The sequence below is a fragment of the Leiobunum rupestre genome, chromosome 4 (genome assembly GCF_980474605.1).
Source record: "Leiobunum rupestre chromosome 4, qqLeiRupe1.1.hap1, whole genome shotgun sequence".
Classification (NCBI taxonomy): domain Eukaryota; kingdom Metazoa; phylum Arthropoda; class Arachnida; order Opiliones; family Sclerosomatidae; genus Leiobunum; species Leiobunum rupestre.
In genome coordinates this window covers 68,864,416-69,005,743 of record NC_143387.1, presented here as the reverse complement: position 1 = coordinate 69,005,743, position 141,328 = coordinate 68,864,416, and the positions used below count along the sequence as shown (strand labels likewise).

Below are 141,328 nucleotides of genomic sequence, written 5' to 3'. Positions count from 1 at the left end.
TTCTTTACTAATTATTTTGATTATTTTCCTTTAAAATTAACTTATAACTAAGCCTAGGTACTCTGACAAACACGTTTTTTGTGGAATCGTCCGATTATAATTAGAAATGCAAAAAATTGCATTTAATGCGTTTCTGTTTTGACTCAGGAGTTGGAATTTACTGCGCAGAAACGCATTATGTGTTTATAATGCGTTTCTGCGCAGTATTTTGTTCTTTTGGTAACGTTCAAAACGCATTATGCCGCATTATTCAAACATCCAAGTAATTTAAGTAATTGGTAATGTCATATTCGGAATCGTCGTTAAAAAATACCCCAAATCAATTAATTTCCTCATTTCTAGTTAGTTTAATTTTCTTATTTTTTATAAAAATCACAAAAAGCGATTTTTCTCGAAAACAGCTTTTTGGAGATAATGCGTTTCTGAAATGTAGGGCAGTACCGTATCGGGTCTCGATTTTCCAGAAGTGAGTCAGTGACTCGGCCTGCAGCTGCAAGAACTTTAGCATATAGGTGACGGTCGAAGTTCCGCAGCTGTTAAAGCTCTGATAAATTTATCTCCGCAGATATTATGTTACGTAGTTCTTCTGTAGCTGCAGTATCTCTTGCATGTAAAAGATCGTGACGGCATGTAAAGTTTGTAAACAGTTTTACTGTAAGGTGTATTGATTTCTTACACACTGCAAATTCTAAATTCACATCAAGATCACAATAAATCACTTGTAGATCACCAATATCTGTCCCAATTTTAGATCACTACTACACTCTAAGATCACATGTATCCAAAGTGATCCAATAACGTTCCCATGTGTTCAGAAAATGATCGTTTACGATCCCTATGTGAACATTTACGATCCTTATGTGATCAATGTTAAGTGATCTGTATGTGCACTAAGAGATCATATTTGTCTCAATTTTAGATCGCTAGTACACAAAAGAACGCAAATGGTACACAATACATTAGGAAGTGGGGATCACATAAGAACGCAAAGAGTACACTAGACGTATGTATTCTCAACTGTGTATAGAAAATCATGCATTTAAGGAAACTTTAATGGAGCAAAGTTATAAAAGTTTATTTCCAAATTTTATTGATTTTGATTGACATTTTAACAGCTTTAGTGCCTTTTTTATAAAATTAGTGTCCAAGAACAAATTTCACTAAAATACCCATCGCCTGTATACTGCTTGGGGTAATCAATTTCAAACGAATAATAATAGGCGATTAATATGTTCACCAAATCTATATTTTGTTCTCCAAGTGGAACAACACTTCCTAACCCAAGGATGGTAGCATTTTCAGGGGAGCAGTCACGGAAAGATATTCTAGTCATAACATGACCTAGCTGGTTTTAATTTTTCCAAGGTATCTTCGAATAATTCTGGCTGTATTATATATTGCAATAATTAATATTTGGCATAACACTTTTTAAACAAACACACATGAAACTATTAATTGTCAAAAAAATAATAGTTCTATTTATTTCCAGTAAGATTAAATTTAACTTAGCAGTGAAATTAATAATAATACTACAACTTAATAATTTTTGGAATTTATTTTTAATGAACCCTAATTATTTTTGTAATTTAATTAAAATACTTCAACATGCGTGTGAAAAACATTATATAGGAAGATATTCTTTAAAATAGGAAGATCAATTAACGCTTCGCGAAAAATTGTGAAATAGTTTTAAGATATCTATAGAATATTTAGGTAAAAAGCAACCATGCATTATTTGATTGTTGTTCAGTGAGAAAGATTACAAAACTAACTTACCGATACTTCTTTTATTATAGTTTCAGACTTTACTCCTTTAGTATTGGTAACTTGAATTTTCTTTTCAAACACACGCCAAGCTTCAAAGTGTTTTCGCTGCAGCTAAATATATATGAGATGATATTTAATTGTCATAACCGCAATAATTATTATATTACAATTATACCATATAAAACATACCTTTGAAGTGGGGTCCGATTTTGATAAATCAACTATCACATGAACAAACCTGTCCAAATTAGCCAATAATGTGTGGTATAAATGGAAATCCCAAGGTTAACTGAAGTTCAATCACTATATAAGTTAAGTATACAAAAAAGTTATTTTATTTAGAGATTTATCTTAAATGTAGGAATAAACAAACCATAATTTAATGTGAGCGCATACAGCTTTTGAATGTTCAAAGCAAGGATAATGTTTTAAAAGTTCAACCATATCAAGGTGTTTCATTTTTTATAAGAATGCAGAGCGATTCTGAAATGTTTGTCGTAGTTCGAATTGAACCCCAATCAACTCTGGGTTTTTGGTACTCTTTTTTTAAGTCACTAATTGCTTCTTCGTATTTTTCAATAGTTAAAATATCTCCATTGAAATTTTCTCTTGAATAGCTAAATTAGAAATAATTATGATTAATATAAAAATAAACTAACTTCAAACAGACCTATCTTGAGTTATTTAATTTTATAATACAAAATTCGATAGACTAAAAAAAATTAAATTCTATAACATTATCTTAAGTCATATAGTATACACTCTTAAAACTACTTGGGTAAAATTTTTTGCGTTATTTGTTTTAACCAAAAAATGGTTAAAAGTGACTGTTTCGGGTAAGTTTTTTTTACATTTTTTATGGGTAAAAACACTGGGTCAAAAAGTCCAACACAAAATTTGGTTAATGTTTTAAACGAATTTTTGGTTACCTGTTCTTTCAACCCAAAACTGGGTTACAAAATATTTTCTTTGACTTTTCCCAAGCTGACATAGTCAAACCCACCATCAATATAAAAATAAAAGATCTTTTCAAGACAATAAATATTCATACATTGACAACCAAAATATTAATATACGTGCACGTATATTAATATGATACTCATCGTAAATATAAACTATTTTGAGGGGGGAACCATGACCCCGTCCCCCTGGAGCCGCCCCTGCTCTCAACGTTAAAAGCTTCTAAATCGCCGGGTCCAGATGGCATTCACCCATTCTTACTAAAATCACTTGTGAATGTTCTTGCCCTTCCCCTATACCTGATCATATCCCGATCTTTTTCCCAATGCGAATATCACGCCGATTCACAAGTCTGGCTCCCGTATTAACCGAACTAAATACCGCCTAATCAGTAACCTGAATCAAATCCCCAAATTAAGTGAACACCTCGTGTATGATCAAGTTGCTAATCACTTGTCTATAACCAACTTCTTCTCTCTGTACCAGCACGGTTTCCTGTCTCACCAATATTCTGGAGGCTACTAACTTATGGTCTGGGTGGTTGGACGAAGGCTTTAGCGTAGACGTTATCTACTTAGAGTTTTCAAAAGCCTTTGACTCGATTCCGCACGCTGCCCTCCTTGAATCCCTACATGATGCGGGAATTACTGATGATGCCCTCGCCTGGATAGCGAACTACTTAAGGGGAATATAACCTCTGGTATTTCTGTCTCCGTCCGAGGGTTCCAATATTATCCGCTGCCTCCCATGGCTTTTCACACCTGCGGCGTTGATAATCGCTGATTGTGAAGGGAATAAAGGAAATTGATGGGGTCTTCCACTAAGAACGCGTTGGAGGTTCTATTCCCTTTAAGCGGTCGGAAGCAATGGGTCGTCCTAAATGGGGTCTGACTGGAGTGACGGTGGTAAAGGCGTTCCTCAAGGTTCAATCCTGGGTCCCCTGCTCTTTAATGTCGTCATTAATTATCTACCTGGCGCAATCCTCATAGCTCTCATCCTCTTTGCGGACGACTCCAAGATCTTCCATAAACTTAAGGATGTGTCTCACTGTCAGGAGCTCCAGGCTGATCTATACAGGGCCTTCCACTTGGCAAAATCGCGTGGGCGTGCCTTCAATGAAGCTAAATGGTCCGTCCTCCACCTAGGGCATAAGAATCCCAACTTTTTTTATAATATCAATGGCACAACCCCTTACTACCACTCTGTCCGAACGGGACCTTGGTATTCAGGTTGACCCCTCTCTAAAATTTTCCACACACACCAGCAAGGTAGCCAAAAGTGTCTGTGCAGTTGCAGATCCGCCGTGATTTGTATTTCCGCTCGCCTCAGCTTGTCAAATCTCTCTACAATTCCCTAGTACTTCCCATCTTGGACTATTGTTGTTGGCCTTCATTGATCAATAAATAAATAAATAAATAAATAAAGATGTTTTATCAGAAGTAAATGAACCGCAGTTATCAGACCGCTATGCTGGGCCGGCGGATAATGTGGGTATGGTGGGTAGAAGTACCCACCCGGGAAAGTCCGGGTGGGTAGAAGTACCCACCCGGGAAATTCCGGGTGGGTATTTTACCCACTTGGAATTGATGTCATCAAATAATAAATAACTGATTTTCCCAAAACTGCTTATTTGACACCGAAGCCATAAAGTCTCCTTTTATTTTTTAAATAATTGTAATTTAAATAATCAATGCCTAATTTTAAGAAACGACGTTTTCTACCACAAATTGGGGTAGGGAAAGTACCCACAGTTGTCAGTACTACGTTTTATAACGTTGTCTCTACCTTTTTATATAATTGAGTTTAAATATTAGTACTCAGATCCTTCAAACATCGCTACACGTAGAGTCATATGAATTTTAAGAGCTACATGAAATCACGCGTCAAAATATTTGGAAAAATTGTTGAATCAGTTCATTTCCAAAAATGAAAGCGCAGTACAGTTTTTGAATTGCGCAATTAATTCTATGTAATAATGAATTTGAATAATACTAAATTTTTGTAGTTTTTACCTGTATCAATTTCTCTTAATTAGTATTATATAGGCCTATCTTTTTATGTAGGATAATCCAATAAATCCCCCCCCCCCTTCGTCTGACTACCCACACGAAATTAACACGATCCGCCGGCCCTGCGCTATGTTGGCCATATTGGAGACGTTTTCCTTATGGAACCATAGTTTAAAGCATTTATTTATTTTTTTATTTAGAGAGGTTATCTACAAAGCCGCAAAGGCCGACTTATGCGTAGACATACAGAATCGCGGGAATAAAAATGAACAGAATATAAATTATTTAAAAAACAAGTTGGCAAGCCAAAATATACCTCTCTTCGGAAGAATTGTCCCTAGTGGTATTAATTTCTCGAGATGACCCTTAAAGATATCTCCGCAATTCAGAGTTATTTACTAAAAACGTAATCCCGGTTCAATCCCGCCAATCTTTGTCCTCTTACACCAGACATGGTTTTGAAATAAAGCTACGCTTTTTAAATTATCTAAAGCACGACTTTTACACACGGTTTACCACGGTCAAAAATATTTTAAAAATAAAGCACGCAATGCGACGAAAAAGCGTCTTACAACCTTACTAGGCAATTAGTCCACCAGCCTGCTGTATTGTGAATGGGTTTGGCAGCGGAAATTACCCCAACGGGAGATAAAACCTCCGGTAAGAAAAGGCTGGTGCTTCGAAATTTTAGCAGTGTCAAATGTCAACGTGTTGAAATTCTTGGTTAAACATACTTTTTTGTATTATGGTAGGTTTCCCCGTTCGTACTTAAAGTATATAGGAATTGGGGAGCCAGGTGTGATCTCCATTTTATTGGTTGGTGAAACCGACTAAAATATGACAATAGTGCGTTTTGACCTAATAAATCCGAAGCAAAAGTGTTTTTACGAAGAACCAAATCGACTAAAATTATTTATAGTGTGTTCTGACTCTTTGGCATAGTATATTTGGGAAGCATTTACAATGGACGCTTCAATAAAAGATACTCGGTTTTTACTCCCCTGTCCAAATTCATCTGGGAAGGAACTATTTCCGGTCGGTCGGTTAAACGGTTAGAATGGCTAGCCAAAAAGTCATATATAAGCCAATTGGAGACGCGTTTTTGCCCTCATGAGAATTTTGCGTCAGATAAGAAATACGTCGGCTCACATGTATAAGGAACATACTATACTAATGTTAATTTTCGATAATATATTTTAAGGTGAAATATATAATGTTACTAAAACTAAGTATAAGAAGATAATATTATTATTATTATCATCCTCTTATGGTATAACTAATTAAAATTATACGGAATATTTTTATATTACCGGGCAATTTTAAGGCTTAATTCTCATGGAGGCAGAGTTAATTCATTTCGTATAAAATTATCTTTCGGAAAAAGATGAAAACTAATTCCTTTAGAACTAAACGTATTACTTTTGCAGTACGGTATGCAACAAGTGTTTCCTTTTAACCAGGTAACTTTTTTTTGGTATGTTAAGGCTTAGCAAAAAACCGATGTTATGTTCGAGAAAAGTTTCCAGCTTTCTAATATTTCAACAAGCACTATATAAATAGTAACCTATGAGTCCTGGCTGTCGGAAATATTACTTCTTGGTAATTTCTGGGAAGATGTTTTATTTAAGCGCCTATTGTAAAACCCATTTAAAATATTTATAGGTTGTTTTACCGCTATATTATTATTATAATTCCATTGGTAAAACGAATTTAATCTTAATTTAGTCTCTTTTGCCGTAGTACGATATTAGGTTCACTAAATGACAAAACCCACTATTTTTAATTTTAGTTTGTTTTGACCAGAAAAATTCGTTTTTAAAGTGACTTGATGAAGGGCAAACTCTACTAAATGTATTTATAGTTTGTTATTAATATTTGGCAAAATACATGTCAGTTGGGAAAAACACACTATAGTTAAAACTGGAAAACGTTTACAATTATAAAACCCACTAAAATACATTATAGTTCGTTTGCCACTATATATTGTTATTGTAATTCCATTGGTAAAACGAATTAAATCGTTATTTGGTCTCTTCCGCCGTTGTACGATATTTGGTTATCTCTATGACAAAGGTCACTATAATATATCCAATTATAGTAGGCCTTGAATGCTTAAAATTTAAAATTTTAATACGAAAGCATAACAAATATAAAAACATTTATCAATAAAAATTTTATTCAAAAAATTTTATTTATTTTCTTAAGGCGTAAATTTAAATGTATAATAAATGAGACACATCTATAGAAAATAAAATTATACAACTACTTTTTTTAATGTGCAGCTGTAGTATAAAACCAACTATTTAAATTTTGAATTTATTTTGCCATTGTAAATATTGAAATAGAGATTTGGCAAAACAAATCATTTTCAGTTTTGGTCTCTTATACCAATGTGAATATTACTTTGGAGATTTGGCAAAACAAATTATTTAAGTTTTGATTTATTTTACCAATGTGAATATTCCTTTTTAGATTTGGTAAAACAAACTATTTTCATATATAGTTGGTTTTACCGTTTTTTTTAATAAATAAATTTAGTTCGTTTTACCATTTAAAATAAGAAAAAATCCTAATTTGCATATTATAGGTGTTCTAATAACTTGAAAACTATTGGGGTTAGAACTATCAAACTTAGCATGCACAACTAATCCCCCAATTCATTTAAGAAAATTAAAAAATCTCAAATTCGAAAAAAATCGTTATAGTCGGTTTTACCTTTGCACAGCCGCCCTTGACTAAACGACATGTCGTATATCAATAAATGACCGTAGACGGAATAGTAAGGGTTGTTTGTAAATAAAACAAACGAACCCAATTGATGAACTGCATTAAACATCTTAATCAGTCGAGAAAACGTTTAAAATAAATTACGAAGTAATGACGACCCAGTTAAAAACCCAGACCACTATGTAAACAACTCGATATTTTCTTCATAAATGAACTATTACCCTTGAAATCCAATACGCTAAACACACACGCAATAGATAAAAAAAAGACTGAAAAAACGAAATAAATTACAAAAAACTAACGGGTTCTACCCTTTAACCATTTTATCTGCTGATTGCGCTAAAACAAGATTTGTCCTTTAAATTTTCATACGTAAAATATTTAGACTTCAACAAGTTCACAAAAATTAAAAAACAAAGTTCAATAAACAATATATACAGATATTGTATGCATCCGTTTAGTAAAAAACCCGCCTTATCATAATGGTTCCTCTACTTTAAAATTTTCCTTAAGGAAGTCAATGGCTCGGCGGTGAACTATCCGTATTGTAACAATGCGACCCGAGTTCAAATCCTTATCACGATCAAATTTTAAATTAAAATACAAATATTTAATTAAATATAAGATTAATATAATTTATAAATATTTAATTAAATATAAGATTAATATAATTTATAAATATTTAATTAAATATAAGATTAATATAATTTATAAATATTTAATTAAATATAAGATTAATATAATTTATAAATATTTAATTAAATATAAGATTAATATAATTTATAAATATTTAATTAAATATAAGATTAATATAATTTATAAATATTTAATTAAATATAAGATTAATATAATTTATAAATATTTAATTAAATATAAGATTAATATAATTTATAAATATTTAATTAAATATAAGATTAATATAATTTATAAATATTTAATTAAATATAAGATTAATATAATTTATAAATATTTAATTAAATATAAGATTAATATAATTTATAAATATTTAATTAAATATAAGATTAATATAATTTATAAATATTTAATTAAATATAAGATTAATATAATTTATAAATATTTAATTAAATATAAGATTAATATAATTTATAAATATTTAATTAAATATAAGATTAATATAATTTATAAATATTTAATTAAATATAAGATTAATATAATTTATAAATATTTAATTAAATATAAGATTAATATAATTTATAAATATTTAATGAAATATAAGATTAATATAATTTATAAATATTTAATTAAATATAAGATTAATATAATTTATAAATATTTAATTAAATATAAGATTAATATAATTTATAAATATTTAATTAAATATGAGATTAATATAATTTATAAATATTTAATTAAATATAAGATTAATATAATTTATAAATATTTAATTAAATATAAGATTAATATAATTTATAAATATTTAATTAAATATAAGATTAATATAATTTATAAATATTTAATTAAATATAAGATTAATATAATTTATAAATATTTAATTAAATATAATATTAATATAATTTATAAATATTTAATTAAATATAAGATTAATATAATTTATAAATATTTAATTAAATATAAGATTAATATAATTTATAAATATTTAATTAAATATAAGATTAATATAATTTATAAATATTTAATTAAATATAAGATTAATATAATTTATAAATATTTAATTAAATATAAGATTAATATAATTTATAAATATTTAATTAAATATAAGATTAATATAATTTATAAATATTTAATTAAATATAAGATTAATATAATTTATAAATATTTAATTAAATATAAGATTAATATAATTTATAAATATTTAATTAAATATAAGATTAATATAATTTATAAATATTTAATTAAATATAAGATTAATATAATTTATAAATATTTAATTAAATATAAGATTAATATAATTTATAAATATTTAATTAAATATAAGATTAATATAATTTATAAATATTTAATTAAATATAAGATTAATATAATTTATAAATATTTAATTAAATATAAGATTAATATAATTTATAAATATTTAATTAAATATAAGATTAATATAATTTATAAATATTTAATTAAATATAAGATTAATATAATTTATAAATATTTAATTAAATATAAGATTAATATAATTTATAAATATTTAATTAAATATAAGATTAATATAATTTATAAATATTTAATTAAATATAAGATTAATATAATTTATAAATATTTAATTAAATATAAGATTAATATAATTTATAAATATTTAATTAAATATAAGATTAATATAATTTATAAATATTTAATTAAATATAAGATTAATATAATTTATAAATATTTAATTAAATATAAGATTAATATAATTTATAAATATTTAATTAAATATAAGATTAATATAATTTATAAATATTTAATTAAATATAAGATTAATATAATTTATAAATATTTAATTAAATATAAGATTAATATAATTTATAAATATTTAATTAAATATAAGATTAATATAATTTATAAATATTTAATTAAATATAAGATTAATATAATTTATAAATATTTAATTAAATATAAGATTAATATAATTTATAAATATTTAATTAAATATAAGATTAATATAATTTATAAATATTTAATTAAATATAAGATTAATATAATTTATAAATATTTAATTAAATATAAGATTAATATAATTTATAAATATTTAATTAAATATAAGATTAATATAATTTATAAATATTTAATTAAATATAAGATTAATATAATTTATAAATATTTAATTAAATATAAGATTAATATAATTTATAAATATTTAATTAAATATAAGATTAATATAATTTATAAATATTTAATTAAATATAAGATTAATATAATTTATAAATATTTAATTAAATATAAGATTAATATAATTTATAAATATTTAATTAAATATAAGATTAATATAATTTATAAATATTTAATTAAATATAAGATTAATATAATTTATAAATATTTAATTAAATATAAGATTAATATAATTTATAAATATTTAATTAAATATAAGATTAATATAATTTATAAATATTTAATTAAATATAAGATTAATATAATTTATAAATATTTAATTAAATATAAGATTAATATAATTTATAAATATTTAATTAAATATAAGATTAATATAATTTATAAATATTTAATTAAATATAAGATTAATATAATTTATAAATATTTAATTAAATATAAGATTAATATAATTTATAAATATTTAATTAAATATAAGATTAATATAATTTATAAATATTTAATTAAATATAAGATTAATATAATTTATAAATATTTAATTAAATATAAGATTAATATAATTTATAAATATTTAATTAAATATAAGATTAATATAATTTATAAATATTTAATTAAATATAAGATTAATATAATTTATAAATATTTAATTAAATATAAGATTAATATAATTTATAAATATTTAATTAAATATAAGATTAATATAATTTATAAATATTTAATTAAATATAAGATTAATATAATTTATAAATATTTAATTAAATATAAGATTAATATAATTTATAAATATTTAATTAAATATAAGATTAATATAATTTATAAATATTTAATTAAATATAAGATTAATATAATTTATAAATATTTAATTAAATATAAGATTAATATAATTTATAAATATTTAATTAAATATAAGATTAATATAATTTATAAATATTTAATTAAATATAAGATTAATATAATTTATAAATATTTAATTAAATATAAGATTAATATAATTTATAAATATTTAATTAAATATAAGATTAATATAATTTATAAATATTTAATTAAATATAAGATTAATATAATTTATAAATATTTAATTAAATATAAGATTAATATAATTTATAAATAATTAATTAAATATAAGATTAATATAATTTATAAATAATTAATTAAATATAAGATTAATATAATTTATAAATAATTAATTAAATATAAGATTAATATAATTTATAAATAATTAATTAAATATAAGATTAATATAATTTATAAATAATTAATTAAATATAAGATTAATATAATTTATAAATAATTAATTAAATATAAGATTAATATAATTTATAAATAATTAATTAAATATAAGATTAATATAATTTATAAATAATTAATTAAATATAAGATTAATATAATTTATAAATAATTAATTAAATATAAGATTAATATAATTTATAAATAATTAATTAAATATAAGATTAATATAATTTATAAATATTTAAAATGATGTAGAATAACTTATAGTACCTAATGTTATAACTACAATTACGGGTAGGCTGTAGCCTACCTTGCCTACCCCTAGATCCGCCACTGAAGAAGTTGAAGAGAAAACGCCCTTACAAACACAAACACAACAGACTCAACAAACACAAAAACAACAGACTCAACACCCACGCACAACCGTCAAAACACAAACACAACAAACTAAACACGCAACCGTCATAACACAAATTCAACAATCACACCCTACACATAAACATTACAATAACGAAATATCCAATCAAACTGAGTTAAAACTCTCGCAACGGTGAGCGTTAACGAAACAAGTTGGCAAGCTTGCCAAAATATACCTCTCCTAGGAAGAGTTTTTAGTTTTAAGTGAAGCGTAACCTGGGGGCTATTCCGTAAACATTCGAACGGGAATTCGATTTCGATACCCTATACCATGTCGAGATCGACTTCGACAATTTGCATTGATTTATGCTTATTCGAAATCTTTACCGAATACCATTCGTCGAGATCTCGAAGTTCGAAATCTAGTTTTCGATCGAAAATTGGATTTCGAATATTTACCGAATAGGCCCCTTCTATCCGTGATTCTGCGGTAAAACGCTCACCTGTCATTCAAGAGGGCTCGCGTTCGAATCCCGGCCGATTAAAAAATTATACTACACCCAATGACAAAAAGAGGGCGCTTTTGGAAAAACCTTTTCCCTGATTCTAAGAAACTGGGTACGCAGTGATTACCCTTTGCCCCGAAAATGCGAACGCGTTCGCAGGCCTGACAGACAGACCCACCCACAGACAGACAGACACGGGGGTTGTATAACCCCTCCTAGGGTACAAAGTCCCCTCGGAGAGGTAAAAACACCATCCAAACCCAACCCAACCGCAAATTAATCCGTTAACGCTCATCGTCGCACGGTGGTTTTGCCAACCCTTCGACTTCGTTCCCTAATTCCTAGCAACTGCGAACGCAGAGATTTCGAGAAACTGCGTACGCAGGACAGACACACAGACAGACACGATGATTGTATAATCCCTCCTAGGGGACATAGTCCCCTCGGAGTGGTAAAAAGTAAAAAATAATAACAAAAAATAATTAGATCCATACAAATAACTAAAGAAGCAAAGCCAACATTATGAAAACACTGAACAAACGAAAAAAAAATAATAATTATAAGATCATGACCAGGCAGATAAATGTTTAAATAATAAATAGCGGAATTTGTGATAATTAGATTCTGTAACAATATTAGATGGCAAAGCATTCCAATCAGTAATGACACTATGAGAAAAAGAATTTAGTCGAGTAGTAGAGACGCGGCGGCGCGTGGTTTACACAATTTTAAAGAATGGCCAAGAGTACGGGAATTGATTTGAGGGGTGAAAAACTCATTAAAGTTAAGATCCAAATTATTGTAAAATAATTTATGTAGCAGACAAAGGTTATTTATTTTATGACGCAAGTCAACAGGCTGAATTCCAAGGGATTTTAAACGAGAAGGGGCAGGCAAATTTTGTAATTTAGTAACAAGTTTAGTTACGCGATTTTGTGGGGCAGATAGGCCCGTATGAGGGGTCCACATAGGGGAACAATAATCGAGAATAGGGGGCGCAAGGGAATTGTAAAGTTGCTTAATTAAACGTGGGGAATGAAAGTTTAAGTTACGGCGAATGAGCCCGGAAATAGTCGATAGACGGTTGGTAACCTTATTAGTGTGCGTAGAGAATTTGAGGCACGGATCGGCAATAATACTTAAATCCCTCTTTAACATTTCACGCGCTAAGTGGCTACCAAAGATAATTTAAACTCGTACCATAGATTCGAAATCACTCTGGCGCGCGTTGCCGATAGCGTTTACCCACTTCCCGCTGGAACTCAGAAAAAAATCGCTCCATGGTTTGCGCCTTACCGCAACCGATGGAGCCCGATTTTTCTGAAGTCACTTGCTGGAAAAGGGTAAACGCTTCGGAACAAAACCGTCAATGGCAAAGCTCTCAGTATTCGAATCTAGGGTAGAGTTTAAATTATCTTTGGTTTTACTATTGCCACCTACCGTCTCTCGGAGAAAACAGACATTTTGCGGAGACACAATCTGAGCTAGTGTCACCGTCAGCGTCGAAAATAACATCCTATTCCCCTTCTATATGATCTAGAAGGGATGAGGTGCTTTTTGGCTTATTTTCACTGCATCACAGCAAGGGAATATAGTTACGGAATTTAGTTATATTACCTTTGACAACGTCGTCATAGACATCAGTTGAATGCCAGATGGTCCAGAAATCAAAGGATAGGATTCTCATTTGAAACAATTTTATTAAGATTTTAACAAGAACGATTGTAAACACACCTAAAACACATAAAATCTATACGATATAACATCCCATAATATTTTAGTAACCATAAATAGTTCATCACGATTGATAAATCCTTATTTACCTAAAACACAAATTTGGCACAATTACAATACACGTACTAAACATTAATACTGCTTTCCATTTTTCACATTGAATAAAATTGGGTGGCGGCTGAAGATTGCATCTCAATTTGTCCCAATTTAAACTGAAGTCTTTGTAGCCATTTAAGAAATGTTGTAGTTATAGCCGTTGCTTCCTCTCTAGTTTGAATAGGAGGTTGCCAATTCAAGCATGTTTGCAAACGCACTTGAAGGTGACCTGGTAGCTATAAGTGAAATAAATTTTTAAAACAAATGAAAACTAGTTATTGCCAAACTCATATGAGATTGGTTTCGTATATGTGGACTGATTATTGATTAATCGATGCATGCCTAAAATAACCATATCAATTAATTGAAAAAAACTATCACTACCGATAATAAATAATTCATTAAAGACAATTTTTCTAAGAAAGGAATAGATGGTGCCTTTTTTTTTAATAGTTAAATAAATTTTAAATTTGACTAAGCTATAAAAATGATTGCTGTCTCATTTTTGTTTTGGAAAAAATAAGTTTAAAATCAGTTAGAAATAGGTAGAAATTCCGGAGCAGTTAAACCTCTTTTGTTTGTTAAATTATAGTATTGGTGAGCATTAAGGAAAATTATTTAAAATTATAGTATAAAATTTACTTGTCCATGGTAGCTATAGAGAACTGGGGTCCACATTGGCAATAGCTATAAAAAGAGCACCAAGTTTTTAAAATTAAAATCATTTGTCTAAAAAAATTATTATACCCTGGCTAAAACTGTCGAGTTGCATTCCATTAAAGCCTCCATAAGACTTAAGAAATGCAAACTGACCATTTCGGCTAACTGTAAAAACAAGGTTTAAAATTAAACTTTGTCCTCAGTCGACAATAATATTGAAAACTTACGACTTTAGAATGACAAACTAATTGCAATATTGCGGGAGTAATTTTGGCCCAAAAATCAGTCAAAGTCAAACAGCACTGATGATTTTGCTCGCTACCTGGAGGATTGAGAACCACCATATGTTCGCAATACATAGTCCAAAGCTGACAAAGAATAAATGCATGGAAAAGAGATGACATATGTAGAACAGACGCCTGCAAAAATATAACAAACTCTTATACACGAAAACTCTGAAATTTAGCAAATATGATGATTTGTACCTTGGACTGCTCTGCAAATCCTGCTAATATAACTTGAATATGTTCAGCTACAAATGCATTGGCCTCAAGAGGGATTGGTTGGCACACAAAATTTGCTGCATTGTGCAACAGGGCACTATGCTGCAGAGCTCCAAGCAAAAGCCATGACAGCAGTCTGATGTGGGACACACATTCTATAAATTCTTTGGGTCTGAAAAATAAGAAAAACATTTTGGTGCAAATACACTGAAAAAAATTACGAATTAATTTACCCTTGTTGTAACGCCGTTGGTGGGTGATAGAGCCAAGGCAAATATTTTCCAATCGCACGGTTATCCCTGCCATTTCCTTTAGTTATTTCAAGAGCCAGATATTGAGCCATTCCAGCTTTAAGGTGAGCACCCAGAGTTTCTTCATTCAAACGACTCAGAGTACCATGAAAGTTGCTCTGAAATTGTGTTGCAATGTTTATAATAAAATCAATGCATTGAGTATAATGAAAATTAATTAAATATACCTTGACTTTACTCAAAGTGTGAACATCGCAAACAAATTCCAGTACATCATGAAGGTTTTGGCGCATACAGTCACTTGCTCCAGTTGTATACTGCAAATTTTAATGATACAGGTCTTTAATAGTAACCTTCATATTAATTAATAAAACAATATACATTTTGGCACTCTGAAGTAGCAGTAAGCCCCTCAATAATGACTGAAGGAACTAAAGTTCCACCAGCATCTTGTAAAACAAACTAAAAAAATGCTAATATTAAAAAAAATAACACTGCTAATATTAAAAAAAATAACACTGCAAATAAGAAAAGGACACTAACCTGCACCAAAACGAGAACAGTTTCGTCAGGAATCAAAGATTTAAATTTAAGCATTTGAAGAAGTTCATATATAGCTGTACGAGTTAAAGTGAGTTTATCCCTTTCTCGAGAAAAACTGCGGTTGCATAAATGGCATATTTCCAATAGTTGTTGATACTGAATTGGTGAGAATTGCAAACAGTGACTCAAAACTTTAGAGAATGGATCCAAAATAGGCTAAAAACATCAAAACAACTTATTTATTAGCTTTTCAAACTCTATTATAAATCGATTCTTACTTTACAAGATGATATAACAGGCATTTTCAAAACACAAATCATAATTTTCAAAAGAGCATTCAAGTCGCATTGCCCAGGAACGAGAATGAGCAGTAATTTGCGTAAAAATATTTCTAGCTGAGCAATAAATGCACTCCAAGGAGGATTGCTACTCTCCAGTAATCCTCCGAATGTCGACAAATAAGTGGCAACGTTTTCAGTTACAAGGAAAATTGTGTCATTTGTCAAATGTTTCCTTTCATTAAGGTTCTGAAAAAAAATACACTCACACGCTACTTCAAACATATTCTTAACTGAAAACCCTACTTCAAATAGCAACAGAAGTGGAGAAACTTGATTAAGCTCTGGAAAATCTGTCAAAGCGGTGGAGATGGTCTTGAAAAACTCATTGTCAACCAAATGCGAGTGAAATAATTGTACAAAAATTCCATTCGGTGTAAGTTGATGAAGCACGCAACGGAGAAACTGACGGGCTATACTACCGGCTCCTCCAGGTAGATAAATATTACTTAAAAGAAGAATAGGCATTGAATATAGAAATAGTTATTTAAAAAATAATTCCTGTACCTGTCACATTGCCAAGGGTAAGCTGTAGCCGAAGCGATTCTAGCAACAGCTCTAAGCATTTCTGGTAGCAAAGGAGCTGCTAAAGTTGGTTCACGGTGAACAAAAGTTGCCAAAACAATGATACACAAACCCAATTCTTCATCACTGTATTCTTCCATTATAGCTCCACAGTCATTGCAATGTTCCAAAACCTGATCCTCTAAACAGCGTGCGCTTGATGACTGACTTGTGCTAGAGCGTTTTGACATTCCCATAACACTTCCACTACTAGACAGGCCTTCCGGCTTTCTACCAGTCCGTCTAGTAGTTCCTGCGCGAATATCCAAAGTTTTCTGAATGCCCATTTCACTTCCACCCATTCCAGGTTTCCTTTGTCTTCTTTGACGGTAATGTAATTTTCCTTTAAAATCATCAAGTGGACTCACCCCTTCAGATTGAAAGAGACCATTATCATCTTCATCTTTATCATCAACAATATCATTTTTGTCACTAGTAGGATCTGTATTCAACTCTTCGCTGAGTTTTGCTTCCAAAGGAAGGTGGGCAAAGTCATTGACACTTTCTTCTCCAAACATTATTTCTATGTCTCTCCTATCGTTGTTAGAGAAGCATTTATCTTCTTTCTCTTTGCCTTTCTCCTCCAATTTTTTATTGCATTCTATCTGAGTTCCTACTTTGGCCTTATCTGCTTTCTGATTTTCTTTGGAACCTTCACTCGAAGTAGTCGAACCCGAAAATGGATCTCCAATATCTGAATCAGTAATGCTTGTTAGAGGCAACCTAGGCTGTTGTAAAGGCGGCACTTCAACAGCGACAACATATTTCCCTGGTTTCTTGGTGTACTGAAAATTACTTGCTGAAATGGGAAAATCCGATATGTTGAAGCTTTTCGTTGTAGATTGGGAAGCTAAAGAACTTTGGGTTGAAAGTGGTTGCTTGATGACCTCTTTCTTTGATGATTCCACCGAAGAATCGTCTTTAGTTTTGGCACACTCCGAATCCAATTTCTCAAAAACTTTTACAGATTCAAAAGCATCTTCGTATCGTTCAGTTTTTATTAGAGACTTTGCTGGCGATTTCTTTTGTGATAGGGAATCAGACTCTTTTCGTTGTGGAAGAGGCCCAATAGGCAAAAGCCGCTCTATTGGTGGAAACTGCAATGAAGACCCAGCAAAGCTCTTCATCGTTTGAACTCCTTTATTTGCTTCAGAGTAATCTTTTTTAGAAGAATCAGACTCTCTTGTTGTGTCGCTGCTGCCTGTTGTGTACGATAAGTTAGAGTTTTCAGCACTCAGTGGTTTATGGGCTGTTGTACTAAATTTACTTTTGACATGAAACTTCTTGGAATCCTTTCGCATTGGTCCAATTGGTATAAGTCTTTCTGGAATTGGTTTGGTTAATCCTTGCGATGACTCTATCTGTGTGCTTTGACTTAATTTTCCAGATACATTGCTAGCAGCAGAATGAACATCCCTTCTGGTGGAAGAGGGAGAATCAACTTTCGTTGAACTTTTAATCTCATGGCTTTGAGTTCTTCCCACTTTGGATTTTAATGACCCCACATCTAAGGCTCCCATTCTCTGCAATTTGGGAGAACGAGGAGAATGTGGACTCCTAGATCCGTCTCTTCTTTCTTGAGACGATGACTGAGATCGTGAAGTGGTAGTAATTTGGCCAAATTGCAATGGTAATAATGACTTAGTATCAGAACTAACAGACAATTTTATCGGTGGAAAAACAAATTTAGACGATTCAGTGACTTTACACTTCAGGCTTTCGTTAATTGTGTCAGCCTTTTTGGCCACAGAGGAGCAAGAGACGGGCTGATTACAGAATAAGCCAACATTGGTTTTGCTATATTTAGTTAAATCATTAGATTCGCAAAATTGTTGGTCTGATGGAGAGAAAGGTGAGCCACCACAACTGGAAGTACTAGAATTTGGCTGATAATCTTTGGCAGGTGGCAACCTAGATTTCAGAGCCACATTCCCACTCTCTGTAGTAATCGTTAATCTGTCTCCTTCCATTTCGACCAAAGTTGAATCAATTTTCTCTTCTTTTCTGGACAAAGTGACTGACAACAGGTTAACGTAGTTCTTGTATTGCTTAGACTGATCTTCTTCCTCATCAGTTTCGCTAGCAACTGCAAAAATAGGCTCGCAAGTAGAGTGCGAAATTTTGGAATCAAAAACATCTATATCTATCGTGTCGTCGTTTTTCTCCTCAGTACTGTAAGATGCCTGAAACGACTGGATTTGGTCCTTCATGAAACCTTCAACTACGTTTCCGCTTTCAACAACCAAAGTGGCCACTCCAGACGAATCTTCTGAGTGATCTATGACAGTCACACGACCATTCCTTTCAACTGCGACAGTTTCTTTGACCAGGCGAACGCAAGCTTGCTCTGGTACAACCGGGAGTGACAGAAGAGTTTCTAATTCGCCAACTGATTCAGATTTGTCAGCATCAGTACTTTCAGACTTGGGACTTTCTGGAATGGCTTCTAATTCTGGCTCCGGATCTTCCCCATCACTCGAGTAACTGAATTCGGCTAGCTTCCTAGCTTTCAATTGAGCCATTTCTTTGGGAGTTCTTTGATAATGTTCCTCTCGCATTTCATCTTTGGATATCCCTTTTGGAAAATAAAGTCTAGAGTCTGCAGTCGAATCTCCGATGATAAATTTGAATTCATTGGCCGAGAAAATAGCATCGGAAGGTGGCGTATGTCTTTCTTGGATATTTTCCAAGTCCACAGAAGCTGTACTCAAATCTATAGAAGGAATGCAAATGTTAATGAAATTGAAAGATACAGCAAATTAAGGCTAAAAGAATTATCTAACCACGTGATCTCGAAGGAACAGGACTTAACAAAGGTTCAGGTAGATGTTTACAACGATGACATTGAGCTTCTAATGTATTTAACACAATATGAATAAGCATTTGAATCTGTCTTGACATGGGCGGGGTTGTATATTGGTACTAAGAAAACAATAAAATGTATGAAAACATTGTAATTTAAAAAATATTTTAATCATTATTACCTTGTATAGAATAACTAAGACAGAAACAAGCCAAGAATGCCTAACGTGTGGAGTGAGAAGCCAGAGTGAATACGTCGGGGACTGATGTTCATGAATATATCTTTGAGGAGATGGACAATAAATCAAAACTGGCAAAAATAAAGTTTGAAGTATATTTCCCATGCTATAGTTGTAATCAAGGACTTTCGAAGCCATGATCATAAAAGCATTAAAAACTGGAGAAGCTCTCAATTTATAAGGTGAAATAAGAAAAACCTTCTCAGCTGGACTGAAGCCCAATAAAATATTTAAATGCCTCAAAACAATAAGCTGTATAACAAAAATAATTAAAGTATTATAATATTATTAGCCCTGAATTGTTTAAAGTGGGACACCTACCTGATTTCTGGCCATTGTCTTCTCTTCAGTGGGATGAGAAGGATCCGGTCGGGATAAAAACTGCATCAGCAAAAAAATTAAAAGATGCAGTGTGTCTTTATCATGTTCATCGTTATCCATAACCCTCTGAATTATATGGACAAACTGGGTTTCTTCTTGCACTAATTCTCTTAAATGGCCATCTTTTAAACACAAAATTTATTTAAGTTTGAAAACTGGGGATTAAAAAAATTGAAACGTGATATAAACTACCTGGGAAAAAACTATTGGGAAAGTGCTGTAGGGAAGGACCTCCACTAAACAGGCCACTACTTAATTTGGAACTCTTCCTTTTCAAAACAGGAGCTGAAGATTGCCTACTGTAAATTTTCTCCTTGTCTAATTTATCAGCTTTTGATATCATGCCGCCTGGAGCCGACATTGCGCGTTTGTAAGGATATTTGGTGCCGAAACTAGCTACTAAAGATCTAGAACTATGAGTGAAGGACAAAGCCTCATGGGCTCGAGTTAGTTTCTTTTGAAAAACTTCACTATGAAGATTACTGTTCTTTAAATCTGAAAAAATTAATCACATCTATTTTATACAAGCTCAAAATAGTGAACTTCAAAGTTACCTCTGGTCACGGATATTTCCCCTAACTTCTCCAAGTTAATTTGAGCCTCTACAAAGAGGGTGTCGTATCTATTCAGGAAAAAATCCCAAGTTAAAAACCGTCGATTACTACTGCCCAAATGGTTGTACAGCTGGTAAATTATCTGCAATATTATTGGTCTGTCCGCTATGACCATATCAAATTGAACTTCCAAACACCAGACCAGCAACTATACAGAGACAGTAATTTAATTGAAGAAACATAATTAATTTTGGATAGATGGGTTGCTAGTTATTGTAAAATAAGATTTAAAAAAAAATTGCAAGATACGCCGCATCAGCTGGGAAAATATCAATGGCATATGGAAAATAAGAGCTCCATCGCCAGGTCACAAAACCACATTTCTAAGTAAATTTTCCCATCAACTGCATGCAGAAAATTGGGACTTTGGCACCAAATATCGCAAGTACGTTCCAGGGAAAATAAGGGTTCTAATCACGGCCCAATAATAGTCACACAATATTGATTAACAATTTTTATACTTATAGAAAATTTAAAGATACGGTGTATCTACTCAAAATTACAATTGCTAATGATATTTCATTGTTCATACTTTAAGTGAGGAAGCTTTGATGTTTTCCAAATTAAGGAGAGCTCTTTGAGCTACTGTGGATTTAATGTCGTCCAAACAGCGAACAAGGTAACAAAATGCATTTGCCAGAGACATCTGTAGTAAAGGGCTATTTTTTACCTGAAAAATGGGACTTCTTATTAAGTTAATTGAAATTAGAAAGAAAACAAAAAAGGTATCTTACTGTGGAGTTGTCAACAAAATGTGCTATCATTGTTACACGCTCAACTAAAATTGGAAGAAATACACAATATTATTTCTGCATTTTGGGGTGGGATTTTAGAATGTTTTTCTTCAGGTTTTTTAATACATTTTGTGGTGCTCTTAAACATGTGCTTTTGCCAGCAATTTGAAACAAGCTACAAAAGCACCCATAGCGTCTGTACTACTAGAGTTGTCTTAAACCATTTCTAAGGCAAATTTACATCTGAGAACAAACAAATATGAGAAATATTCAAAAGTTGTGATTTTTTGTAATCTTTCCCATAGAGGTGGGGGTAGGAAATGTATGTGTCTGTAACGATTTTGTTTAAGAGTTCTCGATGTAGTTTTGTCTACGACCGTTTTTTAAAGAGCACACAAAAAATTTTAACAGAAAAATTAATGGGTCACAGAATCATTTAAAAATTCAGGCTGAATTTTATGTAACTTCTCCCCTTCCATACCTTGTGAAAGTGGATTCATCATAATTTTTAATTTTTCCTGCCCTGTTTCTGAAGACTAATGCAGGAAACTACTGAAATTTGAACAATTCTGTGGTCCTTTATCTTTCAATTTTTAACTAGGCTGCACTATTGGTTGGTAACAAGGAATTGAAAATGGAAAATGACCAGCTATATATCTTGCTCTCCAATTTTCATTGTGAAAGTCTTTCTCTACTACTTTCCAAAACATATCAGAACCACAAGGTAGAGTGATGCAATGTAGTAAGAGAGGGACTACAAGTTGGGAGATCTGAGAGAATTCAGCTTGAAGTAACTCCCATAAACTAGATGAAGGTATCATGATAAAATAAATAAGATGACCACTCCCACAACTCCAAGATCATCAGGAAATATATTTACTTGATTACTAGAAGATTTTCTTGACACCAAATCAAAAAACCCCTATGCTCTCGCGCTGCTTTGTTCAAGACTTCAGCGTGAAGACACATTAGTTTTAGCAGTAGCAACATATGGTATAATACATCAGCGTCCTTGTGATCGCTAAGTTCTTTCAGTAAACAATATATTAATTGAAGCTGCACTGGTAATTCTTCAATGGTAAATTTGAATTTCCCTTGAGAAGTGTGCCAGAAATCCTCGTCATCTTTAGTTTGATTTATAGTATGATCATTTTCATCCACTAACGTTGCTGATGCAACTGTACACTTTGCAACAGCTATAAAAAAAAATTATTGATGAGACTGGTATCGGTTTCCAATAACATAATTTTACCAATTAATTGGCCCACGTCTTTATTATCAATTAATCAGGAGAAACTACTGAAACTAATTTTACCTGATTTTTTAACAATTATATATAAGCAAATTTTCTCAAAAAGGGAAAGATAAGATTTTTTAATAGCCAAATTTGGCTTTCTGGTTAGCTGCTAAGGTTTTACGGCAAAAATCGTCATGGGTATCAATTGGGCATAACAGTAAAAGTTCAGTATGGTTTAACCTAGGCATGCGAGAGTTTTCATAAAAAAAAGAAACCCTAAAAAGTTTAACTCAAAGCTTAGGCTTAAAGTTTGGGAATGTTTCCATAAAAAAAATAAAAACAGTCCCACATTCACTCCGCCTAACGCTTTTTAATTGGTTGAAGAGTAAAAATAATTTCTATAGATCTTTATGATTGGAAATAGTTTTGAATATTTGATATTTTCTAATAAATTACGCAAATGACTACTTGAACCATCCCTATTTAGCTAAACCTAATTATTCTAATATTAAAAATTACCAGAATACTAGGCATGTGCGAGTACTCAATTTCGTGCGAGTACTCGATCGAGCCCTAGGCTCTAAAATCATTTTTTGAAAAGCTCAAAAATGGTTCGAGCCTCAAATTGAGGCCTAGGCTTAAATTTCGAGTACTCGAAACTATTATTCTTACCAAGGCACTACTCGCGAGCTTGTAAAAACCTACAAAAAAATTTATATAGTCCTGCCTTAAGATTTCTTATTGGGGAGGTACAAGTCCTAGTTGTTTCTGATTGGTCACCAATTTTAAATGTAGAAAACGAAACTAAAACCGTAAGTTACATTACGTATAGTGCCCTAGCTGTTTATTGCTAGTTTTTTGGCGGTTCATCAGTCCACTATTTTATTGTTGTAATCCCTTGTATGGCCAGTTATTAATTTAGACTTCTCAAATATGGCTTCAAATAAACGTAAAAGCTCTGGCAGTAATTAATAAATAAAGTTTATTTTTGAAAAATGTTTTACTTAATAAACCCAATTATTCAGAGCCTTTTTAAGCTAAATCTATCACGGAGTACTCGAAACCCCCTTTATAAAGCTAGGTCTTAGTAATTATTCAAGTACTCGAAACCCTCTTTTTAAGCTAAGCTTAATTCTTCGAGTACTCGAAACCACATTTTAAGCTATGCCTAAAAGCTCGAAAGCTCGGTAAGATTTTAAAGCTCGGCTTGATACTCGAAAAGTGAAATTTTTAATACTCGAAGCTCGACTCGAAACCCAAAAATCAAGGCTCGCACATGCCTACAGAATACTAAAAACCCCATTTTTACGAAGTCTAAATACTCCATACTCGACCAGAAAACCCAAAATCAATACTCGCACATCCCTAGTTTAACCTCAAAATTGTATTGGAATTATTTACATCACGATATCTTATCTTACCAACATCATCTTCAGTCAGGGTAATGGCTCTCGCAAACGCAGTAACCACTTGCTCAAAGGGCATTGTAGCAGCGATGTCCATATGGTTGTCACATTCTTTAACCGTTGCAGTCACTACATTGGGCAGTTTTTTCTCTTCCACCTCATCCACTGTGGTTTCTAACTCTCCTTTAGAGGGCTGTTCATCCCCTCGAGTAAATTCTTTCAAGGGCACACAAATACCCTGCGAAGCAAATTCATTCGATAGCTTCTGAGCCAATGGCCCATGCTTTATAGTTGTTTTTGCAGGTGCTGGTGCTGGTGGGGGATGGGGTCGTTCCTCACTACCAGCTCCATGTTTTAGAGGTGATGAGTGGAGAGGTTTTATGTGAGGAGAGTCTGTGGGAATCTTAAATCCATAGCTTACGTTAATATATAACTCTCAAATAGAAATTTTATTACCTTACATCAGCCATTGTGACTTCCATAGCCGGGCAAAAATACTCCATGATAGCAAAGGCTAGCTGATACCAAATGGCGCACATTTCACAAAACAAGCAATTATTTCCTTCATTGGTCCCTTCAGCCACACACGTGTGAACTCCTACCCAAGGAGCCTTGATCATATCACGTAGCATTTTCATGACTTCTTGAGCTTCTTTTTGAGTGAGGCCCTTGTGGGCATTCACCTCTTGTAGTTCCACCTGAAAATGAGGAGAACAAAATAAATAAAAAACAAGCAAATAAAAAAAGTGTTGTTTACTTGTTTAATGAGTATATCCAACATGAGGATGTAGCACGTTATGTTCAACTCTGCGTCAACCGGTGTACTATTGACGGCAATAGACGCCGTTTTGCTTTCTGCGGAATCTCTGCTAGCTCCGGGACCACTTTCGGAAGTTTTTTCTGAAGGCTTTTTTGAACCACTAGTCTCAGCAACGACAGTTGTCGCTTTAATACCATAGAAAAACATTTCGAAGAGCAGTGTCAAAGGAACCGGAACTTCAAGTAATGTTAGTGTCTAGTATTAATAGGTTTTTATATTATTTTCCGTATTCTTTTTTTTAAAAGAATTGAATCCAAGTGATTCTGCGTACCTGCAGCCAATTCAAAGCTTGTTCTTGCATGGAGGAGGAGGAATTTTCAAATCGAATGCTCAAGAAATGGTACATCTGTTTGATGTTAAAGCCTAGGGGGCTTAAATCAGGATCCAACACTTTGCTAAGCAAAATCTTCATTTCAGCTAGATCCTCTTCTGGTAGTTCGTTACGGAAGGCTTCCATCCAGAAAGGTATGATATAATCCCAGATCTGTTAAGAGGGCCAAAACAATTTGATAAAAGTCGATCATTTTAGCCAACCAATTCCATACATCGTGTGTGATGATATCATAAGGAACAAGACACAAAAGACGCTTGAACCCTTCTCGGATCTGATTAGTCTGAGAAGGCCAGAGATCCCTGAAAAAATATAAAATAAATAATACCCATATAATTAATTTCAAAATACACAATGTCAAATCTTTTACCAGTGTCCTCCAACTTGGGAATAATCTGCAGGATGAGGAACTAAGCATGATACAATAACTTCAAAATGCGTTCTTACAATGTCCATCAGCCAGCCATGAATGTACTAAAGAGAAAGAAAAAACCTGTAAGTAATATAGTACATCACAGGTTTTTTATTTATTTACTTCCGATTTCAATCGTTCTAAGGAATTCCCTGACTGATCTAAAATACGAATGCAACTTAATTTAAGTTATTTCAAGGCATTTTTAGTTATAAAAATGTGTACCGTCAGGTAGGCATGCTGTGTAATGAAACCACTGAAAGAGCATGCTTAAGAGACGACCCAGAGTTTCCTAAATAAAAAACTTCTAAACCAACAATCTTATTTCATTCATGATTATATAAAAAATCTTACAATTGGAGTATCACTTGTTGGAGTACATAGAGTTACAGTCATCCAAACTCCAAATCGACTTAAAAGTTGTCTCTCTTCTATGGTATCCGTCTCGAGGCCTTCATCGCCTAATAAACCCATCCTGCTGTGACGTTCCGAGCTATCTTTTGTGGATTTTTCCTGGTTAGGTTCCGCTTCTCGAAGCAAACTGACAATAGCTTCAATCATGAATGACTGCATTTCAGGATCCATAGTCCAAGGGCTTGGAATTTTAGCATGTGCAATATGTTTTGTGCTAGTAGAGTGATGTTGAACATTACACTGATGGCAAAATCGAATTGGTTTATATCCATTGAGTCCAGCACATTCAATGGAGAAACAGGTAGTAACTGCTTTCTTCTCAGTGGATTTACAGTTCTATAATATTTTTAAACACTAACATTAATATGAATCAAATTTAAGCTAACATTTACCATTACTTTATATTCGCAATGTAAAGATATTTCTTGCATGGGTTGTAGTATGGGAGTCAAATTATCAATGTGGTACTCTCGTTGAATTTGACCTGTGCAAGCCTCGCAAACATACAATGGAGGAGGGTGTTCCCCAGAGCTAATAGCTACAGAATGATCCAAACACATCTAAAAATGATATAAAATGATAAACATTTACAGTACCATCGGAAATACAGAAGTCAAAAGTTATCGGATGTGTTCTAATTTTTAAGCGTTTCAGCAGCATCTTCCCTAATGTGAATAGGCAGGGTTCATTGTCATATCTCGCTCTTTCTGGTATAAAATAATTCCAACCTGGTTGCTTCACCTACACCAGCAATTGAGAGCTAGGCTCACTGTCTTGGCAGGAAAAATTTGCTTCTGCACTGGTCACTGCCATTACCTCCCTCTAATACCACAAGGCTGTTTTTTTTTTCTAATTACCCCATAAACCCAGCTCTATGTCTGCTCCCTCCAATGTAAAAAATATATAAAAATTAATTAGCATTTTTCAGCCCCTTGCAATTTGGAGCTTCATGCACTTGCCTGCTTTGCCCTGTGTCGCAATGGCCATGTGTTTGGGTAGCAAGTTTTGATTTTAAATATAATGGCTGGATAATAACAACAATTTATTTATTTAACTTTAGGAGAATGACAATGTAAAGACAATCTTTGACCTATTTTCCAATGTTACAAGAGAGGAAAAGGACAGTGGTCTTATTTTACACACATCACTAGTGTGCGTCAGAAAACGAAAGTTTTAGAAAGCCAGGCTGATTTGATGACTTTTAAAGAAGCAACACATTGTCAGACTGAAGTAGATTGGGAGTAAGCTACAAAAATCTCAACATATTCATTCTCCCTAAGTATAAATAAATACTAGTGATGGACTGAAACCGATATGGTATTGGTATCAGCATGGTTACCAATATCACGATTTTCTTGATTTAATCAGTTTGCTTTTTAATTACCTATTTTCCAGATAACAATACAGATTTTTTCCAGATATTTTAAAATCAATTTTATTAAAAATCATTTGGCTACCGCAGGTCTACGATTATTTCAAGTGTTTACCCCATGCATGCCGTAATAATCAGTTAGATATCAGTATCAGTAACAATTTACTGAACCTCCAATATCGGTTAAATAATTGAAACTAATAAATAGGCCAACTCTTTATAATAACCGTTACCATTATCCGTAGCTATGAGTTTAAGTTTGCATACATTTTGGGAAATAAGAATTTAAATTACTTTAATTGCGTCGTTATTCGTAGGGTTGAGGCAATTATCCCTTTGACAGATTAGAGGTTTCCAGCCTACAAATTACCAAGATATAGTTTAAGCCCGAAAGAGGAAACCGAGTTTAAATGGATTCAAAATTACCAGAATATAGGGGTCCTAGAAGAACAGGTGGAGAACGCAAGGTTTGTGCAATAAGTGGGACAAATTGGGAACATATAATGCAGTGCAACAGTAAAAAGAAAAATTACAGATGCAAATAATTTGGTATACACTCTTAGATTGCATGCAACCGGAACCACTATATAGAAACAAGAAAAATATGAACTCTTACTGAGACTAAACAAAATAAATTGTACGGTATATTCAAAACAAAATAAAACATTTTAAGGAAAGTTCTCAGCCTCGTAATAATAATCTAATCGATAGAGTACAGTGCATCAACTAATAAATGTGCCTATGTATGTTAACACTAGCATCTCTAAAAGGAAGTTTAGGTTCAGTCACTGGTACATCGCATAACAACTCACCGCTGTGACTTGCAATCATGGCTTTTCGATCAGCCAATGTAGGGTTCAAAGCTGGCCAATAGTGAAATAACAATTCCACAGCTGGTTTCCGAGCTTTGGCAGTTCCATGGGCAATGACGCAAAGGATATCTTTAACTATATCTTGCTTTAATGCCATTAGGCATTCTAAAAGCTGACAGTGATGTTCGGGATTATCAGTATACTGAAAAATCATCATGATTACGGCGGCTACTGACATATTCGCATAATTTTGATTCTCATGGTCAACAGCACTCAAATTAGTGCTTGTTATGCTAGAACAGCTAACTGTAATTGACATATTTATGATACTATAGCCTCATGATATCATTATACAAATAATGAACTACTATTACCTATGGTGAACGGCAACAGATGGTTACAAATTATTTCCATAATGTCTTTATGCAAGGAATTTGGAAATTGTGCCATCGAGGATGCTGCTATGTAGGGTAAAGTGTCCATGTACTCGTGTTCAAGAAATGGAACTAAACACATTAGTGTTTGGAGAATAGTCTGTCCCAAAACTTAAAAAAATTAAGAGTTAATGAAATAATACGTACTTCTATCTAAAAAACTCACTATGGGCTCCATATTGAACCAAAGAAACAGAATCCACGAGATCAACAACTACATGGTAGAGAGCTTTATAGTCCAAACTGGGAAACAGAGATATTCTGGAGTGATCTTTTTCTACTGTACGCATAATTTCCAATGGAATACTCTTAACATCTTTAAGAACACTGTGTAGGTAGAGCATAATTAACTAAGGGCATTTGGCCAAATGATAATACAAGTTACTTCAATTACCTTAATAATGTCTGATTAAAATATTTTAAGGTGTTTGCTACATCAATACCGGATGGTAGGGGTAGGATGTTATGTTGGACTCTATGGTGGTAGTCTTGTAGGTTACGAATCTTGGCAGCAACTAAAAGGATTAAGAAATGTTATTTATGGCACATTCTATTGGTGTGTTTTTTAAATCTAATTAAATTAAGTAACTTACACGCAGCAGCCCTGGTGCCCATTTTTGTTGCAATCAACTAAACACTGCTTTCAAAATATCCCTCTTACCAAAACTTTAAGCCTTGTATTGTCATCTGTACCAATTTGAGTTTCTAGGCCTAGGGTACGTTCAGGAACGAAAATCAGTTGGATTTCGGTGTTTGCTTGATTTTGTTTTGTTGTGGTCTTGCCATTTCTTATAAAAACTCTAATCCAACTTATCGCGAAAGGGAAAGTCTACTAATATTACGGCCAAAAGAAAATTATCACCATTGACCAACATCACCCACTACGTCGTCGTTTTCTTTGACCCCGACAGCAGATAAATTATGTTGTATTCTCAAGCGCAGCGCTCAAGCCATCTGCTTTCTTCTTTTGAGTATTTTAGTATAGTCTAACCTTTTTCTCGTCTTTCTGAGTCCTACATTACCCTAAAATTATTTTTCGTTGATAATGATTTCGGTGAATTGACGCATGGACCCAAGGTTTGTAGATAAATGCACAGTAGTAGCAAGTTAGTAGTAGTGCATGCACGATTTTTAAAAACCTTGAATATTTGGTACTTGATTGACGGCGGTCGCGGACATAATTTTTAACAAAAAACGATTTTTTGGGTAACATAGGACACAGAAAGATGAAAAAAGGTTAGACTACGGTAACACTAAAATACTCAAAATGAAAACAGATGGCGTGAGAATACAATAGAACTTTAAAAACACCCAAAATATTTACCAGAATTTGAACAACTGGTTAAGACTGCTGAGCATTTAATCCGTTATATCTCGATAATAATTGAATTATTTTTTTCAACTGGGGCTTTAAATAACGGGAAAACGTACCAAAATCGATGAAATACAATATGATCGGGGTAGCTATTTTTTACCGATATATTTAAACTCAGGGCCGGATTAACCAATAGGCCGAATAGGCCTGGGCCTAGGGCACCAAGAGGGTTCGAAAAATATAAAAGTACAAAACTTTAATAATTTGCTTTTCACAAAATATTTTAGTAAATGCGTCCACCCCTATGAACCAAAAACGTTTGATTGTCACATTCTCTGACGGACTGCCGTCTAGCCCGTGACGACATACTACATCTGGCAGAAAAAAATGAATTTTCCTTCCATTTCTCAATTATAAATCGAGGAAGCGCCTAGCTCGCTATTGAAAAGGGGGAACCAAAATTAACTTGGGCCTAGGGCCCCATAAAGTCTTAATCCGGCCCTGTTTAAACTCTTGCCAGGTAGAACATTCTAATTCTTTGGTATGTTAATCTCAATTGATAGGCCTATTACACGGCAAAACTAATTGGCCAGTGAGCCACGATGAAATATAATATGATTGGATAACTCTTTTTTTCCGATATATTTAAACTCTCGTCAGGTAGAACAGGCCTATTACACGGCAAAATAATTGGCCGGTGAGCATACGAGCCGTCGAGTTATACCATAAGCCAAAAGTGACATAATTACCAAAAGTGTGAAAATCCCTGTACTTTCGTATGCTAAAGGTTTAATGAATGCTCGACTCGAGATCGACCACATAAAAGACTATTTATTGACGCCTTTCTGCATCTTTTTTTAGTCTATGGTATTATATCGTAGGTAGATGGCGATAGCATCTCCACAGAACGACGAAAAATCAAAAAGTACACTAACTACTAACTACTTAGTTCCTCCGTTCCTCACTACGAGGCGTTATTTGTTGGTTTTAACTTCTTTCCCTCCCCAAGGCATACTTTCCCTTCTCCCCTCCCAACTTGTATTTCGCTCGTAACATTCATTATGAAATAGGTCCGATTGACACACTTTTGGTAATTATGTCACTTTTGCATAAGCCTATTATAAGGTCCCCATAAGCAAAGGTCTAGGCCAAATTTTTGACGATCACATACCCGTTATTAAGAGGTAGGTATTCAAAAACTGCACCTCCTAGTGGCTCAACTATGCATTTATGAAATAAATTTCGCGAAATGCATTATGAATGCGCGCAAGCCATGCGCGAACGTTTTTACACTCCGGCTCGAGCCCTTAGCTCCGTAGTAATTCGCAATTTTATCGCTTTTAAACTTAAAATCTAAAGGGGCTCCAAAGTTCAGTGGCAAAATGTGTGTAAAGTCAGTAAAGTGCGAAATTTACGGTTAACCTTGCCCGCCTCTGCCAAGGCCGAGTGAGGGGTTGGGGGTGAGTGGAAGAAAAGCATGCTCAATTTTCTTGTTTTTTGCCACCGAACTTTGGAGCACCTTTAACCTAGGAGGATTCAAGTGTACCTGGAGAAGAATTCGGGAATCGGGGGACCACGGGAGCAGGCTTGGAAATAAGGTTTATTTCTAAACTGGTCTATTTGGCCAGTGACTCCCAACTCTTGAATTATTTAAGTGGTCACGTAGACCAGTTGGTTAATAATACGGTAGATAATTTTGAATTCATAAACTGGACACTGGACCAGTGAACCCCTAGCTTTTGAATAAAAAAACTGGTCCGAGCAATTAATAAACTGGTCTTTGACCCAGTGACCACCGCTTATTTCCAAGCCTGCACGGGAGAGGCTGCTCAAAGCCTCAAACCCTTGGACATAAAACTACAACGGAGCCATCTAGTGGGGAAAATGTGAACTATGACCACGTGTTTGGTTTAGGAACTGGATAAAAAATTATATTTTTATGGCACCTAGAATCGCTACGACAGTTGTCAAAGCAACAATATTTCCCCATAATTAAATTTAAAACTTAACATTCATTGCAACTTTCTTTGAAATTATATAGTTTTCGGGCGAATTTCTTTGACGTGGTCTAAGCTAAAAACCGTGAAAGTTCGAAATACTGTCTAGCAGACGAATGTTTTGGTAGCTCCTAGGTTACTTTGAAGCTTTGTAGGTGGCGCTAAAAACGTTATGTCCAAGTATTTGACACACCAGGCGACAGCTGTAGCCGAGCCGCGAGGCATTGGTCGGAGGAATACAAATTTCTTCTCCAGGTACACTTGAATCCTCCTAGATTTAACACTTATCGTTGCCAAATGATTCATCAGAACCTAAAACTGGCTTTTAGAAATAAGAGAACTTGTTCAGCTAGGGTTCATACAATATTTCAAAAACCGTTTTATATTTCAAAAACCATTTTCCCTGATATTTCCAGGTTTTCCAGAGTAGTTTTGAATATTTTCCAGGTGTACTTTTTAAAACAATAGGGGTCTCTAAAATGTTAAAAGCATTATTGTTACACTTTCTAATATAATATAGTCAAGATTGAACGTATGAATTCAATACTAAGTAATAATTTCAGTTATACTAAAACAAATTGCACATAATTTGGAGTTTAACTCATTATTTTCCCTGATTTCCTTGATTTTTCAGGAAAATTTTCATTTTCCCTGACTTTTTGCTTTAAATTTCACTGATATTTCCAGGTTTTTACTGATTTCCATGTTTGTATGAACCCTGCTGTTTCTGAAGGTATTTATTTTTCAAATTTGAGATTTAGATGCGTTTTGTGGCATTTATCAACCCGAGCGTGGCTGCTCTACCAAGCATGGAGAAAGGTATCTTTCTCCATGTACCAAGTAAGATAATACTTTAGATGTAGAAATTTTGAAAATGAAGATGACCCTATCGTCGTACGTTAATTTTCTTATCTCCAGGACAACGCCGTTAACATGGGCCCCTATGGTAGACCTTTGCTTATGGGGACCTTATGATAGGCTTATGGCGCTACCTATCTAGGTTTCAATGGCGAACCAAAGGGGGCGCTGCAATAGTTTTCGCTAGCGAATAATCTCTGTTTTCATAATTCCTTAGAGAGATATATATTATGATCGAATACTAATGTCTTGGTAGAGGAAGTAAGTCTACTTAAGTTGACCAATTAAAGAACCACAGGATCGTTTCAAAATTTCGGTTCGAATTTAAGGTAACTCCTACCATAGAGGAATAGCCCTGGAGTGGTATTGATAGTACTGATTGGGCTAAGCACTGACATTCCTCTTCAGAAATCGCGTAAAGGGGGATGTAGAAACGGGGAGGGGGTATGTCGAGGTAGACTTTTACCTATTCATACATTCCAACAAAGGCAGCGTGATCATGGCGCGATCTACCGGTTAGGGTTCGAATTCTTTAAAAAGTCTACCTCGACTTTCCCCCCCTTTTTTCCCCGCCTCGAACTGGCACTACGCTGTCGGATTTAGCACCTTCTTTCCTTTCCTATCCTCTATTCCTCCATGATCCTACCCTTCCGCCAAACAAGCCACCCAGCTCGCAAAACACATGAATCTGTTGCGCCACCCTCAAAATAGTTGAACACAGCCTCAATAAAATGCTAAATTATGCAGATATTTTGTTATAAATCACAGGAAACTATATATATACACATTAATTGGCGACAATCATGTGGTTTGGTTAATTATTGCTGTACACAGAGACGATAGAAAGGGGTAAAAAGACCTTTCTATAAATTCCTATCTAAACAGGCCAAACACTTTCACAAAGACAACATAGCGCTACTTCAGTAGGATTTGCAAACTTATTTATTCTTTGGTTTTAAATTTTTTTTATGCTTACTGCTATTTGACTGGTATTTTCTGACGTGTCACCCATAAAGTCGATTTTCAAAAAAGAGCTAAGGTAGCCTACGTGACGGTAGTATATTTCAAAATATAGTAAGTTAATAACTGAGCTATTTACAAAATCAAAGAGATATAGTTAATTAACTATTTAAAATGGTTTATATAAAATTATAACCGTTTAATAAGTAGGATTTTGATCAAAAATCCATTATTTATCCAGACAACTAGGTTGGCAGGTTTGCAAGAGAATCCTTTTTGAGCCTCCCTGGTTCGTGAAAAATCAGGCCAAATCTTCTGCCTCTCTCATAGAAATAGAAATTAGACTAGCAGCCTTTCCGCCAATCCCAAGGGAAACAGGCGAGCTAGAAGGCTGACATTAGGGTGGAATCGCGATGTACGCGCCATCTGACAAACGCATTAAACATTGTCGCCATGACTACGACGGGAATTTCGAAGAGGGAAAAAAAAGGTGATCCACTGCGCATCACGTCGTGCGCAGCGGCGGTCTTCGTGTTTAAACTTTTGCGTCTAAAAGCATAACCGCAAAAATGGTTGCAAACTGCCCTTTTTCACATTGTAAAGATAGATCTGGCAAATAAATAAAATTATCATTTCATAAGTATGTAATATTATAGTAAATATTTTATAATAATCTCGGAATAAGAGATTTGTTTTACACTAAGATTTCCTCTGAGAAATGCTGAATTACTAGGAAATGGGTTTTAGCGGTAAATCGAGAAAATTGGACTCCATTTTCAATTACTTCATATGACTTTGTGTGTAGTAAACATTTTCTGCCGGATGAAATTTACTTTCAAAATGGAAGGCACCATTTGAAAGCAAGTAAGTAAAAATTACCCTATACATTCTGAAATAAAAAAACTAACTGAAATATGAATAATTCTTTATTAAAACAAGAATTTGAAAGAGCTCCCAAAAATATCTATTCCAGAACAAAGCGTATCCCTATTTATCCGAGGTTATTTCAGAAAACTTACGGAAAAAGTGAACTACCGGAAACCACTCAATTTGACTTGACTAATACTGATGATAGTTTAAAAAGACACTGAAAGCTAGGAGCAACAAACACAAGGAGAACGCCGCTAGCCTTTAAACACGCTAACGAATGGTTGTGTACGAATTTCATTGGACGAGCGTCACGAGCCTTTACTCTGAACGTTTTACGGGCGGGCGGGGGAAAGATAATTTCCGAATTTTACACTTCCGACGGCAGCAGGCGCTAATGCGTCTAGCCAATGAAAAACGTACACAAGAAAATCCACGTCTTTTGACGGGTTGCGTTCTTCTTGTGTGGGGTGTTGTGTTTGTTGCTCCTAACTGAAACCAAGATTTTGGAATCTCATGTAGGTATATTTTAAACCACACTAAAATAATTAAAATTTAGTTATTAACTGTGATGATTTGTGGTATTTCAGACTTACAATGATTGCGCAAAGTTAAGGTGGGACTTTAAGGGTGACACGGTAGATATAGTAGATTCTTGAGATTTTTATGATTTTCCTAAAGCTGTTTAAATAACTTAATATAATGTCAGATAAATAAAAAAAAGTTTTTAATACGTTGCCTACGATCTGTTTTATGTTATTCCACGTGACCATATTTACTTATTTAGTTTAAATTGTTTCTATGAGATGGCGCGACTATTGCGATTCCACTCTGATGGCAGCCTTCTAGCTGGTACGTCCCCGCCCAATCCAATCGTGCTTCTAGTCTAATTTCTATTTCTATGGCCTCTCTATATACAAAAGTATATAACCAAAAAAAGGAGTATTTTATAGAATGGTCCATTCCAATGCTCGCCTTCTCTTGATTCTCCGCGATATTATCTTTCTATTGTTAGAGGCTAAAAAGGGGGGAAGGAAGTGTTTCTTTGCTCCCCTCCATTTACGAGCTCCCCTAATGCTGTGCGATGAACAGCCGAATGACAGCACGACAGCATCTTTTCCACTTAAGTCGCAGCTCCCCTCCATTTACGCATCCCCTTAAACTCTACAGCGATGCGACGGACGGACAGCACGACAGGCATCTTTTCCATTGAAGTCGCTGCAGTGAGAGCTTCGCTCGCTCCGCTCAAAAATGGCAGCTAATATTCTAATCAGTTTACTTGATGCTGAAGAAAATAAACATTATAATATTTTTGTGGACGAAAATGAATTTCAGGGAATATAGAATGGTTAGTTAATTTCCGATGAAACATTTCCTTTCAAATTATAAATAAAATGTTTTCTTCCTTCATATATTGTCGTGAAATCGTGTAAAAATAATATTTATTGTCAAAGGCTTAGATTACAACGTTCGGGGCATTCCATAGACATAATAAAGAAATAGGCAGCTTACGCGGAGTTTGATTTGCCAAAAATATACGGGAGCGATAACTAGCAGACAACCGGTATTTGTTCCGTATTCCTGTGGTACCACGTTTAAGCGACGCCTGTCGATTAGGAGAGAAAATAAAAAATCATCTGACTGGATTCGCGAATATTTTGGCTGTGAGAATTTAAAATAAGGTTAATTTTTATTATAATTTTTAAATAAGTCAATTAATTCTTTCAAAACCCAAATAACAAGCAGCAGATGATCTTTTAATTAAAAACAAAAAATTGTAATTGCGAAATGATATTTTGTCAAAGGCTTAAGTAACTCGGGTACTATCCGGTGTATTTTGGTTATGGCTTGTTATGGGAATATTCTGAGATTGTAAACAAAAGTAAAGGGAATTTCGATGAAATAGATGATTCTACTTGAAATAAAATTAGCTTTGACAATTATTATTAAACCTCGTTAACTTTAACCATAAGTATTCTTCACATGCAAAAGTTTTACTGAGAGCTATTCACAAGACAGACTGCATTACGGGCTTCGTCGCTGTTTTGCGTCCGCTCTCTCCTGCGTCACACGTAGCCTTTGACAGCGCCTCACTAGGGGGATATTTTCTTCTTGTGATGACGTCACTAGCTCTCAGTAAAATATTCCCCAAAGTGACAAACTTATGGAACAATATTATAGACTTATGGTACGCGGCGAACGAAAATCTCCGTAGTAATTTTGTAAGTTGTAAGCCACGCCCGTTTCTATGAGAATCATCAGGGTCGTCTTCCCATGTAGCGGTCTTTCTTGACATTCCAAGGGTAAACATAATATATAGGTAGTATTCACGAGAAGATGGCGGTCATTGCTCCAAAGACTATATAACGCTTCGCTTACTAGACAGGCGTGTTCTATGGCTCAACTTGCATACCGATTGTGGCTCCATCTCGACGCTGGCCCAAAATTTCCCCTAACTTGAGCTGTGTTACTAGTGGCGCCTCTAGCCGCGGGTCCAAATATTACCCCAGCTTTTACAGTGCTACAGAGGTGTTAACAGGTTTTTCCTAGGAACACGCCTGCCTAGTAAGCGAAGCGTTATATAGTCTTTGATTGCTCTAAGGTAGATAGTTATGGGGGAAAGGGGGATGACACTAGCCTTCCACTACAATGATGATGACGTCACGAGAATACACCCTTTACTTTAATGATCATACTGAAAAGGCTAATTAAGCGCGAAGTTGAGAGATTTTTTACCCCAATTAGCACGGTTTTCCGCGATATTTTATTTCAGTACGCGTGAAAAATTGTTCACTATAACAATAGCATACGAATAAAACTGGTATTATAGACACAGTAGAAATATAAAATGATGCCCGATTTCTTTTAGCGATTTCCACTGGGGGGTTTCGGGCGCTCCGGGAGCGCTCGTGATGAGATTTCGCCCTCCACTGGGAAATCGAGAGCAGCTCGTGACGGGATCCGTGTCTTCCACTGGCAATCTCGCTCTCACAGCGAGCGCTCTGAGAGCGAAAATTTTGATCCGAGAAATTCGACGGATCGACAGATTTCGAGCGGTTTTCGTGATTTTTAAAAATGGCGGAACTAGATAGGACAATAAATATTTCGGCTGCTTATTTGTTAATAGAATCATCTTCGGATAGTTCCGACGAAGAAATAGAGGCAATTCTTTTAAGATAAATAGAGGATGAGGTATATTCGTACTCCGAAAATGAAGTAAGTTCTCCTTTACGCCTAGGCTTAACCATGCATGATTAATAAAGTTTATCGAATACAATATTACTGTCCGCCATTACTTTCCGCGTATTTCACTGGAAAATGCTCGCCCCGAGAGTTGCTCTTAAAACGAGGTTGTATTTCACTGGGAGACTCGCTCGACCGCGATCCTTGGAAATCTCGACACGAGCTGTGACGTCGAAATCGTTTTCGGGGCGCTCTCGGAGCTTCCCAGTGGAAATCGCTATTTGTATTCCGCGGGTTTTTGATTTTTGTCAGCAGGAAACGGTTTCCACCAGGCTTGGAAATAAGCGGTGGTCACTGGGTCAAAGACCAGTTTATTAATTGCTCGGACCAGTTTTTTTATTCAAAAGCTAGGGGTTCACGGGTCCAGTGTCCAGTTTATGAATTCAAAATTATCTACCGTATTATTAACCAACTGGTCTACGTGACCACTTAAATAATTCAAGAGTTGGGAGTCACTGGCCAAATAGACCAGTTTAGAAATAAACCTTATTTCCAAGCCTGGTTTCCACATGTTTTTGACCCGGTCAGGCTGTAATCTAGTGCAATCTAGTGTTAAGCGCCAGTACTAAACAGTCAGAGACGTAAATTGAATGCATAAATAAATGCGTTTGTATTGTAGTCTGTCAAGTAAATTCACAAAGCCGGGAGTAGTGGCTCACTCCTGTAATCCCAGGCGTCTGGGAGGCAGAGTTTGTGGATGGCCGTGTGAGGACGACCACCAATCCCCTAACGGGTGGTCGGAATACTTCCGCCAAGGGTGTCCCCACGTATCCCCCCGTTGGCGTGGCCGTTACACATATCTCGCCCTGATTAATCAGTTATTGTGTGTGTGCTGGTGTCTAAGGCCTCGGGTCGACACCGATGTGTGTGTATCTCAAAAAAAAAAGTAAATTCACATAACTCAATAATTGTTTTTCCCTATTAAATTTAAATATAAATGAAACGTAGTAATTCCAATTTTTATTGCAAAATTCGGATTAAACTTACTATTTTCTGTAGAAATGGTTCTCAAAAGCTGTATTAATTTTTATTAAATGCCAAATTTTCGGTTTAATTTAAATATTTATCATGGCATTTAATTTTTCTCAAAAACACTATGGGACGTCCATTATTTTCGACAATGTAAGTGCTGATGGCTATGATATTGAAAATCTTCTGCAGAATCAACAAAATAACAATGGTTTTCGCGTTGAATACTATATAAAACCACCTTTAGAAATAATATTTTCATTTAATACCTGTAAAATTGATCTTCATACTTTGACTTTAAACACCTCTTGTGGCTCAAATTATGTTGAAGCACTAGAAATATATGTCTCTGAAAAAAAAAGAGCGTGTGAATATCATGGTAACCAAGATGCTTGTTAAAAACTAAATTCTTATAGGAACCTCTAATTAATTATTCTCTTTTTAAAGAGTTTTTCAACGTTGCCAAATGCTACAACATCAAATCATCAACAGTGTCTTTTAAAAATCACTTTTTTCGTGGTCAAAAATCCAAAATTACTGAAACTGAGACTGCATACCTCTCCTTAAAAAATACATTTATTCTTTCAAAAATTGGAAGTTTAAAAATTCGTATTCTTCGAATTACTAACAGTGGGGTTGCAGGTAAATATGCATTATTATGTTTCCAGCTGTTGTACATAAATTAAGGTTACTTTTTTGGTAATAGGTTTGAAATCAGTACAAATTTGGGGCCAACCAGATAGAAAAACCAACTCAGAAATTTTGAAAACCTTTCATGAAAAGTCCAAAAAAATTGAAAATAATCTGGTACCAAATGAAAGAAAAGAACCCCAAGTGAAACAAGAGAAAAGAAAATTTGAGTTAGAACCAAACATTGATAATGTACCAGAAGAATTTTTGGATTCCATAACGTTTAACATCATGGCGTGCCCAATTCTTTTGCCATCTGGTAGATCAATCGATAGATCATCCTTGGAAAAATTGTATCAAACGGGTCGCCAACCAATTGATCCTTTCACTGGTTTACCATTTTCAGAACAAAGACTGCCAATACCTAATAATACCTTAAAACTACGAATTGACAAGTTCCTCAGTGAAAACTCTTCCAATTCTTTATTAAATATGACACCTAGAACTTTAGGAGTAGCTGTAGAGAATAAGGCTAAAAAATCTTGTTTATTAAGTTATGATAAATTTGAAGAAAAAGTGGGAATTAACCACGCAGTTATACCACCTAAAAATGATATAATTCAACCGAAAAGTTTTATTAATAAACCGGTAACACATGAACAGAAACTAACTGCCAGTTTAGAAGAAGCTTTGCAGTCTATTTTAGGTCATGATAGTAAAACAGCTATAAACAATGACAATAATAAAAATTGTTGTTGCTGTTGTAAAGTGGGAAACTCAAATTTATATTTGCTTCCATGCAAGCATTTAGTTTGCAGGGTTTGTATATCTAAGCTAAAATTTTCTAATTCAATAGAAATTTGTGGCTCTTGCAAGAAAGTATTTAAACGGAATGAGGTATCCGTAGTTCACGTTCACTAATATCCGCAACCAGAAGTTTATAATCAACAACTTGAACTACACATTTCCCAACCTTGTTCCTTCGTTGGTGTCTAAGGCCAACACCATAATTTTTTTCTAAAAAAAAAAAACCTTGTTCCTTCTGAAACATGTGATGACGGTGGTGTAAATAAAACAATAGGAAGTCTATTTAACAACAACTTAACAATATTTATTAACTTCAAATAAAAAATTGCTTGAAAATATAAGTATAAGGCTAAATAGTTTCCATCTACAACATTTTACATTCATTTTTCGCCATGGTTTTCTACACTCTCTAATTGGGAATGATTAAATAGGAATTCAAACCTTTCTAAATAACACAACTTGTCACACATTTGTCTCTGGCTTTTAAAAATTAAAAATAAAATTAGTAGGCCAACTTTCAAATTTGGTGCTAATTTTTACTGTGCCAGTAGCTCTATAACGATAGAAATGGCAATTATGGTGTTTATTTTTTCCCCATAAACGTTAACTCTCAAAACGTTTCATACCAGATCTATAGGAATTCAATATTTTAATAATTATATAATATTTTTATGATTTTTTAAGAAGACTTTTAAAACCAAATTTTTAAACTTTTAATGATATTTTTTAAAGCCCTTTGTTGTAATAAACCTCTTTTGGTTTATCTGCGAGTTTGTCAATTATTTCTTGAAGCTCCGGTTCCAAACTGCTCACAGGTATGGAACTAATGACAATAAAACCAATTTCATTTATAAGTATTTTTGTTACAACACTGCTATTTTGATATTTTTACCTTTTCTGAGGGAAAAGTGCACAGCACAATGGTGTCGCAAAGACCAAGCTATATTTTTTATTTAAATTAAGCAATAAATACGAGAATGTTAATGGCAGGGCTCCCACCAAAATCTTTAAAAAAATAATGAAAATAGTAGGCCTGTGCGAGTACTCGAAAAATGCGAGTACTCGTCTCGAGTCCGAGTCCGAGTACTCGGACTCGGACTCGCGACGTCTTAATATATTACTCGAACGAGTACCCGAGTCCTTTGTCAAGGCTTAAAAATTACTCGAAGTGGACTCGAGTTAATAAATATTACAACGAGTCCTTTTTTTTGACGAGTCTTACGAGTCCTAAGAGTTTTTTTTTTATCTAATTTTTTTAACGCGTAGTTTCATTCAACAGCTCACAGCCAGGTGAAATCCCGTAATCACGCTATGGTAGTGGTTTTTGTTTTTTATGGAGCGTTTGCCCACAGACTTTGAATTCCAAACGGAGATCGCGTGACTCACCAAGCCGGCATGTTTTCCAATTTTAGTTTTAGTTTTGCTTACTGCACTCTGGAGTAGAGAGATGTCTTTCCTTTGTGTTGGTGACGCGGCTTTAGTAAGTTTAGATTACTTTTTTAGTTTTACGTTTACAAATAAGTATAAGTTAAACTTAAGACTTTTAGTATTTATAACTCGACCAGAAAATGAATATATAAAATTTTTTTTAAAATGAATACCAACAAAAAGTAAAAAAAATTGCTTCTAAGTTCTTATTACTTAAAATGGCTTTGACAAATTTAGGACTCAAATGACTACGTTGGAGATTCAAAATATTTAACTTTAACTGGGCTCGACCAGAAAATTAAGACTCGAACAGACTCGACCAGAAAATTAAGACTCGAACAGACTCGACCAGAAAATTAAGACTCGAACAGACTCGAACTAATTCTTAAGGACTCGAACGAGTACTCGAGAATTGGACTCGAGACTCGTGAGTACAATACTAAAGGACTCGAGACTCGACTCGAAACCATAAAAAGAGGACTCGCACAGGCCTAGAAAATAGGTACTTTTTGCCAAAAGTAGGGACCAAATTTTTCAAAATAAGAACCAAATAGGGATGAATGTAAATCTAAATGAGATCTTTATTTAAACTAAATTCCAAAACTGACTTGGTATTTATATTTTACAATTTAATAATGTTACCAAGCTTGTGGCGCTACCTTTGTACTATGTTCGAACTATTTTATTGTTAATCCTTAGATTTGTCTACTTTGTAAACATTCCTTGAGCAGATGTATAAAAATATTTTAAGTCTACGATGGTTTCCTTGAATTTCATGAAAAAAGGGTACTTTAGGGACCAAATCCCGATTTTAGGGTAGATTAGGGACTTTGAAGAAAAATAAGGACTTTCGGGTATTTTAGGGACCTGGTGGGAGCCGGGCCTGTATTGGTAATTTTTGTCAAAAATAGTTTTAATTTACTTACAAAACTCCACACATTCCAACTTGCAATGGGGCGTTAATCCAAGGAAATTTTGCTAGCAGATTTTTCTTTTCAAGATAGTTCATAATCAACGGTGGTGTTACTAAATAGAACAACGGAAATACAAAATATTAATTAAAAATTTAAAGAAAACCAAGAAGTTAGCTTACACATTCCTGGCATTGCCATGCAAATTCGGGATAAAACCACTTGACCAATGGCCCATTGCGCAGCTTTTTTGGATTGACCAATTTTATTACCCTGGTCATCAACAACGGGAATGCCATTAGTCAACTCGCGTTGTCTCATCATGGGAATGTTGACGCAATTAGCAGCTGCAACAGCGCAAAATGGTACAAATCTTCCAAATAAAGGAGGAGCACTCTGAAAAAAAAAAAGATTTATGTAGGAAATAAACCCCAATTACGCTTATTACAATTTACCTTCACTAAACTATTGAGACCTAAAGCCGTTACGAGAGCACCAGAGGTTGCCATAGCATAAGAAATTCCTAATTGACTGTAAATGTTGGTTATTTTTAACATGTGTTATGAACTTATGTGGTGGACTTAAAAATGGTAATATAATTACGTGACTGGAATTGGCGAATCTCCACTGCGGTTTGTGTAGTTAACAAGTGCATTAAAAGACTGATTAATCCACTGCCAAAAAATTACTTGGGGTGTAGTTCTTTAGGATAACAATTCAAACATTACCAATAAAAATAAGTAGTTGAATAAATTAATTAATACTTGCTTGTAAAAAGCCAACATACAACCCGTGATCGTCATATTCATTGGAACTTGGGCCGACATTCGGCCAAGTATCATCATTTTTTCACCTGTATCTGGATGAAACGCGGAATCATACAGTTGTTTGGCTCTCCATAACTCATCTTCTGTTACGTTTACTGGCAGATCATCTCCTTTCCTAATTACACATTCAAAGGCCCAGAAATGTCAGTGCACAAATATAATGTTTTTATCGAAATTTACTTACTTAAACTTAGTTACGAGATGTTTTGCCTTTTCTAGATCATCGGAAGAAGCTAGGACATTTAGGGGGTTAGTGACTGCAAAGAAATGTTTGGCTCGGCCCCAGTATGTTCCCTGGTCCCATCGCGGTTCATCGAGTTTAATATGGGCAAATTTATTCGTCATAATGACTTTTAGAGACTCATAAATTTATATTAATTAAAATTTATTTAAAACATGACAATATATTTACTCTAAAAGCCACAAGAAGAAACGTGGACGACGAGTCGGAGTCGGCCGGTAAGCAGGCGCCAGCCTTGATACCGTAACCATAGCAACCACCTGGGAACTTTAGATCGACGAATATTTTAGGTCAATCATTGAAAATAGATGGCGTAAAAGACCGATAAAAAATATACCAATCAAAATCTCCCCTAGACGCGCGAAATTTAAACATAGAAAAACAGAGAACATCGATGTTTTTCAAAACAACTTTAAGGCACTTAATTTTGGTTTTGGGAAAATAAATAAATACAGCACCAAACTTATATATTACACAAAACAAACAAATAAAAACGATAATATATTTCATATTCGTTGCTTTACACATTTTTGTAGGTTTTTTTTGTATTGTTTATCACAGACATCGTTTCTTCTTGGATTTCAGCAGTTTAATCAAAAGATGTAAAACACGTGGAGATTTGAGCATTACAAACAGCTTACTTTCAAAAAAAAATTATCATCAAAAAATTGCCGCTTATAATATTATTATAGACAAAATATAAATAAGGATTAATAAAACCTACTTTCGGAAGTTAACTTTCACTGTAAATATGAAGCGTATATTGTGTTATTTTCAAACGGATTCATGCGAATAGGTAAAAAACGTTTTTTAGTTTTCATTTTATACGTATATATTTTATTAAATGGGAAAATTTATCGGTCTTATATTATCAATTAAGCCTTGGGCGATTTTGCTACATATATTAGCTAAGCCTAAAACGCGAAAGAGGAACGTAGTTGGAATAAGTATTTTATACTTAAGGCGGTTTGTTTTCATTTCTGTAATGTATCAATTATTTAAGTATTTGGTGCACTGACCAAGGTAAAAGTTTGACCTCGCTTCCGGAAGTACAATTATTCTCTTTTAGAAAGCCAAGAAAAGGTAGAGATATAGCATGGATAAAGAGAGGAAAAAATATTTGATATGTCTAAAAACCCATTGCACTATCAAGTATTTACAATTAAAAACTAGAGCGAAATAAATGAAGAAATAATATTCCTTCGCTGACGTCAAAACATTTTCCAAAAAAAGGGGTAAACACGAAGGGCTAAGTTAAAATCGCGGTAATGTACAACAGCGTAGATTAAAAACCAAATGAAAAGGACAAAACGCTTTGCAAACCTATTATCCACGTGAATGATTAATACAATACCAGTGGACGGGCCCTGACAAGTTTTTATTTTAAATTTTCCTTCAGTTGGTTGATTTCTGAAATCCATAACCCGTTTATAAGTGATAAGTTCTAGGATTTAAATTTCGGTTGATTGTTTTCCATTCAGGACAGTATCGTTTTTTTCGGTTTCGTCCGAAGTGTCCTTGTCTTTACCTTTTCCGTCCTTATCCTGTTTGGCTTTCTTTTCTTTCTTCGTCTCTTTTTCTTTTTTCTTGTCCTTGTCTTTAACGGCCTTGGTGTCATCCTTGTCCTTGTCTTTAGCGGCCTTGGTGTGGTCTTGGTCCTTGTCCGGAGATGACTTTTTGGAACCGTGGACGTCGGCGATTTCCGTATTGGGAGCGTTTTTCAATTGCTCCTCGGCCATGAGGGAATTGATGTCCAGTCCCATGGTCGTACCCAGTCGCAGCTTAGCCGCCTCGAAGACCACCGAGAGTTTCTCTTGCACGACGTTGATGCACATGGAAGTCAGGGCCAAGCCGAAGAGGAGGTAGATAAAAGTGGCCATCATGAACATGGGGTGTTCCGGGACAAAGTCTCCGAACCCGATGGTGCTCATGGAGATGAAGACGAAGTAGACTGCCTCGAAGAAGGTCCAGTCCTCCCATAGAGTGAAGATGAAAGCTCCCAGATTGATGTAGCCGACGAGCAGCAAGAGGGCCAACGAAATGGGAAGGTTGAATTCGTCGTCCACTTCGAAGGGAGGAGGTTCTTCCACGATGGACGGGCTCTCCAGCTCCGGTTTAAATTTCCCGTCGGGTTCGGGGATGATCAGTTTCGTCTTGTCCTGATCCTTGCCCCGCTTCATTTTCGCGTCCTTGTCTTCTTTGCCGTCCTTAACCGGCGGTTCCGGTTTAGCGGCTTCCAAGTCCTTCTTAGTGTCCGCAGCGGCGGTGGTCGGGTTCCCTTTTTCATCCAAAATGTCGCCTTTGGAATTCCGTTTGTAAGGCATGTCGGGAAACTTATTCCAGGCCACCGTTATGAACTACGCGGGAACGGGATAAAAGATAAAAAATTATATCGGAAGTAAATATAATAGATATATCTTTGAGAGAAGTATTCGTCTTCTTTTACGTAAGGATTCCGTGAATTTTTTAAAATTCGTTTTAAAAGAAAAAATAGTAAATGCAGATATACGCCGTATATTAACGCCCGAAGCGAATCTATACCAGGTACCTTTTTAATAAAAAATCGGAAACCTAGATGGCGATCGTACGCGTGAAATACTGTTACGAAAAATTAAAAAAAAAAACAAGCTTTCGCTACCAAGTACGCGAAGGTAGGGTTTTGGAGCAATAAATTCCGCGGGAGTAGAGAACGGGTTCGGAGTTCTGAAACCCTGCCTTTCGAGTTAAATGTTTTCGAGTTAAACAGGCAAAAGCTTTAGTGCATTGCACTGCATTGGCAATTACTCTACTTCTCCCCCATGTCTTAATAACGAATATTTTATTATAAATTAAATTTTATAGTAAATATAATAAAAAATGAAAGAAAATGGTAACGGGGACACGGGGTCAAAATGAATGAGCCACATTCAGAGGTGCTAAATCCCCGGGGCACGGAGGGAAAATATCCACGAACATGCTTTTTAGTGGAACGGTACGATAAGGGCCCATCGACTAGCTCTTCACTAGCACCCGTCATCCCTGTGAACTTTCAATTAGAAACGCCTCGTCGACATAATTTGCCCGGGGCCAGAAATGTCTCTGCACGGCACTGGATATATTTTGAATACATATTGGGGTTTACTGACAAGGAGACATCCCAAGGTGTTTTTCAAACTCAGGGGTTAAGCAGACCTTCATGTACCTTGAAAACTTCTATATGGAAAAGTTTCAATGGCCATTCGTTTTGCCATGGTAACCCAAAATGTTTTTCACAACTTTCTCTACGTAAAATAGCATGGCAAAATCACGGATTGTAAACCCCTACGATTTTACCGAACTTTTATTGATTTTAGCCATTTTTATCGATTTCACCCAATTGATTTGCCTTAATTTAAATTTATTTTTTTTTAAAATGACAATACAAACCGTGATTTCCCCATGCTATTTTACGTAGAAAAAGTTTAAACTTGAGTTGTGAAAAACATTTTAGGTTGCTATGTCAAAACGAATGGCCATTGAAACCTTTCCCTTTAGGATCTTTCAAGGTACATGAAGGTTTACTTAACCCCCCGAGTTTGAAAAAAAATCGGGGAGAAACACTTCGGGATGTCTCCATGTCAGTGATGGAGAGATTGAACTCATCATGCGTTTTTTAAGTAACTTTTGAGGAGATATGGATGCGGTGCAAAATGTAATTAAAAGAATAGTTTACTATGGTAAGAGCAATGCTTTCGTTTTTAAGTGTGAGTTAAAAGAGAAGCACGGTATTCGTTTTTCAGGAGAAAATAAGAGCAGCTGAGCTTTTTCTTAACAGCCCTGCTTCAGAGTTGGAATATTTTCGCCTCGCGCCATCTCTAAGTCAGGGCCGTTTTAACCCTTCTCTCATTTACCGACTTTTCGGACCTTCGTAGGCCCTATTATATGGAATCGTAGACCCTAATGTCTCCTAAACTTTTCGTAGGCCTTAGGCACTTTGCCTAGTCTGCCTTATGGATAAGGCGGCCCTGCTCTAAGTGATAGAAACATCTAAGGTACTATAATAATATAGTTGTCTAAGTCGAATGGAGATGGCGCGAGGCGAAAATAGGGCGTACTCAGCAACTAGTGAGCCCGCCTAGTGTAGGCTTTATTCCTCCAAAGTAGGGCTTAGAATCTCCACGGTCCCATAATATTAGGTAGCCGAATTCATTCTGGGTTATAGCCGGGTCACCATGCGTCAACAAGAAAGAATAATACCTGTACGGGTGAGGCTTTCTTGCCCACTTTGCGCACTTTCCGGCACTTTCCAGTGTAGTAGAACTGACGAGAGACGTTGAAGATGTACTTGATGGCCCTGGTGAAGAGTTTGCCCAGATCCGCCAATACCATCAACATAATAGGGATGCCCAAGAAAGAGTAGATGATCGTGGCGGCTCGACCAGCAGTCGTGTTCGGACATATGTTGCCATAACCTGCGCGAATAAAAATGCGTGACAATTAAATTACGTACAAATTAAAGCTTCAATGAGAAATAAACCAGGCATATAGGAGGAAAGTTTGCGTCTACGCAGGCCCGGACTGAACCAGGCCTGAAAGATACAGGTGACGTCACCGACTAACGATAGATGTGATAATGTGAACGTCGATACATTATTACAAAAAAGTGTTCCTCGAAACCCCAGCCACAGCAGATATTTTTTTTTCTAAAGTATACTATATTGCCAACTCAATGGAGCTAAATCCCTTGTTTCAGTTTTTTTTTGTATGCAGATGGCGCCAATTGTAAATGACCCGAGCTCGAAGGAATAACTTATAAGAGATATGCCTAAACTTCCTCTGTTCATTTGGCCCGAAAACGTGTAGGGGGAAGGTTGTAGGATTGTAGACGTACCTTTGTGCGTACAGCCTGCACCTTCTGCAAGTTCCCTCTACACGTTTTCTGGACATTTTCCGGTACTGGCTTAACCTCTCTATTGTATTTATTTATATTTCGGGATAATGACGGTTTAATCGATTCGCGTGCAGGTTTTTTTTCGGAGGGGATTATAATAATAATCAGCTAGGCTAATACCCAAGGCACCACCCTAGGGCTAAGTCATCAAGCGACTTTTGAAGCCTTTTTAATTCAGGTGGCCGGGTTACACTGCGTAGGAGGGTGGTGGCAAGCCCTGCATGCCACGTGATCGAGCCAACAGCTCCCTACACTAACTATTACCGTTAACCTGGACAAGTTTTTATGGAAGGGGAAACCGAAGAGATCGGGGGAAAACCCCTTAAACCAGCGGGGAGAGAACTTGCAAACTCAACGCGGAAGGAGTTGTTCCGAGTTTTCACCCAGTGCCACAAGCTGGGATCCTCTTGCTGCGAGGCGAAAGTGCTAACCACTCCGCCACCCCACTAAAGCTACTTGAAATTTGTTACAATCGCGTCGGAAAACGTCAGATTTAGGAAACCAATGAGATAACGGGATGATTTGATTTACTTTTACGCAGAGGAACATACTGGTAAACCATGAGGGGGATAGTTATTCTCCCTACTTAATTGCTCGACAAAGGCAACGTAATGAGCAATAAGCAACCAAAAGCGACATAAGACCCAAACGTGTGCCACTGAGAGCTTGTCGCGAAGTAAAAAGAGAGTGTAGGAGATTAATAAACAATATGTCGGTATGATTTGAAGTTTTCACCACTCCAGCGCCACCAAGTGTGGCCTTTTAGAACGTATCTCTATGCGCGACTAAAGAGAAGAGAGAAAATCACGCCAATACCAATTAGCCCACAGACCAAAGAGAACGCTTCCAGTACATTTCCATCTAGTTGACTTTGTAGTCGATGGGGAAACTAGCTCTCAGTAGATATTTCAAAAGGGCGCAAAGGTTTTATGTGGAAACAACGACCGCAGCAACACCCCGACTAACGACTGTGAGCCCCCAAACGGAGTGACGTTGAAGAGCCCGCGTTTATTTGACCAATTGGCAACCCATTTAAAAATACCAAATGCTTTATAATCTCATTTTAGAATATTCGACCTTTTGATCTTGAAAACGAATGTTTTAATTATAATAAAATAATAAAAGCCGCTGTTGCATAATAAAATTAATAATATTTTAAATAAAATTCCACAGTGGCTTTTATTATTGTTATTATAATTAGTTTTAATTATAGTGGTACCAAGAAGGTATTTTGGTCCCTAAGAACCTCCTGCTGCCGTTTTCTAATAAAGAATGGCTACGAATTGAAATCTGCATGTAGATAGAGGTTTGCAAAATTTGAATTTTTTTTTATTGAATGACCATTGACCAAGTTTCAAATCCCCGATTTGCCGAGCGAATATTTTTGAGAATAAATGTTTTTAAAATGTATTATATGTATTATAAAATGTCTATAATTAATTGTCTAACCATAAAATATTTTTAAAAAACCGTTAAGCTAATGTTTTTCATAAGAAAAACCAAATAATATTTATTTGCAATTGAAATGTTATTCTGTATTAAAATGAAATTATACTTATTATTTAGAAAATAAAAAAGTGTTATTTAAATAAAGGGTTATTCGGTGCGGTGGACCAGAAGAGAATGAATTCGTTACGGTATAAACACCGGATCTGACGTAAACGCGGAGTTTCACTCTCTTTCTCTCTTGGTTTTTTCTAAGAAGAGAGAGGGATTACCTCACGTTGCAGGTAGTTAGCGGAGTTACTAATCCCAACTCTATTTATAGTCTAGTCTTTAGCGACGTTCCGAAGAAAATGGGAAACCCGTAAAAAAGGCATTTCTCTGTCTCACGTAGTTTCTTGCGTATACTCTGTCCCGATCTTAGAAATGGAATATTTCTAGTACAATTTGCGCAAAGATATCAATTCCAAGAATTAATGTACTTGGGTTAACCGAGAATATTAATCAGCAACTATTGCTTTTGTTTACATGATTTCCGGAAAATATTATCCGCCTACATCAGCGGTTCCCAACCTTTGTCACCTCGTGGAACCCCATTTCTGTTTCAAATTTATCGTGGAACCTTCGCTTGAAAAAAAGTTCGGTGTTTAATATTTTTGACCGAAACTAATTCTATCATAGCACAGCTTAAAATCTCGCGGAGCAGCGATAATTTTAAATGGAGCCCTGGGGTTCCATGGGGGAATCACTGGCCTTCACGGAGACAGAGAGAGAGAGAGAGAGAGAGAGAGAGAGAGAGAGAGAGAGAGAGAGAGAGAGAGAGAGAGAGAGAGAGAGAGAGAGAGAGAGAGAGAGAGAGAGAGAGAGAGAGAGTTTTAGTTTTTAGAAAGGCTTTAATTATCAACGATATAAATCAAAACTACAAAACAAATATTTCAAAATAATGATGGTTAACATACAGTTTAAATTTTTTTTTTAAATTACTTAAGGTAAGTTCTTTGTGATGCCAAGTTCTTTTAGAAAAGCTTCTTGAGAGGGTTCACGTTCACTGAGTATTAAAACACGGCTTATCACAATGCGCTTAATTTTATTAAAAATATTTGCGCATAGAGTGGAAAGCCCCATGGAACATTAATGCTAACGGGCCAGCTTGTTTTCGAGCGTGAATAAATATAGACTCTTAAATGCGCCTCCCAATCGACCGCCATTACATACTCCTTTTCGATTGAAAATTCGCGCATGCTCTAGCACCCTTTTGGATCCTGACCTGTCTGCTACAAACCCGCGAATCTACCGTGGGCTTGAAATTTACTCTATTTATAATTTTACCCCATAGGTTAGGTCTGGCTTTCGGAATTCTATGGAATTTAATATTTGGATTTCCGCTCTTGCTTTTACATCCAACAAAACTGCAGCAAACCATCTTAAAATATGTGAAAATAAGTTCTAGACTTATCACGGAAAAAAAATAACTATGGCCGTCGAAAAATCCAAACAGTAAATCTGCGCATGCGCTAGATTTATCCCTTCTACCCCCCCCCCCCCCCCCAAATTTTCAATCGAAAGGGAGTATTACAGTCTACGGGGAAGGTGCTGAAAAAAACCGGTTTTTGGGGGGATGAAATTTCTGCGGTAGAGCGCTTGCTCGTTGGTTGCCTGTACGATAATGGCGGCGCCCAGTAAACGTTTCTAAAAAGAGTGTATAGTCCGAAGAAAACAAGACGTTACGTACGAAAAGTGTTCACAAGTTTCGCTGATAGCCTTCCACTCTATGTGAGTGGTTTACTCTATGATTTAAAAGCTATTTTTCTATTAGAATTTTAACTTTCTAAGGTTGCAACTGAGTATAGTTTTGAGAAAAGTGTTCATTTGGCAACCTCGCAATTGCCTCAGCGGAGGAAAACCCAATTCTAAGGAAACATGTCAAATGACGCAAAAATGACGTTTTATATTTTGGTGAAAATTCCGGGTTGTTGCACTACTACGAAACACAAGGCCGTGCCCGTTTAAAAATGGACCAAATTAAATTTGATTTTTAAATTATTGGAATGAATTGGCGACGCCTTGATGTTAGAGGGGGGGGGGTCGCTTTAATGCTACATAACATATAATAATTTTTTATAACAGAATTAAAATTATAAATTATTTTAAGTTACTGTTGTATATTTTCAAATATTTATACAACCATCAGATGGCGTTATTGTGTAATACGCTTTCTAGATCGGATTGTAAAATAGATGAGCGGTTCGTGTTAAAGAACTTGGTACTGCATAATATGTAACATAATTACTCATAAGTATGTCATAAAAGCATTTTCTTTAATGAAACCTTGTATAGTACGTCACTTCCAGCTCCGTGATGAAAAACGCGTCATCAGCTTTACTGATGGGAAACGATAGTTAGTGAAGAATTTTTCGCTCGTTTCTAACTTTATCAATCTATAGTTTAGCTCGTGCCTCGCGATCACGTGAATTCGTTTCCATAGTAACCTTTTAAATAGCGCAAGGAATATAAGAATTTTGCACTGTATTGTATGTTCCGTGTGAAACGAGGTCTCATTGAAATTTTTTCTATGGAAATGTTGTACAGAGTCATGCTTATGAGTAATTATGTATGTAATTATACGCTTAATAAAGAACCTTTCTTTGAATATTAATGAAGTAATAGGTTCGACGAATACTTATTCTTCAACATACAAGCATAACAGTTACAGTAATACCATTTTTTTATCATTTACGATAATATGATCAGGGAGGCTATTCTGTAAACATCAAAAATTATTATTCGCCAAAAATGACAATGCGTGTGTGCAAATGATCTTTTATTTAAAGGACTGTTAGAGCGTATTTTCACATAAGAAGGAATTTGAAAATGATGTCATTTTAACGGGAGCACACGATATGACGATTGTCTATTCGCGTCTCTCGCCACTCGTACACTAGAGAGATTAGCCTAATAATGGAAGTTTTAAGCCTTGTCTCACCTTTGCCACCTAAATACGTGAATTAAGGATTAACTAGATAAAATTTACGTGCCCAATTGTCCAACTAATTCAGTGGGGAAAAACGAATTGGGGTGCCTATAGGCCAAAACTATTCGCTCGCTTTGGGACGAAAAGAGTACACCTTTTACCCCATACTACCAACTTCTTCCATACTATAACAGCCAAACTGTATTTTGAAGTTGCTCGCTATTTCCTAAAAAATTACTCCAAGACTAGCGAATAGTTTTCGCCTACTATCTTCGCAGTAATGTTTTATTTAAGTTTTTGAAAAGTACGCAACAGAATTACACCGAAGTAAAAAAAGATCCATCAATTGAATTTCCGTTAAAATTTAGGCTTATGGCGTCAGTACAAAACACGCAAAAAATGTCGAGTCTAGGCGAAGTCGTCGCTCGCCTAGCTCGCCCTACCAATAAACACAACCGTGCACGTGCAATGCGGCTAGGCGCATTTTCAAAGCAAAAGGAGACGCGTTTAAAAAAACCGTTTGAAGCAAAACCAAATTAATTTTTGGATCTATTTCTTTCCCCGTTTCAAAGCGACATCCCCATCGCCTTGGAGCGGAGAAGGAGCGAGAGAGTCAGTCAGCAGGGTGGAGCTAAGAATAGTGCGCGCTCCCTTTCGCCTGTCAGTCACACGGAGCGACGCGATTCAACCTAGTCTCTCTTTCCTTTGACTCACTGATATATTTTTAACGACGGGGATTTGTTTGAATCCTTAGAAACCGGCGTCGGCTGCCGCTAAAGCCAAATCTTTTCATACGTTATCCCCGTTATAGTTGCCGCGCCGCGAAGATACGGATAACATTTCAGCATTCTTATTTAATTAAAAGGCTTCTTACTAATTACTAGCTTTTACTGGCGATAAGAATTTTGGCGATGTCGGCTGCCCATTTATCACGCGTTTCTTTCGAGGGCGGAATATTATTTTGGGAACTAATTTTCATTGTTCAAAAATGCACTCGCAAACCGAAGTAATTTTTCAAGCAAAAGGCCCAATTTTACCTAATCTTAAAAACCTTACCAACTTCGCAGAGACCCGAAACAATTATCTACCTGATACGTAGTTCACACACACGCCGCGGGCGAACTTGGCGCCACCCTCCGACGCATTGTAACCCGGCCCCCCAAATTAATGGCTTTAAAAGTCGCTTGATGACTTAGGCTAGCTGATTATATTATTATTACTTCCAGGTAATGAAAGCCAGGAAATTTCCTTCCTTCACCAGCTAATTTTTGCTTTAAACCAAGGGCTATTGTCGAATTAAATCGTTTTCTTAATGGAAACCGATAGATACAAATGACTAATTATTGAATCAGAACATAAAAATTTACTATTCGTTTCAGAAGTACAACGTAACCTGGCAGTCATTCTACCAAAGATATTATAGAGAGCTTTTCGATTGACTGTTTTGTAACGACGCGTTTACCCACTTCCGGCACGTGACCTCCGAAAAATCGGCTGTATTGTCCAATCACTGCCAAATAGGCTCTTCAATAAAACATCTTCAAGCAAATCGCCAAGAAGTTATATATCCAAGAGCCAGGACCTGCAAGTTACTGTTTATTTGGTGCTTGTTGAAATAATGGAAACGTTTAACCTGTAAACAGAACGTCGTGTTTTTGCTAAGCCTTAATATGGCAAAAAAAACCTACCTAGTTAAAAGGAAACACTTGTTTGCATACCGTAAATTTGAAAAGTTACGAACAACGCGTCATCAAATTTGGCCGTGGTCGTGGGGTGGCAGAGTGGCTAGCACTTTCGCCTCGCGGCTAGAGGAGCCGGGTTCGATCCCAGCTTATGGCACTGGGTGAAAAACTCGGAACAGCTCCTTCCGCGTTGAGTTTGCAAGTTCTCTCCCCACTGATTTAAGGGGTTTCCCCCCGAGTTCTTCGGTTTCCCCTTCCATAAACATTTGTTGAGGTTAACGGTAATAGTGAGCTGTTGGCTCGCGTGGCATGAAGGTCACCTGAATTAATGGCTTTAAAAGTCACTTGTGACTTAGGCCTAAAGTGGTGCCTTGGGTATTAGCCTAGCTGATTAGCTGATATAGACGAATTTCTTGCTACACCACTGGAACCGTTGCTACGTATAGTCGCTTCTATTTTGGGAGCTACCCTTAAAACACGTTTACCCCATAAGTAAAATAAACCCACATTAAGTATGACACATAATAATATCGGTTAAAGACAATCTATCGCTAAGCGATTGCGTCATCGGAAGGAAACTCGTAACTCCCTACTTACGTCGGCATTAGCAAAAATTACTGCCACCTCAGAGCAACAAACTCAAGGAGAACGCAGCTAACGCAGTGTTGTGTACAAATTTCATTGGCCGATTTCCGAATTTTCCCCTTCCTACGGCAGCAGGCGCTAAAGCGTCTAACCAATGACAAATGTACTCAAGAAAATGCTCGACTCTTGACGGGTCGCGTTCTCCTGGTGTGGGGTGCTGTGTTTGTTGCTTCTAGCTGCCAGGTTAGCAAGATGGCGGAAAAAAAAATACAAGCCAAAACGCGTGTAGGGACACTTGCCTAATGCAGTTTGAGAACACTCCAGTCTGGCGCGATTATTCTTAAAGGCCCTATAAACGTCGTTGACATATTAAAAAAAATATCGATCTTATTTTGAAGTGCGCACATACGCCACAAGCGAACTTGGCGCTGTGTATAACTTTCAGGTAAAGATGGCGATAAATCTCCTTCGCCAGCTAATTTTCCCTCGAGACCAAGGCCTATTTGAAAATAAAACTCTTCCAAAATCAGGGCCGTAACGTATGGTTGTATGTACAATTTTTTTTTATTTGTTTCCATTGCGTGCCCCCCCCCCCCCCACGCAATCCTGGTTACGGTGCTGTCCAAAATGAAATTTGACTCTTACTTCGGAGAAATAATTCCGAAATACTGCACAGGGACATAAAAATAACTATTAAAAACATTTGTTTCGTTTCTGAAGCTACTTATTTTGAAATTTGAGATCAATAACGCTTTTTCAATGGTAGTTATCTCCACCCACGTAATCTGGTAGTCATTGAGCCCACAAAAAGTAAACTACTAGCTTGTCCTCAACTGAAGTATAGTATTTCGTCTATGTTTAAGAGATAAATTAGTCTTCCCAATAGGCTTATAAAAGTGAGTCACACTTTGGAGGCGAAATAAATAGCACGTAACCGAAATGACTAAGGCAGCTTTGCGTGCTTGCTGATATTTCCCGCGCTAAATAAAAATAAATCTGGCCAAAACAGCGACATTTTTATAGAATGCCTTTTTTTGGGAGTAGTCAGCTAAGAAATGATTCCAAATGAGTTTTCCATCAAAGGCAAAGGTTTTTCATTAGATTAAGTTATGATTTAGGTTAGCCTAACACGAAAATGGACTACAAACTTTTAAAAAGCCTCTAAAAAATATTATTAATTTAATAAAATAATTTATCACTTAAAATTCAAATTTAAATTTTATTTTCTCGACTATCGCTACACTAAAAGATAGGGATGCACCGATATATTGGCCTATTTTTTAGTTCTACATCGAGATATATATATCGAAGTGGGACTATTGCTATGGACGGATTGTCGTTAAGTGTTGTTGTTTGTGTGTGTTTATTGTGGAAAAGCGACGACGCGGTAGATGGAGCTGCGATAAATAATTTATTAATATATTTTATATTGTTGGCCTGGCCGGGGCTCGAACACAAACAGCCGCTCGCCGCGAAATCTCTAAATATCCCCACGGCCTACCAACCTAGCCACGCTGTCTTCAATATTCATTCGCTTGAAATTTTACCCTTGAACAGTTTTTTTCTTCCATTGAGGGCGGGACGAAATTTTGCGTTTACTCAAAAGCGGGGCAAGTAGATTGTGAACTAGTAGTGCCCGTAAAGGCAGGAGAGCGCTGACGGTGCAGTCTGCGGATCGGACTGAGGATTTGCGGACAGCCATATTCCGTTCTCTTTTCGAATCACATAGGCTTTTTCGCCCGTCAATTTTCTCCCTCGCCCCTGAATCGCGAAGCCCCGCTGACGGTGCGGTCTGCGGGTCGGACTGGAGATTTGCGGACAACCATATTCCGTTCTCTTTTCGTATCACATAGGCTTTTTCGCCCGTCAATTTTCTCCCTCGCCCCTGAATCGCGAGGCCCCGCTGACGGTGCGGTCTGCGGGTCCGACTGGGGATTTGCGGACAACCATATTCCGTTCTCTTTTCGTATCACATAGGCTTTTTCGCCCGTCAATTTTCTCCCTCGCCCCTGAATCGCGAGACCCCGCTGACGGTGCGGTCTGCGGGTCGGACTGGGGATAATAAGTGTGGCACTTTCTTATCGAAACCGTGTTTGGTCAAAAGTAAGAAGTGTGGCACTTTCTTATCGAAACCGTGTATGGTCAGAAGTAATAAATAAGTGTGGCCAAGAACTAATTGACGCCTCTAAGAACTTTGAGCCATAGCTTTGGCGTGTGCTAGCATCCTCGACGACTTTATACATGAACCGTCGTCTGCTTACTTATTGGTTCCGCCCCCAAAACGAGTATAGCGCGCCATCTCGTTATTAAAATTAAAAATAAATTATTCGGAAAGAAATGGCGCGTGAAATTTCACAATAAAATTCAATTATCACAGTTACAATTTAGTCAAGAAAAATTAACTTTTTAGGAAATATTAAACTTAACCCTTTAGAAGTTGAAGGTGGTAAAATGTGGTTTCTACTTCGTACTTTTTTGGCTGTTGAATTTGGAGTTTTGGAGCAGCTTTTTACCTCTATATTACACTTTGGGCCTTTTACTATTTGTTTCTTGGTTTGGGATATTGGGCTTAAATTTATAACATTTGTAAAGGTAACATTTGAGCTAGATTTAACCTTTTTGAGATTCATTATTTCAGGTAGTTTTTGAATTTTTAATATTTGAACAAGATTTCACTACTTTGGTTTTAGGTTTGGACTTAACGTTATTAAGACTAGTTTTAGGATTTAAAATAGCTTTTGGGGTAATGTTTGGGTTTTGAGGTTTCGACTTCTTGACAGGAGCAGCTCTTAGTTTTGTTTTTGCAATCAGTCCTAGTTTGTCTCGCAGCAGAAATCCTCCCTTTGGAACTTTTTCAGAATATGATGCCAATATAAAATCGTTGAACCTTGCATTCACCATTTTTGATATGAGCATTTGGTAGAATGATAAGCAGTAAGGATTTCCATGACTCAAATCTTTAGCTATGTTAATAAATATATTTTCCAGTTCCTTGTCTTTCTTTATTCTTGGACATAAAATCTATAAATTTTATTTAACAATTAATATTAAATTACATCAGTGGGGTTTAGGCCCATAAACTTACAGCAGCTATTTTTGGTCCTAGTTCTCTCAGGGTCTCCTTTCGCATTTCTTCTTTAATTCTTTTATTGACCATTATCAAAAATGGATCAAAATTCTACTTCAGAAAAAACAGAAATACCTTGTCTTTTAACTGTAGACTGCGGGGAAGGAATTCTTTCTTTTCCGATTGACTCATAGATAGGCAACGAACTAGTAACAAATGGTTTCTGACCTCATTAAGGCGATTAGACTTCTTTAGCCTTAACACATTTTTCACTACAGAATGTATCCTTTTTAGAGAAGCGCCTCCCAACTGTAACATGCGAGAATCCACAATATTGTCTGCAGCATTAGAAAACTCAGGTTGACTAGGTGCAATTTTAGGCTGGGTTTTTTTACGTCATCTGTCCAAAGCCTTGATATAAGAGCAGAAAGAACTCCCTTGGCAATTGTGATAATTAACGTGGAGAATATATTCAGTTTGTTCTATAAATTATAAATAAAAACAGTTAATTATGTTTGTATTTAAGTAGGATAAAAATATATATATTTACCATAGATAATCCCTTATTTTCTATTTCCAAAGAATGTAGCCACATATCACTCATCAATGACTGCCTTTCAAATATTTCTGAGCCTACGTTAACTATATCTTCACACTTTTTCTCGTGTAAATACTATTATCAGTTCCCTCCATGAATCCCTAAGATTTAAGTTATTAACTTCAGAACCCTTTTTTTCGTTGTAACTCTGTCCAAATAGTGAAATGCATTCTCGCCATAAGGAAAAAGCAATAGAATTGAAAAACGTTTCAGGTACAATATCACCATCACAGCTAAGCCTTCACGTTTCACGCCAACTTATCAAAATATCTTTATAACCATTTAAATCTAGAAACTTTTCTTCAACTAAAAACTCATTTAACTGACTTAGTATATCTTGTTCTTTAATTTCTCGAAGCTGTCTCACGGTATTTTCAATAATATCTTTAGATTTATTCTTTTTCTTCACGAACCGACCATTTCCATCATAGAGGCCCTCCATTTTTAAAATCACCAAAAATTAAATCGCATGAATGACCGTTAGATGGCGAGCGCTAGTGTGCTTAAAGTTAGCCACGCCTTTCAAAAGCTAGGAAGTCGTCGAAGACGTTGAGAGAATTCACCTCCATCAAAGTTCTTAGAGGCGTCAATTAGCGTCAATTAGTTCTTGGTGTGGCACTTTCTATAGCGGTACAAGTAGATTGTTAACTAGTAGTGCCCGTAAAGGCAGGAGAGATAGATCCGTTAGACATTTTAGCAGAGAGCATATAATATTATATAATAATAATAAGTGTGGCACTTTCTTATCGAAACCGTGTTTGGTCAGAAGTAATAAATGTGGCACTTTCTTATCGAAACCGTGTATGGTCAGAAGTAATAAATAAGTGTGTCACTTTCTTATCGAAACCGTGTATGGTCAGAAGTAATAAGTGTGGCACTTTCTTATCGAAACCGTGTATGGTCAGAAGTAATAAGTGTGGCACTTTCTTATGGAAACCGTGTATGGTCAGAAGTAATAAATAAGTGTGGCACTTTCTTATGGAAACCGTGTATGGTCAGAAGTAATAAATAAGTGTGGCACTTTCTTATCGAAACCGTGTATGGTCAGAAGAAATAAATAAGTGTGGCACTTTCTTATCGAAACCGTGTATGGTCAGAAGAAATAAATAAGTGTGGCACTTTCTTATCGAAACCGTGTATGGTCAGAAGTAAAAAATAAGTGTGGCACTTTCTTATCGAAACCGTGTATGGTCAGAAGTAATAAATAAGTGTGGCACTTTCTTATCGAAACCGTGTATGGTCAGAAGTAATAAATAAGTGTGGCACTTTCTTATTAAAGGGAGAGTGACCGAAAAAAAAACAGTTGGTCTCTTTCGATAGAACTCTTTAACGCGCACGCAGTGCCGTTAATTTCCGCCCCCTCCGACCAACCCCCTTAAAGGGAGAGTTACCGGGGAAAAAAGTTGATTTCATGAGGGTGGGCGGTGGCCACTCTTTAACATAGGATGGTGAATTTTATTTCAAACAATAGGAAATCACATGGGCCCAACAGATTTTTTATTAGTTTGCCCACCCGGGTCAGCTGATGGTGGGCGGCATCCACTCTTTAACTTAGGGTGGCAATTTATTTATAAAAAGATAATAAATCACGTAGCCTCATTAGCTTTTGTATTAGTTTGCCTACCTGTGTCTACTAAGGGTGTATATATTTGTCCACTCTAATACACTGATGTGGAACTAATATTACGGCCTGGGCCGACTTGTCTAATATCGGTATCAGCCAATATCGGCTTCGCTTAAGCCGTTATTGGCGGATACCGGTATTAGAAAAATATTTTCAGAAAAACATTTAAAGGCCTAGGATTTCTTCTGCCTGTTTTCCTTTAAGTTTACTTCCCGCTGCGCAAATATCCTGGTGGTAGGCCAACGTGTACTGCGGTTAGCCTACCACCAGGATATTTGCGCGGCGGGAAGTAAACTTAAAGGAAAACAGACAGAAGAAATCCTAGGCCTTTAAAAATAAGAAAATTCTCGATTAACTAACTAATAATGATAATATTTGATTTGATTGGCCGCGCCACGTACGCCAGACTTCAGAAGCTAGATCGTGCATTTTTTTAGACAGGGGGTTACGAGTGTAAAAAAAATAAAAAACAACGATATTCGACTTGTGATAGAAAAGGTGGGATGGCGGAGTGGTTAGCACTTTCACCTCGCAGCAAGAAGAGCCGAGTTCAATCCCAGCTAGTGGCACTGGGTGAAAATCCCGAACAACTCCTTCTGCGTAGAGTTTGTAAGTTCTCTCCCCATTGGTTAAAGCGGTTTTCCCCCGAGATCTTCGGTTTCCCCTTCCCATAAAAACCTGCTGAGGTTAACGATAATAGTAAGTGTAGGGAGCGGACGGTTGACTCGCGTGGCATTAAGGGCTTGACACCACCCTCCTACGCATTGTAACCCGGCCACCTGTTACTTGATCACGCACAAGCAACATTGCTTATGTGGTCGAAGGTGGTGCCTTGGGTATTAGCTCTATTTAAAAAAATATATATATATATGTATCACGTAAAATGAAAATAAACATATTCGGATAAGCTCTTGCAAACTTTTTTCATGAAAAAATATAATAAAATGGTGTGACAGTGCACTGAACCGTCTTTTACAATGATTTTATCATATACACTACAGTTTTGATAGATAACTTTGTTAATATCGGCCACGAACAGCTGATATATCAGCTGCTACTGTGTGGGTGCTGTAATTTCATACTTGTACCGCTGAAACAATGGCAGACGACCAACGCCACCTACTGATCAGTTAATTCAAGAATGTAATTAGGTTAAATGACCATAATTTGAAAAATTCGGCACAATTTCAGATAGCTCTTTCCATTTCGTATCTCGTGGTAGAGATACAACGAATGATAATTTGCAATTTTTAAGCACCATTTTAGAAATTCAAACGATTCGGTGACCCTTTAAAGGGAGTAGGCACTTCCATCAACATTTCTTCCACCAGGTTAAACAGAAGCTACAGATGATTGCAGCGATTGGAGCTAGCTACGTTTGACACAAATCGTGGCGCGTGGTTAATGATGTGTAATGACATTTTCTTTTCTAGTCTAGCTCCGAAAGCGATTTGCACGGTTCTATCAAAAGATTATAGGACTTCATACAATCATTTCTAGCAGTCCCCAAATTTCTCGTTAGAGGTGAAGCCAACTTACGCAGGTATACATGATTCCAAGCGTTCCCCGCCGCTAATAAAAATAGTTCCTTTATCGTTAATTCGCAAAATCATACCAGTAGGTGCTTTAAAACAGTACCTTTAAATTAAAAGTACTGGTATGAAGCACCTAAAAGTTTTGACTTATTCCACATTTTTAGGTTCTTATTCGCCAAAAGAAATTGCCGAAAGCAAATGTGTCTTCGCCTCAAATTTGTGCGCAAGAAATAAAAATAGTTAAAGGTACAAATACTAGAGAGAGAGCCTTTTTTTATGAAATCCTATGCAGTGGCGTAGCTAGCATTGGTGACACCCGGGGTGGATATCATGGTGTGCTACTTACTAGTCTCTAGTTGGTGTAAGTTTTAATTCTTTTCACAAGCCTCTCAATCTACTCCGAGTTGATCTGACTTAGAACACGGGTTTAGGATATCTCCAAATACTGACTATTTATTGTCTAAAGCCATAGTAATAACCAAGAGATCGGACATTTGCCTTTTTGGACACGGGGTTTTGGAGTTTTGTTTTTAAATATAAAGTCTATGGGAGGGAAATAAGTGTTTCTATAAAATACGGGAGGACACGTGTAAATTTCTACGTCACTAGCTATAGCTATTGAAGATAGAGAGCACGCGCTCGATAAAAGGTGGTTTCTTTTCGCCTGTTCTCGGACTAGAAGTGTACTATTTTTACCCTAAAACGTTTTATTCGCCTGTTCCGGGTATGATAATTACTCCGGCCCATAAACTATTCGCTTCTTCCGGAGTATTAGGGCTACTCTTTTTACTCCTTCTGAAAAGGAGGTGTAAAGGAGTAAATCGGATTTTGCCATCTGCTAACCAGAATTTATCTGCTAAAAAGGCCACAATCAGCCATTTTGGAAAAACGTTTTTTCTCCGACTCTAACTATTCGCCACCACAGAATCGGAGGAAAATGACGTCATAGGGTTACTCTTCTCAAAGAATATAAAGCCCCAGGAATGGAAGTTGTAGCTCCATCTAGTGGAACTTTTGCGCCTCTCGTTTTTAAAGAGAGACCGGGTTGCGGTAACCGTTTCCGGTTACTCTGATTTGCTTTGCCGGAAGTTTCTAGCTCGGCCAAAACACGCGGCCAATAATATCAATCCTTCCATTCCTGGGGCTTTATATTCTTTGCTCTTCTTACCCTACTCCGAAATCCCGGATCAAGCGATAAGAAACCACCCAAAGATTTTGGAATTTGAAGTCCACGTGCAAAACGGGCGTGCCAATAAAATTCTTAAAAACTTAAGCTCGTGACGCAGATAAAAACCTTTTACACTTTTAATTTTTTATTCTATTCAAGGATTTTTTAACGTCACTGTCTCTTAGGTTTACAAGGCTACGAGAGCGTGCTGGAGGAGCGAGGAATTTTGGATTGTACTTATAAAGCTATCTTTTATTTCTTTGTTTTTGTCAATATTTACATTTTGTTTTATCGAAACATATATTATGGCTTACGACATAACATTACCGGAGGTTAATAGGTCACAAGTACCCAGAGATGATAAGTCGATTCCTTTTCTGTATATTTTTTATTGAATATTTGCGTGTTTCAATTTACAGAGTGCTTTAGCTTCAAGATTGAAAATCGTTTGACGTCACACCTACTTACGGAGAGTTCTGAAAGGGGGACAATATTAAAATTAAAGACTTAGACTAGAACACGTTTTTAACCTAAGCTTAGCGAAGCCATTAACGAATTACACGGTGAAGCAGCCCCTATGTTTTGACCACGGCCAACCCCGATCGCGGAAGAGCGTTTTAGAAGTTGGCAGTGCTATGATGAATTTCCTGGAACATTTCAACAAGTTAGTTAAGACCAAAACAATTTATGCTATCGCCTAAAATATTTTGTTGTCAAATAACTTTTAACAGTCATGGCCGGATTAAGACTTTATGGGGCCCTAGGCCCAAGTTAATTTTGGTGCCCCTTTCAATAGCGAGCTAGGAGTTTCCTCAATTTATAATTGAGAAATGGAAGGAAAATTCATTTTGCTGCCAGATTTAGTATGTCGTCAGGGGCTAGACCAAGGGCGTATCCAGGATTTCATTTCAGGGGGGGGGGGGGGGGGAATCTGGCCCTGTTAACAGTATAGCGGATTAAAGGTGCGCAGCATCTTTTGAAAATTTCAGGCCGAATTTCGGATAACTCCTCCTTTCCTGTCACATGGCTTATCATTCCTTTTCGTTCGTGCTTCTGTACCCCACCCCCGAAATTCAAACAATTCTGCCAACTTTTAAGTTTAGGGGCTCCGAATTTCCCCGAGATGCAGGGCCGTATTAAGGCATGCACTAACTTGTAAGTGTGCCATGGAACAGGGGCCCCCGGGGTTAGGGACCCACGTCTTTAAAATAAATGTTTTTTTTTCCATTTTTGTAAGGTCTGAATTGTTTTAGGGGGTCTGAATTGTTTTAGGGGCTCTAAATTATACTTCGCACAGGGCTCCAATAGTGTTAATCTAGCCAGGTATAGAGAGGATAAATAAAGCTTAGAGGCCCGGGTGGAAGTAAATCCGCCACTGACTTTTAAATTAGCAAAATAATGTCTTCTCCTCCACTTTGGTACGCCCCCGAAGCTATTGCTTTTCCCTTTAAGCTTCCATAATTTATAGCGAAATCATTTGATAAACAAAGTAAAGGGAAAAATCTGCGCGCCACATGAACACAGAATGAACAATAAAATTCCGAAGATCCGGTATTTTTAGTTTTATTTTACAAAGTTATTCGTAGCTGTCAGGCGAACTACAGACCCCACCGAATTACGAAACTTTTAAATAACCGTCTAAACCGCGAAATTGCAAATTTCTCAGCGAAATTTACGCTTTGTTTAGAAACGTTTCCGCTGTTGGTTTTTCGTGGGCGTGTTTTTTTTTTGGGAGAAGATTGAAATTATTTTTAGCTAAACAGGAGCGATTTGGGTTAAGGACGATTTAGCACTAAGCTGTGGGAGTCAAAGTTCGAAATTATCAAATTGTAGCGAACTTTATCAATGAGTTATTTTAACGATTTGTTTTCGATGAAAGGAAAAGCCGGAAACGTTCCGAACAGCAGCTTTTTCCAATCGTGCCTGTCAAAGAAGGAACAGTCAAAAAGGCGAAAGAATGCTTTTGAAGACACGTATACTCGCGCGTCTATAATATAGCGCGAGGGACATTTTCAAGGGAGAAGAGGGTAAAGGCTGGTTTTCACTAGGACAAAAACGACACAACGGTGAGAGTCGACGCCAAAATATTGCAATAGGCCTAACGGGAAATTTTCGCGTCGACGTTCACCGTCGTGTCGTTATTGCCCTAGTGAAAACCAGCCTTAAAGCTACATTAGAGGACGATTTTCAAATTTTAAATTATTGAGAAACCGCGGGAAATATTAAACGTTTTATTTTTTTTTTATTACGAATGTTTCGTGAGTGGAACTTTTATTTAAAAAGGTTTTCGATTTGCTTTTATAGCACAAAATGTTTTTATCACATTTATCAATAAATGAATTAACAGCGCTATCCAAATTTCAGAAGTTATTGAAAAATTAGACTGAATAGACCCTAAAATGTCAAAAATATTTATAAAAATTAACCAAACATTTCTAGAGGTACAAAAATAAAGCAATTGTCGCTTTTTTCACAAGCCCAAAAGGACCTTAGAATTAATCATTACGTCGTCAGTTCAGAGTTATCAAAGTTAACGTAAACTTGAGGATTTCATATACGGACAGGCGCGGTATGTCATAGCTTGGATTAATAATATGTAGTGTTGTAAGTCGGAAAATTTTCCGGAAAATGACCGAGGCCTTTTTTCCGAAAATTTTCCGTATTTTTTCCGAAAAAAATGAAAATAAGTTTTCATTAGATGATTAGTTTAGTATTGTTTATAAAATTTAAATAAAGCTACATTAATGCCTAATTTTTTCGAATCTAAAAGTAAAACTAAACTTCTAGAAGCATTGCTTGATTGAGTCGCAGCACGTACTTTCACGAACAGCACCATAGATATAGGAAATGTATATAAAGGTCTAAATAAATTTCGGGGCGTCTAAGCCTAACATAAAATACGGAATTGACACCTATAGCAGACAACGAGGAAGGCACATGACCAAGAGCGCGAGCTCTCTTAGCATTTTTACCTCTCCGAGGGGACAAAGTCCCCTAGGAGGGGTTATACAACGACCGTGTCTGTCTGTGGGTCTGTGGGTGGGTCTGTGGGTGGGTCTGTCTGTCTGTCAGGCCTGCGAACGCGTTCGCATTTTCGGTGCAAAGTGTAATCACTGCGTACGCAGTTTCTCAAAGGGTTGGCAAAACCACCGTGTGATGCATTTGCGGTTTGGTTTGGATGGTGTTTTTTCGCTCACCGTCGTGACGGTTTGGTGTATTACGTTTTTGTAATGTTTATGCGTAGGTTGTGAGTGTTGAATTTGTTGTGTTTGTGTTCTGATGGTTGTGCATGTTGAGTCTGTTGTGTTTATAAGGGCGTTTTCTCACCAACTTCTTCTTAATGACTTTGGGACGGACCGAGTGCTGAGTGTAATGCTACCTCTCAACGTCCAATGGCAGGGTTTCCACCAGTTGTACACGGTATTCGTCTTAGTATCAATTTGCGATCGCATCGGGCGGGATTTGAACCCGAGACCTCCTGATTGACAGGCGGACGTTCTACCACAGAACCACCGACACTTGTTACGCCTTATTGAAAATTAGACCTTCAGCTTTATCGGAAGCGTATTTAATAGAGTACGAAATTTTGGTTTAATTGAAATAGAATTGAAATTGAAATTATTGCATCGAAGAAATTCTAATTTAGCGTTTCTCTATTGATTAAAAGCAAATGCGCCACCCAGGTTTCGAACCCAGACCATTCGGCTTGGCAGTCGAGCGCTCTACCACAGAACCACCGATAGCTGCTTAGATTCAATGAAATTAAGACAGGCATCGTAAGCATAATAGGTAATAAAGTCTTTTTTTATTAATGAATTTATGAAGGCCTAATCTGGTATTTTTTAAAGGTTAAATCTTGTTTTAGCGCAGTCAGCCGAGATTAGAGGGTTAAAGGGTAGACCCTGTGGGTGGTCCACTTTCTTAACGACCTATATATAGTTCTGTTAATTCAAAGGAGATAATTTAACGTTAATTGCTTTAAGAGCTGGCGGTTAGGCAAGTGGCTCTCTGTGCTTTGTTGATGGTAAGGTTTTTGCTTCTTGTAAATACATTTGGTGTGGATATTTGGATATCTACGCAGTCAATGATTTCTTGGGTGTGCGAGTCATTATATGATATTGGAAATTGGACGGCATTGGTCTTTTTCATGTGGTATGTGTCACAACGTCAACAGGAAGTGAACGAGTCGTCCACTACCAGATATCTACGGTATCTTCATCAAGGGCGAGTGTTGAAATAAAATGAGCGTTAAAGATGCGGCAAGTATTTCGTAAGCGAGTAATTCCAAAAAGCCTCTGTAGATATTTCTTTCATTAAAATTTGCTTCGTATTATATTTAACTGATAAACTTGTTCTGTAAAAGGGTTTAATTCAATTGTGCATTGTTATAGTACGTCTAACTTACTGTTGTAACTACTTAACTTATGATATTCTGAATAAATTAAAATTGGTCGTTTCGTCTCAATTATTTTAATTATAATTAAAATTTTATACCGGGCGGGATAGAAATGGGTTAATATTTTTAACAAATAACTCTAAATTGCGGAGATATATCTTTTAGGGTTATCTCGAGAAATTAATACCACTAGGGACAATTCTTCCGAGGAGAGGTATATTTTGGCTTGCCAACTTGTAGTACTAAGTGCTTGACCTTTCCGCAGGCCGTAGTCTTTAGACAACATCTGTTGGTGACTTTTAGTATTATTTTTAAGCCGGAGACAATGGCTCTCGCGACGATAGCACGAGCTTTCTTAGCGATAGATAGCGCCTTATAAGGATAGCCTGCAGAAATTACGCGTTTCTGCTAGCTGTCACCTCCGTATTCACTCCCTTTGAAATATTTTATCTAGACCTTTATATACGTTTCTTATATCTATGAACTGCTCTTACCATTGAGTTGGGAATCTAGTACTTCTAGAGCCAAAATTGGTATTTGATGGCTGGGGCGCTTTCTTGAAATCATGTACGAAACCGAAACCGTTATCGTCAGCTACCGCGAGTTAGCGTTGAGAATAATTTAAGCCAGTTACGCTATCTACCACTGGCGTAAAACGAGTATAAGCAGACGACATTAAAAAAAATTATAGAAAAGTACGAATAATTTTTTAGTTACGCTTCAATTTTTGAAAATGACAAATGATCTTCACTTTCAGAAAATTCCTCATTCACATCAGTAACTTCATGCGTAGAACTTGAAGAAGCTTGTAAACGCACATCTTCAATGGTTGCAATATTATGGGAACTTTGGGCTTCTTCAGATTCCGGAGAAGAATCAAGTTCATTATTGACCTGGTTCACTACGTTTTGTACGAAATTTGAACGTATCCTCCTTTTATGCCTATCACTTATGTTAATAAAATATTGATAAGGAGGCCGTTTAGACATTTTTAATGAAGAAATAAAGCTAAAACTGAAGATTAATTTGTTGAGATACACCATAACCCGCAAAGGCCTAACAACCACAACAAAAGCCGGCAGTTGAAACGGCTATTTAACAAATATAAGAAATTGTTATTGAATTTTTTACCTTTGAAACTTAGACTTTCTTTATAATTGTAACACTTTTAGCTAGGAGCAACAAATACAACATCCCACACAAGGAGAACGCAACCCGTCCAAAGTCGTGGATTTTCTTGCGTACATTTTTCATTGGCTAGACGCTTTAGCGCCTGCTGCCGTCGGAAGGGGGAAATTCGGAAATTGTCTTCCCCCCGCCCGTAAAACGTTCAGCGTAAAGGCTCGTGACGCTCGTCCAATGAAATTCGTACACAACCCTTCGTTGGCGTGTTTAAAGGCTAGCTGCGTTCTCCTTGTGTTTGTTACTCCTATAGCTTTTTGTAATTTGGCACGAAATATCTCGATAACTAGTGAAATTCTGGAGCGCAGACCAAGGACAGTAGATACAGGGACGATAAAGTGTATTGGCGGCCTCTGTTGGAATATATCACCTAAAACGACCTAAACGCAAGGAGAGTTAGTTGTAAACAAAAAAAATGGCGGTCACCTAATTTTAGCGGTTCTTGACGAAGCTTAAGTGTTCAAAACAAATGGGCATTTTATTATTTACGCTCGTAGTTTTATTTTTAATTTAACATCAAAATGGTAAAAACTAACTACAATAATACTGTCCATGGTGAACCACGTCTTAACAATGGCCACGGTTTGTTTACATCTAACTCCCCGTGAATATGAAGACGTTTAAAATCATCTCGTGACTCATAGATGGCGCTATTTTCAAATATTTTGGCGATAATTTTATTTTACAGCTGCAGTAGCAGTGGCGATACGTTTATTTTACAGAAGTAGTATTAAGGACTGAAAATTGTAGCAAAATGTAGTTGGAAACCTCGCCCATACCGTTTTTTTTTGTTTGAAGTTAGTTGTATTTTAAAATTTTATTAAAGACTGTGAGCCGACTCTAACTCGACCTTATCGAAGTCGGAAACAGTGTTAATCACCGACTCTAATTCGACTCAAATCGTTTTGCTCATAATAATAGTAGAAACGTTTTAAAGTCGGCCTAAGGTCGGTTACTCTTAAAGGCCGACTACATAAATCTTTGGTTTACTCTGTCTTTCACTGGAAGTATTCTGACTGCATGGCACACGTGTATTGCAGTAAGCCTACTTCCAGTGAAAGACAGAGTAAACCGAAGATTTATGTAGTCGGCCTTTAACCGACTCTGCGACTAAAAACCGACTCTTCACCGAACTCTCATTGCTACACGGGTAATGATAACTGTTTCGGTTCGTACAAGTTTTCAAGAAAGTGTTCCTCAAGACCCCAGCCACAGCGGATATAAATAAGGGCTCTAGAAGTACTATATTCCCAATTCAATGGCACTTATTCTGTTCCCTGAAACTAGGCTGTGCCCGAATCATAGATATAGGAAACGTATATAAAGGTCTAGATAAAATATTTCAAAGGGAGTGAATACCGAGGTGACAGCTAGCAGAAACGCGTAAATTTCTGCCGGCTATCCTTATAACGCGCTATCTATCGGTAAGAAAGCTCGTGCTATCGTCGCGAGAGCCATTGTCTCCTGCTTAAAAATTATACTTAAAGTCACCAACAGATGGTGTCTAAAGACTACGGCCTGCGGAAACGTCAAGCACTTAGTACTAAAATACTGAGAGAGCTCGCGCTCTTGGTCACATGCCTTCCTCGGTGTCTGCTAGGTGTTAATTCCGTATTTTATGTTAGGCTTAGACGCCCCGAAATTTATCTAGACCTTTATATACATTTCGTATATCTATGGACCGAATATCACCGAATGTTATTATGTTACTTGTGCTATTCTTATATTGTGTTAATAGTAAAAAATTAGGTTTGAGAGACGTGTCATACTTAATTATTTTTTTTCCTTTGGTACAACGAAGCTAATCGCTTGGAAGTGGAATAAAAACGAAGCGACGGAATAACAAATAAGCGTTAGGTTTTTTCAGCGGATCAAACTTCAAGGCGAGATTATTCAAATATTAGTAACCCCAGCAATCAGCGTTGTTATGTCTACTGTAATTGGGGGAATAAGGGCGGCGGCTGTTTGTAAAAACACGTGCGACACCAAATAAACTCGATCGTTTAAGGCTAAATTAGCTAAACTGTTAGAAAGAAGGATGCGTGGTGCCAAAAAAAGTCCACTTTGGCTGAATTACTAAAGGCCTATTCGCACTTGCCAATCTTTTTTACTGGAGTTCGTTTAACGCGTGGAGTTTTGCTTCACACACTCCGCGAAAAGTTAACAGGAGAGGGGAATTACTCGTAATTATTTTAAAATTAAAAAACACCTCTTCTACTACAATATTGTAGTATACACATTGATGTACCTTTGAAATTTCTATCTAAAATAATTTTTTAGACTTCTATGTAGTTCTGTCCTACTACACCTCGGAATATATAATATTATAAGATATTACCGTGAGCTTCAGACTACAACGATATAAATACAGATGTTGTTAGTTATTAATAATTAACGTGTATCTTAGTTCAATATAATCACCAAAATTACAAATATTATCACTTAGTTTTGCGTAATCAAAAAGGATAAGTACGAAAATTATTAGATTGAAATATTTGGCCGTCAAAAACTGGCTAACAAAGATCAATCCGTCGTGGATTTTTTTTCCTCCATACACTATTACCCGCTTTGGTCAATAATGTTTTATCAAAATGTTGCTTAGTGTGAATTGGGCTTGAAGTTTTTGCGCCCTTCGCTAAATATCAGCTCCCGCAGCCAACTAGCGCAGCCACAAAGCTTGTAAAAAGTGCGGATAAAAAACGCAACGGCGGGATCCGTCGAATTTTTATCTAAACAAGACTTGGAGAGATAACCTATTTTATTTTTCTCGATCATCCGCGCTGAGGCTCTTTCCGCGGAGAGATTCATCAGCGCATAAATTGCTATCTCCTTTGGCCAGAAACCAAAAGTCAGCTCCCGCGCGCGACTCCGAGGAGCCTCTTCATCTCATAGCCTCCCAAATAGACGACGCGAGAAAACAAAATGAGATAACGCCAAATTCAATAGCAACCCTGAGCGATTTAAGGCTGATTCACATCAGCTTACTGTTTCACAAAATGTAGACCGATTCCCGAATTGCTTTCAGGAAAACAAACATTTAGAGTGACGGTTTTGGAGGTTCGATTTTTATGATTGTAAATGTTTTGGCCTGTAGGGAATAAATACTGATTTCTTTAAAAAAAACTCCTTCTAACATTATAATTTTAAGCATTGTTTTATGTAAAAACTATAAATACAAGTTCAACTCAGGAAACATACGGCGTAAAAAAAATATATATATATATTTTCAGTTTTAGAATTTCCACGTTTCAGACTGGGCGCTATCTAGTAAAAGTTCAAATATTTAAACAGGGTTCGTAGGCGACCTGAAAAACCTGGAAAAGTCAGGGAATTTGAAAATGTCTCCCAAAGGTCAGGGAAAAGTCAGGGAATTTGAAAATGATTCCAAAGGGTCAGGGAAAAGTCAGGGAATTTGAAAATGATTCCAAAAGGTCAGTAAAAAGTCAAGGAATTTTATAATGGTCCAAAAAAGTAAGGGAAGTTTAAAATGACCCAAAAAAAATCAGTCAAATAAATATTTTTAAAGATTTTACCTCAAACCATTCATTTATTCTACAAAAATGGTCAGGGAAAACCTGGAAATGTCAGGGAATTTAATTCCGGAAATTTTGTACGAACCCTGTCAAAAATAGACCTTTAATGGCGTTACCTCTGTGAAATAGTCTTCTCCTTTCTATTTTTGGCTGACACGGATCGCGAAACGAATTACTCCGAATAAATAGATAAAACAATTCCATAAAGATTTTATCGGCCAAGTTTGGAAGAACGGCGGTTTCTCTGGCCAAGGTTTAGCTGCAAATATTTAAACCTTTGAATTTCCGTAGCCACCCTTTCGGTCGAAATACGAAATGATGTGAAAATATGAATCTTACTCACCTTTATTTATGTATTTTTTCAAGAATTACGAGTAATTTGCTTCGAAGGTTAAACGGCCACATAAACATTTGAATTTTGAGGGTGAGACTTAAAAGGAGAAGCTATCGGAAATTCAGCCCGAATGTTTCGAACGATTCTGGGAACCTTTAACACGGGAAACCTCGGCACCTTTTTTTTAAAGAGTGTGGAGGACATAGATATTAGGGCTGCGCGAGATATATTATTACACCAATTAATTAAGTCGGATACCAAATCGAATATTCAATTCGACGAATCAAATATTTTTCGAAAATAGTTTCGAATATACGTTTTTCCCGATCAAATAGTCGAATATTGGAAAATGCCGGTATAACATATTTGGTATTTCAAATAGTTTGCTAAAGTGTTCGGATAACCGTTGATTTTTCTTGATTGATGAGTTTCAAGGCAATCAAACTATAAAGTTATGTATAGGCTTCGTGAGTGGCGTAACTAGGAACTCCGCCCCCCCCCCCCGCGAAAAACAACTCGGGGCCCTTTTAAATAGCACCGATTTTAATCATAAACGCTTGGGGGCCCCTAGTTCTCGGGGTCTGCGGGGGCGCTATTTACGCCACTGCTTCGTGCGTAGTTTAAATTTTGGTCATAAGTATCGTCGCCTAAGTTTTAAATGGAATATATGAAAGCTGTCTGCTCGTTCAAAATTATCTCTGCACAACAACTGAAAGCTCAACCGAAAAGTCATCTGCTATTTCTTCACATAATTAGTTGACTGATATTAAGGCAGATGGCGCTATATTTCCTAAGCTCGAAGCCTATAGTGACGCATCGTGTGGGGCTGCTCAGACGGCTTTCGGGTCTTTTATTGGCTAAATTATTGAGCCTCTGCGTGTTTTGGAATGTCCTAAATCAGCAAAGTAAAACTAAAACTTTAAAAACAAAATATCGCAAATTATTCAGAATTTAACCAGTTCGACTGGTTTTTTCATCCAAAAATATTCAACCAAACTCTTCGACATTTTAAAGGTTCAGAGAATCGTTTGAAAAATTTGTGCCAAATTTGAGGTAGCTCGTCCTTTTCCGTCACCTGATTCGGGCATACCTTCCCCCTTCCCAAAACACGTTATTACGTAGCCCACATTCAAAATTAACACGATTCTGTGGTTCTTTAAATATTCGATTTGTTATTTGGCGTAGCTAGAAAACCATTATTTGATATTCGAATATTTCCCCAAATAATGATACGTGTACACGTCTAGAGCTAAGCGACGCTTCGCTTCTATTAAATTATTAGTAAAACCACCAATTTTTGGTGTATTTCGCACCAAGTCTAATGCGAAATTGACTAAAAATGTGTGGCAAGTGATCATTTAGTTTTTTTAAAGTTGCGTATTTTTATCGCTAGAAACTACAACGTGTTGGGCTAATTCGAGTTGAAAATTGTACTCACCGACAAAGTTGGGTAGAAATGTTGGCAAATGTGAATAAGCCTTTAGTCGGTGCGTCTAAAATAGCTCTCACTGGAAAAATGGTTTCTTAGGGTTTTCTTGACGATTATCCGATTATAAGGAAACTGCACATATCAGATTAGCCAGAAACGTACAGTGAATTACGAAGGTTTATTTTTGACACTCTTGACTGTGTCCGTTTAAGGAGCTAACAGTCGCGAGGTGCTAAATACTGGTTGACGTCAAGAGCCTCCAAGGCGATGTTGGAGCCCGAAGGCGGCCATATTGGGTGGTCCAACTGCAACAGTGCCATACAAATACGGGTATTTAAGATGGATACATTTTTTCCAAGGTTGCCAAAATGAAATCAAGTTAACGAAATAAAATATTTACCACATGTGTTTTACCAATTGATAGCCCGGCCAACTTGAAAACCAAGTTGGCCAAAAATCGGTGTTCCCCTACCGAAATAAACCTCGATTCACTACTCCCCTGAATTTGAAAACGCGAGAGCAAGTTCAGAAAAAGTACACTAAAAGCTCAAGTGCATAGCAAAAAGAATGAATTCCTCTATCTAAAAATAAGAATATGGGATACTTTGTGACACCTTTTCAAGCGGACGATAGCCATCCCTGTTTACAATTTACGTTTACAAAGTGGAAGAGCTCTCACTACGAAGTACGCGAAAGTGGTACCCGGAGGCAAGGCGCAGGACCGTCGAATCATGGATTAAATAAGTATCTTAATCTATTTAATCCATGGTCGAATGATATTTTGTTTATTAGGTTGCATATTTTCCCCGCTAGAGGGGTTAACCTTTTTTTTGCATTTTTCTAGATCACGGGTGTTTTTCTAATTTAAACAGGAAATTACTTTCTAATTTGTTTGGAAATACCAGTTTTTAAGAATTTTCATCTCATTTTTCTTTGTCGAGGTAAGTGATTTAGTTCGCGACAAAGAATAGAAAAACACGCCGAAAATGTGAACAAATTGCGCGCGGGTTTAGCGAGCCGGCAGAAGAAACCCTAATTTTATCCCCGAGATTAAAATCCTCCAGGGACAGGGTATGAGATGACACACTCCTTAAAAAATGTTTGACAAAAATGCGTCTCGTTCACTTAACACCTTCCAGCGCAAAAAAAAAAGTGCGAGTAAAGTTAACGCTTTTTTTCTCTCTTCGAACTGGGATAAGTTGATGAGAGAAGGTATATGTGGAATTCCTTCTGGTTTTTGGATGCGGGTTAACTCTCTTCCGAAATGAACGGCTTAAAAGCGACCGACCAAGATGACCTGACACTTGAGCGGAAAGGCGGAGAGAGGGGTGAAGTATTTATCCCGCGTTTGACGGGGAATGAAAGACGCGATTATTTCGACCATGTTGGAGAGTGAAGCTCGGGACCACCTATTTCCAACAGGACTTGTAATGTTATTGTACGTTGGCATAGAGGAATTCAACTCGTACACACGGGGATATTTATATTTTTAAAGTCGAGTGCTGCGATATCGGCTGTTGAAGGTGTTTCGTAAATTATTATTTAGTTAATATACGTCACATTTAACTAATTATTACGAAAAAAGAGCTTTAAAGATTCTTATTCAATTAATATTTAGTTAAAATATGAAATATTCAACGAATTGATACGAAATTTCTTATTAAATAAATATTTAGATAAAATAAGGAATATTTTAGGAAATATTATGACTAATTATATAATACTTAATAAGGTTACGTTAACGGAAAAATGATGGAGCCACCAAACTTCATCCACTGTCTGTAACGAGTATTATTTGGTATGGCGTTACGAGTCCTTTCGGAAATTAGTGGTCTGAGAGTGAAATGACGCCGCTCGGGATATCAGCCAACTAGCAGCGGCGTAAACGTCTTCTCCATTCAGACACCGAGACGCCACTCGGTTCCCCCCGTTGGATCCCTCTCTTACTGCAAATTGCCTGTTTTATATTTCTTTTATATCAAAAGCTAGGGCTCGCTTTCCTCCTTCAGTTCTGTCCAACAGTATAAAGGCATTCGGAAACGAAAAATAGAAACGTTTATAGTGGATACTGGAGAGATAAATTCACCGACTTGATGGCTAACTGTGTAGGTCGAGGTCAACCCGACCATCTCACGCTTTTGTGACAAAATGGGATAAAAACGAACCAAATGGAAAACGTTTCCAAGATCAAATATACTATATTTAATGGTAGCGTATTTTGAATTAAATAATCGTCGGCAAACACGCGCTACTAGCCCCCTCATTAACCCTAACTAATATTTAAACGTTCGAGTGGATATTCAGTGACTATATAAAGATAAAAGAGGACTATTTTTAAACACACGAAGTCTTACCAGATGGCGGTTGAAACGTAGAAATTTTTAAATATCCAAAAACCACAAAACAATATTTATATTAATTTTTTGTTTCTATTTTTTTCCCTTAACACTTAAACGTTTAAAATAGCGCCATCTAGTATAAATAAAATAATTAAAATCGCACAGTCTCTAAAGGCTTCGCTTTAAATGTTTGTTTCCAAGGACGTATATAAGGGGGGGGGTTTAGGGGGTTCAACCCCCCCCCCTTAGGACCCGATTCTTTTTTTGCGAAAGGAGCGCAACATTAAGAAATAAACAGTAAGACGTAAAAATGAATTGAAATATCCGCAACGCAGCACAGTAAAATATATTAATATATTAAATATATTAATAGGATCATTAATATTATCATTTTCTCGCAAATGTATTAAAAAACTTCGTTTGATACACGTGCGGAAGTGACATTGTCACTCATCCCGAGTCTAGCCAGTACTTTAAATATGCGTTATTGCCGGTTATTGCTTACGAAAAATTTTATCTAGTTGTCCCCCTCCTTACACTTTCTATATCTACGTGCTTGTTTGTTTCCCAGTACGAAATTTCCGTTCGAATGCGCGTACAACGCGTCAAGGAGTTTTATTAAGTCAAAGCATGGACCAAGAATCTAATAGGGGAGTCACAGTGACTGTTCCCGATATTTTGACAGGGAAGGCGTGGCCTAAATCGGAAGGCTTACTGAGGTACATCAGCCGATTTGAAGCGCCTCAAGATTTCGGTTCAACTATCACTACGAGAGGCTTAGTCGGAGGTTAGGCAAGAGCAAGGTTCGTAAAACTATAAGGTTGCCTCGATCGCGTGGTTTTTTATCGAAATGTTACGCCTTTCGCGTTGCTAGGTAAAATCGTGACGTCACCCAGATGAGATCGTATTGAAAATCAACGGAGGCTCATCAAATTTTTTCAAACATCTTCTTGGCAAGAGTACGTGCGATAAAGTTAGGTTAGGCTTATTTTATTAAATTTTTTAAGCTTAGAAATGAAATAGATTCCAGTCCATTTGATAAAAAAACCTCAGACATATGCGGCTTATTTTTAATTAACACAATGGTTAAACTTAAACTTTTAAAGCACTAATTTCAAAATAAAAGGTCTAAAACGAAATTGAACGAAACTACGTCGGAAATCGACTTCAGCAACGCCAAGTTAATCAGCTAGGCTAATACCCAAGCCACCACCTTAGACCTAAGTCATCAAGCGACTTTTAAAGTCATTATCGCAGGTGGCCGGGTTACAACGCGTAGGAGGTTGGTGGCAAGCCCAGCATGCCACGCGAGCCAACAGCTCCCTACACTCACTATTACCGTTAACCTCAACAAGTTTTTAAGGAAGGGGAAACCGAAGAACTCGAGAGAAAACCCATTAAACCAGTGGGAGAGAGAACTGGCAAACTCAACGCGGAAGGAGTTGTTCCGAGTTGTCACTCTCGGTTTTCACCCACACATTGAACTACAATAACGCGTTATTTACCTATTCCCAGTATTCACGCGTGCTTTTTAAATACTGAATAGCGAGCGAGTTCCCTTAGATTCTTGGTCCATGGTCAAAGGAGGAGATAAAACACCGTAACGTTGGGTGGCGCCATCCTATGTCAGATAAGTGTAACGTAGTGGCGTAACTAGGAACTCCGGGGCCCCCCGCGAAAAAACACTCGAGGCCCTTTTAAATAGCACCGATTTTAATCATAAACGTTTGCCCCCCCCCCGCGCCACGGGGTCTGCGGGGGCGCTATTTACGCCACTGGTGTAACGACTAAACCCTCATTAGGAAAAAAAAAACCCCCACCCTACGCAACAAAACAAAGAAACGCGATTGCAATTTAAGCACTTGAAATAAAACAAAGAGTAACAAAAACCGCAATTCCGAGAATCTAAACTTGAGCGAGAGAGACAGAATCAAAGACAGAGAATGCAAAAGAAAAGCTTCCTCTATTTATAGCAGGTACGAGACGGTTCTTTCGGAGCGCGGCAAATCAGTTTCTTCGCGAGTAGAAAAGAACTCACCTATCGTGGTGAACACCGTCCCGCAGAAGAACATGGAACCCCAAAACGTCCATTGTCGATTCTCGGTGTCGGTGTGGATTCCGGTGCTGTACGCTTGGAATAATTGTTCCTCGTATTCTTTTAACCTTCGGTGCGCCAAATATCGGAATTTCACCGGGCTAGCTCCGCGAAGTGTCGCCTACGAATAAAAATAAACATCAGAAACAACGATTTCTTCTTTATATATTATATCGCGTCGTTTAAAAAAATGCTAAGACCGATTTGACCTATTTTTGAGCTACCGCGCCTGTAGAAGCACTTTTCCGCAACACGCGACTACGTACTGCGGAAAAGCCAACGGACTCGCCCCTTCGCGTTCGAACACGCTAGTGTTTCGGCTGGCCTAAGCGAAGTCAGACAAAATTAAAATTATTAGTTAGTTATTATCTTTACATATGCCCGCCGCGATTTCATTAAAATATATAAAAACTATTCGAAGCTTGACGATAAAATAATAATTGCCATATTGATTTTACCCTTGTAGGATCAAACTCCTCCCATGGGGAAAAAGGCACTTACTCTATGTTTATAAATAAACCCTAATCGTTACTACAATCGAATGCTACACTGCCCTCGAAGGCGTAAGCTTATAATTTAACCTAAATTTTTTTTCTAGAAAAGGTGATTCAGTTTAAAACTTCCGAAGTGTCGCGAGAGGAACCGTTAACGTTTAAAAGTAATGGAGATTAAGTAAAAAAATTGTTGATTTTTGGGCAAAACTCGACGACTGACGGTCATTAATAGGGACTTGGCAGCGTGACGTATGTAATACGTCACCCACGCTTTTTCCAATTGAAAAAAAAAGATTACCAGCATAGCGGCCATAGCTAAAGGTACGGCGTGACGTCACGCTGCCAAGTCCCTAATCCCTATTCGGATTTTTTCCCACACGTTCATTTGCACTGCGGCGACCATTTCGTTTCTGGCGGTGGTTCAAGCTTAATTTTTTTTGGTCCAAAAATTGGCCGGAGGTATTATGGATCCAACTGTCCTCGATGCCAACTACCATTTTAGAAAAAAAATAACTTCTTCCGTAAACAGCTGGTAATTCGATATTCAAAATGAGAGCGATATTATTAAAAGAAACATTCGTCAACGTCCGTCGCTTGAGGATCACATATATCAGAAGTAAATAATATATCTCCCAAAGATTAGTATTCCTCTACTGATAATGTTATTCGCTTAAAAATCCGCCGTTCGGTTGGGAAAGTTGCTCCCTTTGAGTACCGCTTCGAGGTCGCGAAAGTACACGTTTCGTTTCTACGTATAGATGGGTCTCGTAAATTAACGGTAAATATGTTTAAAAGGGAAGCGGTTCAAGCTTCTGATATATTGGAAAACAAATTTGACAAATACAGTGTCATTTATATTAACTAATTGCTAAAAAGGTAGTATTGATTTGATAAAATTATTAAAATCAGTGGCGAATGTATGGTTGGATGAAAAAATATTGGAAATTATTTTTAGTCAATAGTGTTCCAACAATCAAAGTACTATCTAAGCTTAAAATGCTTAATACAAGATGAGGATAGTTTAATCTTAAACTATTATTTGTACTAAGAAGGTAGTTAAAAAATGCCGTGCTGATTTGATGTTTTAGGGGGTAGGAACTAAAACTCGTCGTCAATATAGTCACGCTCCCGAAGTAAAAATATTTTCGGACAGGGAAATTCTTTATATAGCCTATTAAAAATAGTGATTCCTTTTTTAACTGAATGTGTTATTTGCTTCTCATACTGATGTTTTATTAAAAATAATAATAATCAGCTAGGCAAATAGCCTAGGCCTACAGCAAATAATACGCTTTTTCTATGTTGCCGACAACTTCATTTTCTAAATTAAAATTACTAATTTACTCCATAAGGGACCGAATGATTTTATTTTCTCTTTTAAAGAGAATACAACCTTCAAAGGGTTCTTTAAGGAAGACTTCCACAATTTTTGGGATTATCTTTGCAACAAACCATTCTATTAAGCTAATTAGGATAGACATTCATACAGCATAAGTAACATATTTTTTCATAAGTATGCCACTGTATAACATATAGACAAAATTTCAATGAGACCTCGTTTCAATTAAGGAGACCCAAAAATTCTTATAATCCTTGCGCTATTGAAAAGTTACCATGAAAACGAAATCACGTGAATCCCGTGCTAAATTATAGATTTATAAAGTTAGAAACGTGTGAGAAATTCTTCATTAACTTAAGAATTCCCATCAGTTTTTCGTCACGGAGTTGGAAGTGACGTAATTTACGTCATATTCCGTGAACAAGGTTTCATTAAAGACAATGCTTTTATGCCATATTTATGAGTGACTACGTTACTTAAAGCCATAGGATGCGGTGGACCTAAAATACTAGAGGTTCTATTCCCTTTAAACGCTGTTATTTTAGGTAGTTGACCAGCGATTTGGGGTTAGCCACGAAGAAACGAGTTCGACATAGATTTAAAAGCTTCGGTATGTCAGCCTTTTCTAAACATAAACATAAATCGTTTGAAAACGGCCCTAAAACATCCCGAAAGACGCGAGCAAATCGGGCTGAAAAACCAAAGTAAGCCAGTAGGTTGTAAGCATCTCCCGCGGGAGAAAGATGTGGCATTTTTCGAGCAACCCAAAAACAATCGAGAGCAACGCAATCTGGCCTAGTAACGAATACCCAAACGAAACGTACATTGTACAAGAATTGAATGATATTCTCCCTCATGTCAACGATGATCGTTTTCTCTCGGTCTTCGAGGGGGCCCTCGATCCACTGGAAGATGACGGCCCCCAGGGCGGCGTAGCCCATCAGGAAGAGAATGAGCAGGACGTGGGTGAACCACTTCTCGGAGACCACCTTGAGTTTCTCGACGCATCGTACGGCGAAAGTGCGACTACGATCCCGAAGGGTCACCACGTGCATCGGATTGATGACGATGTACTGGGTGGTTCCCGCGCCGGCCGGCATTCCCCAGTCCGGATGGTAAGACAGTTGGCGTTGCAAGGCCCGGATCTCGGGGCTACCTTGGGACGACGACATGATGACGCCGGAACCCGCGCCGACACCTGCAACCGGGGTACGGGACACGCATCTTTAATCGAGCGATTACCATCAAACGGTTATTAAAACTCTCGATATTTCCACGGTAAATGCTAACTAACAACGTAGCCAAATAAGGGAACGCGAAACAACGCGAAAGAAGTCCGAACTCGAACGACTATTTCGCGTCAAAGAACGAAAAACGATCTTTCGTTAACCCCACCTATTCAGCGCGGTTATACGCGAGAGACACACGCGGCTGGGCGTCACGATTATTACGTTCCCCCGGGCTATGGCGTCCTCACCGTACGTACACACGCCCTTCTGACGGACCCTAAAGTATAGTTCTCTCTTTCCCCGGGGTGGGGTACGGTGTGGGCTATATAGTGGAGGGGAACTTTTAATATTGATCCGAAACTTTCCCCCCATCGTGACACCCATTTTCGATCTACACTATCATAGTATCCCCCCAAAAAACAGCCATAAGTATAGCTCCGGAGTTAATTGACCAAATGGTCCGTGGGGGGGAAAGAGTGTAATAAAATACCTCTTTTCCTCCTGGTGTTATTATTGTTTAAAGGTAAAACTACCCGAAAGAGTAAGGGAATTCCGTTAAACCTTTGTATTTAATTATCACCAAGAACTTATTGAGGTTCCTGATAACGTACGAGTCCGAATTCCAGGCTTGTTAGCTACTACCTCCATTTTGACAAAATGTACCGCGCCATCTAGTGTCCGTCGTAAGAACGGTTTCTTTAATCTTTCGAGAAAACGTGTAGAATTCGTTAGATTTAATTATTAGCTAATTTCGTTAAACTTTAAGGATTTAATTTTTAAATTCATTATATGTAGCAAAACAGTCGGTAGACTCAATTATCGTGTCAATAAAAAGTTTTTAAAATAGCTCACTGATAGATGGCGTTACTATTTAAATTGGAATTACTATTTTCAGTCTTAATCTATTCGCGATCGAAAGCTATCGCAACGCCCCCTTTGGTTCGCCATTGGAACCTAGATAGGTAGCTGCTAAAGCAGACGCTATTAATTTTTCCTCATCGTTATTCGTAAATTTGACTTTATAAATAATGATACTTGCATTTTAATATTATTTTTGCATCGTTTGCTGATATTTTGATAAGTTTATTTAAAAAAACGTTGTTAAGACTTTTTAATTTTTCTCAGCGCCGTTACGCCACCTAGACTTGTTTCGGTCGTGAATAAATAGTTTGACTCGTACGTTCTCAGTAACTTAAATATGTTCTTGTTATCATCGAAAAGACCCATATTCCCCAACCTAAAATAATACTGGTAAATATGCCTAAATTTACGAAAATTAAGATAAATTAACATACCCTTTTTGACGCGATAAAATCAAACTCTCAGGAGACGCAAAATTATCCAACTGATAATATTTGGCGAACGATTAGTATACTTCAAATTATAAACAAAATAGAACCAAAACACCGCACCAATTATTATGCGATACCTGTATTTCAATAAAAAATTATAGTAATAAAAAATGAAAAATTTAAAAAGGCGCGTTGAAGCACGCTCTTCAGCGCGAGGACGCTACGATTCCGTGACTTTCAACATTATTTTGGTATTTACCCGGCGTCGCGAAAGAGAGGATCACATCCTCTCATCCAAAAAAGATCTTCCTCCTCCCCCGCCTTCGACCCCCTTTTACTTATTTACTGGGGGTGCCAATTTCGCTTTTACGGGACAACGTTGGGAAACGAAACCTCAAATTTAATTTTACTACTCCATCTAACTATAAAATTTTGTAAAATATAAAAAAGATAATTCTTTACTAACAAATTGAATGGTTGTTTTTATAAAATAAAATGAATAAGAAATCAGAAAAATATTTTGCCACAAGACCCGGCTTTATTAGTATATTCTTCGCGCGCGCGATTTGTACGAGCACTAGAAAAACCTATATTCCTCGCAACTGTAGCGCGCGCTCATAGACTTGTAAAAGTAAGAGACTGTGACGTAAGAGCCACATTAAAATATTTTTTGGCAAAAAATACGGGTAACTGAAATAGATCCAACTGCCCCTGGTTTTTGGGGGGTGCTTGCCGGCAGCACCTACGTATGCCACGCCGTAGTTAAAGCGTGTGGTTTATTTTTGACATATTATCATATTTTTAAAAAAATGTACAGACAAATTAATATTTTACGCTACGTCGATTTTGCTGTTGTTTTCAAAACTATTTTACAGGTTTGCCAATAATTTGGCCCTATTTTAAGAATCATCCTTGAAATTAAAAGTAAGATAATTAGCTTAAGTGTGACTCCTTCTGCGTAAAGTTTGTAAGTTCTCTCCCCACTGGTTAAAGGGGTTTTCCCTCGAGATCTTCGGTTTCCCCTTCCCATAAAAACTTGCTGAGGTTAACGGTAATAGTAAGTGTAGGGAGCTGTTGGCTCCCGTGGCATGAAGGGCTTGCCACCACCCTCCTACGCATTGTAACCCGGCCACCTGTTACTTGATCACGCACAAGCAACATTGCTTATGCGGTCTAAGGTGGTGCCTTGGGTATTAGCTCTATTTTAAAAAAATATATATATAATAAATGTTTTACTACATAATTAAAGGTCCATGGAATCGTTTGAATAATTCGGGAAGAAATACACATCCGTCACGTGACTCACCATTAATTTAAGGCGCATTCAGATTATGAAAACGAACGTTTACTTGGCTAAAATAATTAGGTATAAATGAATGAGAACATAAAATTAAATATCAAAATCCCTTGCTTCATTTTTGCGGGTAATATTTATCGAATTTAAGAGACCGAAACGCTTTTTTTTTAGTATTATGGTATTAGCTGAAGTTTTAATGGCTAACCAGTAAATAAAAAGAAACCTGCAAAAAGCCTAGTGTAGTAAGGAAATCAGTAGATTAGGCAATATTTGGTTATGTTACTTATGGTGAAATTTTCGTTAACAAAACAATGAGTAAACTCTAAATATATTTAATTGAAAAATTGTAAATACATAAACTTTTCTTCTTTATATAACGAAAAAATATAAGACCATAGTATTCACAGAATACATATAAACTTCTCTAAAAACTACTTCAAGGTGAGATTCAATTAAAATAAATGGTAATATAAAATATACGTAATCCATGTTAAAGTAAAATAAATTATTTTATGAAAAATCATAAATAGTAAATAGCTGATATGTTTAAAAATATCATAGTTATTAGTTAGATAGGGTGATAATACCGATTGAACTTTTTTCACCACTTTTGTGGATTGAACAATCAACAGCGAAACAATTTGAAGATTTGTTTGGGCTATGTACGAAGTCACGACATTTTTATATTTTGTACACAAAACTTTTTAAAAACTTGACTAGGAGTCGAGATTAAGCGTTTAAATTAGGAAAGGTGGTTTAAAGTTATTATCCGTATTATTTTAATCTCGCTCATTTTTTTGTCTGAAATATAACATCACAGGTAGACTTTTTAAACAGACTGATCTACATTATATATCTTAGTACTTTATACAACAAAACGTCTTACCTTAATTCTTTATTAGATTAAAAATCGGTTAAAATTTTAAAACTAAAATCTGTATAATATTTAGTAGTACCCATCGGAGAATATAAGATAAAACTTAGTATTTTGTTCTTGAATATATTAGTTTATAACGACTGCTCACTTATTAAATATGCGGAAAAATTGTGTTTTTATACACACTTTTTGTAAATTTGGTTTTGAGTCACTATAAACAGGAGACGATATACTCGTAATTTAGTAGCCAAATATTCCACACAATAACACTCAAAACACATTGAAAAATGAATTGATCATTTAACAATATATATTTTTAAATATAATTTTTTGTATTCTAAAACGGTTTCTAATTTAAACTAAACCCTATTTAAATATCTGGATAAACTATAGTTAAGTCTACTTATAAAATATTCTACTCTATCTCAGGAAGATTAAAACAAGGAATGTTTCTCAACTTTGATTTTCTTAAGTACACCAAAACAGATAATCTTCTAAAACTGACTTTTTGACTAGCATTTGTGACAGGTACGTTTATTTTTTTAGCTTAAATATTTTTTTTATAAATAAGTTATAACAATATTAACCAATTGACTTCCAACACTGGTATTGAAATGCCGTCAAATAAAAAATTCATTAAAATATATTATGTAGCCAAAAAGCTACTTTTTGAAGTTTTGACAACTGTACGAAGTTTAATTTAATTATTATTTTACATTAATTTGCAATAAAACTTTTTCATATACCAGTGATTTAACGTTTTCATTTTTTCCCCAACTCCTAAAGTTTAATTTATCAGAGTCAAAAGGCTAAATTTTTCAAAACTGGCACTTACTGAATAAAAAGGCCCATTTTATTTTGTCATTCTCTTAAACTGCCTTGGTTATTTACGAACAGGTAAGACAAATACCCAAATATTTACTTACTCCGAGGCCCATTTGGGTTACCCAAAGTGTCTCTGGTTTACAATAGATCACGTATCTATCTTTAGAATACAATGCCTAGCACTCCCAAAAAATAGTCGCGCATTTTTTTAAGCTAACGCGATTGCTCGTCTTCCCCAAAAATTTATATTATCAAGTTTTCCCACTAAATAGAATTTAGAAATAACATCAGCTAGGTTTCAAGCAAGTAAAATCAGAAGAAGAAAGAGGTGATAGTTGTGAGCTTAAGCAATTCTCTTGCTTGATTGTTATTCCATCAGCAGCGCTGTCCGAGGAATAACAAAAATGGGCAGAAAAGGCGTTAAAAGAAAGAGAAAACTAAAAGAGTACAGTACGGGATTTCCATACGAACCATTTAGCCAAGGTCAGGGAATTAATAATGATATCTCTATGGGTAATCTGCATGTGCCGTATCAAGGTAGCTTCTTTGGCAAACTTTTTGTGACAATGGCCGCAAGTTAGGGGTTTTACTTGTAAATGGATAGAGCGTAGATGACGATTCAGGTCACCTAAAATTAAATAATTATGAAATGCATAAAAAAATTAAAGTTTCAAAGATTAGGATCTGAGACAATAAATCGATACCTCTTTGAGAAAAGCCTTTGGTACAGTGAGAGCATGCGAAAGGTTTTTCTTTATTGTGAAATCTTTGGTGAATGACAAGGTCACTGTGACGAATGTAGCCCTTGCCACATGTGCTGCAGCGGTGAGGTTCCGTTCCATCGTGTATGTGGCGATGACGTGTTAAATCGCATCTTTGGATAAAATGTTTCCCACATATGTCACAATGGAAACGTTTATCCTCCTTAAGACATTTACAAGTAGAAGAAACACTATAATTTTGCCAGTTTTTTTTGGGAAAAATGAGACCATTATTACCTTTGATGGAACCATATGAATTTTTTTGTGCCTGGTATAATTCCCTAGTCTGTTGAATGTAGCATTACATAACTCGCAGCGGAATGGTTTTTCTATATTATTTTGTACTATTTCCGCTACTACAGGAGTTGGAGGGCATGATCTTGACTCGCTGGAGTCTTCTAAAATGAAAATTTAGTTGCAAGGGATACATCACTTTTTACCTTTTTGCCACAATTTTACCTTGTTCATTCAAAGCGCAAACCGTCAAAGGTTCCTCAGTGTGGCATAAAGGATTCAAACGAATTCTTTTGACAGTACCATCGTCCTCTATAACTTGGAATTTTATGTTAGAAGCCGAATTTGGCAAGAGAGTGAAATTTCCTAAAAGGAGCGAATCCATGGATGTAACGGGTATGAGACTCAAATCCAAGGTATCCGTTGGAAAGAGCAAAGGAAAAGATTTTTGTTTTAATGCCTCCAGATCTTCTTTAGAATCACTTAAAGAATCGGTGGTGTAAAATGAATCTTCAGGCAAATGAACAACAATGGCATGACTTTCTTCAAAGTTCTCATCATTTCCAATGGAATTTTCATCAAAATCTTTCAGGTTATTAAGGTCATCGCCCTCTAAAGTTTGTGATGGAATATCATCAGAGACAGCTTTTTCTGCAGTAAGTGACAGTGAAGAAGATATGTATTTCTCTTTGGAAATTGAAGGGCTATCCAATTTCTTTGATGAAAGTTTTCTTGGCTCATTATGGCTGCAAGGCATTTGATCTGCTATTGGCACAAAAAGATCGCTAATTTCGTTACTATCAGAGAAGGAATGGCTTTTGTGAGGAGAAATGTCATCCAGGAGAGTTGTAGGCTGATTTTCGCTGACAAGAGTAACGTTTTTACTCGACTCATGAAGCAAAGCTGATTCGCATATTTTCCGAATATTGGGGTCTTCTTCAGGATTGAGGAAAGCCGAATCATTGTTTTCCTGAATATTAAATAGTTGGGTTGGACTAACAGATTTAAGCTCTTGATCCAAAAGCTTAGCCGGATTTAAAAACTGATTTTCTAATGCAATTGGGTCTTTTTCATTTCCTTGAGATCCGATGGAAGAAATCGGTTGTGTTACAGAAATCTCTTGGCTGTCAGTTACTGGCAATATTAACTCCAATGGTGAATGTAAAGATTGGGATACAAACAAGTTGTTCATGTTTGGCACAATTATTATAGGAAATGAGGCTCCCACTCTTCCCGAACCCGAGTCTCTGATCAATTCTTTTGCCAGTGCTTCCATCTTAATTTGTACTTTGGCTTGATTATTTTCTGAAGATTTTAAACTTTCCAAATACTCATAATATTAACTATAGACTAAACTTTTGATTGTATAACTATTGGTAAACGCAAAATGCTATAATTTTTGGGGATACAAAGTATTTTGTTGGCATTTGAACATGTTGATGCCAAAGTCTTTGAAAACTAAAATTCATTATAGTTCTAAGCAAGTCCCTATACATAATATGTTCTTTATAAAATTCGAAGCACATGATAAAATATACCACTTTTGTAAAAATTTCAGGGTAAATTAAATTAGGCCAGCTTTATCAAACAATTAGACCCGCCAAAACCAGATCCATATTTAATATTACTAAAACATATTTGGCGAAAACTCTGTATATGAACGACGTTTGATGACAGTTCAGGAATAAAATGACGTGAGCCAAGTCCTATCTCGTAAACAGTACCGGCGTAAAACAATGACACCATAGATGACACACGCATTTTACTTTAAATCATGGAATTTGTCATCAACTGATTATAGCCATTTTATAGATGTTTTAAATAAAATATTACTCGTTTGTACTTTTAAAACTACTAACATGTTGATTTATTGCACCTTTTTCTAACAGTCGTGATGTTCGGATCTTGCTCCTCCGAGGGACCGAGGCTCTCATTTAAGTACAAAAACTGTACAATTACCAAAATTAAACAAGATCGGCAAGGCATATGCTCTTCTTATTATTCAGAATAATAATATGGAAATAACTAAAAATGTTAAATTTCAAAAATTTAAAATATATAACATAGCCGAAACTATGTAAAACACCCATATTTTGAACATTTCTGTAAGAAATTTTGTTTTGTTTTTCAGATTTTTAGATGGATATAGGAATTCCAAATGCGATGTCGCCATCTATGTCAAATATTTGAACTAAATAAATAAAATGCGTTTCTTGATCTTTGATTTACGTCTAAATATTAAGAAAATGGAGCATGGATTTCTACAAGTGTATTCAATTTCGCTGTAATGTAATGACTGGGAAAATTTCGGCTACTGCCGGTATTATTTTCATACAGCGGAGTTTTCCGAATTATGGATGAGGTAGAAAAATGATCACTTAATACCATAAAATATACTTATTTGAAAATTAAAATTTTAAGCCTTGGTTCTCTTTAACACCAATTTAGAGTCTCTACCTGAGAATCCGTGAGCTGAATCCCCACATTATTTGCTTCCTGTGTGCTGGATACTTCATCGATGCTACAACAATCACTGAATGTTTACATACTTGTTAGTTAAAGGCACCATTATAAATTTGAAATTTCAAGTACCTAAACATTCACATCTATTTTTCCTGTTACAGTTTGCAAAAGTTGCATAGTGAAATATTTGCAAACGAGTAAACATTGTCCTATCTGCAACACGAAAGTGCATGAAACACAACCTTTACTGAACCTAAAAGCCGACCGAACTTTACAAGATATAGTTTTTAAACTTGTCCCTTCTTTGTGGGAAAGTATGTTTTAAGCAAAAAGTACCTCCTTGATAATTTCTGAAATGTGTTTAATTTATTTTACTTCAGACGAAATGAAGCGAAGGCAAGAATTTGAAAAGTCACGTAACTTAGCTGAAACCAATAAAGGCAAGACCCGTCCTCAAAAATGTTTTATAAATAAAATTGATGTTTTTTTTATAGAAGAATTTGAAGGGTCTCAAAATAATGTTGAAGAAGAATCTGGGATGGCAAACAGACATCTCTATATCCATGATGAATTAATTCATATTAGAATAGAACCAGTACGAAATGGACCAAGCACTCAAGCACTGATGATGCAAGGACGTTTAAGATACGTTAGGTGTTCCGTTCGTGCCCAAATATATCACCTTAAAAAACTTATTCAAAAATTATGGCCCATGGCTGCGGGAAAAGAAGTAATATATTTCCGCCCTCTCTAAATACTACCAAAAAGTACATTTTTCTTATTTTAGGTTGGAATTATGTGCAATGGTAAAATTATTCCCGAAACTCACTGCTTAAAAAGAATGTGGTTATCTAATGTCAAAGATCAAGTTAGTATTTTAATTAAAGGTGTGTAAGCATTTGTCTTGAAACTATTAGGACTCAAATGAATCCCCGAGGCCTTAGCCAAAGCCTAGAATTTAGTAAATTACTCTAATTGAATCTAGTTGAAGGATATAGTTTCTTTGATGCAGCTGTTGGCACTTAAGATTAAAATTAACAAAAATTTATATAAGTCGCTTGGTGCCTAGCTGTTCATTTATTTAGTTGACAATTGAAGCTTCAGGTGATTCTAATGAAACTAAAGACAAGACTGGCACACCCTTAATTTAATTTCACAATTTAATTATATTATTTCAAATTGCAGAGCTCGCCACTGGCTTTACATTTTTTTTTAAAAAAAGTGCCTTAAAGATGGCTTTTTTTTCTATAAATTTCTTTTTTATGTTGTTGTAGCTTGTTAATTTTGTGGACTTTTTTTTATTTCATTAGGCGATTGAAAAAGTTGTTTTATGTAAATAGATTAATCTTTCCTTCATATGTTGTGTAAATAAATGGAATTAGAGAAAACGAAGAATTATTTTAATCTCAATATATCTGAAAACTGACAAGTACAAAAGTGAATATTTAACAAAACCAGGGATTGAAGGAATTTAAACAGTTGCTTGTTGCACTGTGTTAAGTCTCTGTTTTCTTTCTCTTTCAAGAGATTTGGCTTTCTCCCAAGACGATTTACTTAAGGTTGTTTCCCCCAAACTTAAAGAAAGAAACCTGAAGTTTAAAAAGAAAAATCTTGTTACTATCAAAGAATGAAAATGAGCTATGTCATTACCAATAGTTTAAAATAGCTTTCAAACCCATTGGTACTATCTATTTATAGATTACTCTCAAAATTCAATGAATTTAATTTGGTATCCCTCAGATTCTTTTTGGTTTAATTTTTTAAGCATAATCTTTATTCAGGGTTCTTACGAAATTTTTGGATTGCAAATACCCGACGTATCCAGGTTATCCCTGACCTTTTTGGTAATTTTCATGATTTCATAGGTAAAAGTACAAAGAGAAACAATTTTTTTTTATATCAAAAACTTAAATATATTTTATAACAACATACTGAGAGCGTCTCTCTCCTCTCTCGAAAAAAGGTGCCAGACATGAGCGCCCAAGAGAAGATACTTCATTTTCTCTGCTATGCAGAGTTTGTTGAATTATTCTAAAACTTGTTGTCATGACAACCAATCACAGAAATCAGGTTAAATTCATTAACTTTCAATTTCGGCTCCCGATTGGTCATATTTGGTAAAATCAAAGTTATTTGAACTAACAATATGGCAAGCAACAAATTTCTAATTAGAAGCAAACCAATGGTTCTAGAGTTTTAGAATGACCTTGGAAGACATGGTTCAAGGTCATTCAATTTTACAGTAATAAATGTTTCCCTGAAAGAGGAATGTTCCATAGAAATTTAAAATTTAAAAAAAAAAAGGCGTTTTTCAGTAATTTGGTATTTTTTGTTTTTAGTGGACACCTTGTTTAATACCTATTTTCTCCCCTTCTTTGCTTATTTCTAACACTGATTTAAGGGGTTGTGAAATACAAGGCTACATTGAAAGCTGGATTAAGCTTTGCAGCTTAGATTCTTGCGTTTAACTAAGGGAATAAATTGTTAATATGCAAACAAAATAAAATAAATGCTTACCTAGCCAGAACAAGAAGGGAATGAAGATCATCAGCGGATATTGTTTTGTTTTCTCTCCTCATCTGAATAAAATCTTCTTGTACATTCTAATATTACAGTTAATAAAACACTTTTAATAACAATTAAAGAAAAACAAAATAAGTTTTATACATACCCTTTGCAATTCTTCACTCATTGTATAATTAACCAATTTCAAGAGTGTCAGGTAGCAGCGCACGGATTCCAACCACTTCTCAGTTACTTGATTTTGAAGCTCAGAAAAAACCTTTTCCGGCCCACCGAGAGTGGAAGATACTCGTAAAGGAATACGACAATCACTGGGTAATAGAGATTTGCCTTCAGAGAGAACTAACACGGCTATGTCAGTGGCAAATTCCATTCTGTTGAAGCTGAAATCATATTCCACTCGTTGCCAATGAATCAAATTTCCCAGAGCAGTCATATTTTTAACTCCCAAAGCTTGGAGCTGCCCGACTGAAAGGGCCGTTTCATCCAGAATTAAGTGAGTTTGAGCAGATAACTGTAGAAGTCCGGTTCGGAGGCGATTCTGAGTGAAATCTTTTTTTGGTGTCAGCGTGGATGTATTCAAATTAGTTAGTGATAATGGAAACCAGTGGCTCTATGTATAAATTATATAAAGCATTAATATTATATATATATTATTATACAGGGTGTCCACTGAAAACCAAATATTACAAATAACTGAAAGCTTTTTTTTGAAAAATTTCTATGGAACATTCCTCGTGCTGGGGACATTCACTAGTGTAAAATTTAATGATCTTGAACCCTGCCTTCAAGGTCATTCAAAAACTATCTCTAGAACCGTTGGGTTTACGGATTTGGTTTCAACTAGAAAGTGGTTGCTCCCCATATTATTAGTCCAAATAACTTTGATTTGACCAATTAGAAGCCGAGAAATTGCAGGTTAATAACATAATCTGATTAGTTTTGATGTGACTAAATCAAATATATACTGAATAGTTTACAACAGTTCAATTATGCCACCATCAGCAAAGATACATGCATGAGCTCGTTTAACGATGGAGTCCATATTGTTGTTCAATAATTCAATTGAAATGCTATGGAAGGCATTAACTATTCTTTCTTGTTGTCATGAAAACCAATCTTACTCTAATCAGGTTCAATTCATTAGCCTTCTTCTTTCGGCTTCTGATTGGTCAAATCAAAGTTATTTGAATTAATAATATGGTGAGCAACAACTTTCTAATTGGAATGAAACCAACGGTTCTAGAGATTTTTGAATGACCTTGAAGACATGGTTCAAGGTCATTCAATGCCCTGCATGAGGAATGTTCCATAGAAATTGAAGAAAAAAAACCTTTTGCAGTTATTTATCATTTTTCGTTTTATAGTGGACACGCTGTATAATAAAATAATTTGGAAGAAGAATTTACTTTTGTGACCAGTTGAGAAATAGCTTGATAAAGTTTGACAGTGTAGTTTTCGAACATGGGAACGTTTAAAATGTTCAAACTAAACTTTCCCAGGGCAACAACATCCTTACGAACATAAATGGACGAAATCAAATGACATAGTAAATATTCGGCAGCTAATTGGTCACCCATTAAAGCTTGGGTTAAAAATGAATGAAGTTCAGCATGTAGACGCGGTGCCTGAGCCAACAGATCATTTCGAACTAAATGAAAAAACAAAACAAAACTAAAATAAAACATTTAATAGTATATATTACTCATAAAAATAAAAACTAAACTTACTGCTGTTGTTGGATTCAGCTTTTACGTCCCATGGTATATGAGGATTAACGTGGTCCAATTTACGAATTACAACAGCGTGTAGACGAGGAACCAAAGAAGGGGGAGGATTATGAGCTATTGTTTCTTCGATGAATTCGGAAATGCCCCCAATATTCGATACAGCTTCCTTTAAACTGAAATTACAAAAGATAAAAATCAGCATGAAAGAAAACAAAAATTAGAAATTCAGATCTAAATTACTCCATATCAAGGTGCCCTAATGAGGGGTCAACTGATAATATTCCAACCACTTCAATCACATCATTAACTTTTAAGGCTTCTCCAGTTGAACCTAATGGACTTGAAGTAGCCACCAAACTTTGCTCGTATATCTTAACAATGCAAGCAAAGCCTTTTGACTCTGGAATGGGTAAATTCAACGCTGTAAATGGACCTATGAGAGAAAAACCAATTACAGTTGGGAAACTGAATATTGAAAGGTTTATCAGATGTACTTTGATTAACTTGTGAAGTAGATGGGGATGACGTTTCTTCGATAGTGGTATTGCTGACGCGACTTCTTTTGTTTTCATTTGCTTTTTCCGAATCAGTGTCCATTGTCGTTGATTCTTCATTGTCTGACAAAATTTCTGAATCCGCGGAATAAGATCTCTTTTGCCTGGAATGACCGCTTGAGGTTGTGGGGCAAGTAGAAACAGGAACCTCCGCCAAGAATCCGTAAAATCAATTTCATTAAAGATATTTTACAGTCATGTTCATATTTTCATAAACAGATCAAAAAGGATATTTTTTGTATCCATTCGCTTTCTCCTGGTATAGAAACAGTGTAAAATGTTAAGCGATCCATTGTTTTATTTTTAGGTGAATCGAGATCAACCTCTTCTGAGCTCTGTACCATGATATAAATAAATTATTATATAGCTAAATCTCACACAAATGTAATAATACCTGGCAATCTGCAATATCCTTATACATGCCAGTTCTCATGTATCGCCTCTGAGAAGGAACGTGAACAACTTCATAGGATCCCATGAAAAATTCGGGATCAAACATATCCTGTACCATGCACCTAAACCTAACAAGACTGTTTGCAGGAAGATTGTGAGAAGGACAAACATTTAGTGACGGAACCTGCAAAATGCCATAATAATAAAATTGAGTGAACTAATAAAAATATTGTATTGAAAATAACAATACCTTAGTTACACCATATTCAGTTATTCTTTTTGTAAAATATTCCGTAACCTTTTTATGACACTCAACAGGTGTGGGTGAGCTTGCTGAAATAACGAAATCATTATTAAATTCAAAATCGTCAAAATTAAAATAATGCCCTGTCAAAATAAAAAGGCTAAAAGCCAAGTCTTAACATGGCAAGGCTTATTATACAAATATTCCTTACAATATATATTTTGAACTATTTCCAAGGGTTTATTAACCCAATCTTCTATTCCAGGCATTTTAATTAACAAATATATTAAGTATAGTTACAGAAAATACATATAAAACCTGAGAACGTATAAACCAAATTATTTTCTTTGTTTTCTAAAACCAGAGAGAATTTATAATTCTCTCTGCTAAAACACGGGACTGTTTCTGAAAACATTTGGCGGGAAAAGAACGATAATTTGTTTTCAGATAGATGGCCCAGCCACGGCCCCCTGCACGCGCTCACGCTGCTCGCGACGATAGCGGCCCCGGCAAAGAATTTCCTCCCCATGTATTTTCGCGACAGCGATTTTCCGTCGCTTGGAACGCTGGTGTAACAACCGGAATCTATCAAAGAGGCGGGAAGTTTAACATACGTTTCAATGGCGATGAATTTGCATTAGTGAAGTTTTTTTCCAACTGTTTTATTGAATTTGGAGAAATTTGTAACAAACAATTAGTAATTACACTTTTTAAGTATGTAAGTTTTCATTTCAAAAAATTTTTTTAAATAAATATTTCAATATTTTGAGTGGTAACATTTTATTGCTAAGCCTAACCATAAATGGTTTAAGTTTTGTATTGGCAATGAGTTTTCAAGTTATTAAAAACTGTATTTTGTAGTTATTTAAGACTATAATTATGATAACTGCTCATAATTTTTGTCATATTCACCAAACTTTGTTCTTTATAATTTGCATAAGATAAAACATTAATATTTGCTCAAATGCCATTACCCTGGCTGCGTTACATCCTGTTTTTTTAATAAGTGAAAATTACCGGGAGGGGCAGGTCACTTCCATTTTGGGTGCGTCTTAATCATAGTAATATTATTAAATCAAGGTAATCGTGATTAAATCAGCGTAATTAAAATTAAAAAAATTGTTGAAGTTTTCAACAGCAACACGGAGCAGAGCGCAGATACCGAAATAAATCCAGTGACATCAGCTACAAGTAATGAACGGTTTATTTTCGACTTGGTTAAAATATATATAACATAGCAATTAATGAAACGATGGTAGTACAACAGAAAACTGACTAGTAAGAACGGACTAGTACTGTTGAATGACTTTGTTACAAAATATCTTCATTGTTTTTTATTTCTTCAACAAAAATTAATCAAGATTAGAAAATCTAACCACGCTTTAAACGAGATTTAATCATTCTAATCAGGATCTAATCTTTTTAATCAGGATTTAATCATTTTAATCAGATTTAAACATTTTAATTAGATTTAATCATTTTAATCACGATTTAAACTTAATCATGATTTAAACATTTTAATCACGATTTAAACTTAATCATGATTTAAACATTTTAATCACGATTTAATCAATATAATCGGTCGAATCGAGATTTTATCGAGCGCGGTAAATACGAAATAATAATTCTAATCACTTAGTAAATTATTCTAATAAGCTCGATAAAATCACGCACAATTATAATCATTCCAATCACCAATATAATCATTCTGATTCTCGTTCTAATTTCTAATCGCGATTTAATCATACTAATCACGATTTAATCGTTTCAATCAGATTTAATTGTTTCAATCAGATTTAATCATTTATATCAGATTTAATCATTTATATCATGATTAAATAGATTTAAAGATTATATTAATTAATTAAACATGATTTAATCAACATAATCGTGATTAAATTGAATTTAATCAAAATAATAACGATTTAATCTTTTGAGAGGTGCGTCGTTAATCAAGGAAGTGACCTGCCCCTCCAAATTACCCATTTAAAAAATACCAGCATATTTCTGTTCCATTGTGTTCATCTACTTTTAAGAAGACCAAAGTGTCATTTCATCAGTTACCCGCTGATGAAAATTTATGCAAACTGTGGATTAAGAGCATCTCTAGGAATGATTTTGTAGTCAACGAAGCATACACTTCACATGGAAGATTGGTTTGTGGTTTGCATTTTAAGGAACTTCAGTTAATGATAGTCTGTTGTGAGGCTAATGCGTAATCGTAGGATTTGGAACCAGATGTACGTCACTACCTATTACTTAATTGGTGGCATTACATATGAGCCAATATACGATTAGGTCTCAAATTCGAATATAACTACCATCAGAAACGAAAAGAATGTTTATCCACATCATCCAGCATATTTCAACCTCATCCAGCATATTCCTACATCATCCAGCATATTCCTACATCATCCAGCATGTTCCTACATCATCCAGCATGTTCCTACATCATCCAGTAATTTTAATTGAATCTTGATGAATTTTACTTGAAAAAAGCTGATTACTTTAATGTGAGCGTGGGACTACTAAGTTATCGAGATTCTTAAAAGCAATTAACAAAAACCAATTTTAACTTAAATTATGGTAAAAAAAATGGGAATCTCTACATTTAGACCTAAACCATATTGTGAACTCAGTGAACTGTGAGTGAGACTAGTGAGTCTGTGATTTAGAATGCTTACATGTCTCATACATAGATTTTCAGCAATCTTCAACATTGTCTGACTTTGTTAACTGTAAAAATAATATTCTAGTTTTATAATCTGCATTACATTTACTACTTATTTACTTAAATTGAAGTTAACTTTGTAAATATTAAAACAACTTACTATCAAAGAACTGTAAGAATAAAATCGAAAAACAACAGCTGATAAGCGGACACATGACTAGTTCTTTTGTTTACATTATTAACGTCGACAGCGTCTTCTTTGTCTGGTTTTCTCGGCGCGTATTTTGATTTAAAAATATCCAAACGTATTTTACTTATTTATTAATAAGTAATTTAAAGATTACGGAAAGAAATTATAACCCTAAAATTACACAATTAGTAATAATTAACAGTGATGCACAAAAAAATTTCTATCTATCTTTTTCGTATCTTTTTACATAGATGGCAGCAGCTATACTATACTTTCAATTTTTTCCCTCTGAAATTTCTGTAAATATCATTTTATTTTTGATATTTTTGAGCATAGATGGCGACAAAATCATTCACAATCTTTCATTTTATTCAGTTTTGGCCCTTTGATTTTTTCACGATCTTTCAAATTTCTTTAAGATATGAGAGTTTCAATTATTTTCAATTCTTTTTTGCCCTTGCCTGAAAAATTTCAGAAGAAATCTTTAAAGATTTAGATAAGTATCATTTCAAATACTTCTTTAGTTTTCATTATTTTGAAAAGTATATTTAAAAATATTTCAAGTACGTTTCACGAGAAAGTAGAATCAAATTTTTTCATATCAAAAGTTCGAAGTATTAAAATGAATATTTCAATTTTTATCTTTTGATTATTAATTCAGTAGTAAACCTTCCAATATTTGATTTTGATTTTATGGATTAGAATCGATCTTAATTTTCGTATTTTCAAAAACTAAATTATGGAAAATAAATAAAGCTATTGCATCGCCACAGCCCACGCTGCCAGTTTGCAACACACGTGACACTCTAACTGCGTGGGAGTTGGGACGGTGGGAAAAATAACTTTTGGAAGTTTTGGTTTTAGTTTTGAAATCGCCTTTCAGTCTACGCGGCGCAGCTTTTTATCGCTAGAATCAGTCTTTGCTTTCCCTCCTCTGTCTGCCTAGGGATAGAGGGAATTATCCCCCCCCCCCCGTTAAAAAACAGCCAGAAAAACGGCGCGACCTTTGACCGATCCTCTCCCTTCTATCACTTAACATTGTTTCGGGTTTGGCTATATTTCGGTATCACGTGAGATACGTTCGCCGCTCAAATAGTGTATATCGGCATATCTAGATGGCGCTAAAATATTTCCTCTCAAATACAAACAAAATTGAAGAGAAACCAGAAAAAATCTATCGTGTAATTTCTAATACAAAAAATGGAAGCACTAGCTCTATTCCGCTCTTTTTTTCGCTAGGCTAGGTAAGAGAAGAATCTTTTCAAATATAGTTCGCTCCCGAATTTATTTCTTCAAAATTCTATCGCGATCATTTTGCAATGTAGAAGATCATATCAAAATCGTATATTTTAATTTTTATTTTTCGGATAAAGTATCATCTCGTATCCTAAAAGTATCCAAAGATACGAGCGCGCCCATCACTGATAATTAATGAAACTCTAAAAATTGGAACGTTTTCGCCATATACTCCAGCCATTTCTTAGTTGTTACGTCAGCGCCAAAGGTCGATGTAGGAAAAAAGTTAACTAATTTAACTTTCGCAATTTTCAGTCGATCGCCGGGGCCGCTATCGTCGCGAGCAGCGTGAGCGCGTGCAGGGGGCCGTGGCCCAGCGAACGAGTTGAATTCAGGGGCCCTATTCTGAGACAGTCGTTAGGGGTGTTAACCACTAAAAATCGTCGTTATTGTAAAAATTCGTCGTTAGAGAAATATTAAGCAATTCTAAGGCGATCGGTACGGATAATAGTCGCTAGTAGTGACTGAAAATAGTGGGTAACGTAACGACTGGTTTAGAGCAGTCTTTAGCGACACTACCCACCGATTTTCATCATTTTCAAAATGGCAGCGAATAATTTGAGGCTTGAGATTTTAGCTTTAGCGGCAGAAGATGACGAAAATGACTTATTTCGACGTGATTTTCGTCGTCAAAGAGTATTGAGAGATAGAGCTCAAGCCTTTGAACTCTGTGATTATCGATTTTAACGGCTATTTCGAGTCAAGAAGGATTTAGTGTATGGTCTTACTGAGAGATTGGCGGATCGTTTGTCCGGGAACAATGCCCTGGCATTACCTGTTGATATCAAGGTATTATATTACTGTCTTATTTGCTTCTAATTTATTTCAACGTTTAAACGTATTATTTTTCTTTAGATCCTAATTGCTTTGCGTTTTTACGCGGTTGGCTCATTTCAACTTGCTGTGGCGCAAGATTTATATCTTGCAGTTGGTCAGCCCACTGTAAGTCGATGTGTTGCACATGTAAGCCGAGCTATTGTTGACATAATGATGCCACATCACATAATTTCCAAAAACAGATGCGAAGCAATTGGAAATTAAAATAGGTTATGTTTAATGATTTAAGAACCATAATTAAACAAATGACCTAAACTATAAGATTTAATAATTATGGATTTAGCCAAGTAGCGGGATTCCCAGGAATAATTGGAGCAGTGGATGGGACACACATTGCTATAGTTGCTCCACTGACTACTGATGCAGACTATAGAGAGCATTTATATGATAATAGGAAAGGCTTCCATTCCATAAATGTGCAACTTGTAAGTTCTTATATGCGAGTAATATGTGTACAATTATCATTAACGGCTATTTAATCTATAGATTTGTGATCACAATCTTCAAATTTTGAATACAAATGTCAAATTTCCTGGGTCAGCTCATGACTCTCACATCTTTAAGATGTCCCAGGTTTCAACATACCTTGAGCAGTCGTTTTTAAATGGAACAAAAAACTCATGGCTACTTCGTAATATTAATAGAATAAATTCTAAGATACTAATATTAATAAACGTTCTTAATATGACGGTGACAGTGGCTACCCATTACGCCCATGGTTGTTATCACCCAACTGCTGCGGCACGAATTATATATGCATGTTGTACATTGCATAACATCCGTCGAGATGGGGACCACCAGAAGATGACGAATTCTCTGATACAGATAGTGATGGAGGTGAGAGCGACGAATAAAATGGACCTAGGCGAAATCATCAAAGGCAAGAACGACGACGAAGGGCTATAGATGTGGATGTGCCAAACTACATTCCAAGAGCTAATGAAAATTGGCTGGCCCAGGGCCAAGCAACTCGCAATCTAATTATCAGAAGGTTTGAGAGACCAAATAGATAAGTTTTTTGAAACAAAAGGCTTTTATCAAGGCCATTAAATATATAAATAAAAATAATATATTAAGAGAACTTCCTTAGTATTAATATATTATTTTCATTTATCTATTTAATGACACTAGAAGTTTGAAAATATTCGAACACGAGCGTAGTTGGCTAGTGTCGGCAACATTGTAATTAATACAATGGCTAAAGGTACACGTTTACTTGCACCTAAATTTTAAAATATCACAGTATATAACTAATAGTTTCCTTATCCACAGTCAACCTACTTCCTATAAAAAAATTAATAATTACCGGTATTATTTGAAGTACAATTATAAAACTGTCTGATAATAAACCAACAATAGCGAGTATTTAAAAGCATTTTATTAAAAAAATGTAATATTGTTGAAAGACACTTATTCTTTTGGTTGAAAGTAACTGCAAAATGGATCAGCTATTCTAGTTACTGCATCAGCAATTTGACGAAGAAGCTTAATTTTTTCATGCTCAATCTCTTTGATAGTTTCACTAGCTTTTGCATAGTGCTCAGTTCGTGCCTAATATATCAACCCTATATATGTATTTTGTTTTTAAATCAAAATATTTTTCAAAACTATTACCCTTTTTTAGGCCTATTGCCTTCAGGTGGTGGTGAAGATCTCTTATGACTAGAGCTTTTGACAGTGTTTGTAGCATCTGCATCTGAAAATTTACATAATTAGTACACAAAAAAATAAGATTGGTAAATTAAATTAAAATATTACAAACCATTTTGTGTTGATAATGATTTTAAATAAGCTTACCAATTACAGACGAGGTTGTACGAGAACCTACTTCAGTTTCAATGTCTTTTTCATATACTGAAAAAAATGACTGGCCAATTGACCCTTTAATGCCTTCGGCTGTAGAGGTGCTAGGCAGTGACTCGTAGATAGATCTTTGTGGCTTCTTGTTCACTGAAGTTTGGTTTTGATGATCATTAATTAAGGGTGAACTATGTTGAGGAGGTGACCCTAAATAATTAGGAGAGTAAACAAATTCATTCGTAACTACGTCCAATCTTTCTGTGGCTGAAGATTCCGCAGTCTGAATTTCTGATGGTGCTGCCAGTGATGATACTGTCCTACCATTTCCACAATGCTGTAATTGATTTGGCATTAATAACTTGAAATGAAAATATTTCATTACAAATTGCTTCTGTATTTAAGCATAAAGTTGATTCAAATACTTACGAATGTCTCATTATCATCCGAAGCGAATCCAGCCTCGACAATTTCAGGATCTCCTTCCACACAAATTGGTCCAACAGAGCCAATAACCTACACTCAATATGATTAAGATCAATATCTTTGGGTCGTTGACCACCACCCGTTGGCTTTCTTTTCGCCTGCCCGCTTTAAATTTGGTATCCGATTTCCATTCGATCCATTTCTGAAAATAAAATGTACTTGATCATTCATTTCGATTATTATTTAATGAAAATCTATACATACTCGTTTCCAACTGGCAGCGTCTTTGTTAGGTCCAGCACCGTAACTATTTAACTTTAAAGTTATTTCTCCCCACAATTTCTGGGACATTGGTTTTGTGAAGCTGAGGCTAAATTTCCCGGATACTAATTCTTTGTGAATTTCCATGAATTCTAAAAGATTAATCAATTGCCTTTCGGTAACTTTGGTTCACGTTTCGGTCCCATTTTTGTAAATTTAAATCTTATTTGAAGATGAAAATCCGAAATACCTAGGCTAAACAATAAGCTAAGAAAGAAAGCACACGGCCGTCGTCTGTTGAATCACGTGGTTTATTTTAACGAAATTATATCCGATAAAATACAGCTCTTTGATTGGCTCGTCTATCTCACGTGATGCAAAAAATTTAGGAGGAAAAAAAACCCTAAAACTCCGGTGGTAATCCCAAGTTACCGACTTTTCTCCTAACGACCATCCTATCCACTATGCTTAGAATACGAAATTTTTGATCGGTATGAAAAAGTCGCTAAAGAGAAATCGGTAAAATAGTGGTTAATATTTTAGTCGGTAAGGTAGCGACTATCTCAGAATAGGGCCCCAGGCTTGGAAATAAGGTTTATTTCTAAACTGGTCTATTTGGCCAGTGACTCCCAACACATGAATTATTTAAGTGGTCACGTAGACCAGTTGGTTAATAATACGGTAGATAATTTTGAATTAATAAACTGGACACTGGACCAGTGAACCCCTAGCTTTTGAATAAAAAAACTGGTCCGAGCAATTAATAAACTGGTCTTTGACCCAGTGACCACCGCTTATTTCCAAGCCTGCTCCCAACACATGAATTATTTAAGCGGTCACGTAGACCAGTTGGTTAATAATACGGTAGATAATTTTGAATTAATAAACTGGACACTGGACCAGTGAACCCCTAGCTTTTGAATAAAAAAACTGGTCCGAGCAATTAATAAACTGGTCTTTGACCCAGTGACCACCACTTATTTCCAAGCCTGGTTGAATTTGCTTATGCACGTGATTGTCTAGTCAGGTGACTCCAAACTATTTTTTTTCGCAAACCAAATTAAGATACTCCTACAAATTTTTTCTTATAGGAAAACATCGAACGTAAAAGTAATAATTTTAAATAACTTTACTTTTTCCTAAGATACGCACTAATAGAATAGTTCGAATTAGATATGACTAGCCAAACACAAGGTATTCAACAACTCTTGGCTGCGGAAAAGAGGGCAGCCGAGAAGGTTGCAGAGGCTAGGAAGCGAAAAGCTAGAAGACTAAAGCAGGCAAAGGAAGAAGCTCAAGCCGAAATTGAAAAATTCAGATCTGAAAAAGAAAGGCAGTTCAAAGAATATGAATCGGCTCACATGGGCTCTCGGGGCGATATTGCTACCAAAATAGAAGTCGATACTAAAGCTAAAATTGAAACTATGTCACGTTCTGTTCAGACTAACAAGGACAAAGTCATTGACCAACTTTTAGATTTCGTTTGTGACATTAAACCTCAACTACATCAAAATTTACGCTTAGTAAAATAACCCTTCCCATCTAGTCTTTAAAATGGGGGAAAACATCCAATACTTTCCATGTCCTATTTAAAAAAAAGTGTTTAAATGTCCCAAGACAAAAAGTATATAGGAAAGCTGTTAAATGTTAATATAGGTATTGCTTAATTTAAATCTGGAAAATTATAATGAGCTGGTTTTAATGTATTAATAAACTTTAAACAAGTAAGAGTTTGGCAGATGTAAAAGCTTGTAGTGTTTGTAATCAAGTTGAAACTTATATGGTTTCTTAAGTACTGAATGGGTTAACTGGATAATTTTTCTGATCATTCCTAATGTTTTTTGTTTAAAACAGAATTTTGTAACTTAAAAGAAAGAAATATATGTAAAAATAGGTTTCATTAAATTTATGTATCATTATAAAACTTTGTCCTTCAAATGTTAAAGTTGAAAGTTCATTGAGATTAAATAATGATGTCAAACCACAAAGTTTTTTAAGGCTAAAAGCTTAGCTATGCCACTAAAATTTTATTTTACTCTAATACTTCTTACTCAAATACTCATTGGGAAATGTCATATTCATGTAGAAATAAACGTAAATGAAGCTAAGGTTGAAGGGTTGATAAATGCTTTTTGGGAAAATTCTGGCTTTTGGTAAATATGTCTTTTGCTACGTCTATAATCTAATTTACTGTACCTATGTAATCAGCCCCCCAGATCCTCATGAAAGAGCTTCAGAATTCTTTCTGTGCAAAGATACAAAACATAATCTTGCTTTAATAGCAGCTATACCTACGCATCATCAAATGCAAATTAGGATTCATTACTTGATGAATTTAATTACCATTAATACGTAAGTTCCAAAAAGTATTCAAATTTTAATTTGAAATTAACCTAACGAAATTATAGGACTAACAGGGAAATTCAACCAAATTTTACACATTTGGACAACTTTGTTTCATTTTTCCAAAAACATGGATTAAAATTTGGATTTGAGCTAATGGGAAACCCCTCAAACGCTTTCAACAACTTTAATGACAAGAAACAAGTTTATAGCTGGAAAAATTTAGTGTTCAACATGGCACAACATCTAATTGGTATCAATGTTGGGGAAATAAATATTAATTTTGAAAGTAAAATTTACCACTATATTAGATAAATTTGGTCTACCATACGTCACTCAATGGAATTTTGAATCGTGGAATGAACCACTCTTTGGTCACTTTGATAACATTAACATGACGGCTAAAGGTTAACGTTAATTTATGCTTATAACTAAAAAAGAAAATTGAAAATTAATTACCAGTGCAGGTTTTCTTAACTACTTCGATGCAACATCTGAGGGTCTTTCAAAATGCTCTAGAAAATTAAAATTTGGAGGTCCAGGTGGAGAATGTCACGATTTACATTCAAAGAATTCATTCTGTTGGACTTTATTGAGTCATTGCAACAATGGGACTAGTTTTTTCCCAAAGAAAAAAGTGAGATTAGACTACATATCTCTACACAAAAAAGTAAGAAAGAGGTCAAATAAAAATGTGTTGCCATGTATACTGAAAAATAAAACTAACAGGGTTCTGGCTCATCACAAAAAATTATACAATTGGAAAGAGAAACTATAAAAACTATAAGGAATATTTATCCTAACTTAAAAAATGTTGAAATTCAAAATAAGTAGATAATGATTAATGAGTTATATAATATATATATATATCGTATTGCGATAGTTTATTTATAAATCCTAATATTTAGTGAAGCTGACCCTCTAGTTGGGTGGATCAAAAATTTTCCATGGAGGGCAGATGCCACATATGCCGCAATCGCCACTAAAGTGGGGGATGGTATAAATTATTTAAAACTTGGATACTTAAAATTCTATGTATCAATACTTTGTAGATCATCGATCAACACATAAAGGAATATTTTTTAAGATCAAGTCCTGGAAAAAACATTTCATTTTCATTACTGAGTAATGACAATGGATTTTTAAGCTATCATCCGTTTAATTTTAACCAAAGAACATTACTGGCTCGATTTCAAATGAATAACACCATCCCAAAACACTCAAGGTTTGTTAGAAAACCAATTTATACAGTTATGGGATTGTGGCATAAATTGGGAAATAAAATTATCGAAGCCAACATTTCAAAAGATGGTAAAAGTAAAAAACCTAAAATTATATCAAACTCATTGTGAAAAAGTTAGCAACTTAGCATCATATTTTTTCAAGAAAACTATGGCAATGTCGGTGTTATAGCAACCAAACTTAACTCTAATGACACTGGGTTAGTAACTCACTTTAGAAACCCATTTAAATATATAGTATTTAAAGCTTGTTTTGGTTATTTTTTCCAATAGAAATCAAATTGCAATTATTGTATATAACAGTAACGATACTACCAAACAGTTGGGTTTGAATACTATAGCTCTAAATATTAGCACAAAAAAAAGTAAGTTCCTAGAAAGTAAAATTAAAAATATATTCACCAAATTTCTTATCCACAATTCAGAACGTCTTTATGCTGTGGTCTGTTACATAGTGGACAATGAGCATACTAATCCAAATCGTGTTTGGGAAAAATATGGGAAGCCAGTGTTTCCGAATGAGTCCATCTTTACAGAGATGAGACATCAAGAAGTAATTATAAGAAATACTTCATAATAAACATTTTAAAAACTTACGTTAAACTTTAGGAACCATTGCGATTTTTTCCCTACGCTTCATTTGAGGGAAATCAAATCCGATTAAAATTTATTTCTCCACTTCCCAGCATTATTCTTATACATTTAGCGCAGAAAGGGGTACCTCCTAAAAAGGTACATGTACAATTAATACAAAGAATAACACCATCAAACGTAGAGAAAATAAATATCTTACAGGTTCAAGGAGTTCGATTTTTAACAGTCTCGAAGCAACATGTACTTATATCTTGGAAAAGTTTACGGATGAACAGAATAATATCAACGTATGAAGTTGAATATTCATCAAAATTATCTGACCCTTTTCAAAGAATTAATTTCAATGATACCATATTTGCCTCATACCTTCATTGGTGTTATCAAGGTAAAATCGTTTTATAATAAGTTAACGAAAAATAATTTTCTGTTAAAATATAATAGGTCTCTCAAAGTGCAATTTAAATGGCTATTATAGAATTAGGGCATCCGATTATTGGAATCAGCAAGGGCCCTACTCTGATATATCTTACTACAATCACATCTGATAAAAATTATTTTGCAATTATCTTAAGTTTAAAATTAATATAAAAAATTGTAAATCAAATAATTTAATCACAGTTATAATATAATAAACCCATTTAAAGATACTTTAAAGGATTTAAAATTTCATATCTTATTGTGTAGGGTGGTTATCAAAATGGTCTTTTTTACCATAAAACCTAAAGGCTCCAGTTGTTCAAACACTGAAAAAAATGCCACTAGCTTCGTGGTACCTGATAGAAATGTGTAGTTTTACCAGTAATTTCAAACACTATTTTGACATATTGCCGCACTTCCAACAGCTGTTCTTTACAGGTACCATAAAACACAATACAATTTTGTCATGTCTTTGCGAGAGGTGTGGGAAAATGAAATTTCAGAAGTTCAATATTAAGGAACAGCGTGCAAATAGAATACTAAATCTGCATAGCTTTCAATAAAACAAATAACATTTTTTCCGACGTGATATCATTAACATTTGAGGGGAAAAAATAGTACCAATTAGATTCAAACAAGTGTATTTACTAGTACACCCAGGGAAAAACATGAAAATAGACCTAGTTTTGTGTCCAAGTAAAAATTATGGTCAAAAGCCGAAGTTCAATTTGTTACTACACAAAATTCTGGGCATAGACTAAAAGATAAATATCCTACACGTCCTGAAATTCTTTAGAGAGAGGTGAGGGAGTGCGTTTTTAAAGAACAGGTTGGTGAAAGGATATTTTACCACTCAAGCACCCAGAAACTAATAGGCAATGAATTGGGGAGAACTTTGTACTAACAACGTAATTTGAGTGAGCTACATTAGTTGAAAGCTCAATTAGTTTAGATGGGGATGTGGGAACGCAATCACTCAACTCGGAACACTCTGGATTGAAGGTAAGCAGACGGACCCCATAGCCGTAAGGTGAACAAATTAGTCGTCCATCTGAGCTAAAACAAAGCTCTTTGATGAAACCACGCCCCACATTAGGTTCTTCAGTGTAATGAGTCAATCTTGGTTTGTTTTTGTGAATAATCTTCGAGCTACGTGGGCTTGTGGTTGGAACAAAGACATTTCCCGAAGACTCAGTCCATCTGTTGTAAGATGGATTTCTATTTGAAGTTGGTCTAGTGTTTCGTGATGTACTACCACTGTACGAGCGGGAAGGTCCTAAAACTAGATAGGTTCTGGCCCCCACATCTCTTCCAGTTCTTATAAAGAAAGTCTCTCTAATGATCACCTCTGGCTGATTGCTGGCATCCGCAACAGAACTTGCATTTGTATTACTAGTAATACTTGAAGGAAGATCAGAGCTAGTACCGGAAGCTGTGGAAGCAACAATACGTCTCATTTCATTTTCACTTAAATTAACACCCTCAATGACACTTGCAACATTAGAAATATTTCCAGTTCTAACTACACTAGGAGATGGATGATCATTTGAATCAGCACCTTCAATGGCATTTGACACAACATTTTCAAGGTTAGAAACGACATTTGCGACATTAGAAATATTTCCAGTTCTAATTACACTAGGAGACGGACGAGTACTGGGACTAGTTGAGACACTGACTTCAGCCACGTTTGACGGCTGAGGTATAGACACACTTAATTCGGATTGACCAGCTTCTCCTGGTAATATGTTTTCTCTCAATAAGGTTTCGGAATTGGAAGAACTAGATGGTGTCATTTGGTGATTCCTGCGTCTGGATATCCTTAGCTCAATATTACCTAATCTAAAACTTTGGGTATTTCCTTGAACATCTTGTTCACTGTTGGGTGATCTAGTGTCCCCGCTGCTGCCCTCACCAGCATTTTCGTTATTGGAGCTCGAGCCCCAGTTATCTATATGGTCTAAATTCACAACCCTGCGAATTCCACTCGCATCAGAGTTAATGGCAGCCATAGCGGAGTTACTCGTTAAGGAATTGACAGCTAAGCTATTGTTATTACTGCCATAATTGAATTGAATGTGAACTACTGGTCTATCTCTTAAACTTCGGGAAAACGAATCTTCTTGGTTAAAGTCGGTACTTGTTCCCGTATCTCGGCGATGACGTCCTTCTGTTCTACTACTTCCAGTTGGACATTCCTCTTGAAGGGATTCGAAACTTTCTTGAGATTCACCTTCCATTTCTTCATTTAACTCTTCATTTATGTCTAATTTTTCTCCCGTACTTTGAATGTCATGTATGCAAGTCCACTGTTTTAAAATGAATAATTATTTAAGACCATAATTAGTGAGTTTATGAAAATTGCCTATAACGTACTTCGGAATTTTCATCTGTACTAGTATTTCTTGAAAGGGCGCACCATCCATACGGATGAATTTGTAGAGAGGATATCACTTCAGCCTCATTCCCAATTGGAAAATCCGATATCAATTCAACTCTATTCCTTTTTGCAGTAAAATGGTGAATGTAGTTGTAGGCTATTGGGTATGTGCTATTACCCATCTGGATTAGTCGATACATATTTGGCTGTGAATTGGGGAAATGTTTTTTATAGAAATAAAATCTAGCAAATAAAACTAAATATAATGTGCATACTTTAAATCCTTGAAGATCTTGGGCCAAATGGTCAAAATCAAGATCGTGAACAACCATTAGGAATCCTCCTGTGGTGCAAATAACCATTTTGGAGCTATCGGGAGTAAGTCTCATTCTCATTAACCCATTTGTGTAAAAAACTCTTTGAAACTGTACATCACCCTAAAATTCAAATGAAAAGTTACTTCAAAAACTATAATCAACAAAGATTGTTTCCTTCTAAATTATTTTTTACCTCAGAATAACCATTGATATCCCAAGTATAAACACTGCCATCAAATCCAGATGTAACTAGAAGTCCCGATTGAGAAGCGTATTCGATATTCTTAACCCAGTTGGAATGCCCCTTTAGAGACCTGATTTTATGTTTTAGATATCTCACATCCCATAGAGCTATAGTCATATCATCTGAGCATGTAGCAAACATTCTGGAGTCTAAGAATCTGTGTAAAGGTTTGTCAATATAAAACACTCTTACTAGTAGGAAATCGTATACCTCGCATAATTAACGCAGTCACTGTGAGCTTGATCTACCGAATTTATGAGTTTATGACTTAAAGGATCAAAGACCAAAATGCTTTTCCTTTCAGTCGCTGCTATTAGCATGGACCTTTTAATGGAAGAAAAAGTTGAGAAGAGTTTCAGTCAAATCTTCTGGGTATTTTAGAATCACTTTAGTTACCCATCTGGACTAAATTCCAAATTAAATATCCCTCCATGGTGGGTGTGTTTTACAGAATCAAAAGGGTTCCACGAAAAACTTGGTTTCATGCAGGTATATACTTTTCTACTCAGTCGGTTAGAGTAGCCAAAGGTTTTGTTCAGGCCCTCCTCTCTTTGTTTCAGCCAATGGCCCCAAATTTCAGGACCAGAATTCATTCTTGAATAAATTTAGTCGATAACTTTGCAAACTAAGAAATTCCTTAGCTTGTATTTCAATGACAACCCTGAACAGACCTAAAAACAGAGTAATTAGAGGGGAGAGTTAGAGTAAAGTTAGACCCGTCATTTCACGCACCTGCCACTGTCCTAATCTTGAGATAAAGTAAGACAAAAATTATAATTAAAGTAACTTCAAATAGAAGTTTTAGTAAACAAGTATATTATTTTCATTAACGAATAGAAAAATAATATAACGCTCAATACAAATAAATGGAACGAGAAAAGAGTGTAGAATTAAAATTTTAGACATAAAACTGACAACATCATGACAATTTTGCAAAAAATCTTAACCCCTTTATTTTTGTAACTCCCGTCGTTGGTGCTGGAACGGACAAAAAATTGGAATTGGCACCATTACTTAAAATGGTGCTGCCACTGAACCCCACTAACTTATTTATTTATGTATACAAAACGCTCCATAAGCCACCGAGTGGGCTTCTCTTGTATACTTATAAGCTTCTGAAATTCTGACCGAAAATATTTGCTGAGCGTAGCGTTAACCAGTGGCGTACCAAGAAATTCGTCAGGAGCGGATTAGACAGTCGCAATTTGGGGGACGAGGCGGGAATGGTTTAAATTTAATACAGTTAGGGCTACACCCAAAGGGGTGTATTGACTTAGGTTTATTTATTTATTTATGAAAGACAATGGTCTGCCAAACCAAGGAACGTATATATAGGTTCCTTGGCCAAACCGTGACGACTTGTGCACAGACACAAAGATGTTTACTGAGTACAATGAATTAACGAACAAAGTCTATGTTACTGGCTTTAATCCATCTTAAAAGCAAACTAGTTAGATTGCAGAAACGTTATTCATCGGAATAAAAAATTCTGGAGGCATAATTATATAATAATCATCTTTTTTTTTTCAAATTTCATTGACCAAAAGTGGCGTATCATAATTTGCCTTCCTAAGTTCCTCTGAGAAGAGGTCAAGGGTGCGGGTGGCGAAAAAGCTTAGCCGCTGCTAATGAGATTGAGACCAGACCACGTAGGCCTATGCTTTTATAGCAGAGGTATTTAAATGAAGTACTAAGTTACACATTAAATTCCTCTTTTAAATAATACGTATCTTTGTGTTGCGCAATACCTAAAAAATTCCGGCATCATTTTGGAAAAATGTGAGAAATATTCGCATTAATCCACGGATTCAGCAGTGTACGTGCGTTACGTGGTATTTTCGGCCTTTGCATCCGCCCATAAGGTTTTAGCCTAATTAAGTTACTGCTTTAAGTCCTAAAAACTTCGGAAGCCATAGGAAGTGAACTGTTCATATGTAATATCACTTAATATAATTTTTTATAAGTTATTTATACATAAATATGCAGACCAGTATATCTTCTGCTAAGAAATTGAAACCCATCTTTGATAAATTTTATGCAAAGATTAATTAAATTCAATGGATAACCAAGGTCCTACGTAACTGAACGCGAAAAAATTATGTTAGATTCAAAATATATACTATAATTATTAAATGTGTAAATGATAAGACCATTATGTCATTTTTGAGTAACTTTAAAAAAATATTCCATATCGGGGGAGGGGCTGGTGGTTCAGATGCAAAACGTAAAAAAGTTCATCACAGTATACGTTTTGATGAAAATCCTGAAGATTTCTGGGAACTAGTTAGTGAAATTGGAGATGGTGCCTTTGGGAAAGTGTATAAAGTATGTGTAATTTTTTAATCCACTTATTAACTCTCAATGTTTAATTAATAATTTTTTTAATTAATTAGGCTCAACACCGTGAAACTGGAAAACTAGCAGCTGCAAAAGTTTGCGAGTTAAAAGGGGAGGATGAGTTAGAAGACTTTTTGGTTGAAATTGACATATTATCTGAGTGCAAGCACCCAAACATTGTGGAACTTATCGAAGCATTCTTCTATGAAGGAAAGCTTTGGGTAAAGTTTTGTGGATATTTCTTGTTAGTTGGAATATTTTTTGTATATAACTCTTTATTTTCTGTGCAGATGTTAATAGAGTTTTGTGGTGGAGGTGCTGTGGACAGTATAATGGTCGATTTAGAAAAAGCTTTAACTGAACCTCAAATTAAATATCTATGTCGAGAAATATGTCGCGGTTTAGAGTTTCTACACAAGTGTAAAGTGATTCATAGAGACCTTAAAGCTGGCAATGTTCTACTCACTCTTGATGGTGGTGTTAAAATAGGTAAAAGCATTTTCCTTATAGTTGATAGTTTTATTTTGGTTTTTATTCCCTTTTCATTTGTTTTAGCCGATTTTGGTGTTTCTGCCAAAAATAAATCAACGCTTCAAAAAAGAGATTCATTCATCGGTACGCCTTATTGGATGGCTCCAGAAGTTGTTCTCTGCGAGACTTTCCGCGATAATCCTTATGATTATAAAGCCGATATTTGGAGCCTGGGTATCACCCTCATTGAATTTGCTCAAACTGAGCCTCCCAATCATGAAATGAACCCAGTTCGTGTGCTTTTAAAAATTCAAAAGTCCGATCCTCCAAGTTTGGATGAACCTTCCAGATGGTAAAAATGGTTAATTCTTCAAAATAAATCCAATATCTTGCTACCATATTAATTTTCTAGGTCTAAGGACTTTCGTGACTTTATTTCTCAGTGCCTCACTAAAGATCCCATACAAAGACCGGACGCGACTACTTTGCTCAATGTGATTATCTACAAAGATTTAACAAACTATTCTTAATTTAATGAGTAATTGTTTGTTTTAGCATTCATTTGTCAGTAATAATGTTGACAGTAAACCAATTAGAGAGCTTATCAGTGAATACAGGGCCGAAATTGTCGAAGAAGTTACGGAGGAAGTGGATGATGATGTGAGTATATGGTTTCGGCAGATTTCCCTATCTTTTTTAGAACTTAGTCCCTTTGGTAAAGGAGTAATGAAAATGAAATAACATTATTATAAATGAGGAATAAGTACAGAAAGTTTGAAATAGATTAAAAATTGAGTTTAAGCTATTCAAATTTCCGACCTTAATATTTATAATTATTTTTCATCCGCAAAGCGATAGGAAGTAGGTTTTTTCTAAGGCTGGGCGAATAGTATTTTTAGCCTATCGAGACGAATAACGAATACCCAATAAATTTCTAATCGAATACTGAGACGAATAGTAGTTTTTGAACGAAATACCGAATAGTTAGGCTAATACAAATATTACCTTATTAAATACTATACCAAATATTCGTCGAATAATATGCCGAATATTCATCGAATAATAGGCCTGAATACTGGAACATGCTACATTAACTTTATCCTCAAGATTCATTTTTGGACCAGAATTTTGCTAATTCAAATAAGTTTAATTAACTTATGACAATAATTTTACTTATTAAAAATATGGGGATCCATACAGGATTTACGAACCTTGAATGACAACGATCTTTTATATAAAATTGCCGTTTAGATTTTGAATTTACTGAGCGCCGCCGTCCTATCCGTCAACCGCCAATTTCTGAGAACTCTAGGACCAAATAATACAAATGCTATTTGATAGTCGATCGAATACCAAAAATGGCGTGAAGCGAATATCAAGACGGTTATTCGTCTTGATATTTGACCGAATTATTCTGTTAATTCGGTTATTTGCCCAGCCTTAGTTTTTTCCTTTTCATTATACCTCTAAATGTAGTCATTTGAGAAAATGCTTGCTTCTCCACCTTTGCTGTTTATTAAAATTTTCATTTACACTTTGTGCTGCGTTTGTCAGCTCAGGCTGAAGAAACGGGTACGTGATTAATAAGACCTGTTCCTATTTTCTTCCTTCATTCTTAATAGCTACTTTCTGTAATCTATGAATCCAGTTTGTTTATTCCATCTAACTTTTTCTTGCTCTTACAGTAATATATTACTAGAACGAAGCTAAAGATAATTACCTTAATTATTATTATTTCGTGTAATAACAGGAAGTTGGGCCAGTGGATGTATCTCGTGCCTCACAGCTGAGTGTAGACAGCGAGCTGGCCGCAGATAGCATTTCTGTTGCTAGCGAACCTGTGGGGGATACAAGCAAGGAGTCAGATGTGGTAGAAAATAAGAAAGGTAATAAAGGTAAAAACTTATTAAATAAATTTTTGGCCAATATCAATTCATTAACTTTTAGGAAGTAAAGAAAAATTAGTAGCAGTGCCAGAAACAGTAACAGCACCTTCAGCTTCATTGGCAAAACCAGAAAAAGAGAGTGTTGTTCCCAGTAGCAAGAAAGCTCCTGCCCCTCCCCCACCAGTACAAACAACCGCCCCAGCAGCTGCCGCTGTCGCTTTACCTACCCCAGCCGCTACCCCAACAATCACGCCCATACATCCTATTCTTAAAGAGTTACCAGAAAAGAAATTGCCGCTTCCAGATGTAACAGCCCCTTCATCTTTAAGCGAACAAGAAAGTCCCCACGAATGTACTGAAGAAAGTGTTACAAATGAAAAGCCCGAAGAAAACAAAGAGCCCCACTCTGGTCACATTGAAGGAGAAGAGTAATGAAACAATTACAATCTTTGGCTTTACTCTTTTAAATGCATTTTCTGCAATTTATTCACAGAAAACCTTCCGAAGGCATAATACTTGATTCTGCTCAAACTCACAGACCTCCTATCCAAGATGGAGAAGTTGTAATAATCTCTGGTATGAACATTTGAATCTAATTTCTTTTCCACTACATGAAATTCATCCATTTTATTTCTATCAGAATCATCTTTGCGTGATGATGAATTGGATGATCAAGCTTTTGTCAAGTCACATCAAGCCTTAGAAGATGAAGGATTCGAAGACGGAACTGCTGAAGCTGTGAATCTGCTAGTTAATGATAATTTGGCATCGAGAGAGCAAAAAGAAGAGTAATTTAATCACCTTTAATTTCACAGTGGATTTAAGTTTTATACTAAAAAGGTTTATTCATAGAAATTCTGGGAATAAAAATTGGTCGTCTGGTCAAGCAGAAGTCACTGTGTCCTCCAACCATAGCTTTTTAGAAATAGGCGAAAATGACGATATAGATAGAAAATTACCGGATATGGTTAATGATGTTTCGGCTGATACAAGTCACGTTTCTATCGTGACTGTTGGTGATGAACTTGTTGAAGTGAAAGACTCTTCTATCGCTCTTGAAGGAACAACTACATTGGCTAGTGACGTAGATTTGTTGGAGGAGGAGTCGTTTGATAATGAGAAAAATATTTCATTCTCTGGATCCAAATTAAAACCTTCAGTTGAAGACGAAGTTGTTGTTATTCAGCAAGGAACAAATGGATCATCTGTGTGGTTATCAGGACCTGAAAATTCTGGGGTAGAATTAACCCATTCAACGACGCAATTACTTCCAAATGAATCTGAAGCTGCTTTTAAACCGGATTTACTTAAAGAGCTTGTTGTTTCTGGTAAACTCACTCACTATTCATTGCCAAGAGTGTTCTAAACTCTGACCTTTTCTTATTTCGTCCCATGCAAGGTAAAGGGTTAGTTGAAAAGAGAAGCCCTGATGGTTCCTCATCTGTTAAAACTTTCAGCAGTGGTGGATCGTCGTCAGATGAAAAACCAAAAATTAAAGTTAATGTCAACCTCAAAAAAGACCCGTCCATTATCACTTCTGAAATGACAATCGTTAAGGATGGAGAGAGAGATTCTAGTCCCCAAAATGCAACTCCGCCCCGTGACACCGTCCAAAGCAATGTGCCAAAAAGCAAAGAAACTAAGTCGGATGTTTCCAGAAATAAAGCTTCTAAACCAGAAGGTAAATGGGCAATGTCGAAAAAAATATTTCAAATAGATTTCTTTAATATATATTATCTCCTTTAATTATAATTTTAGCTAGTGACAACGAAAGCGTTTCTACACTAGGTAGTACAGGAAGCAGTGATAAAGAAAATCAACTGAAAGCTGAAGAAAATGGAGAAAAGGTTCACAATGTAATTCTGAGGAAGAAATCAGATAATAATGGAACTGTAACAACGGGTGTGGCTGGAAGGACGCAAGCTAATATTGCCAAAAAAGCTGCTGGAGCTAATAACGTGGCTCAAAAGAAAACGTTGAAGAGAACTAGAAAATATGTCATTGATGGTGTTGTCGTTACTACCACTACTAGTAAAGTTATCTATGGAGACGAAGACAAACAACCCAAAGAAGATCATATTGTTAGGAAACAGGAATTGAGAGATTTGAGATTGTTACAAAAACAAGAAATTAAACAGTTCCAAGATCTTGAAATGAAAGCTCAATTTGCAAAGGAACAACAAGACAAGAGATTTGACCAAGAAATGACTGTGAGTTTTAGAAATTTTTCCCATTTTACAAATTTTAGTCTCTTTAAACTAAAAATATTCTAATCTACTGTAGAGCACTTTGAGGAATTATGAAACTGATTTAGACGCTCTAAATCGAAATCAAAAACAAATGGTTGAAAAAGCGGAACAACAACAGGATATAGAATTGAAATTTGCTTCAAAAAAGATTCGTTACGATCAAGTAATTGGGTTGTATTCACTTATCAATTGAATACAATGATAATTTATTTATTATTTTTAACCCAGGAGAGAGAATTGCGACAGTTCAGGGAAGGGCTAAGAAATGAACTGAAACTTCTAAAACAAGAAGTCGAAATGATGCCGAAAGACAAAAGAAAAGATGTTTTCCGCGTTCGGAAAGATAATCTTGATAGGGAGCATGCTGATAAAGTTTGTCATATTTCATTTTGCTGTGTAAGACTTTAAAAAAAAATTCTTTATCGTACTCCTCTGGTCACAACAGGAAAGATCGTTTTTAGAAAAACTGAATGAAAATCATGAGATGTCATTGAAGAGGTTAACCGAATCTCACAGAGAAAAAATAGCCTTACTGGAACGGCAGTTCCTGCAACAAAAGCAACAACTAATGCGTTCCAGAGAAGCTGCCCTTTGGGCACTGGAAGAGAGGCACATGCATGAAAAACATCAGCTGTCAAAACGTCAACTGAAAGATATCTTCTTCTTGCAAAGGCATCAAATGCTTATTCGCCATGAAAAAGTATAGTGATTTGACTGATAATCACAAGCCTTAAGGACAGCTATTAAGCTTTTTTTAATCAGGAATTGGAGCAAGTACGCCATATGAATAACCATAAAGAAGATGAACTATTAAAGCGCCAGGCTATAGAAAAGAGGCAATGGCCAAAGAGAATTCGCTCGGAAATGAAAACGAGGGAGTTGATGTTCAGAGAGAGTTTAAGAATTAGCGTTGCTAATTTACCCGAAAGTCCCGAACAAGAAAGGGAAAAAATTAGAAAGGTAACAGAATTGATATGTCTAGTTGTTTTAAAATATTCGACTTATTAACAATGTTTTTAACATAAATTAGTTTCAAGAAGGAGAGAAAAAGCGGTATAGAGCGGAACAGCAGCGTCAAGAGTTAAAACATAAGAGACAACTGGAGGAGTTAAAAGCCGCGGCTGAATCTACCCAAAAAGAAATGGAGCAGATGCAGGTAATAGCAAAGCTTTGCTAGCTTTAAAATTTCATTCATACTAATAAAATATCATTTTTAATTAGAACGAGAAACGTAAGATGCTAATGGAACACGAAACTATGAAGCTAAAACGTTTAGAAGAAGAACATACCAATGAATTTCGCGAATGGAAAGCTAATTTAAATCCCCGTAAACAGGTAAATATTTTTAAAATTAATAAGTAGAAGTTTATACTAAAAATGAAAAACAAACTATAGAAATTAGAAGAAGAATTTATGCGTCAACGTGAAGAGCAAGATAAATTTTACGGCCCTTTGGGTAGTGTTTCATCAATGTTACACGAATACGCAGGACCAGAAACTATGGATAGTCCCCAAACACCGGAATCAGCAGGTTCTGATATAAGTTTCCCCCCAAATTTTATGTAATATAGTACCGTAGGAATCATATAACAGAAAAAATATCAGGTTTAGATGAAAGAATTGCAAAGTGTATAAAATTAAAACCAAGATAGCTTCTAAGAAACTTTCTTTTAGTTTAGTGCGAATGTTAACGCAAATTCAACAAACAGTGCCTATTTTATTTAATACGTTTTTTTAAATATATATAACTCCCTCCCATCCAATTCCCACCCCATTTTTTGTTAATTTGTGCATTTAAATTTCCATTGATATAAATATAATGACTGAAAAAGTTTTAAAAGTTAATTCTCTTGGATAATCATCGCATGACATGTGAAAAACAAAATACCAACTTAAGGTCTTTCGAAACGTATATATTAATCGAAGAAAATTTTGAATGAAGGTTATGCAACCAGATGAAAATATTGTGCGAAACAATATTTTTATATATATAAAGCTTACAACTTTGAAATTGCTCTCTGATAAAAAAAGATTAATTGAGTGTATATCTATAAAAAAGCGAATGTAATTATCTTTGTAAAACTTTTTTTAAACCAAAATAATTTACTGTCCCCAAAATTATTCTTCTTGACCAGAAAAATTAAGTGCTTTATACATAAAGAAAATCTACCAAACTTATTCTGTAATTTTCAGTGAATTTCTGTTTTATGTGTATGTGGTGTATTATAGTATACATTCCTGAGATTAAAATGAAATTTAAGTTTGGTAATATTTTACGTGTTTTTATTCAAAGCTTAAAAATTTATTTGCCAATCTTTATTAATAAATGGGGTGACGTTATACTGATACTACTGCAAATCTAAAATATTATTCCACTAGGAAAATATTAAATGTTACCAAGGGCTCTGTTTAAGAATACGTGAATCGCGAGAGCGAGCGTTGCGAAAAGCTTTTATCTGAAGGAAAGTAACAATTTTAAAGCTTTTTCATACTAAGTATCTAATTAGTATCAACTTTATCCACTTAGGGCCACGTAATAATTTGAAAAATTCAGCCTGAATTTCCAGTAGCTCCTCCCCTCGAGATAGCAGATCCATGGAGAAAAGAGCCCCTTTTTTCTCCATCGCAGATCCCACTAATCACAATTTGTCACTTTTAAAGACCTACTTCCAAATATCAATCGATTCTGTGACCCTTTAAGAAACAAGTTAGCCACGTTGGATATCGTATGAATTGAAAAAATCCCAAGGGATCCGACATTCGTAAAAATCCCGTATACACTCTAGAAAAAAATTATTTTAGAAATCGTGAAACCAACTAGAAAATCCCGAAATTTGGTTGAAAATCAGTTTCTAATTCTCGAAATCAGCCTAAAACACAGAAATCAACTAGAAAATCGTGCACTGAAATATTAAAACGGGTATTTTAATGTATTAAAAACATAACATAAGCATTGCATTACTAAAAGCCTATGAATACGCTTATTCCCTTGTATTGGTTGAGAAACGTCGATATAGTGAACCCAACTTATTGTATTGTCGGAGATAATATATTTAAAACATTTAATAAAACAACGGCAACAACTTTATAAAACTTTCTGCCGCAGCAGAAGAACGATAACTGTCTGTTTTTACTTTTCAACAACACCAATACGCGGGTCAAAAACTGCGATAAAAAGAACCGTTCCCACGGCTAGGCTCTATGGTGAAGTCGGTGCCTACGTTATAATAACGTAGGCACCGGTGAAGTTATATGTGTGAAACCATAAGTTTATTATACTCTAAATTATACTCCGCGGCCGCGGAGTATATTTAGAGCTCATCTTTTTCACCCATTTCCACCTCTGCTGCGCGTATATTGGCAATTTACCGGTTTGGTCGTGGAAGACGTCAACTCAGCTTTAGTGACTTTTAGGCTTTTTTTGGCTCGCGCTCTAACCTCAACCACTTGTCGTATTTTAATTCTGTAAACGGATTTAAAATCACCGTGTATTACTTCATATGCCCGTCTTTTCACGATTTATAATTTAATCAATAACGCCGAGAAAATATAAGTTTTTGAAGCCAGGAAATAACGGTTTTGAGGCATCCATTTTCACTCTTAAGTTCAGGGAACGGATGGAAGTCGGAAAAAAGTTGCCAACTTGCCGACACGGCTTCATTTTGATGGCGGTTTTAATGCCGCGTGCCCGGGCAGTCCGGCTGCCCGCGTGAAATGTTAATTTTCATATTCTAACATGTTTAAACATAATGATTTAAAACGAACAAATAATATTTTAAATATTTATATTTATTTTCTTCCCTACACATTTAACATAAAAATTTTAAAATTTATTATTATTATTATTTTATTTTTTGTTGCAGATTATTGCAATAAATAAATAATACATAATAATAATAATAATAAATTTTCAAATTTTTATGTTAAATGTGCAGGGAAGAAAATAAATAAAAATATGGATACCTTTGTGGGCAAAATTCTCGGCAAAATTGGATCAAAGATTTTGTGTTAAAAATTGGAGGAGCAGTGGACTGTGATTTGAAAGGTGGAACGACGTCATTCTGTTGTTCACAGGAATATTTTTTAATACTTTAAATGAATTTGACATATAATCAACAAACAAATGCTATATGTCCCTTTAAGGCTGCATATTTAACGTGCTCTAAACTGGTTTTTGTTATAATAATATATAGCTCCCTATAATTTAGAATCGTACATAGGCTGTGCGTTAACAGCGATTTATCTCAAGACGTCGAAGTCGCCATCTGATGGCGAGAAATCGAAATATGAGCTTGCCTGTGAAATCCGGTTTCGTTTCAACGACGGGATCGAAGCTTGTTAAGCCTAAAGCGATTTGTCGCGAAGATATAAGCTTTAAACTACGAATATTTTAAGACAATGCCGCATAATTTCCACCCTCCTAGTTCCTGCTACCGGCGAAAAAATTCGTAACGAGTGATGATTTTTTTAGCTAAGGTAATGATTTACAACTTTCACCAGAATTAGATTCTGCTTTCACACATACGCACTTTTTCGCCGGCCGAGGGATGGGAATAAGTATTTCTACTTTATAGAGGGAGCGAAACGAACGGTTGATGTCCCAAGTAATACCGAGTCACTCAAAGTGCAGAAACCCCTTAACATAGTCACATGATGGCTGGAAAGTTTACTATTTAAAGAAAATTATTCTTAAGCTTTTCAGTAAGATCTACCACTTACTTGGTATCACATTGACTGTGTGGGTATCTCACCTACAGATCTCCAATCTGTCAAACCATCCTGGAGATGTCTTTCCTGTGCTCCTACTCATACTGTTCTCAAATTAAAGCCTCCCACATTGCCTAAGACAGTCTCTTGTGGGTATTGGTGAGCTTGCAAACACCCTTAGCTCCCTTCAAGCGCAACTCACAGCTTTTGCCGAAAATCAGACTCTATTAAAAACTCGACTTGAACACTTGGAAGCATCCATGGCAGGCCGCACTGTTACTATTACCAATTTGGGCGAGACACTGAAGCTTCTTAGCGATACTTTTTCAGACCATCAATCAGACTTTGTTCGTTATCAACAGGCAGTTGAAGAGCAAGGTCAAACCCTTGATACTCACCAAAACCTTTTAGATGCCCTAAATGAAAATGTTGATGAGCAGGGTAAAGAACTGGTTGACCTCAAGGAAACAGTAACGACCAATCAATAGTCTTGCAGACCTGGATAGGGGATGTTGTCGTCTCTCTTCCACAATGACTTCCTACCACGCTAATATGAGTGAAAACCTCTCTAACCTAGAGAGCACAATCACTTCGTTGCAAAAACAATTACAATCCTCGGTGGTTCCTGCGGAACTAGATGAACACCTTCGAGACATGGAAAAGGTTATAACCAAAAAGGTCCAAGACTCCGTTAATCTGTCCTCCCAACGGATCTCAAAGCGTTTCAATGCCATGGTATACAATCTTAAAGAGGCCGAAAATTCTGAAGCTGATGCGGTAACTGTGAGAAATTTACTTAATGATGCTGGATTGGACCAGGCCATTGCAGCCAAGGTTAAGCACTTCCGCCTGGGGTCCTTAAGTGCTCGTGACGCGCCTACTCGCTGTCGTCCTACCAAATTGGAATTTCCTTCGCTAGAATCAAAACACCACTTCCTAGCTGGATTTAAAACCATGAAATCATCGGATACCTCAATTAAGATACTGTGCACATTTGATCGCTCTCCTGCTCAAAGGGAAGCCCATAAACGCGCGGTTACGGAAACCAACCTCTGCATCCGTAGTGGCATTGTTGTTCCTCGGGACGTCGCTAACCGTCAACCCCCCCCCCCCCGCCCCGTCGGCTCCAAAAAACTAATTTGGCCGTGACTGTCGTCCGTGCCTGTCACTGTAGATTCTGTAATTACTGTCCCCATTGTAAATATTTCATGTATAGCTCCTAACCCCTCGTCACTGACTCTGAACCCCCTAGCGAGCCCATTTCAAGCTAGTGGTTCCGTACCTACTAGTCAACCAGACAATACTTCCAGTGCCCTTCTTACCAATGCCCAAGGTTTGACCTCATTATACAAGCTTAGTGAATTATCGACCATGGCTAGAGTGTACAACTTGATATTTATTGCAGTAACAGAAACTCATTGGTCGAACAAACTCTTGGACAGTGAACTTTCCATCAAAGACTATTCTCTGTATCGCCATGACAGGGGTATTAATTCATACGGTGGCGTGGCCCTTTATGTACATAACTCGCTATCTACCCGTGTCTATCACTTTACCGACCTCAACTTGTCTACGTTTACTCCCAGTACTGAGGGCCTCGATATATTGATGGTCACTCTGTCTCACAAGGCCACCCCGTCTGTAATTATCTTTGTCGTTGTAATTTACAGATCTCAGAACCCACAATACAATAACCATGTACTCCTCACCACCTTTTTTCTCTGTGTCACCACCTTTTGCACTCATAATGGTTACAGGGTACTTATTGTAGGCGACTTTAATTACCCCCGAATTGATTGGTCCAACCTAGTACCAGCTCCCCTGGCCTGTCATTTCACTAAAACCTTTCTCGAATGTATAACTGACATCGCTTTGTTTCAATTTGTCATTAGCCCCACCCGAAATGGTGGCCTCCACCAACGCGATAATGTCTTGGACTTAATCCTTTCATCTGATCATAGCCGGCTGTATTAGAGAAGGCCAGGAAATCGTTTTTTCGGAGGGGGTGGCCTAAAGAATTTTTTTATGCAGCTCCTGCTGCTAGATGGCGCTTATATGCCTAGTTTTCACAGGCGCGAAATTCAAATGGTATGGAAATACATTAACGGTAGCAGACGGCTAGCCTCTGACCTCACAATATTACTGGGCCAAAAGATGCAATCTAGTGGATAAAGCCGCCAGGAGCGCGGGAAGTTTTGTTAAGAAAAATCGCCTGGATTTCCTGGCCTTCTCTAATACAGCCGGCTATGATCTGATCATCATCTTGTGTCCGACCCGGAGATGCAGGCAGCCCTGGGACGTAGTGACCATTCTACCATAGTGTTTAAGGTTCAAATTCAAGGTGCTCGTCCCCACTTTATCCCACGGCCGAACTTTTTCAAGGGTGATTATATCGCCTTTAATGACTACCTCTCTAACATTGACTGGTCTCAGTTCCTCGGGTCCCCCAACGTTTCTGATTCTTGGTCGCTCTTTCTGCAAATTTTACAAACCGGTATTGATATGTTTGTCCCTATGCGTAAACCACCGAAGCCGCTAAAGCCAAACGAACGCACGATTCGTAGTCAGGCTTTTAAAAATAAGGCTTGGTCTAATTTCCTTAAGATTAAAAAGCAGTCAGTTTCTCCGACCACATTAGCGGCGGCGCATGAAAGATATCGTATAGCTCGTAATGGCCCCACTACCCATTGTCGTAACTTAAGGCGTAAATCAGAAAATAGCCTGGCAGGTTGTATCAAAGACAATCCTAAAGCCTTTTAGTCGCACGTTAACAGATTCCGCTCCAATAGAGTAGGTATTACTGAGTTAAAGAAAGACGACGGTACTTATACTGTCACTATTACTGAAGCCGCTTCCCTAATGAACAATTACTTCACTAGCACAGTCACTCCACCTGTGTCGGTTACTTTCTCGTCCCCTAGTTCATCCCTAACAACTCCCGTTACTTCCTCTAGGCCGGCGTCTCGCCCCAGTTTAACAGGCTATACATGTGATCCAGCAACCATATCGCGACTTCTCACTAGGATCAATGTTTCTAAGTCCCCAGGCCCAGATGGTATCCACCCGTATTTGTTAAAATCCCTATCAGCAGCTCTCTCTCTCCCTTTATACTTACTAATTGATCGCTCCTTTTCCCAATGTCAATTACCTTCAGCCTGGAAGGAAGCTAATATAACTCCCATTCACAAATCTGGATCCAGAACTGATCGTAGCAAATACCGCCCTATAAGTAATCTCAACCAAGTCCCCAAATTGAGTGAGCTAATTGTTCACAGTCAGATTACCGATCACCTAACAGTTACTAACTTTTTCTCTCCATACCAACACGGTTTCCTCTCTAAGAGATCCTGTCTCACAAACCTACTTCAAGCTACTAACTTGTGGTCTCAATGGCTTGATGATGGTTACTCAGTGGATGTGATTTATCTGGACTTTGCTAAGGGATTTGATTCCATTCCTCACTCTTGTCTCCTTGAATCCCTAAAAGCAGCGGGTATTGTTGGCGATGCTCTGGCCTGGATTGAAAACTATTTGAGTGGTCGCAGGCAGAGGGTTGTTCTGGGTGGTGTGACGTCGGGCTGGGGGGAGATTGGTAGGGGTGTTCCGCAGGGTTCTGTCCTCGGACCTCTCCTCTTCAATGTCCTTATCAATTCTTTACCGCAAGCCTTGCTCATTGCGATCATTCTCCTGTTTGCTGACGACTCAAAGCTCTCTCATCGCCTTCGGGCTATTTCTGATTGTCATGACCTTCAGTCGGACCTTGATAGGGTTGCCCTCTGGGCTAGGTCGCGCGGCCTTTCCTTTAATGAGGCAAAGTGCTCTGTCCTCCACCTGGGCCACAAGAACCTTAATTTTGTTTACACCTTAAATGGTACCCCACTTAATACTACTCTTTCGGAGCGGGATCTGGGTGTGCAGGTCGACCCTACCCTAAAATTCTCCAGTCATGCTAACAAAGTTGCCAAACGTGTCCGGGCGGTCTCAGGTTTAGTGCGGCGGAATCTATATTTTCGGTCGCCCATTTTTGTTAAATCGCTTTATAACTCTTTGATCCTTCCAATTTTTGACTATTGCTCCCCAATTTGGACCCCGCATCTGACCACCGACCAGTTGGCACTGGAAAAGGCTCAAAATAAATTCACTAAATTAGCTACCAAATTTTCATCGCGACCTGCTCCTGCCCGATTAAAAGCCCTTAAATTACAACCTGTTTCAGCGCGTCACAAACTTAATAATCTGTGTCTGCTCCATAAATTTTTTAACAACAAATTAGATCTAGGTTTCTCTGATTATTTTTCGCTAGACACAGATAACCGCACTAGAGGTCATTCCCTTAAACTTAAGAAACCTCGTGCCAACACGGCTTTACGCCTTAATTGCTTTGCCCACTCAGTAATTAACGATTGGAATAAGCTCCCGCAGGATATTGTTGCAATAAACGACTATCATACATTCAGAACTGCTGTAACAGACCACCTCGCATCCCATCCCTAGTCTGTATGTCTAACGTACCTGTAATTTTTTTTTAAAATTATTTCATTTTTTATATAATTGTATGTATTTTCTTTTTTATTTTGTAACTTTATTGGTAATTTACTATACTGTTTCTTTCTGTCAATGCCTGCGCATAAGCCGGATTCGGCTTGGTTGGCAAAGTTCCTTTCTAAATAAATAAATTTATTAAATATTGATACCACTTTCAAATGATCTGCCGGGGGATCATGATAACAGAAACTTTTCTGTTAACCGCAATACATTCTTGGTGTTATGGTTAGAAATACGGTTATTCGGTGATATTTTAACTTATTAAGTTCGTACTGTTTTATCATTATGGATATGCTATATAAGGAAACTATATATGTATAAACTTGGAATGTCCTAGGAAGACTATAGTATAATAATTTGAAAATTGATTTGAACACCAACAGAGTATGAGCAATTAACCAAGGGAATATGAAAAGACGTACGGAATATTTATACGTATTATCAAGAATGTATTTATTTATACCTAGGGAGAATGTCTATGTCGAGACGGTTTTTAGCCTTTCTCTCAATCCACCCGTTGGTCCCCCCAGTACGCTCCTCCGCTTAAAATAAAACGAATAGTCCCGGTATTTCATTGGCTGCTTAAAATTTACATCACCTAACGCGATGGAAATCAAACGCCGGTGACGTTTTGTCTTCCCCCCGCGCGAGACGGGGGAAAGGGGTTCAACGTGCCCGGCGATTGTCGCAACATAATCATTCTTCCTAAATATAAATAAATACATTCTTGGTTTTGTCTTTTGACTGTCTGAATTTTTAATTCCCACCATCAGGGAAGCAAACTAAAGAAATTTATCAATTACATCGCAACATGAAAAGCGTTGTCTTTTATTTTACAGACTCTCACATTGGAGTATAACAGAGGCTTTTATTGTGACATATGTGCGATTTCAACAATCAAAATATATGTATTTTAGTGTTCGTTTAAAATGTTACACGCCTTCCTTTGGTTATATTAATAATTCCAAGGTGCCTTTCGTTTCATTTCTAAAAATTGTTCTAATTAAAAAATCCAGTTCAAGACAATACTTTAAGTAAAGTAATAAAAATAAAATTTAGCTTAGCTAATGCTTTATGTCAACTAGCGAATTATAAAGCCAAGTGCCTGGCCTTAGTGTATAAATGCAGGATTTTCTTTTAATTCTGGCTGAAAGTCAGTGGGTTTGTTGAATAATGAGGTGGCCTCAAAATATTTATTAAATATGGTACAATGTTATAATTAAGTTTAAAATCATTTTAATTTATAGATATAATAGAATTAAATAAAATGGAGAAATAAGTTACTATATGCAAGTTGCTAAATAACTTCATAATTTCACCCAAAATGTATTTATTGTTTGATATGAAAAGTGCCATTGTACTAACTTTGAAAACTTATTTTATTTTTGGAATGACAAAATTTATCAAAAAAATATATATATTTCAATATTGAATCAGGAACTGTTTTGATTTATAAGTATAAACATGGAAAAAGTTATCTCTGAAAGAGATCATTTTAAATGTTTTATATTTCATAGTTTGAGGATTTTTACTTAATAGACCTTTTGTCATCTGTTTATGTTATAATTTTATAAACAATGACATTATTATCTTAATGTACGTATTTGAAATTCAATTTATTACAGTTTATATAACAGTACATGAGCTATTTGATGTTACCTGGACACCAAATAAATAACTCATAACAAAATATAACCTTTTATGAGGAGATATTTTTTATCTTAAAATGAAAACCCTGTTCATTATTGTTTACATTATAATCTAGTCCAATGGTACTGAAACTTTTTTCATTTTATTTCTCAGTTTAGAAGAAGGGACAGATATTACAGGAAAAAGCTCAGCTACGCTGAGGAAAAAGGAGATATATAGGTAACCCTGGGCATTTTACTGCGGCTAAGAAGGGACAGGTATTAGAGAAGATAGTATCAATTGAAAACGCCCTAACTGACATCCCACCTAATGACATCTAATTAAGTGGCATCGTACCAACTGACATTGTCCTAAGTAGAATCGTACCTAGTGGCATCGCCCTAAATGGTATAGTACCTAGTGACATCGCACTAAACGGAATCGTACCTAGTGGCATCGCCCTAAGTGGCATTGTACCTAATCTGGTACTGAAATCTGGTGTGTATTGAGAGGGGAGTTTTGCTTTTCAGCCTATATATAACGGCCTTTACATACTAAGTAGGCAAACTTTACCCGTATTTCAAAATTAAATTTTAGTTATGGTAGTGTTATTACTATTTACATGTTTCATTTAAATACAAAATATATCCCCATAAAATAAATCGAGAATTCTATATTATAACGTTAAAAATATATAGTCCCACTAGTAGTGACATTGCCTTGCGTCATCACAATAGCTTTATTAGTGCATAACATTATTAGGAAAAATTATTTCTCAGTGGTAGAGTAAAATTGGTAACTTCACCGTAAGATTATCTTGGGAACTCTAGAGTGCCGACGTGCCATACCTTAATTGGAAAATGGTAAGGATTTTGAAATTTACTCCTTACGTCATCCAGCGCGCACTGGCCCACGAATCAACGTTTTTATTATATTATAAATTCTTTTCAATCCTAATTCAAAATAGGATTGTGCGAACTAAAATTTAATTTTTAAATACGGGTAAAGTTTGCCTACTTAGTATGTAAAGGCCGTTATATATAGGCTGAAAAGCAAAACTCCCCTCTCAATACACACCAGATTTCAGTACCAGATTAGGTACAATGCCACTTAGGGCGATGCCACTAGGTACGATTCCGTTTAGGGCGATGCCACTAGCTACGATTCTACTTAGGACAATGTCCCTTGGTACGATGCCACTTAATTAGATGTCATTAGGTGGGATGCCAGTTAGGGCGTTTTCAATTCATACACTGTTAAAAAAAAAAGGTTTTTAGAAGGTACGGAAAAAAACCACTTGGTTTGTTTGGGTACCATTTTGGGATTTTGGCCCTTTCCGTTTTATCGGGGGGTTCCGACAGTTCCTAATAAGGTGCTTTCGCTAGAAAAGGTGTTTAATGAAGCTTTTTTGTTGGTTTTCTGGTCAAAAGAGTTCCAAAAAATACCTTTCAACGTTATGTAGGGGTAAAACACCAAGGGGGAACGAGATATTCACTGGGGACGAACATCGGACTCTGCTGATGCCTTATTGTTTCGGGGAATGTCCACGCGTAACTTGTAGATGTACCGCTAAGAAGGTCGTTTATTTTCGCACTTTGTTCGCCAAACGCCCATTTCATTTGAGCTCGTTTGAATTCGGAAAACTAAGACTCAACGTAACTTAAAGTAATTTTTTTAAAATTAAATCTGCCACATTCTTTCTGTTATACTTTTAATGTGTCTTACAGTTTATGATAAATTGAACGTTATCGTCATCAAAGGCAAATTTACATTTAATGGTAAGTTTGTATTATTACTGGTCTATTTAAAACTAAAATCAATGTCGGGGGGGGGGGTGCGATCAGTGTCGTTGCCAGAGTTTCAATTTAGAGGGGGGCGCTTAAGCCGCTGGGGAAGAGGGCGACCAGTGTCGTGGTCAGAGTTTTAAGCAGGTGGGGGGTGGGGGTTCTTAAGCAGGTGGGGGGGGGGGGGGTAGCTTAAGCAGGTGGGGGGGGGGGGTGTCACCTCCCATTAGTCATGGTTTTATTCTCGAAATTAAAAATACTAAGGTTTTATCAACCGACTCGTAAACATCCGAATTTTTTTGGCCGAATCATTAACACTCTCCGCTCTAATCTGCCCTTTACCCCCCCCTAGCTCTTTTTACTACATTTCCCTCGTTAAAAAACCGGAGCAAAAAAGGACCGATATAACTGAAGCACTTTGTTTAGATTCGTGTTTTTTTTTATAATGGCTATGATATCAAAACTACACTAACAGTGACTGGGAGTAGCAATAAATAAAATTTACGTTGAATGGAAGGCTATTAATGAATTTGTTTTTATGTTTTCCTACAATATGTATTGTTTCCGAGGGGTGAAATAAACAAGCTGACCATGTGGTACTATACATTTTTAAAATTCGAAACTAGAAATGTGCTAGAGCTAACATTGAACGAGTTTTCTATGATTGTCTGTCAGAAAACATTAATGAAAAACAAACAATTGCTTACTTTTTACCGATTAGTGGACGAAATATAGCTACCAAAAATTATTTTCAACATTTAAAGTCGATTAAACTAAATCATTATTGAGTATTTGTTTCCTATGTACTACAAATAAATGAATTTGATGTCAACAATCTACACACCGTTTATATACACCCTGGATAGGCCCCTTGGTACCCGCGACGTCTTGTTTGTCAAAATTAACGCCTCAAAAACAATGCGGCCAGCGAAAATAAGTAAAACATGGAGCTTCATAGAACCTTCCAGTCTAATTATATTTTGTCTATGGGGTACGCTTCGAACAACTTGGGTGGAATAGGACGGTTAGGCGAAAACAATAATTAAGTGGAATAATAATATGGAACCCGAATTGTCCCGCAATGGATTGGGCGGGGGATTCTAGTGAAATGTTAAAAGGGTCATTATGCTAATCGTAGGTGGCGCTTTTTGAAAATTTCAGTTGGTGCTTCGCAAGGATTTTGGGCAGTGATCTTTTTCCAGAAAAGAAAATATTCGAGTATATTTTACCATTGAGATCAAAAATCTTTAAACTTACAGAAAAATCGCAGCTTTTGAAGTATTAAATATACAGCTAGATTTCGTTTCAGAGGAGAAGTTAGCTGGTAAATACATCATTTTTGTATTTATTTTTGATAACCTCTACATAGTTTAGAAAACCGGTACGTTGACTTAAGTGTAATTAGTAATGAAAATGCCAATAAGCTTTATAAGTTATGCCGTATTTTAATTAAAAGGCATGAATATGTAAATCAATATTTAAATATGGTTTTTACTCAAAATGAATTTCTTTAAGTACTAGTATCTGACTTTGGAACTATGGTTGTGAACTGTTTTCCTGATAAAATCAAAGCAGTAGTAGTCTGATTTCTATACGGTTTTACAGTTGGTAGAAAATAGGCCTGCCATATATTCTTTGCCGGAAATAACAGACTTGGAAAAGGGTTTAATATATAATTTTGAAATTCCTTTCAACCTTTTTTTGTGAATTTTCATTTCCCATTTAATTAGGGATGTTTTGATATTTTATCGGTTTAGAAATGGACGTCAGTGCCTGCTTGCTTCTTCTACCATTCTTTTTCAAGGAAGATCCAACCTTTCTCTTTATTTTCAGCGTAAGCTGTTCAATTAATTGCATTTAACAGTTAGAAGTTAACACACTTCTTATATAGGAACCAACTGAAGATCATGAGAATTCAGTTTTGTTTTGCAAGGAGAAGAATATTTGGAAAAACCAACAAAAATGTTGTTGGAAAGAGAGATTTTCAACGCCGGAAGTGTAGTTAAAGGCTTCGTTGTTATTTTCATTTCATATTATGTTTTCGGGATTGTGTATAGCCCCAAACTACGAAAAACATTCACATTTGTTCAAAAAGTGATTTTGAAAAGTCAGCCTTCGCTTTATAAAATTACAGTACCTGTAAAAAATGTCGTAAACAAGCTTTTTGTTTAGTTGTTTGGTATTTACCTGGAAATAAATTCAATTTATAAGCATTTGGTGTTTTTTGGATTTCGATATAGTTTTTAGGTCTTATCCTGGGTAAGAAAGGGAAAAACAAGGTTTATTTTACCCCAAAAATGGTTCTAATAAATACCTTATGGTATGAAAGTATATCATAATAAGTAAACTAAAATGCCTTGTGAAGGATTAAATGTTCCTATAGAGGTTTAATTTAACTAAAAAGGAGATATATAAACCTTAAAATGGTATTTAAATACCATAAATGGTTCGCCGGAAACCATTTAAGGAACTAATATATTACCCAGGAGGTTAATTTTAATCCCGAAAGAGTCCCAATAAATACCCAAAAGTAGTATGGGCAAGAACCATAAGTAGGAAATATAAAAACCTCTTGAGGCACTATGAAGGTCTCAAGAAGGTTCTTTAATCCTCCAAAAAGGATCTAATAAATACCTTATGGTATGGAAATATATCATAATAAGTAAACTAAAATGCCTTGTGTAGGATTACATAGTTCCTAAAAAGGTTTAATTTAACTCTGAAAAAGGAGCGATATAAAACCTTAAAATTGTATTTAAAGACCATAAATGGTTCGCCTGAAAACCGTTTTAGGAACTGAAATATTACCCAGGAGGTTAATTTTAATCCCGAAAATATACTAATAAATACCTACCACGAGGTATACCAAAATACCTTACCAATGAGGTGTTTTTCAGTACCAATATCAAAAAGTATGCAAAAGTACCTTACCAATGAGGTATTTTCCAGTACCAATATAAAAAGGTTTATTTTCATACTCTAAAAGGTAGCTATGTGGAAGCATTCGAAAATACCTTTGTGGGTATGAAAAGCTACTTTTATTTTTAACAGTGTACTATCTTCTCTAATACCTGTCCCTTCTTAGCCGCAGTAAAATGCCCAGGGTTACCTATATATCTCCTTTTTCCTCAGCGTAGCTGAGCTTTTTCCTATAATCTCAATATGTAGGCACTATTATAGCCTCGACGGAATTTTCGTAATTTTTGGGATCGGAGCCCGAGAAGTGGGGCATTTGCCCACTTTAGTATTAGTAACAATAAGTGTGACACTCAACGTTTTACGCACGCTTTACACCCTTTTTACGCACGTCGTACGACAGGAAGAAGGTAAGTACGATTTTATAAAAAACCACTAGTTTTTACACACAATCCTAAGGATTTGTGTGTATTAGTCTCACGTACAGTGTAGCCGTTGCCGCCGTGGCCGGCGATGGCGCCGTGTCGCGCATACCTCTTCAACGGCTATAACTAGAAGAGTCAATGGTATCTCGTTCGAATGTACATGTATTGCCATTGATAGCCTTTCATAATGTTTTCAATCGGAGCCCTAGAAGTTGGGATTGCGTTTTACGCACGCTTTACGCCCTTTTTATGCACATCGTACGACAGGAAGAAGGTAAGTACGATGTGATAAGAAACCACTAGTTTTGTACTTTTGTTACTTCTAGGCCCATTCCAGCTTAGGTTGCAGTCGCGTTGAAAAAAGTTAATTTTAAGTGAGTTAATTAGCCATTTCGCGTCATACCTGAATTCTTTACGCGCTGAAGCTATATTCGTATTCGATTGAAAGCCTGCCTGAAATAAGAATAACGTACGACCAGGCGTGTAACAAATAAGTGTAACCCTAAATATTTGTTATGCCCAGAAGTTAAGAATAAGTGTGCCACTAAATAATGTTTATGACCAGCCGCCGTACACACGATTGCTCGCGGTACTTTAGTGGTACAAAGGCGACTGATATCTCAATCTGTAGGCGCTATTATAGCCTCGACTTGATTTTCGCAATTTTTGGGATCGGAGCCCACTTTAGTGTTTTTGGTCGATTTTCAATTTAAATGTACCCCACCACCCGCGTACGCACTATTGTCATATTTGAATTTCGTGCCAATTGATACAGGCTCGTCGTTTGGATAAGAAATATCCATTTTATATGTTTTTATCCATAGCCGAAAATTATCCGAATGAAAACTTATTTTTGGCATATTAATTCGTTTTATAACCGCGAATTATATTCATAAATAAACAGTTAACCTAACCTAAATTTTTATGAATAATTTAAATTTTGGCGGTTAATATATCTGTTCCGCCGAGCTCTATACAGGCGCCACCTAACTCGCTACTTTATTTCCAAAACCAGGTAACTCGAAAAATTCATTTTGCCTAAAAATTAATTTAAATTAACGTGTTAACGTTTCGCTACCTTATTTCCAAATCCAGGTAACTCGAAAAATTCATTTTGCCTAAAAATTAATTTAAATTAACGTGTTCACGTTTCACTACCTTATTTCCAAAACCAGGTAACTCGGAAAATTCGTTTTCGATAAAATTCTTCTTGGGTTTAAAAGTAGTACAAAATGAGTGGAAATTTGTTCAAATATAAATTTAACGTTGTTTACTGTCAGATATACTACAGAAATGTAGAATGGACTAAGAAAATATTCCAATTTATTTAAAATAAAGCTAAAACCGTAACACTATTTCAATTTCTATTTACAAATCGAAAACCTACTAAATACGAGTAAAGTATTTAGAAACGTATTTTCGTAGTTAAAAATCCGAAACGTACTAAACAATTAAAATTGTACCGCCCAGAACACCACTGCCTCGGAGACTTGTAAGCGTTAGATTTCCATCAACCAATCCGCGATATTGTCAATAGACGTCACTGCAACGTTTCCATGACGTCACCGATCGAGGTTTCTAGTGCCATGGAGGAATAGAGAGGAGGCTTTATGAATAACCTTTTTAGCCCGGGAGTTTGATGCCGAGGGGCTGATCACTCCGCGTAATCGGTGTACAGAGCCGTACCTTTGACTGTACTAATGGGACTACGCGTAATCTTTGAAGTCCCTGCCTTTGGTAGTGGTAATCTAAACGTAGTCCGGTGTACAGACTTGCTAAGAGTGGTTTGCCCCTCGTTTGATGCCAACTCCCACAGGGTAGGAGAGGGGGGGGGGGGGGGCTGACAAAAAAGGGGATCAGCACCCGTCAACTTTCACGACCTGGCTGCGCGTTCTCTAGTTGGCTCCCTCTATTTTGTTGAAATTGTTGGCCGTTGTGAAATTACACCGAGTACGCCTAAACACTAAAAGAGGGTGCCAAATAGGGAACGCGTCCTCTCTCTTCCTCCATGCTCGTGCGCATACGTGTGAACCAGTGTTGGAAATAAGGCGGTGGCGTCGGTCAAAGACCAGTTAATTTTGGGCTATGACCAGTAAATTAAATGGAATTTGGGGGGTTCACTGGTCATAATGACCAGTTTATTTTTAATTAAAAGTATAATTCTATACCGAAAAGAAAAATGATAAAAGCGTTGCGCTCTCAGCTTCTCACAGCCAATAAAATTGCTGATTTTGACTTATTTCTACTTCTAACTCGAACGTATTTCCTGGCATCTGGCAGTAATGCAATTTGACGTTCTTCCGCTACAATCAGTCAGATACGTCGAGCTAAATGCGACACATTTAGATCAACCATTAAGAATATGTTTAAGAAACATAAGCATAGAAGACATTGATGCCTATCCGGCAATTTCTTTATGGCTTTTAGAAACAAAAAGAAAGTCAGAAAGGAATAAAACTGTTTTTATTCGAAGGACTAGAAGATGATTAAATATTTTTTAAAGTTCCTTAAGAAATGTGATAAATATCAAAGCTCTTTGGTTTGTGATAAATAAAACTCATTATAGTTCCTAATCGCTATTAACAATTCACTTTCAAAAGTAAAATAAAAGAGGGAGGGAGATAAGTGGGGTAGAAAAGAGTGGTCAGTAAATTATTTTTTAAGTACCCCCTACTTAAAAAATAATTGTGGTCATATTGACCAGTACTTTTAAAAAGCTTATTTCCAACACTGGTGTGAACGCCTTAATAGGTGGTTTTTTTTCCGCCTGTCCCAGGACAAAAAGTGCAAACTTTTTACCCTAGAACGTTTTATTCGCCTGTTCTCGTGGTAAGATTTACCCTGTCCCGAATTTTGTTCGCTTGTTACAGAGCTCAAACGTTACACTTTTTACTCCTCCCCGAAAGGAGGTCTAGAGGGAGTAATCTAGCTTAAATAGAAAATTCGTCTGCTTAAATTTCGTTTCAAGAAAACATAACGGGTTTTGAACATCTTCACACGTGGCAAGCTTTTAATAACGAATATCCAATTGTTAAATGCTATTTAATGACTTTAAAAGTTGCTTAATGACTTAGACCTAAGGTGATGTCTTGGGTATTATTATTATTATTATTATTAAATAAATAAGAAAAATGCGTCCTATATTGATGATCTCACCACCAGTCACCATCTTAAAAACAAAACAAATATATAACCTTTAACCTCTAACTACTCCCTTCTTACTCCAACTCGTTTTTTTCGTCAAGTTAGAATTGGAGTAAATGACGTCATAGGGCTACACTTTTGAACCTGCTCAAAAAACCCAGAACAGGCGAAAAAAAACCATCTAATAAATGGAGGGTCCCGTGGCGGGAAGATTTGACTCGTTTAAAAATTTATTTCTCAAAATTTAAATTAAATAATTTTGATTAATTGGTATTTTTGAGTATATTTAAACGCGAGCTTTTTAATAAGCCTAAGTTATGATTCCTAGACTTTCAGTAGCATTATTATTAGTGCACAATCGACCAAGGCTTAGCTAAAACGCGAGTTTGTACATTGTGGCAGCAGCGTGAGAAATCATTTCTCACGCTGGTTTTGAAAATAAGTTATCTAAAACGAAGCGATTGGGGGGTAAGTGTGAACCTGGCTTAACTGTAACCACGGAAACACGACAGATTAAATCGTACCGATAGACTACTTTGGAACTTGCCATCGAAAACGGTTTAAATGCATTTTAGAATATTGAATGCAGGTTCATAAGAGCCTTAAAAACAAATAGAATTCTTGAAGATGGCCTGCTAGTTTATTTATCATAAAACTGGATGAACGACAACGAAATAGCAAGCGAGTACATTGAAGTACCGTATTCCTTTGGTATCTCATTGGTTCTTAAAAATTACGTTTTTCGACGCGATTAACGCTGCTGCGAGGACGCAAAAAATAAGACCGCCCCCCACCCTTAGCCAGCACCGTAACCAGGATTTGATTTCAGGGTGGGCACGCAATGGAAACAAATAAAAAATAATAAAAAAATTGTACATACAACCATACGGTCCAGGCTGGGCACGGCCCGACCGCCCCCCCCCCCTGGTTACGGCCCTGCCCTTAGCAGGACGGGGTTAGTCTTGACATATTCATTATCCCTGAGTATAAATAAATACATTCTTGTATCATAGAATCCTTGCTTGTATATACCCTGGTTTATAATGAAAATACCAGGAAAATGCTTTATCCGTCGGAACTATTCACTGTAATTTTATGGTTTATTTACTATTGTAAAGTAAATAGTACCGAAAAAACGTTCATCGACGATGTTGGACATTTTCGTTGGCAAAACGATTTGTATTTCTAATTAGCTATAGATTTTTCAAATTATGTTATGCTTTCATTAAAATTTTTATAAACAAATCCAATTCTTAGTAAACCAAAACGGCGCGCAACTCAATTGCGGCCTTAAGCCGCCCTGACTAACTGATACACTTATGGAATCTAATTATAGACGTATGGTGCATCATATATCCGTAGCTAGGTTAGAATTATAAAGGCGAAACTTATAGGAGTAACCCTGGATGGACTTTCATTACTGTTAGAAAACAAACAATAATAAGCGTTGTCGAACAGAATTAACGCCAGATTAATTAAAATTAATTGGAGGGCGCCGTAGCCTTGGAAAAATGGTTTACGCGGAATTGCAAAACTGCCTATTACCCCAAATACATTATATTTCGGATCTGACGACGTTGCGTGATTCATTAAAGCCAAGGGATTACAATAACTAGAAGTTGTCAAGGGGAATTTAATTTTAATCCCCGTGTTAAAACGGGGTCGCGCTCATTTTTAGTTTCTCTGGAAATGTCCCAATAATCTATTTAAAAGTGATTTAAGCGTTTATTTACATGGTTTTGCGAGCCCAACGCGGGTTGCTAGGAAAAGGTTGTAAAGCCATTGTGTTTAGCCATATTAGTGGACGTAAAATTTTAGTATATGTTAATAAATTTGCTTTTATCGTGCTACGAGTAATTTAAGCCGTCTAAATATCAATTATATTAATCAATAAAAGTCAGATTTTTCAGTATAAAGGGAAGAAGCGTTGGCCTAGAGATTAACAGATAGTTCACCTATTTGTCAAACCCGCAACTCTATTTGATTGGTTAAATGTAGATGTCAGCGCGAGACCTTACTTATTTATGGTAATATTCCATTTATAATAACGCTTATATTTAGAAACATACTCTATTGACGTAGGTGACCTTAGCTATATACACAAAATATACCTCATGCCTAGTGGAATTAAAAATTATTCAACCGAGAAGGATGAAACATAAACCGCTATGTGGGCTGTGCCAATTTAGACACGAATTTAATTTACGCTAGCTTTTACAAAACCCCTAACATTATTTTAATTTCAAAATTAGACTATCTGAATTATGTTTTTAAAATCATTAAAATGTGCTTTTAATATCCAAGTAATAAAGGGATTAATTAAAAGTGCCTATAGTTTACGAAAATTAAAATTGCAAGGATACTTAGGAAACATTAACGGTTAAAAGCTTTGAGAAATGACCCGTCAAGTGGCTCCGAAAACATTTGTTACTTGTCACTAAAGAGAGGGTTGGGCAAAAAACCACCCGCATTACCATAAGCTTTATTCCGAAAAATATAAAAAGGCAAATGCAAGAATGAATTCAGGTCAACCAGAGAATAGGAAACATTAACGACAACCTCCGCGATTCCCGGAAGATATTCTCCCCCACCCCGTTATTGGCTGAAAGTGGAAAAGACTACACGAGGACAAGGGGAAGGGCGTAGTTCTTCATCAGGTAATAACAGGGCCTCAAGACGCTGCCAACACATTCACCGTTCACCAGAATGCATTCAGGGTAAATGTGAAAGGAAGGGTTCCTTAAAAGGTTCTAACATCGAAGCCAAGTGAATTTAACAAGCCTTCACCGGGAGAAGCGGGCCATTGTCCAATATAAGATTAAAGCGTAATGGCATTTCGTATTAACTATCTTAGAAGCGAAAGGCTGAGGCCAGTCGAAGCAATTAAGTGTCCGAAACGAGGTGCCAAGGTACAAAACTACGTCCCATCCCGAGATGATCAATTTAGGGAGAAAATTTAATTGGAAAACTTCCCGACCAAAATTGGCCCTCTTCGACACCTATACTTTACGCCACATTCCTTAAAGCCACCATTACCACGCTTAAAGTACATTTACCACCAAAAAAATTGAAGTTGGGTTCAGACTTACAAAAGTATTTTTAAATGACGGTTGGAGGAAAGCCTCCCCTACTCGGCAAAAATTTTAATTAAAAAGAAACATTAAAAAAAATTATACTTTTTGTTTTTTAGAAAATTTAAAAATGCTGTTGCCGGCATCTGGTAATACCATAGAAATATCATAGGCCTGAAGCTAGTTGGTCTAGAACCTTTCAGACCATGAGAGACGATAGAGTTGCTCAGCTTCGCTCATTTAGTAGGGCTGTGCGAGTAGTGGTTTTAGGCATTCGAGTCGGGTATCGAGTACCAATTTGTTTTTCATCGAGTATTCGAGTCGAGTAATATTAAAGTCGAGTCGAGTAATCGAGTACTTGATTAAGGGGAAACTTTCTCTTATTCGAGTCAAGTAATTAAGAAAAATCCTCAGTAATATTTTTTACGAGTCGTGTTATCGAGTAATTGATTAATAGCTGGGTTTATTCAAGTAATTAGGAAATTTAATTTAAAATGAGTATAAACTAACTTTCAATGCTGATAAATATTAAATAAAAAATGCTTTTATCAAAGCAGTTGGAAGGTTGATATAAGGGGTAGTTCGGATCTATGAAGGCACCGATATTGGAAATGTTTTAGAATTAAAGAGTTGTTTTTTGGAATTATTTTAAAAAGCAAAATATATTTCTAAAATAATTTCCATAAATTTTTCCTCACCTTTTATATATTTTAAAACCCTTTCCTTAAATTTGAGCCTTGAAACTGTAACAGTAAACTGAGAAAATTTTCAATTGTAAAGGAGTACGCGTGTTTAGTTCAGAATTATGCATATTCTAATGGAAATATTTAAAATAAATTTTAAAATCGGCCGCCATGGATATAAAATAGGGCTGTGGGATACAAAATTCGAAAGAAAAAGACATACTACCAAAGTTTCTTAAGCAACCTTGATACTACGAGCTGAGTTATGTTGCTTGATAAGGCACCATACTTTTGAAACGCTTATTTCTGGCATTGATTTTCAATGCTATAGACGCAGTGCTTCCATATGCAGGGAATTTTTCCTTTTTCCGGAATTTTTCAACCTTTAAAAACGCTAAAAGGAAATAATGCAATTTAAGAGGGAAAACGGGGAAAACGATGGAAATTTAATAAAGGGTCATTATAAAAGTAATGAAAGTCACGATCTAAATATCTAAAGCAACTTTTGAGGATATGTTTATGCAAAATTTTACAAATGTAAGTAATTTTGTAATAAATAAAACCTTAAATTTGGATTCATTTTCAGAATTAATCTGAATATCTATATAAATTAGTATTAAGAGTGAGGGATACAAAATGGAAATTTCTAGGTCAAAAACATAGATATAAGAAATGTATATAAAGGTCTAGATAAATTTCGGGGCGTCTAAGCCTAACATAAAATACGGAATTGACACCTAGCAGACACCGAGGAAGGCTGACCAAGAGCGCGAGCTCTCTTAGCATTTTAGTACTAAGTGCATGACCTTTCCGCAGGCCGTAGTCTTTAGACACCATCTGTTGGTGACTTTTAGTATAATTTTTAAGCTTGAGACAATGGCTCTCGCGACGATAGCACGAGCTTTCTTACCGATAGAGAGCGCCTTATAAGGATAGCCTGCATAAATTACGCGTTTCTGCTAGCTGTCACCTCCATATTCACTCCCTTTGACATACTTTATCTAGACCTTTATATACGTTTCCTATATCTATGGTCAGAAACGCGAAAAACGGGATTTTTTCATTTAATGAAATTATCGCAAGAGGAATATTTTATATCGTAACTGGATTCTGTAGTTTGAAACATCTGCAGTTTTGTGTTTCAGTATTTAAATTTGGCATGCAACATGGAAAACTGAAGATCCTCACAAGTCAAGTACCCGCTGCCGCTGGTAGTAAAAAAGAGTGACATTAGAGTGACA

The 141,328-nt window shown here is 35.8% G+C and overlaps 12 protein-coding genes across 20 annotated transcripts; 5 read left to right on the top strand and 7 right to left on the bottom strand.

The window, feature by feature from the left end:
* Positions 1 to 14,066: 14,066 nt before the first annotated feature.
* Positions 14,067 to 29,952, bottom strand: unc79 (UNC-79 domain-containing protein). Of its 5 annotated transcripts, XM_090174004.1 has the most exons (39): positions 29,622 to 29,952; positions 29,423 to 29,543; positions 29,195 to 29,355; positions 28,969 to 29,139; positions 28,595 to 28,900; positions 28,209 to 28,223; positions 28,077 to 28,141; positions 26,809 to 26,970; positions 26,351 to 26,746; positions 26,222 to 26,288; positions 26,120 to 26,157; positions 25,955 to 26,058; positions 25,799 to 25,886; positions 25,525 to 25,737; positions 25,191 to 25,448; positions 24,895 to 25,131; positions 24,449 to 24,836; positions 22,671 to 22,986; positions 22,437 to 22,594; positions 21,791 to 21,834; positions 21,589 to 21,726; positions 20,997 to 21,204; positions 20,635 to 20,937; positions 20,383 to 20,564; positions 20,005 to 20,313; positions 19,804 to 19,942; positions 18,288 to 19,733; positions 16,964 to 18,221; positions 16,703 to 16,904; positions 16,397 to 16,645; positions 16,119 to 16,334; positions 15,957 to 16,037; positions 15,803 to 15,892; positions 15,558 to 15,733; positions 15,307 to 15,496; positions 15,049 to 15,240; positions 14,909 to 14,986; positions 14,804 to 14,848; positions 14,067 to 14,397 (listed from the first exon to the last, which is right to left on the bottom strand). In XM_090174004.1, exons 1-39 carry the CDS (start codon positions 29,641 to 29,643, stop codon positions 14,218 to 14,220), a joined length of 9,012 nt encoding a protein of 3,003 aa, XP_090030130.1. In that variant the 5' UTR covers positions 29,644 to 29,952; the 3' UTR covers positions 14,067 to 14,217. The 5 variants fall into 5 exon arrangements, with proteins under 5 accessions (XP_090030130.1, XP_090030127.1, XP_090030128.1 ...); XM_090174001.1 differs by having other exon boundaries at positions 16,964 to 19,733; XM_090174002.1 differs by having other exon boundaries at positions 16,964 to 19,733; positions 19,807 to 19,942.
* Positions 29,953 to 39,158: 9,206 nt separating this feature from the next.
* Positions 39,159 to 41,269, top strand: LOC149948851 (RING finger protein 37). The gene is made up of 3 exons (XM_090173998.1): positions 39,159 to 39,616; positions 39,685 to 39,879; positions 39,944 to 41,269. Exons 1-3 carry the CDS (start codon positions 39,337 to 39,339, stop codon positions 40,786 to 40,788), a joined length of 1,320 nt encoding a protein of 439 aa, XP_090030124.1. The 5' UTR covers positions 39,159 to 39,336; the 3' UTR covers positions 40,789 to 41,269.
* Positions 40,953 to 44,316, bottom strand: Sfxn1-3 (Sideroflexin-1-3). Its single transcript, XM_090173999.1, has 8 exons — positions 44,025 to 44,316; positions 43,782 to 43,955; positions 43,617 to 43,715; positions 43,469 to 43,544; positions 43,196 to 43,409; positions 43,029 to 43,128; positions 41,567 to 41,614; positions 40,953 to 41,497 (listed from the first exon to the last, which is right to left on the bottom strand). Exons 1-8 carry the CDS (start codon positions 44,183 to 44,185, stop codon positions 41,401 to 41,403), a joined length of 969 nt encoding a protein of 322 aa, XP_090030125.1. The 5' UTR covers positions 44,186 to 44,316; the 3' UTR covers positions 40,953 to 41,400.
* A 118-nt stretch (positions 44,317 to 44,434) lies between these two features.
* LOC149948848 (TWiK family of potassium channels protein 18) lies at positions 44,435 to 83,585 on the bottom strand. Its single transcript, XM_090173996.1, has 5 exons — positions 83,329 to 83,585; positions 81,629 to 82,002; positions 78,915 to 79,092; positions 48,297 to 48,511; positions 44,435 to 46,438 (listed from the first exon to the last, which is right to left on the bottom strand). The coding sequence occupies exons 2-5, from the start codon at positions 81,974 to 81,976 to the stop codon at positions 45,533 to 45,535; spliced, it is 1,647 nt and encodes a 548-aa protein (XP_090030122.1). The 5' UTR covers positions 81,977 to 82,002; positions 83,329 to 83,585; the 3' UTR covers positions 44,435 to 45,532.
* Positions 57,844 to 59,761, bottom strand: LOC149948849 (uncharacterized). The gene is made up of 4 exons (XM_090174000.1): positions 59,289 to 59,761; positions 58,967 to 59,220; positions 58,757 to 58,849; positions 57,844 to 58,692 (listed from the first exon to the last, which is right to left on the bottom strand). Exons 2-4 carry the CDS (start codon positions 59,054 to 59,056, stop codon positions 58,306 to 58,308), a joined length of 570 nt encoding a protein of 189 aa, XP_090030126.1. The 5' UTR covers positions 59,057 to 59,220; positions 59,289 to 59,761; the 3' UTR covers positions 57,844 to 58,305.
* Positions 83,586 to 84,938: 1,353 nt separating the features above from the next.
* LOC149948847 (uncharacterized) lies at positions 84,939 to 89,285 on the bottom strand. 3 transcript variants are annotated; one of them, XM_090173992.1, is made up of 5 exons: positions 87,545 to 89,285; positions 87,323 to 87,483; positions 87,029 to 87,245; positions 86,796 to 86,952; positions 84,939 to 86,708 (listed from the first exon to the last, which is right to left on the bottom strand). In XM_090173992.1, the coding sequence occupies exons 1-5, from the start codon at positions 88,593 to 88,595 to the stop codon at positions 86,612 to 86,614; spliced, it is 1,683 nt and encodes a 560-aa protein (XP_090030118.1). In that variant the 5' UTR covers positions 88,596 to 89,285; the 3' UTR covers positions 84,939 to 86,611. The 3 variants fall into 3 exon arrangements, with proteins under 3 accessions (XP_090030118.1, XP_090030119.1, XP_090030117.1); XM_090173993.1 differs by having other exon boundaries at positions 87,029 to 87,248; positions 87,323 to 87,480; XM_090173991.1 differs by having other exon boundaries at positions 87,029 to 87,248; positions 87,545 to 89,284.
* Positions 89,286 to 89,529: 244 nt separating this feature from the next.
* LOC149948846 (polycomb group RING finger protein 1-like) lies at positions 89,530 to 91,114 on the top strand. Its single transcript, XM_090173994.1, has 7 exons — positions 89,530 to 89,681; positions 89,768 to 89,870; positions 89,944 to 90,096; positions 90,163 to 90,222; positions 90,277 to 90,512; positions 90,570 to 90,650; positions 90,968 to 91,114. Exons 1-7 carry the CDS (start codon positions 89,673 to 89,675, stop codon positions 91,010 to 91,012), a joined length of 687 nt encoding a protein of 228 aa, XP_090030120.1. The 5' UTR covers positions 89,530 to 89,672; the 3' UTR covers positions 91,013 to 91,114.
* Positions 91,115 to 91,180: 66 nt separating this feature from the next.
* Positions 91,181 to 97,668, bottom strand: LOC149948845 (mini-chromosome maintenance complex-binding protein). Of its 2 annotated transcripts, none has more exons than XM_090173989.1 (11): positions 97,548 to 97,668; positions 95,233 to 95,315; positions 94,984 to 95,166; positions 94,823 to 94,924; positions 94,530 to 94,752; positions 94,276 to 94,468; positions 94,036 to 94,208; positions 93,715 to 93,956; positions 92,454 to 92,918; positions 92,300 to 92,385; positions 91,181 to 91,371 (listed from the first exon to the last, which is right to left on the bottom strand). In XM_090173989.1, the coding sequence occupies exons 1-11, from the start codon at positions 97,606 to 97,608 to the stop codon at positions 91,254 to 91,256; spliced, it is 1,929 nt and encodes a 642-aa protein (XP_090030115.1). In that variant the 5' UTR covers positions 97,609 to 97,668; the 3' UTR covers positions 91,181 to 91,253. The 2 variants fall into 2 exon arrangements, with proteins under 2 accessions (XP_090030115.1, XP_090030116.1); XM_090173990.1 differs by lacking the exon at positions 97,548 to 97,668 and adding an exon at positions 95,438 to 95,898.
* A 6,019-nt stretch (positions 97,669 to 103,687) lies between these two features.
* On the top strand, positions 103,688 to 104,429 carry Vha13 (V-type proton ATPase subunit Vha13). The gene is made up of 2 exons (XM_090173995.1): positions 103,688 to 103,814; positions 103,878 to 104,429. The coding sequence occupies exon 2, from the start codon at positions 103,880 to 103,882 to the stop codon at positions 104,234 to 104,236; it is 357 nt and encodes a 118-aa protein (XP_090030121.1). The 5' UTR covers positions 103,688 to 103,814; positions 103,878 to 103,879; the 3' UTR covers positions 104,237 to 104,429.
* Positions 104,430 to 104,679: 250 nt separating this feature from the next.
* On the top strand, positions 104,680 to 107,513 carry Idua (alpha-L-iduronidase). The gene is made up of 14 exons (XM_090171167.1): positions 104,680 to 104,857; positions 104,913 to 105,056; positions 105,113 to 105,300; positions 105,359 to 105,454; positions 105,515 to 105,717; positions 105,777 to 105,877; positions 105,956 to 106,034; positions 106,100 to 106,358; positions 106,434 to 106,488; positions 106,562 to 106,653; positions 106,714 to 106,841; positions 106,898 to 107,020; positions 107,084 to 107,267; positions 107,324 to 107,513. The coding sequence occupies exons 1-14, from the start codon at positions 104,718 to 104,720 to the stop codon at positions 107,425 to 107,427; spliced, it is 1,896 nt and encodes a 631-aa protein (XP_090027293.1). The 5' UTR covers positions 104,680 to 104,717; the 3' UTR covers positions 107,428 to 107,513.
* On the bottom strand, positions 107,475 to 111,145 carry LOC149948842 (DDB1- and CUL4-associated factor 10 homolog). Its single transcript, XM_090173988.1, has 7 exons — positions 110,973 to 111,145; positions 110,637 to 110,911; positions 110,451 to 110,564; positions 110,190 to 110,397; positions 109,955 to 110,116; positions 109,676 to 109,885; positions 107,475 to 109,608 (listed from the first exon to the last, which is right to left on the bottom strand). The coding sequence occupies exons 2-7, from the start codon at positions 110,831 to 110,833 to the stop codon at positions 108,118 to 108,120; spliced, it is 2,382 nt and encodes a 793-aa protein (XP_090030114.1). The 5' UTR covers positions 110,834 to 110,911; positions 110,973 to 111,145; the 3' UTR covers positions 107,475 to 108,117.
* A 694-nt stretch (positions 111,146 to 111,839) lies between these two features.
* Slik (Sterile20-like kinase) lies at positions 111,840 to 119,424 on the top strand. Of its 2 annotated transcripts, none has more exons than XM_090173986.1 (20): positions 111,840 to 112,565; positions 112,634 to 112,798; positions 112,868 to 113,066; positions 113,133 to 113,400; positions 113,461 to 113,542; positions 113,604 to 113,708; positions 114,799 to 114,943; positions 114,996 to 115,362; positions 115,428 to 115,510; positions 115,575 to 115,722; positions 115,787 to 116,262; positions 116,334 to 116,615; positions 116,693 to 117,144; positions 117,218 to 117,346; positions 117,412 to 117,555; positions 117,629 to 117,883; positions 117,946 to 118,143; positions 118,214 to 118,339; positions 118,405 to 118,518; positions 118,579 to 119,424. In XM_090173986.1, exons 1-20 carry the CDS (start codon positions 112,395 to 112,397, stop codon positions 118,747 to 118,749), a joined length of 4,080 nt encoding a protein of 1,359 aa, XP_090030112.1. In that variant the 5' UTR covers positions 111,840 to 112,394; the 3' UTR covers positions 118,750 to 119,424. The 2 variants fall into 2 exon arrangements, with proteins under 2 accessions (XP_090030112.1, XP_090030113.1); XM_090173987.1 differs by having other exon boundaries at positions 111,841 to 112,565; positions 114,799 to 114,934; positions 118,579 to 119,423.
* The last annotated feature ends 21,904 nt before the right edge of the window (positions 119,425 to 141,328 follow it).

What these genes read in the sequence shown, in the direction of transcription:
- unc79 (XM_090174001.1), bottom strand. Translation starts at nt 29,643, where the DNA reads ATGGGCACCAGGGCTGCTGCGT. An exon ending in CGAATAACGACGCAATTAAA is followed by an intron (nt 26,971 to 28,076) that starts GTAATTTAAATT and finishes TATCATTTTTAG; the next exon opens with ATGTGTTTGGATCATTCTGT. An exon ending in AGACAATGGCCAGAAATCAG is followed by an intron (nt 20,314 to 20,382) that starts GTAGGTGTCCCA and finishes TTTGTTATACAG; the next exon opens with CTTATTGTTTTGAGGCATTT.
- LOC149948851 (XM_090173998.1), top strand. Translation starts at nt 39,337, where the DNA reads ATGGCATTTAATTTTTCTCAAAAACACTATGGGACGTCCATTATTTTC. An exon ending in AAGAGCGTGTGAATATCATG is followed by an intron (nt 39,617 to 39,684) that starts GTAACCAAGATG and finishes CTCTTTTTAAAG; the next exon opens with AGTTTTTCAACGTTGCCAAA. An exon ending in TACTAACAGTGGGGTTGCAG is followed by an intron (nt 39,880 to 39,943) that starts GTAAATATGCAT and finishes TTTTGGTAATAG; the next exon opens with GTTTGAAATCAGTACAAATT.
- Sfxn1-3 (XM_090173999.1), bottom strand. Translation starts at nt 44,185, where the DNA reads ATGACGAATAAATTTGCCCATATTAAACTCGATGAACCGCGATGGGAC. An exon ending in TGTATGTTGGCTTTTTACAA is followed by an intron (nt 43,716 to 43,781) that starts GCAAGTATTAAT and finishes GTTATCCTAAAG; the next exon opens with AACTACACCCCAAGTAATTT. An exon ending in GTCTCAATAGTTTAGTGAAG is followed by an intron (nt 43,410 to 43,468) that starts GTAAATTGTAAT and finishes TTTTTTTTTCAG; the next exon opens with AGTGCTCCTCCTTTATTTGG.
- LOC149948849 (XM_090174000.1), bottom strand. Translation starts at nt 59,056, where the DNA reads ATGTTACAGTTGGGAGGCGCTTCTCTAAAAAGGATACATTCTGTAGTG. An exon ending in AGTCTAATCGCCTTAATGAG is followed by an intron (nt 58,850 to 58,966) that starts GTCAGAAACCAT and finishes TTTCTGAAGTAG; the next exon opens with AATTTTGATCCATTTTTGAT. An exon ending in TAGGACCAAAAATAGCTGCT is followed by an intron (nt 58,693 to 58,756) that starts GTAAGTTTATGG and finishes TAAAATTTATAG; the next exon opens with ATTTTATGTCCAAGAATAAA.
- LOC149948848 (XM_090173996.1), bottom strand. Translation starts at nt 81,976, where the DNA reads ATGTCGTCGTCCCAAGGTAGCCCCGAGATCCGGGCCTTGCAACGCCAA. An exon ending in TCATTCAATTCTTGTACAAT is followed by an intron (nt 79,093 to 81,628) that starts GTACGTTTCGTT and finishes TTTTATTCGTAG; the next exon opens with GCGACACTTCGCGGAGCTAG. An exon ending in GACGGTGTTCACCACGATAG is followed by an intron (nt 48,512 to 78,914) that starts GTGAGTTCTTTT and finishes TTATTCGCGCAG; the next exon opens with GTTATGGCAACATATGTCCG.
- LOC149948847 (XM_090173991.1), bottom strand. Translation starts at nt 88,595, where the DNA reads ATGGAAGCACTGGCAAAAGAATTGATCAGAGACTCGGGTTCGGGAAGA. An exon ending in TTGCGCTTTGAATGAACAAG is followed by an intron (nt 87,484 to 87,544) that starts GTAAAATTGTGG and finishes TTTTCATTTTAG; the next exon opens with AAGACTCCAGCGAGTCAAGA. An exon ending in CAAAGGCTTTTCTCAAAGAG is followed by an intron (nt 86,953 to 87,028) that starts GTATCGATTTAT and finishes ATTTAATTTTAG; the next exon opens with GTGACCTGAATCGTCATCTA.
- LOC149948846 (XM_090173994.1), top strand. An exon ending in CACTGAATGTTTACATACTT is followed by an intron (nt 89,871 to 89,943) that starts GTTAGTTAAAGG and finishes TTCCTGTTACAG; the next exon opens with TTTGCAAAAGTTGCATAGTG. An exon ending in CTTAGCTGAAACCAATAAAG is followed by an intron (nt 90,223 to 90,276) that starts GCAAGACCCGTC and finishes TTTTTTTTATAG; the next exon opens with AAGAATTTGAAGGGTCTCAA.
- LOC149948845 (XM_090173989.1), bottom strand. Translation starts at nt 97,608, where the DNA reads ATGCTGGATGAGGTTGAAATATGCTGGATGATGTGGATAAACATTCTT. An exon ending in AGGATATTGCAGATTGCCAG is followed by an intron (nt 94,925 to 94,983) that starts GTATTATTACAT and finishes ATCATGGTACAG; the next exon opens with AGCTCAGAAGAGGTTGATCT. An exon ending in TACTTCACAAGTTAATCAAA is followed by an intron (nt 94,469 to 94,529) that starts GTACATCTGATA and finishes TTTCTCTCATAG; the next exon opens with GTCCATTTACAGCGTTGAAT.
- Vha13 (XM_090173995.1), top strand. Translation starts at nt 103,880, where the DNA reads ATGACTAGCCAAACACAAGGTATTCAACAACTCTTGGCTGCGGAAAAG.
- Idua (XM_090171167.1), top strand. Translation starts at nt 104,718, where the DNA reads ATGCCACTAAAATTTTATTTTACTCTAATACTTCTTACTCAAATACTC. An exon ending in AGCCAACATTTCAAAAGATG is followed by an intron (nt 106,359 to 106,433) that starts GTAAAAGTAAAA and finishes TATTTTTTCAAG; the next exon opens with AAAACTATGGCAATGTCGGT. An exon ending in CTTAACTCTAATGACACTGG is followed by an intron (nt 106,489 to 106,561) that starts GTTAGTAACTCA and finishes TTTTTCCAATAG; the next exon opens with AAATCAAATTGCAATTATTG.
- LOC149948842 (XM_090173988.1), bottom strand. Translation starts at nt 110,833, where the DNA reads ATGAATTCTGGTCCTGAAATTTGGGGCCATTGGCTGAAACAAAGAGAG. An exon ending in AAGATCTTCAAGGATTTAAA is followed by an intron (nt 109,886 to 109,954) that starts GTATGCACATTA and finishes CCCAATTCACAG; the next exon opens with CCAAATATGTATCGACTAAT. An exon ending in GTACAGATGAAAATTCCGAA is followed by an intron (nt 109,609 to 109,675) that starts GTACGTTATAGG and finishes ATTTTAAAACAG; the next exon opens with TGGACTTGCATACATGACAT.
- Slik (XM_090173986.1), top strand. Translation starts at nt 112,395, where the DNA reads ATGTCATTTTTGAGTAACTTTAAAAAAATATTCCATATCGGGGGAGGG. An exon ending in TCTATGAAGGAAAGCTTTGG is followed by an intron (nt 112,799 to 112,867) that starts GTAAAGTTTTGT and finishes TTTTCTGTGCAG; the next exon opens with ATGTTAATAGAGTTTTGTGG. An exon ending in ATTTAAATCCCCGTAAACAG is followed by an intron (nt 118,519 to 118,578) that starts GTAAATATTTTT and finishes AACAAACTATAG; the next exon opens with AAATTAGAAGAAGAATTTAT.